We start from the raw sequence: 144,179 nt of genomic DNA, 5'->3' as shown, positions 1-144,179 counted from the left end.
CAGAATCTCTCACTACTGAAACTTACCCTTTGGAGGTCACAGCACTGTGTGTTACTGAGCCAGACAAACCCCCAAGAGCTTCTGGAGCTTCGCCCTTTCAGGAACAGTGTCCCCCTACCCGTCCCAAGTCTGTTGTACTGCTCCAGGACACAGGGGCCACTCAGAACTTACTGTTGGAGGGAAACTTAAACCTACCCCCCCGCCCCACCCGAGTGCTCCCTGAAGACCAAAGCCCTGATGAGTGGAGTGGGAGGAGGATCTGTATTTGCCCCCTTCCCCCTCTCCATAAGGTCCGCCTAGAGTGTGACCTTGTTTCAGGCCCTGTTACAGTCGGGATTTCCCCTGTCCCCTAACTAGCAGAATCGATTTCTTCCTTTGGACGAATTTGGCTGCAGCAAGGTGTTAGTCAGCGAAGGAAAAGAGGCCCAAAAAGGTGAAATAGCCCCCATAAACATTAGGCGTTGGCTGCCTGAATGTCACAAGGCTGAAGCCAGGCCAGTAAAGTTAAAAGAGGCCCAAGAAAGACCACTGGAACCTAAAATAGATTCACAGGGTATCCCAGAATTTAAATAGAGACTGAAGATGCAGAAAATTTGGATTTATTTTCAAGTACTAGCCAGGACCAGCAGCTAAGGCACCAAAGCATACACCAACAGTCGCAGCCTTACATGAAATCTATAAACTTGTAACAAGGGCTCAGCTGTAAATTTGCAATTAGGAAATGGGAGACACACGGGCGGGGACACGGGATAACTCGATCAAGAGTTGGGGAAGGCCATTTCGCACTGTCTGATAGCCATCTTCAAAAAAGACAATGTCCAGTCTCTGCACTGCAATTACTGCACAGGAACACAATTATCAGCCCACCGGGGGTCATTGTGCTGTGGCCTCTGTCTAACGAATACCATTAAGTTGTAAAACAAAAACAGAATTACCTGGAAAAACTCAGCAGGTCTGACAGCATCGGCGGAGAAGAAAAGAGTTGACGTTTCGAGTCCTCATGACCCTTCGACAGAACTAGGTGAATCCAAGGAAAGGGGTGAAATATAAGCTGGTTTAAGGTGTGGGTGTGGGGGGTGGGTGGGTTGGGTGGGGGGAGAGAAGTGGAGGGGGGGTGTGGTTGTAGGGACAAGCAAGCAGTGATAGAAGCAGATCATCAAAAGATGTGACAGACAACAGAACAAAAGAACACATAGGTGTTGAAGTTGGTTATATATATCTAAACGAATGTGCTAATTAAGAATGGATGGTAGGGCACTCAAGGTATAGCTCTAGTGGGGGTGGGAGGAGCATAAAAGATTTTAAAATATTTAAAAATAATGGAAATAGGTGGGAAAAAGAAAAATCTATATAATTTATTGGAAAAAAAACAAAAGGAAGGGGGAAGAAACAGAAAGGGGGTGGGGATGGAGGAGGGAGGTCAAGACCTAAAGTTGTTGAATTCAATATTCAGTCCGGAAGGCTGTAAAGTGCCTAGTCGGAAGATGAGGTGTTGTTCCTCCAGTTTGCATTGGGCTTCACTGGAACAATGCAGCAAGCCAAGGACAGACATGTGGGCAAGAGAGCAGGGTGGAGTGTTGAAATGGCAAGCGACAGGGAGGTTTGGGTCATTCTTGCGGACAGACCGCAGGTGTTCTGCAAAGCGGTTGCCCAGTTTACGTTTAGTCTCTCCAATGTAGAGGAGACCGCATTGGGAGCAACGAATGCAATAGACTAAGTTGGCGGAAATGCAAGTGAAATGTTGCTTCACTTGAAAGGAGTGTTTGGGACCTTGGACGATGAGGAGAGAGGAAGTGAAGGGGCAGGTGTTAAATCTTTTGCGTGGGGATGGGGAGGTGCCATAGGTGGGGGTTGAGGAGTAGGGGGTGATGGAGGAGTGGACCAAGGTGTCCCAGAGGGAGCGATCCCTACGGAATGCTGACAGGGGGGGTGAAGGGAAGATGTGTTTGGTGGTGGCATCATGCTGGAGTTGGCGGAAATGGCGGAGGATGATCCTTTGAATGCGGAGGCTGGTGGGGTGATAAGTGAGGACAAGGGGGACCCTATCATGTTTCTGGGATGGAGGAGAAGGCGTGAGGGCGGATGCACGGGAGATGGGCCGGACACGGTTGAGGGCCCTGTCAATGACCGTGGGTGGAAAACCTCGGTTAAGGAAGAAGGAGGACATGTCAGAGGAACTGTTTTTGAATGCAGCATCATCAGAACAGATGCGACGGAGGCGAAGGAACTGAGAGAATGGGATGGAGTCCTTACAGGAAGCAGGGTGTGAGGAGCTGTAGTCAAGGTAGCTGTGGGAGTTGGTAGGCTTGTAATGAATATTGGTGGACAGTCTATCACCAGAGATTGAGACAGAGAGGTCAAGGAAGGGAAGGGAAGTGTCAGAGGTGGACCACGTGAAAATGATGGAGGGGTGGAGATTGGAAGAAAAATTAATAAATTTTTCCAAGTCCCGAAGAGAGCATGAAGCAGCACCAAAGTAATCATTGATGTACCAGAGAAAGAGTTGTGGGAGGGGGCCGGAGTAGGACTGGAACAAGGAATGTTCCACATACCCCATAAAGAGACAGGCATAGCTGGGGCCCATGCGGGTACCCATAGCCACACCTTTTATTTGGAGGAAGTGAGAGGAGTTGAAGGAGAAATTGTTCAGTATGAGAACAAGTTCAGCCAGACGGAGGAGAGTAGTGGTGGATGGGGATTGTTCGGGCCTCTGTTCAAGGAAGAAGCTAAGGGCCCTCAGACCATCCTGGTGGGGGATGGAGGTGTAGAGGGATTGGACGTCCATGGTGAAGAGGAAGCGGTTGGGGCCAGGGAACTGGAAATTGTTGATGTGACGTAAGGTGTCAGAGGAATCACGGATGTAGATGGGAAGGGACTGGACAAGGGGAGAGAGAAGGGAGTCAAGATAACAAGAAATGAGTTCTGTGGGGCAGGAACAGGCTGACACGATTGGTCTACCGGGGCAGTTCTGTTTGTGGATTTTGGGTAGGAGGTAGAAGCGGGCCGTCTGAGGTTGGGCGACTATCAGGTTGGAAGCTGTGGGAGGAAGATCCCCAGAGGAGATGAGGTCAGTGACAGTCCTGGAAACAATGGCTTGATGTTCAGTGGTGGGGTCATGGTCCAGGGAGAGGTGGGAGGAAGTGTCTGCGAGTTGACGCTCAGCCTCCGCGAGGTAGAGGTCAGTGCACCAGACAACAACAGCACCACCCTTGTCAGCGGGTTTGATGATGATGTCAGTGTTGGACCTGAGAGAACGGAGTGCAGTAAGTTCAGAGAGAGAGAGATTAGAATGGGTGAGAGGAGCAGAGAAATTGAGACGACTAATGTCACGCCGATAGTTCTCAATGAAAAGATCAAGAGAAGGTAAGAATCCAGAGGGAGGGGTTCAGGTGGAGGGAGAATATTGGAGGTGGGTAAAAGGATCCGTTGAATGGAGAGAGGACTCCTGCCCAAAGAAGTGAGCCCGGAGACGAAGACGGCGGAAGAAGAGTTCAGCATCGTGCCAAGCCCGAAGTTCATTGAGGTGAGGGCGTAAGGGTATGAAACGAAATCCTTTGCTGAGCACTGAACGTTCAGCATCGGAGAGGGGAAGGTCAGGGGGTATAGTGAATACACGGCTGGGGCTGGGATTGGAAGATGGGGTGGGGACGGAGGGACAGGCAGGGGTGGAGGGTCCTAGATGGGTGTTGGTGTCAATGAGTTGTTGCAGCTTGCGTTCCTTAGCACTTGAGAGAAAGAGAAAAAGTTTCTTGTTGAGGCGTCGGATGAGCCGAAGGATAAAATGAAACTGGGGGCACGCGCAGCTTTGAAAAAGGGTACGGTGGTGCTGCTGGAGGGAGAGGTCGAGTGTGTTCATATGGCGGCGCATGGCACTGAGTGTGGATCTCAGGATGTGACAGGAACAGCAGTCCGAGAAACGTTTTATGTCCCGGAAATACCTGTAATCCTGGGTGGGTTCGAAACATGAGGGGTGGAATTTCAGTTGAAATCCACGTGGGGTAATTCGGAGACGGAGACAGTCACTGAGAAAGGAGATATGGCTATGAAAGCGAGTTTTAGTAAACACCTTGTCAAACACCAGGAGAGAAATGGAAAGCAATGAAGGTGAACAAGGCAAAAGTGAGATATGGAAATCTTGTCGCAGAGACGAACAGAACTTCTTCAAGGAGGTAGGCATTTCTTGAAGAGCAGTGGCAGTCAATTAATTGACTACCGAGACTACCGACTCCCACAGCTTGACTGCAGCTCCTCACACCCCGCTTCCTGTAAGGACTCCATCCCATTCTCTCAGTTCCTTCGCCTCCGTCGCATCTGTTCCGATGATGCTACCTTCAAAAACAGTTCCTCTGACATGTCCTCCTTCGTCCTTAACCGAGGTTTTCCACCCACGGTCATTGACAGGGCCCTCAACCGTGTCCGGCCCATCTCCCGTGCATCCACCCTCACGCCTTCTCCTCCCTCCCAGAAACATGATACGGTCCCCCTTGTCCTCACTTATCACCCCACCAGCCTCCGCATTCAAAGGATCATCCTCCGCCAGTTCCGCCAACTCCAGCATGATGCCACTACCAAACACATCTTCCCTTCACCCCTACTGTCGGCATTCCATAGGGATGGCTCCCTCCAGGACACCTTGGTCCACTCCTCCATCACCCCCTACTCCTCAACCCCCACCTATGGCACCTCTCCATGCCCATGCAAAAGGTGTAACACCTGCCCCTTCACTTCCTCTCTCCTCACTGTCCAAGGTCCCAACCACTCCTTTCAAGTGAAGCAACATTTCACTTGCATTTCCCCCAACTTAGTCTACTGCATTCGTTGCTCCCAATGCGGTATCCTCTACATTGGAGAGACTAAACGTAAACTGGGCGACCGCTTTGCAGAACACCTGCGGTCTGTCCGCAAGAATGACCCAAACTTCCCTGTCGCTTGCCATTTCAACACTCCACCCTGCTCTCTTGCCCACATGTCTGTCCTTGGCTTGCTGCATTGTTCCAGTGAAGCCCAATGCAAACTGGAGGAACAACACCTCATCTTCTGACTAGGCACTTTACAGCCTTCCGGACTGAATATTGAATTCAACAACTTTAGGTCTTGACCTCCCTCCTCCATCCCCACCCCCTTTCTGTTTCTTCCCCCTTCCTTTTGTTTTTTCCAATAAATTATATAGATTTTTCTTTTTCCCACCTATTTCCATTATTTTTAAATATTTTAAAATCTTTTATGCTCCCCCCACCCCCACTAGAGCTATACCTTGAGTGCCCTACCATCCATTCTTAATTAGCACATTCGTTCAGATAATATCACCAACTTCAACACCTATGTGTTCTTTTGTTCTGTTGTCTGTCACATCTTTTGATGATCTGCTTCTATCACTGCTTGCTTGTCCCTACAACCACACCCCCCCTCCACTTCTCTCCCCCCACCCAACCCACCCACCCCCCACACCCACACCTCAAACCAGCTTATATTTCACCCCTTCCTTGGATTCACCTAGTTCTGTCGAAGGGTCATGAGGACTCGAAACGTCAACTCTTTTCTTCTCCGCCGATGCTGTCAGACCTGCTGAGTTTTTCCAGGTAATTCTGTTTTTGTTTTGGATTTCCAGCATCCGCAGTTTTTTAGTTTTTATTTTTGTTTTTACCATTAAGTTGTAACTGATAATAAAAGATATATAAACTCTGCTCAGTTGAAACCTCAGTAGAGAAGCGCCTGGAGTGCCCAGCGTTTGCTCCCCACATGCGTAATAAAGGAAACTCTTGAATATTGCATCTGGACTCCGAGTGTTGAAATTTTGGACCAGTGTGTTCCTCGGACCTTTCAGTTGGCTCCGCGAGCAGGGTACAAAGGACACAGGACACTGAAGAGGAACCAAGATGAGTCACAGTGTGAGGACACTTTTATTCATACTAAATCCAACTCTGTCCCGATCCAGGAAGTGTCAGGTGTTTCCTAAACCTGGGCTCCAGGCAATAGTTCAAGGGGTGGTAACGGTGGGGTAGAAATGCTTGTATTACAGATTGTTATCATTACATCTGGTATTAGTCGCAAGTAACGAGCTTGGTCAGAAAGGAACCAGGTAAGAACCGTACCTCAGACAACAACTATACCCCGAACGTCTGACCCAGAGATGGCCAGTGGTGACAAACTCGAGTGGAGACCAAAGGAATCCCTGACACGGCATTTAGCTGACAAAAATAAGATAGGCAAAATGATAAAGAACAATTGGAACACATTTGACTCGCCTGCTGATCAGAGAACATGGTGGGATAATCAGAAAAAGGACATAGATGATAAAGCCTGGATCCTAATGTTAAGACAACACTTAGAGTTAAGTAAGAAAGTAAATAGAATGTTGGTCAACAAATCCCAAAATAAAGAGCGAGTACAGGCAAAAAAATCTCATGTCAGTTTCGGCAGCTTGAACACAGCTACCAGCAGCTTCACAATGCGCAGATAATGTAGATTGGAATGGGCTGGTCGAATATGAGGAACAACGGGAAACAGGTTGGGAATCAGCACTCCCATATCCTGTGGCCCCAATTATGATAGAGTATGTGCCTCCGGTGCCCGGACAACAAGGCAGACCAGCTCAAGTGGCCGTAACAGCAGAAAATGGGCAGCTTACCCAGCGCCAATACACAGACAGAGAGCTATAACGGGGGGTTCCCGGTGCAACTAAGAACCATGTATGTGTCCCTGTCACCTAGCGACACCATGAAGCTATTGGAAAAAAATTACCCCAACTAAAACCTAGACACGGAAATTGCGGGAAATACAGCAATGCCACAGTTTCCATAACAGGGACATTCACGGGTTAGTCCGGATAAAACTAGCTGAGGTGTATTGGGGATGGCTGCAGCAAGGGTATCAGCACAGAACCTGGTGTAATGATATCGCCGCAGACCAGGCGCAGCAGCAAGCCGATTTCCGAGCCTTTGGAGCAGAAATGGCACAAGTCTTCGGGCAAGCCCCAGTCAAATGGAATACAGTGAATGGAGTAAAACAGGAAAAGGGTGAGAGTGCCCATAACTATGGCAATCGGAAGTTTGAGGCATATTGTAACTACAGGGGTGTAGGTGCTGCACTGAACAAAGACGATGTACAGTTTGTGCAATTGTACAAGGTTAGCCTTAGCATGGCCCACCAGGCAATCCTAGACAACGGGCTAGTGGACAAGATGAGCTAGAAAGATGGGCCATTGGGGTAGATAACCACATAGGGAAAATTAAGATAAAGGTGTTGGCAGTGAAGGTTACAGACCCCACTGAAACTTTGGGCCACAGCGACAGCCATCCCTAAACCCGAGGTGTGCTTTCATTGTAAAAACCCGAACATAAAATATTTACGGTTTTAAATGTAGCCAATGGATTTTGGTTGATACCACTGGACCAGGAATCCCAAGATAAATTCGCTTTCACAGTGGGAGGGAGACAGTATACATGGGCAAGGCTCCCACAGGGATTCCAGCCCCAACATCTTCCATTGGGTCATGAGTGAGAAGCTGAGTCAGTGCAACGTAGAGCCTTACAACAGTACGATTTCACAATCTATAGATGATATCCTAAGAGCATCAGAATTGGAAAGGGGCCACATCGGAGCTCTCTCGGTAGTCTTAAGGACACTGAAAAATACTGGATTCAAGATAAACCCCAAAAAGGCACAAGTAGGGCAAACACTGGTTAGGTACTTAGGACATGAGATCAGTCAGGGAAACAAGATCCTACCACAGGACAGGAGAATGGCCATCACGGACATGCCTCGCCCCGCCACAGTAAGGGGGATCCGAAAGGTCTTGGGGCTGTTCAACTACTGCCACAACTTCCTACCTCAGGTTGCAGCAATGGCTGCGCCGAGACAGGGGTTAGTAAAGTGAGGAAAGCCCGGGACTGAAAAGATCGAATGGGGACCAGAGCAAGAGACAGCGGATACAGGATTGAAGGCTGGTCTCATGCCAGCACCGGCCCTCAAGCTACCCGACATGTCCCAACTGTTCCACGTTTACAGCAGTATGGATGGGGGTGTTTACAAAGCAGCAGTGACACAACAACAAGGAAAAAGCATGAGACCCGTAGTATATTATTCCACACTGCAGTCCCTTGTAGTGAAGGGACTGGCCAGGCGTGTGGCAGCTCTAGACTGTGTGGGCAGGCCGGGTGTGTGAACCTGTCATCATGTCTGGACAAATAACACTGCACACCCAGCACACTTTAGTGGGGTTGTTAAACACTGGGAAACTGGAAACAGTGTCAGACTCCAGACAGGCAGCATGGGAGCTACCAAAAGATAAGGCAGTACAGATCATAAGGGATTACTAAAGTTAAACCAGCAGATGGAATGATATCCGAAGGGGAACCGCATCAGTGTCAGATGAGATTAGACCAAGAGGTGGAGGGGGGCATCTTAGATGAACCAGTTGAGAACCCATATTTGACTCTTTATGCGGATGGATCTAGAAGATACATAAACGGGCAGTTTCGAACTGGGTGGGCAGTCGTAGACCAGAATGAAGAGGCTATCCTAAAAGGGGGATTAGAAGGGGCCCAGTCAGCTCAGGTAGCTGAGCTGATTGCCCTTATGGAGGCCCTCAAAGCGGCTAAAAGCAAGAGGGTGAACATGTATACTGACAGCTGGTCAGGCATTCAGGGCAGTCCACAATACATGGCAGCCTGGAACAGGAAGGGATTCATCACTTCAGGAGGGGGCCACATAAGGCACGAGAAGGTAGTACGAGAGTTAGTGGAAGCAGCTCGGGCACCCGCAGAGGCAGCAGTTATTAAAATACAGGCGCATAGGAAGGTGGCAAACCAGCAACAAAGGGGTAATATGCTAGCATAGGCAGCGGCCAAAGAGGCAGCTGAGAAAGAGGAACTGCGCATAGTCCGGATGGCTGCATATAGCCCAGGGGAGGTGAATGTGCAGAAATTACAGGCAGATATAAATCCCGAGGAAAAGGAAAGAAGGAGAAGGGCAGAGGCCACCATGGGAAAAGACGGAATTTGGAGTTAAGTGTTGTTAGCAATGGCCCCGAATTGTAAACAATACACCCTGTTGAAACTGTATCACGAATCAGACCACAGTGGAAGGGGCAGTACTCTCAGTAGACTGCTTCAGAACTGGTGGTGGACTGGCATTGGCAGGGATATAGCCAAGTAATGTCTGAGATGCATCATTTGCACCGATCTAAGTAAGTCTATCACACCAGCCGCGCCCCAAGGGCCCCTGGGAAAACCCACAGATAGATTTTCCCGGACCCCTTCTGAAAGCAGGGGAAAGAAATACTGCCTGGTCATAATCGATTCACTAGATGGGCGGGGGCTTTCCCCACCAGGGACTGCAGCACCACCACAGCCACAAAGATCCTCACTTTTGAAGTAGTACCAAGGCGGGGAATCCCTTTACAGATGGATTCGGATCAAGGAGCGCATTTTACGGACAGTGTTATGAAAAGGATGTGTGAGCTGCTTGGGGTAAAACAGAAGTTTCACGTATCTTACCATCCACAAAGCTCAGGAATGGTAGAATGTATGAACCTCACATTAAAAAACTGCTATTGGAAAGACAATCACAGCAACTGGTAGGGGATGGGTGGATGTGCTCCCCTGCATATTGATGTGACTGAGGGCTACCCCCAACAGGACAACCAGGTTAACCTCTTATGAGTTGATGACCGGGAGGGCTATGCGCTTGCATAGCCACTGGACATAGCCACTGGAAGTGAGGATATGGGACCCATCAGAGATAAAATTAAAAATGATATTAAGCAATTGGTTGGACAGCTAAAGGAATTACAACAGGAAGTGAAGGACCAACAGGCTATCAGAGATTTAGAAGAGGGGACTAAAGGGGGACCCTGTCACCACTGGCTGAGGTCGGAGACATGGTGTTTGTTCAAATCACCCCGAGCCAACCAGGTTTTGCCCAAAAATGGACTGGACTGTACGGAATTATTTTGACCAGTGATTCATGTGCCCGTGGTGATATGAAGGGAAAAGCTAGGTGGAAACACTGGTCACAACTGAAAAGATGGATGTAAATGATCTAAGTAAGAAAGACTGAATTACCGAGCAGTGGCGGGGGGGGGGTGGGGAACAGGCAATGAGCAGTCCATACTGTGTCAGCCAAGTGGTTTAGGATTCATTCCCAATCTGGAGGACTGGCCATCCAAAAGACAAAAGGGGGAATCCTCAACTACGGGGAGGGTCACCATGGGCTGTGCACAAGGAGGGGTAAGAGAAAGCTGCCTCTTATATACAACCTAACCCCTGGTGATCACCAGCAGTGTGCTTCATTACAGAAACAACAATAACTGGATAACCTCCACACCAAGATGGAAAAAAGCTGGGCGTCGATGATCATTACCAGGGCCCTGGCTATTGCAGCCACCGGCATACAGAACATAAACCATGAAGCAGTGACCGGTATGGGCTTATACTACGAGAATGTCAGCGACGGATATTGCGTGAAAGGAGGTGTGAAATCACAATGAAAAGGTCAATGCTCTTCAAGTGTGGCACCGGGGCTTCTGCAACTATCCGTTGGAATGAACGCTGGAGACCCACTATTTTTAAAGTACTTTATAAAATTGCTGTTATTTTATGAACTCATGGAGCTCTTAGGCTGGGACTTTCCACTCCTGCCCAAGGTGGGAATCATTGTGGGCCAGATGGAAAAGCAAAAGGTCTGTTGAATTTCCAGTCCAGCAGTGGGTGAGGCTGGAAAATCCCTCAAGCTCTCCATATCCCCCAGTGACAGAAGACTCAGCGAAGTCACTGTCACCCTGCTTGCTGGCCCAAGGTGGTCACACGAGCCACACTTTGCCCCCTATAAAGATGGTGGCCATTAACCCGAGTCTGTCACTGGGAGACAGCTGCTGGCCTGCTCAACAAATACACAGTATAGGCTGTTTTTTATTTAGGCTGTGTGACCTACAACAGGCATTTTGAAGCCTCCCCGTCAGGTCATCACCCTCCTTCGCCCTACCTCAGAGAGATAAAAGCAGGGCAAGACAGGGCCGCATACTGTCTGCACCTCGGTGCCAGTGGGGGGCACAGTACTGGAGGAAAGGGAGCTCGTGACTCCATCTGCCATCCTGCTAAATGCTTCTGCTAAACCAACCTGTCAAAAAATACCCCAACACTGTCCCCATCAAACACTCCCAGGACAGGTACAGCACAGGGTTAGATACAGAGTAAATCTCCCTCTACACTGTCCCCATCAAACACTCCCAGGACAGGTACAGCACGGGGTTAGATACAGAGTAAATCTCCCTCTACACTGTCCCCATCAAACACTCCCAGGACAGGTACAGCACGGGGTTAGATACAGAGTAAATCTCCCTCTACACGGTCCCCATCAAACACTCCCAGGGCAGGTACAGCACGGGGTTAGATACAGAGTAAATCTCCCTCTACACTGTCCCCTTCAAACACTCCCAGGACAGGTACAGCACGGGGTTAGATACAGAGTAAAGCTCCCTCTACACTGTCCCCTTCAAACACTCCCAGGACAGGTACAGCACGGGGTTAGATACAGAGTAAAGCTCCCTCTACACTGTCCCCATCAAACACTCCCAGGACAGGTACAGCACGGGGTTAGATACAGAGTAAAGTTCCCTCTACACCGTCCCCATCAAACACTCCCAGGACAGGTACAGCACGGGGTTAGATACAGAGTAAATCTCCCTCTACACTGTCCCCATCAAACACTCCCAGGACAGGTACAGCACGGGGTTAGATACAGAGTAAATCTCTCTCTACACCGTCCCCATCAAACACTCCCAGGACAGGTACAGCACGGGGTTAGATACAGAGTAAATCTCCCTCTACTCTGTCCCCATCAAACACTCCCAGGACAGGTACAGCACGGGGTTAGATACAGAGTAAAGCTCCCTCTACACCGTCCCCATCAAACACTCCCAGGACAGGTACAGCACGGGGTTAGATACAGAGTAAATCTCCCTCTACACTGTCCCATCAAACATTCCCAGGACAGGTACAGCACGGGGTTAGATACAGAGTAAAGCTCCCTTATACTGTCCCCATCAAACACTCCCAGGACAGGTACAGCACGGGGTTAGATACAGAGTAAAGCTCCCTCTACACTGTCCCCATCAAACACTCCCAGGGCAGGTACAGCACGGGGTTAGATACAGAGTAAATCTCTCTCTACACCGTCCCCATCAAACACTCCCAGGACAGGTACAGCACGGGGTTAGATACAGAGTAAATCTCCCTCTACACTGTCCCCATCAAACACTCCCAGGGCAGGTACAGCACGGGGTTAGATACAGAGTAAATCTCTCTCTACACCGTCCCCATCAAACACTCCCAGGACAGGTACAGCACGGGGTTAGATACAGAGTAAAGCTCCCTCTACACCATCCCCATCAAACACTCCCAGGACAGGTACAGCACGGGGTTAGGTACAGAGTAAATCTCCCTCTACACCGTCCCCATCAAACACTCCCAGGACATGTACAGCACGGGGTTAGATACAGAGTAAAGCTCCCTCTACACTGTCCTCATCAAACACTCCCAGGACAGGTACAGCACGGGTTAGATACAGAGTAAATCTCCCTCTACACTATCCCCATCAAACACTCCCAGGACAGGTACAGCACGGGGTTAGATACAAAGTAAATCTCCCTCTACACTCTCCCCATCAAACACTCCCAGGACAGGTACAGCACGGGGTTAGATACAGAGTAAAGCTGACTTGAGGTGGGCTTCGTCTCCCTCAGGGAGCCAGAGGTGAAGAATCCTGTCAAACGCCCAACATTCGTCAGCTTTGAGCAGCTGCAGTTTGAATGAAACATTTTGAATCCTGATTGTGGTAGGATTTGTACTTTTATAGATTTGAACAGCTGGTGCAAGTTGTGTTGAAAATACCATGAGAATTCTTTACTGCTCATCAAAATCTGTCTCCATAGTTCCCATTTTAGGGCCGATTTGCTAACTCCTGACATACCGATGGACCAGGAGTATAGGCCCGAAAAGAGCAGTGAAATCTGTCTGCCTCAGCTCCCATGGGTGGGAGTTGCCTCCTTCCTGTTGTTCAGGATTGAATCAGGAACTGAAAGCAAATGACTTTAACCTCTTTGGTACCAAATAACATGATGATTGGTCAGTAAAGCACACAATGGATGCCTAACATTCAGGGCAGTGTTGGTGACCCAGGGAGATCATTGTTGCTGTGTGTCAGTGTGTGTGTGTCCATTTATATCTGTATGTGCATCACCTGAGTGTTGTCACTGGGTGTCTTGTTTCTGTGTGTTTTGTGTGTCTATGTAAGTGGGAGTTGTGAGTGTATCTGTATGTATAGTTTACGTGTAACTGTCTATGTGTTTTGTGTATCTGTGTCTGTGTTTGTCTATTTGTACCTGTGTATGTGTGTATCAATCGTGTATTTTCACTGGGGATCTGCCTAGTGTCTGTTTTTTGTCTGTGTGCCTGTCTGAGTCTGCGTGTGTGTGTGTGTGTGTATCTATATATGTCTGTCTGTATGGGTGTCTCTATATCGTGCCTGTATCTGTTGTGTGACCGTGGATGGGGGGATGATGGTGGGAGGTGTGGGGGTGGTGACTGTGTGTCCGTGAGTGATAAAACCATGGAATCATAGAACAATGGGAGTGCATGAGGAGGCCATGAGGCTAAGGATGTCTGTATTGGGTCTGTGCCAGAGTAACTCAGTTCATGCACTCGCATGCCCTTTCAAAAGCCACAACTGAACGTGCTTCCCCCACACTCTCAGACAGTGCGTTCTAGATCCTAACCACGCGATTGACCCTGTCTCCACCACACTCTCAGACAGTGCGTTCTAGATCCTAACCACGCGATTGACCCTGTCTCCCCCACACTCTCAGACAGTGCGTTCCAGATCCTAACCACGCGATTGACCCTGTCTCCCCCACACTCTCAGACAGTGCGTTCCAGATCCTAACCATGCGATTGACCCTGTCTCCCCCACACTCTCAGACAGTGCGTTCCAGATCCTAACCATGCGATTGACCCTGTCTCCCCCACACTCTCAGACAGTGCGTTCTAGATCCTAACCACGCGATTGACCCTGTCTCCCCCACACTCTTAGACAGTGCATTCCAGATCCTAACCACACGATTGACCCTGTCTCCACCACACTCTCAGATAGTGCGTTCCAGATCCTAACCACGCGATTGACCCTGTCTCCACCACATTCTCAGACAGTGCGTTCCAGATCCTAACTACGCGATTGACCCTGTCTGCACCACACTCTCAGACAGTGCGTTCCAGATCCTAACCATGCGATTGACCCTGTCTGCACCACACTCTCAGACAATGCGTTCCAGACCCTCACCACTTGTGAGTGAAAATGTTTTTCCCAGTGTCTTCATTGCTTCTTTTGCCAATCACCTTAAATCTGGGTCCTCCAAATTCTCAACAATGCAGCCATTGGGAATGGACTCTCCACATCTATTCTGTACAGACCCATCATGATTTTGAATACCTCAATTAAATTGCCTCTCAAACTTCTATTCTGCAAGAAAACAGCCCCAACCTTTCCGATCTATCCTGGTAACAGGAGTTCCTCAACACTCTTGTAAATCTTTACTGTACCCTCTTTACTGCCCTCACATCCTTCCTAAAGTGTGGTGTCCAGAATTGGACACAACACCCCAGGAACTGGGCACAATTCTCCAGATGTGGCTGAACCAGTGTTTTATAATAAAAGCAAAATACTGCAGATGCTGGAAAACTGAAATAAAAACAGAAAAAAGCTGGAAAAACTCAAGTCGATCTGGCAGCATTTCTTTTTATATTATTCTTTCATGGGATGTGGGTGTCGCTGGCTGGGCCAGAATTTATTGCTCATCCCTAATTACCTTTGAAAGGATGGTAGTAAACTGCCTTCTTGAACCGCTGCAGTCCATGTGGTGTAGGTACACCCACAGTGCTGTTAGGAAGGGAGTTCCAGGATTGTGACCCAGCGACAGTGAAGGAACAGTGATATATTTCCAAGTCAGGATGGTGAGTGACTTGGAGGAAAACTTCCAGGTGGTGGTTTTCCCACCTATCTGCTGCCCTTGTCCTTCTAGATGGTAGTGGTCGTGGGTTTGGAAGGTGCTGTCAAAGGAGCCTTGGTGAATTCCTGCGGTGCATCTTGTAGATGGTACACACTGCTGTTACTGTGCATCAGTGGTGGAAGGATTCAATGTTTGTGGATGCGGTGCCAATCAAGCGGACTGCTTTGTCCTGGATGGTGTCAATCTTCTTGAGTGTTGTGGGAGCCGCACTCATCCAGGCAAATGGGGAGTATTCCATCACACTCCTGACTTGTGCCTTGTAGATGGTGGACAGGCTTTGGGGAGTCAGGAGGTGAGTTACTCGTCGCAGGTTTCCTAGCCTCTGACCTGCTGTTGTAGCCACAGTATTTATATGGCTAGTCCAGTTCAGTTTCTGGTCAATGGTAACCCCCAGGATGTTGATAGTGGGGAATTCAGTGATTGTGATGCCATTGAACATCAAGAGGCGATGGTTAGATTCTCTCTTGTTGGAGGTGGTCATTGCCTGGTACTTGTGTGGCATGAATGTTACTTGTCCCTTGTCAGCCCAAGCCTGGATATTGTCCAGGACTTGCTGCATTTGGACATGGACTGCTTCAGTATCTGAGGAGTTGCGCAATCATCCCCACTTCTGACCTTATGATGCAAGGAAGGTCAGGAGGGAGGGTTTTAGATTCCTGGATCACTGAGATTGTTTCTGGGGAAGGTGGGACCTATACAAGCGGGACGGTCTACATCTGAACCAGAGCAGGACTAATATCCTTGTGAGTGGGTTTGCTAGTGCTGTTGGGAGGAGTTTAAACTAATTCAGCAGGGGGATGAGACACAGAATGTTAGCAGAATAGGGACACATCATAATACAGTAAAACAATCAAGTCAGAGGGAGTACAGCTGCATTAAGCTTCAAGGGACTAAGGCAAGGCTGAATGGCCTCTACTTTAATGCCAGGAGTATTACAGGTAAAACGGATGAGTTAAGGGCGAGGATTGACACATGGAATTGTGATATAGTAGCCATCACTGAGACGTGGTTGAGGGAGGGGCAGGATTGGCAGCTTAACATTCCAGGATATAGAATCTTCAGGCCAGAAAGGGGAGGGGTAAAAGAGGAGGAGGCGTTGCATTATTAGTTAAGGAGCTTGTTACTGCAGTAAGGAGAGGTGACGTCTTGGAGGGGGCATCGCATGAAGCTTTGTGGGTAGAGCATAGGAATAAAAAATGGGCAGCCACATTGTTAGGTGTTTATTATAGATCCCCAGATAGTCAGCGGGAAATTGAGGAGCAAATATATGCACAATTTGTGGAGGTGTGTAAAAACAATAACAATAGGGTAATTATATTAGGTGAATTCAACTTTCCCAACATTAATTGGGATGGACATAATGTTAAGGATTTGATTGGAGTGGATTTCTTGAAATGTGTACAGGAGAACTTTTCAGGTCAATATGTAGATGGTCCAACAAGGGACAGTGCATTGCTGGACCTAATTCTGGGGAATGAAGCCGGACAGGTGGCTGAGGTGGTGGTGGGGGAGCATTTTAGTGATAGTGACCACAACATGGTACAGTTTAAGTTTGTTATAGACAAAGAAATTGACAAGTTGCAAAAAATGTTTTGGATTGGGGGAAAGCGGATTTTAGTAAAATAAGGCAGGATCTGGCCAAGGTAGACTGGAAACAGTTACTTGTGGGGAAATCTACAGAGGAGCAGTGGGAGGTGTTCAAAAAGGAAATGGGGAGGGTACAGGCTCAACATGTTCCCTCGAGGGTGATAGGAAGGAGTAACAAGCCCAGAGAACCATGGATGACCAGAGATATTCAGGTTACGATGAGAAGGAAAAGAGAGGCTTTTGGCAGATACAAGGGAAGCAAATCAGCAGAGGCATTAGTGGAGTACAGACAGTGCAGGGTGGAGCTTAAGAAAGCAATTAGGAGAGCAAAGAGGTGATGTGAGAAAGCTCTGGTTGGTAAAAGTAGGGAAAACCCCAAGATATTCTATAAGTATATCAAAGGGAGGAGGATAACCAGGGAAAGAATGGGGCCCATTAGGGACCAAGGGGGCAATCTATGGGTGGAGTCAGGGGACATCAATATAGTGTTGAACGAATACTTCACATTTGTCTTTCTGAGGATGAAGGTATGGAACTCGGGGAGAGAGACTGTGGGGGAGGTGCCAGAGGACTGGAGAACAGCTAATGTGGTTCTGCTATTTAAGAAGGGTTGTAGAGATAAAGCAGGGAACTACAGCCAGTGAGTCTCACGTCATTGGTAGGGAAACTATTGGAGAAAATTCTGAAGGAGAGAATCTATCTCCACTTGGAGAGGCAAGGTTTGATCAGGGATAGTCAGCATGGTTTTGTCAGAGGGAGGTCATGCCTAACAAATTTGATTGAATTTTTTGAGGAGGTGAGCAGGTGTGTAGATGAGGGTAGTGCAGTTGATGTAGTTTGTATGGATTTCAGCAAAGCCTTTGACAAGGTCCCACATGGGAGACTTATAAAGAAGGCAAATGCACATGGGATACAGGGTAATTTGATAAGGTGGATTCAAAATTGGCTTAGTTGTAGGAGACAGAGGGTGATGACAGAAGGATGCTTTAGTGACTGGAAGCCAGTGTCCAGTGGCGTACCACAGGGATCTGTGCTGGGTCCCCTATTATTTGTTATTTATATTAACGACATAGATGATTATGTTGGGGGTAGGATTAGTAAGTTTGTGGATGACACAAAGATTGGCCGGGTGGTTAACAGTGAGGCTGAGTGTCTTGGGCTACAGGAAGATATAGACGGGATGGTCAAATGGGCAGATAAGTGGCAGATGGAATTTAGCCCTGAAAGGTGTGAGGTGATACAGTTTGGAAGGAGTAATTTGACAAGGAAGTATTCAATGAACAGCCTGACACTAGGAAGTTCTGAGGAACAAAGGGACCTTGGCGTGTGTGTCCATAGATCTCTGAAGGTGGAGGGGCATGTTAGTGGGGTGGTGAAAAAGTCATAAGGGACACTTGCCTTTATCAATCGAGGCATAGATTACAAAAGTAGGGAGGTCATGTTGGAGTTGTATAGAACCTTGGTGAGGCCACAGCTGGAGTACTGTGTGCAGTTATGGTCGCCACATTATAGGAAGGATGTGATTGCACTGGAGGGGTTGCAGAGGAGATTTACCAGGATGTTGCCTGGGATGAAACATTTAAGTTATGAAGAGAGGTTGGATAGACTTTGGTTGTTTTTGTTGGAGCAGAGAAGACTGAGGGGTGACCTGATCGAGGTGTACAAGATTATGAGGGGCATGGACAGGGTGAATAGGGGGCAGCTGTTCCCCTTAGTTGAAAGGTCAGTCATGAGGGGACACAAGTTGAAGGTGAGGGGCAGGAGGTTTAGGGGAGGATATGAGGAGAAACCTTTTTACCCAGAGGGTGGTGATGGTCTGGAATGCGCTGCCTGGGAGGGGGGAGGAGGCGGGTTGCCTCACATCCTTTAAAAAGTACCTGGATGAGCACTTGGCACGTCATAACATTCAAGGCTATGGGCCAAGTGCTGGTAAATGGGGTTAGGTAGGTAGGTAGGTCAGGTGTTTCTCACGTGTCGGTGCAGACTCGATGGGCCGAAGGGCCTTCTGATTCGGTGATTAATGAAGCAGCTGAAGATGGTTGGGCCTAGGACACTACCCTGAGGAACTCCTGCAGTGATGTCCTGGAGTTGAGATGACTGACCTCCAACAACCACAACCATCTTCCTTTGTGCTAGGTATGACTCCAACCAGTGGAGAGCTTTCCCCCTGATTCCCATTGATTCCAGTTTTACTAGGGCTCCTTGATGCCACACTCGGTCAAATGCTGCCTTGATGTCAAGGGGTGGGGGAAATAGAGGAAGTGCGAGAGGAGGACCATGGGACTGGCAGTCAGCAGCACCTAGAGGAGAGTGTGAGAGGAGGACCCTGGGACAGTCAGCAACACCTAGAGGAGAGTGTGAGAGGAGGGCCCTGGGACAGTCAGCAACACCTAGAGGAGAGTGTGAGAGGAGGGCCCTGGGACAGTCAGCAGCACCTAGAGGAGAGTGTGAGAGGAGGGCCCTAGGATAGGCAGTCAGCAGCACCTAGAGGAGAGTGTGAGAGGAGGACCCTGGGACAGTCAGCAACACCTAGAGGAGAGAGTGAGAGGAGGGCCCTGGGATAGGCAGTCAGCAGCACCTAGAGGAGAGTGTGAGAGGAGGACCCTGGGACAGTCAGCAACACCTAGAGGAGAGTGTGAGAGGAGGGCCCTGGGACAGTCAGCAACACCTAGAGGAGAGAGTGAGAGGAGGGCCCTGGGATAGGCAGTCAGCAGCACCTAGAGGAGAGAGTGAGAGGAGGGCCCTGGGATAGGCAGTCAGCAGCACCTAGAGGAGAGAGTGAGAGGAGGGCCCTGGGATAGGCAGTCAGCAGCACCTAGAGGAGAGTGTGAGAGGAGGACCCTGGGATAGGCAGTCAGCAGCACCTAGAGGAGAGTGTGAGAGGAGGACCCTGGGATAGGCAGTCAGCAGCACCTAGAGGAGAGTGTGAGAGGAGGACCCTGGGATAGGCAGTCAGCAGCACCTAGAGGAGAGTGTGAGAGGAGGACCCTGGGATAGGCAGTCAGCAGCACCTAGAGGAGAGTGTGAGAGGAGGGCCCTGGGATAGGCAGTCAGCAGCACCTAGAGGACAGTGCAAGAGGAAGAGTGAGAGCAGCCCTGGGTGCAAAACAGTATGGAGAGAGAGTGAATAAAGGGCAGGGGAGAGAGACAGAGCTCCCCACTACCCCCCAAAACAGCAATTCAAACCAACCCTGTAAAAACAAAGAGTGATGTCATAGGAGAGCAGGCAGGTGATTGGCTGGTGAATGTTTCAGATTTTAGATTGGTTTTAGATTTAATTTACCAGCTGAGTAACTATCACTTGTTGATTATTAGTAAATTAGTAACTTAAGGATAGGGGGAATTAAATAAATAATATAGGTAAAACAACAAAAAAGACTGGAGTGGAGCTACTGTATAAAGAGTGGAGCAGAGTTTACCTGTGAGGGAGTGGAGCGACTGTATAAAGAGTGGAGCAGAGTTTACCTGTGAGGGAGTGGGGCGACTGTATAAAGAGCGGAGCGGAGTTTACCTGTGAGGGAGTGGGGCGACTGTATAAAGAGCGGAGCGGAGTTTACCTGTGAGGGAGTGGGGCGACTGTATAAAGAGTGGAGCGGAGTTTACCTGTGAGGGAGTGGGGCGACTGTATAAAGAGCGGAGCGGAGTTTACCTGTGAGGGAGTGGGGCGACTGTATAAAGAGCGGAGCGGAGTTTACCTGTGAGGGAGTGGGGCGACTGTATAAAGAGTGGAGCGGAGTTTACCTGTGAGGGAGTGGGGCGACTGTATAAAGAGCGGAGCGGAGTTTACCTGTGAGGGAGTGGGGCGACTGTATAAAGAGCAGAATGGAGTTTACCTGTGAGGGAGCGGAGCGACTGTATAAAGAGCAGAATGGAGTTTACCTGTGAGGGAGCGGAGCGACTGTATAAAGAGCAGGAGTGGAGTTTACCTGTGAGGGAGTGGGGCGGCTGTATAAAGAGCAGAATAGAGTTTACCTGTGACAGAATGGAGCGACTGTATAAAGAGTGGAGCGGAGTTTACCTGTGAGGCAGTGGAGCGACTGTATAAAGAGTGGAGTGGAGTTTACCTGTGAGGGAGTGGGGCGACTGTATAAAGAGTGCAGCGGAGTTTACCTGTGAGGGAGTGGAGCGACTGTATAAAGAGTGGAGCGGAGTTTACCTGTGAGGCAGTGGAGCGACTGTATAAAGAGTGGAGCGGAGTTTACCTGTGAGGGAGTGGAGCGACTGTATAAAGAGTGGAATGGAGTTTACCTGTGAGGGAGTGGAGCGACTGTATAAAGAGCAGAATGGAGTTTACCTGTGAGGGAGTGGAGCGACTGTATAAAGAGTGAAATGGAGTTTAACTGTGAGGGAGCGGGGTGACTGTATAAAGAGTGGAGCGGAGTTTACCTGTGAAGGAGTAGGGCGACTGTATAAAGAGTGGAGCGGAGTTTACCTGTGAGGCAGTGGAGCGACTGTATAAAGAGCAGGAGTGGAGTTTACCTGTGAGGGAGTGGAGCGACTGTATAAAGAGCAGGAGTGGAGTTTACCTGTGAGGGAGCGGAGCGACTGTATAAAGAGCAGAATGGAGTTTACCTGTGAGGGAGTGGAGCGACTGTATAAAGAGCAGAATGGAGTTTAGCTGTGAGGGAGTGGAGCGACTGTATAAAGAGTGGAGCGGAGTTTACCTGTGACGGAGTGGAGCGACTGTATAAAGAGTGGAGCGGAGTTTACCTGTGAGGGAGTGGGGCGACTGTATAAAGAGCAGAATGGAGTTTACCTGTGAGGGAGTGGAGCGACTGTATAAAGAGCAGAATGGAGTTTACCTGTGAAGGAGTAGGGCGGCTGTATAAAGAGCAGAATGGAGTTTACCTGTGACGGAGTGGAGCGACTGTATAAAGAGTGGAGCGGAGTTTACCTGTGACGGAGTGGAGCGACTGTATAAAGAGTGGAGCGGAGTTTACCTGTGAGGGAGTGGGGCGGCTGTATAAAGAGCAGGAGTGGAGTTTACCTGTGAAGGAGTAGGGCGACTGTATAAAGAGCAGAATGGAGTTTACCTGTGAGGGAGTGGAGCGACTGTATAAAGAGCAGAATGGAGTTTACCTGTGAGGGAGTGGAGCGACTGTATAAAGAGTGGAGCGGAGTTTACCTGTGAGGGAGTGGAGCGACTGTATAAAGAGCAGAATGGAGTTTACCTGTGAGGGAGTGGAGCGACTGTATAAAGAGCAGAATGGAGTTTACCTGTGAGGGAGTGGAGCGACTGTATAAAGAGTGGAGCGGAGTTTACCTGTGAGGGAGTGGGGCGACTGTATAAAGAGCGGAGCGGAGTTTATCTGTGAGGGAGTGGAGCGACTGTATAAAGAGCAGAATGGAGTTTACCTGTGAGGGAGTAGGGCGACTGTATAAAGAGCAGAATGGAGTTTACCTGTGAGGGAGTGGAGCGACTGTATAAAGAGTGGAGCGGAGTTTACCTGTGAGGGAGTGGAGCGACTGTATAAAGAGCAGAATGGAGTTTACCTGTGAGGGAGTAGGGCGACTGTATAAAGAGCAGGAGTGGAGTTTACCTGTGAGGGAGCGGGGCGACTGTATAAAGAGCAGGAGTGGAGTTTACCTGTGAGGGAGTGGGGCGACTGTATAAAGAGTGGAGTGGAGTTTACCTGTGAGGGAGTGGAGCGACTGTATAAAGAGTGGAGTGGAGTTTACCTGTGAGGGAGTGGAGCGACTGTATAAAGAGTGGAGCAGAGTTTACCTGTGAGGGAGTGGAGCGACTGTATAAAGAGCAGAGCGTAGTTTACCTGTGACTGAGTGGGTAGAGCAGTGGCAAATGGAATTTAATCCTGAGAACTGCGAGGTGATGCATTTTGGGAGGACTAACACGACAAGGGAATACACATTGAATGGTAGGACCCCAGGAAGTACAGAGGATCAGAGGGACCTTGGTGTACATGTCCATAGATCCCTGAAGGCAGCAGCACAGCTAGATAAAGTGGTTAAGAAGGGATATGGGATGCTTGCCTTTATTAGCCAAGGCATAGAACATAAGAGCTGGGAGGTTATGCTGGAAGTGTATAAAACGCTGGTTAGGCCACAGCTGGAGTACTGTGTGCAGTTCTGGTCGCCACACCATAGGAAGGATGTGATTGCACTGGAGATGGTGCAGAGGAGATTCACCAGGACGTTGCCTGGGTTGGGGTGTTTCAGCTATGAAGAGAGACTGGATAGGCTGGCGTTGTTCTCCTTAGAGCAGAGAAGGCTGAGGGGAGACCTAATAGAGGTGTACAAAATTATGAGGGGCATAGATCGGGTAGATAGAAAGCAACTTTTCCCCTTAGTGAAAGTGTCAATAACCAGGGGGCATCAATTTAAGGTTAGGATCAGGAGGGTTAGAGGGGATTTGAGGATGGGTTTTTCCACCCAGAGGGTGGTTGCAGTCTGGAACACACGGCCTGAGGGTGTGGTAGAGGCAGAAACACTCACAACATTGAAGAAGTATTTAAATGAGCACTTGAAACACCAGAGCATTTCCATAGCCAAGTGCTGGGAAATGGGATTCGGATAGATCGATGCTTGATGGCCGGTGCGGACACGATGGACCCTTTGCCTGTTTCTGTGCTGTATGAATCGATGAGAGTTAACGTTTCAAGCCCAGTGTGACTTTTCAGAATTGGAGAGGTAGAAATGTGATGGGTTAAAATTTTATAGATTGTTAAAAAAATCTTTCCATCTGTAATTTGGTTCTGATGAAGGATCCACGCCCAGATTGTCTGATTATCTCAGCCTGTGTCTGACCTGCTGACTGCTCTCTCTGTGTTGTGCCTGACTTGTTCAGATTTTTCTCTATGATGAGGCTTGGTGCCCACCTTGTGTCGCCTCTTTCAGTTCTCACTTCTTTCCCTTCACTCCACAATAAAGGAATTGGGAATTTTTGATGTTCAAGTTGTTTTGTAAATAAACGTTGTTATTCAGACTCCTGTGTATTGCATTTTCTGTTTTTGTCTTTATAGTTATAATTTGATTGAAAAGGAAGTAATTTTATGAAATTTATAATCTGGACTGTGCTGTTGAGCCCTGACTGGCAGGTCACTGGCTGCGAGCCGACCTCAAGGACATTGGACAAAGTCAGAAGTTGCGGAAAAAGTTAACAAACTGGGAACAGCGTCGCCATTCGGCCTCACAGTGACATTGCGATGGAGAGCGCCCCCCAGAGTCTGCATTATTATACTACAGTGGGTTGTGGGGACGGAGGAGCGCCGCCAGGTGTCCAGGAGGAGATACTGCACCTGCGGATAGCACCTCCAGGTGTCCTGGATGAGGTACTGCATCCGCGGACAGCACCACCAGGTGTCCTGGATGAGGTACTGCATCCGCGGACAGCACCACCTCGTGGCTTTGTCAGAGAAAGGGGGATCCGGAAGTAGATGTTTGACCTCTGGAGGATCTGAATTTCCGGTTAAGCGGTACTGAAGCCGCAATGGCGTCGGTGTTTTCAAAGCTGAAGGCAGGCTGCTGCCAGCAATCCGCCTCCATCGGCCTGAGTATCGGCCAGAGAAGGCTCCAGGGTTTCTGACCCTATTGCAGAATGTTATATATACACGCTGATAGAGCCATTTGCTGAGATTCAAAGCGATATTATTGATAAAAACTTAAATACCAGATACAAGTTTTTTGCGTTCGCTAATCCAATTTTCCGGACTCCAACTCAACTCAAAACGAAATAAAATAAGTTTTTAATGTTTGGAAACGGCGCCCATCCTGTAAAAATCTTCAGGAGCCAAAACATTGCCAAGAAAATCCAAGCCCCAGGCGCCAGTTCTTGTGCCTTAAAGTAAAGCCAGAAGTTGCTGCCAGTGGCAGCCCAGCAGAGTAAAGATTATGGAAGAAAAGGAACACTTGGGGTGAATGTTCAGACAGAGGATCAGGGCCGCCGCCAGCACACTTTCACTTTAATTTGCTTTTTGCTTTTTTTGTGGGATGCCAGGCTCAGAGAGAGCCGGGACTAAGGCGGATGGAGGCGGTGGCCTGGGCACCCTGCAGCCTGGCCCCAGCAGCGGCAGAGAGCGGCGCAAAGCGGCGTCCAGGCACAAGCGACACCGAGCCAAGCACAGCAGGGACTCGCCGGGGGCGGCCGCACAGACACCGCTCACCAAGGTGAAGTCTCTGGTGGAGTACGATGACATCAGCTCGGACTCGGACACTTTCTCCGAGGTCACTGTCCGGTCTGAACGGAGGGAGAAGGAAGAGCGGATGAGCTCAGACAAAGCGATTAAAGTTCACAAGCATCACCATCACCATCCGCACAAACGAGTTAAGGAGCATCACAAGTCGAAGGAGACAGAACGGGTGAAAGACCGGGGTAGGAGGCCAGAGTCTGGCAAGTCCAGCACCAGCAGAGAAAGGACTTCTTCCAAAAGGCAGACGATGGAGGATGAGGACTGTGGAAAAAAGGAACGCACATCGCCATTCTTGAAGCACAGCAGCAAGGAGTCAAAGTCTGCCAAATCATACAAAGAGAGGGGCAAGAGAGAGAAAGAGGAGCGATTGACACATAAGGAGCGACTGAAGAGTCAAAAGAAAAATAAGGAAACACCGCGAGGTTATCGGACATCCCCCAGTCCAAAAAAGAAAAGTGGAAGCCCAAGACGCAAACGTTCTTCAAGCCCGAATAGGGAAGACAGCCCCATTGGGACATACAGTAAAGGATACGATGCCAGTCCTGTTTACAGGTCGCGGACTTCTAGTAATTATGATGGTTACCGGCGAAGTCCTGGTGATTCCAGCCGGAAACAGTCAGCAAGTCCACCATATTATGGTTCCCGGGAGCCTGCTGCATACCAAAGCAGTTATAACATGCGATCACCAAGTCCTTACACCAGGAGGCAACGGTCTTCAAGCCCCTACAGCAGGCATCGATCGCCCAGCTACGACAGGCACAGCAGCTCGTATGACTACAGCGGGAGATCACCCAGTCCATATAGCAGGAGGAGGTCGCTCAGTCCGTACAGCACCAGACGGTCATTCAGCCAAAGCCCAGTGGCCAGGTACAGTCTAAACTTTAATAATTTCTTACAGTGGAATGAGCTGAAGTAAGCTCCTGTGTGAGCTGATTGTCTGGTTTATAGTGTAAGATGTTTGGTGGGGCAGGAGAGTTGTTAGATAGTCTTAACCTGCTACAGTCAACCAATGGGTGACCATCAGGGAATGAGGCATCACCACAATCCCTTGCTAGTAGGCTTTGGGCCAAGTGCTAACTCGTGCTCCAGACTCCTTGCTCTGGCCCTATTGTTGGAGGCTGCAGATTTGTTGTTGAGGAGCGACCTCTCCCCACTCTGGCTGGACTGGACTGCAGCAGCTGGAAGTGTTGGGAGGTTCACACTGAGTTGAGGAATATGTTGTGCTTCAGGGAATGTGTAAAAATTTAGTTTCTTTTTGAGAATGACTGAAAGGAAAGTGAGAGGCTCAGGTGCCATCTTCCGAGCCCTGGCACCAAGTTTGTAATAACCACCCTTGTCTCTGTGTGCACAGCACCTTGCTGGCGATGAGGTAGGAAGCGTCTGAATATCTCAGCAGTGAGTTTGGGTTCTGGAGCTGATAGGGTGGAGCTGTTCCAGAAATGGTGTAAATTGTAGATCAAAGTTGGCATGTAAATGGCACCACTGAAAGGTGCCATGTTAAAGGATCATGTAAGATCCCTCTACAGCCCAGTGCCAATGCTCGAGGTGTGGATGCCAGGGCTTGAGCCAGGGTATGGGCACCTTCAGCTGCTGTGCTCAGTAATACAATGCCAGCTGCTAGGCATGGATACCCATCAGGGGCAGTCCCGAGTGCAAAGTGAAGTCCTGTACACAAGGTGGGGGAGGTGGGGGTCCTGCACACAAGAAGGTGGGGGTCCTGTACATGACGGGGGTGGTCCTGTACATGAGGGGGTTCCCACCTGACTGGACAATGGTGTTAAGCTGTGACCCAGCCCAGTTAGTTTACTGCCTTTTAATTGAACGGGTTCTCCAAAGGAACCTGATGCTGCAGGAGCTGCCTGCTTTTGAATTAGATGCCTGACACCGATATTTCCAAGCGGATTCTGTAATGTCACACGATCTTGTACAAACTGCAAGCACTGTGTGAGGCAGTCTGACTGGGACTGCCTAAGGACTGAGTAATGGGCAGAATGAGGTTGAGAGTTGCTGGTAAATCTTGGTTTTAAACATTGAAAATCACAAAAATATGAAAATATCAGTGATTCAGCTCCGTCAGTTGATCCTTTCTGATGGCACATTCTGTCCAATACAGACGTTACACGCTCAGGGTGGATCCCTGTCCTCTCCTGACCTTTTCTCTTTATCCTGGTGGGACTCTGACCTTCCCTGTCCTCTCTCTATCCTAGTTAAGAGTCTCTTCCTCAAAAGGCAGTGGAAACAGAGTCTTTGAATATTTTTAAGGCAGAACTGGATAGATTCTTGTTTAACAAGGGGGTGACAGGTTATCAGGGGTTGGCATGAATGTGGGGTTGAAGTTACAATCAGATCAGCCATGATCCTATTGAATGGCAGAGCAGGCTCGAGGGGCCGAGTGGCCTATGCCTGCTCCTAATCTGTATTGTGGGACCCTGTCCTCCTTTCTCTCTATTCTGGTGGGACCCTGTCCTTTCCTGACCCCTGTCTATCCTGAGCGTCACTTTATGTCTCCTGAAGATGAAATAGGTTGATTTTTGTGTTGTAATGAATTTGTTCTTTCTTAACTTCTGCCCAGATTCAAGTGTGTGGGCGCCTGGGGTCAGCAAAATGTCTTCCCGTCCCCCCCTTCCCAATCCCCCACTTCCTGCCATCCCTGTCCCCCTGCCCCACCTTTACCCCATTCCCTCCAATCCTCCTTGTCCTCACATCCCCCCATACCCTGTCCCCAGGTTTCCCTCCATGCCGTTTCCCCCATTTCTCCCTGTTTCCCTCATTCCCGCCCAGTTTCCCCCCCGTTTGCTCCCTGTTTGCCCCCCGCTCCCCCTGTTTGTCCCCATTCCCCCATTTCCCCCCGTTTCCCCATTTGACCCCCATTTGCCATTTGCCCCAGTTCCCCGTTTGCCCCCGTTACCCCTGTTTCTCCCTGTTTCCCCATTCCCCCTGTTTTCCCATTCCCTGTTCCATCATCACCCCCGTTCCTCCAGTGCTCCCTGTACCCCATGTGGTTCCCTGTGGTTCTTTTGCCAATCACTTTCAATCTGTTTCCCATGGTTACTGACCCTCTTTTGGGAGCGACTTCGCATCAAATTGTAGGTCAGGCCGAACTGAGGTTGGAAATGAAGTCAAACTTGCCCTTTGACCCAATAATTCAATGATCACTCATTGCATTGAATTTCCACTCCCCCCTCCACCATCCCCTAGCTTGACCCTGATTCCTGACTGATGGTTCTGTGCCAGCAATGAGCGGGTCTGTGAGCCCTGCTTGTTTGGTTTGTCGGGTCCAGGGGATTGATCAATCCCATGTTACTGTGCTGGTGAGCTGCTACTCAGTGATGATTGATGCACTGGGAGTGGCCTGGGTGAGCTTGGCATGTGGCCACTCAGTTTAACAGGACTGAAGAGCTTTCTGTCTCGGGAAAGCTGATTATTTGTTCACTTCCACACGGATCATTCCGAAGGGATCCTTTTAGTTTAATTCCAAAAAAAATCCTCGAGCAGATATTCTGGATATGAGTTTGGGGAAGGTGCGGGAAATCAGGATAACTTTCTTTGGAAAAGCTTGATTGACAGCTCTGACAGACAGATCCAGAGAAGTGTTTCCTGTGGCGAGTGGTTGACATTCCAGGAATACGTTCAACTGGAGAAGTTAGGAATCAGAAGGAACTTGGGAAATTGTTTTCAGCCAAAGGGGCCTCATGGAAAAAACAGGGAAGGGCATTAAAACAAGCAGTATAAATGGGGCTATGTTTCTGGAAAGAGGAGATTGACAAATATGAAGTGATGGTGGTTGGGGTGGAGGGATTGTTCCCTATTTGGGTTCAGTAGTGTCAGTTTCTGTGCATATTACCTTTAAATAATGGAGTTGACCCACAATCCAGGGAGATTGGAATCTGAAGCTCAGATCTTTCAAATGTGATCCTTCAATCTCTAAAGAGGGATGAACTGGATTCTTGACAAGACTTCCTCACTGTCTAAGGTTTGTCACTCTGTTTGCCTGACATCTTATACTCGACGAGCAGGAATTTCACTCAGTTAACAGCTTATACTTACATTGTGTCTTTAATGAAATGAAATGTTTTATGATGCTTTACAGGAGCATTATGAAGCAAAATTGACACTGAACCATAAGCTTTTAGAGCAGATGGTCAGAATCTTGGTCAAAAAAGGGGATTTTAAGAAGCTTTTTAAAGACAAAAGTGAGGTAGAGAGTCAGGGAGTTTTGGGAGGGAATTCCAGCATTGAGGGGCCAGGCAATGAAGACAAGGCCACCAGTGATGGAGCATTTCAAATTGTGGATGCTTGGGAGGCCAGAATTAGAGGAACGCAGAGACCTCAGAGGACAGAGCGGCTGGAGGAGATTGCACAGATGGGGAGGGGCCAGGCCATGGAGGGATTTGAAAACAAGGATGAGAATTTTAATATTGAGATGCTGCTTAACCAGGAGTCATTGTAGGTCACTGAGAACAGGGGTGATGGGTGAACAGGACTTGATTCATGTTAGGACAGCAGAGGTTTGGAAGAACAGAATTACCTGGAAAAACTCAGCAGGTCTGGCAGCATCGGCGGAGACGAAAAGAGTTGACGTTTCGAGTCCTCATGACCCTTCGACAGTTCTGTCGAAGGGTCATGAGGACTCGAAACGTCAACTCTTTTCGTCTCCGCCGATGCTGCCAGACCTGCTGAGTTTTTCCAGGTAATTCTGTTTTTGTTTTGGATTTCCAGCATCCGCAGTTTTTTTGTTTTTATCTCGAGGTTTGGAAGATCTCAAGTTTATGGAGGGTAGATTGTGGAAGGTTGGACAGAAGGTTCATTTGAATAAATCTAACGTGCTGGAAAACGCAGCAGGTCTGGCAGCATCTGGGGAGAAATAAACAGAGTTAATGTTTTGAGTCTAATAGACTCTTCTTTGGAACTGTTTTTTATTTGTATTTATCTGTTTTTATTTCAGATCTCCAGCATCTGCAGTATTTTCCTTTTAAATTAGTGTTAATTCACTGCCACTTCTCTTGAAGAAGTTCTGCTCTTCTCACTGAAGGGATTTCCGTTCTCTCTTTCACAGTGTTCACCTTCATTGCTTTCCGTTTCCCTCCTGCTGTTTGATAAGGTGCTTACCAAAACTTACTTTCGCTGTCATATTTCCTTTTTCAGTGACTGTCTCTGTTTCCCATGTGGATTGCTGTTGAAGTTCCATCCCTCATGTTTGAATCCACCCAGGATTACAGGTATATCCGAGACATAGTGTTCCTTGGACTGCTGTTCTCGCTGCATCCTGAGATCCACACTCAGTACCGTGCACCTCCATATGTAAACGCTCGACCTCTCTCTCCAGCAGCACCGACTCTCCCTATCACAAAGCTGTCTTTATCTCCAGTTTCATTTCATTCTTTGTCTCATCCAATATCTTAACAAGAAACTTTTCCCCCTTCCTTTCAGGTGCGAAGGAACGCAAGCTTCAACAACTGATGCCCATCTGGGACCCTCCACCCCTCCCCTTGCCTCTGCCCCCATCCCTCCTTCTAATCCCAGCTACTCTGAAGGAGAGTCATATTCAACTCGAAATGTTAACTCTTGTTTCTCTCTCCACAGATACTGTCAGACCTGCTGAGTTTTCCTAGCACTTTGTTTTTATTTCAGATTTTCAGCATCTGCAGTATTTTGCTTTTATAAAGGTAACAAGGGTTTGAATGATGGTTTCTGCAGCAAATGAGCTGAGGCAGGAGTGGAGTAGGGCAATGTTATGGAGGCAGTGTTAGTGATAGCACAACTGTATGGTTGGAAACTCATCCCGGGGTCAAATATACTGAGGTTTTGAACTGATTGGTTCAGCCTCAGATAGTTGAAAGAGAGAGGGAGATGGAGTTGTAACTAGGGAATGAAGTTTGTCGTGGGGACTGAGGTCAATGGCTTTGGTCTTCCCAATATTTAATTGGAGGAAATTTTTGCTCTTCCAGCACTGGATGGCGAACGAACAGTTTAATTTAGAGGTAGCAAAGAAGTTGAGTGACAAGATGGTGACGTAGAGCTGGGTGCCATCAGCATATGTGTAGAAACTGACACTATTTGAAGATGATGTCACCGAGGGGCAGCATGTAGAGGAGAAACAGGGTGGGGCCAAGGATAGATCCATGGGGGACACCAGAGATAACAGTGTTGGGGCAGGAATGAGAAGCCATTGCAAATGATTCTCTGGTTATAATTAGATAGGTAAAAATGGAACCGGGTGAGAGCAGTCCCACCCAGCTGGATGATGATGAAGAGGCACTGGAGGGCGATGATGTAGTCACTGTGCCAAAGGCTGCAGACAGACCAACAAAGACGAGGAGGGACAATTTACCTTTCTCACAGTTACATGGGATATCATTTTTGACTTTGATAAGTGGGAGGGGTTGAGAACATTAGAAATGCAGGTCCGGCCAAGCTTCGGAGTGAATTGAGAGCAGGTGATGCTCATTAAAGCCTGTACTTAAAAGCTGGGTTTTCCCCAGCAGTGGAGTTTGGGCAGGGAGAGAATCCAAAAGAGAAGAGTGGAAACTGATATTTATGCAGAGCTATGGTAACAATAAAACAGTTGTGATTCACAGAATGTCTTCTGCTGCCTGACATGGTAAATGTACATCCACCTGCTAAACAGGGGTGACAACCTGATTGGAGGGATGCAAACATGGAGCTCTGGGGAAGATGGGCATGGATTTGGGAGGTGACAACATGTTCAGGCAGTTTGGAAATTAAGTGTTAAAGCGTAATCTTAAATTGAAATATTGGAAAGATTAAACTATTGCCTTCAGTCTCTGCTACAAACTGTTCCCTAGCCACTAACTCCATACATCTCCCTGATCACTGAGGCTGAACCAGACTGTTTGCTCCCTCAGCATTTCTTTGACCCTAAGCTGAGCTTCCAACCCCATTTCCTGTCCATCACCAAGACTACCTACTCTTCTTCTGCAAGATCACCCAATTCCACCACGACCTCAGCTTATTTGCTGCTCAAAGCTCATCTGCACCTTGGTTGCCTCCAGTCTTGCCAATTCCAATGCTGTCCTGGCCACCTCCGCTTAACATTCTTCTAGAATGCCACAGCACAGTAAGAGTTACCCAATTAGTCGCAAGCCCCTACCCTTTCGAATCTTTCTCTTCAAGTATTTATCCATTCCTTTTTGAAAGTTATTACCTAAAATATTGAAATTAAAAACAAAATCTTTATCTCATCTCTGGTACTTTTGCCCAATCACCTTAGATCTGAATTCTCTGGTTACCAACCCTCTAACCACTGGAAATGGTTTCTCCTTATTTACTCTATCCAAATCCATTCACGATTTTGAACACCTCTATTAAATCTCCACTTAATCTTTTTTACTCTAAGGAGAACAATTCAGCTTCTCCAGTCTCTCCACATAACTGAAGTTCCTCAGCGCTGCTAAATCTCCTCTGCACCCTCTCCAAGGCTTTGGCATCCTTCCTAAATTCTGGTGCCTAATGTTGGATGCAACACTCCAGCTGGGGACCTAACCAATGATTTATAAAGATTTTGTATAACTTCCAGGAAGTTATTCAGTGCCTGTTTATAAAGCAAAGGATCCCATGTGCTCTTTAACAACCTTCTCAATGTCCTGCCACCTTCAGAGATTTACATACACTCCCAGGTCTCTCTGTTCCTACACCTTTTTAAGATAACATTTAGTTTATATTGCCTCTCCTTATTCTTGCTACCAAAATGCATTACTTCTCCACATTAAATTTCACCTGCCATGTGTCTTCCGATTTCACTAGTCTGGATGTGTGCTCCTGAAGCCTGTGACTGTCCTTGGTGTACGTTTCTGAATTCTGTGCAGACCTCCATAAGTCCAAATCCAGATCATTACTATATATCAGAATCTTCTGTGAACTTCAATATGTCAAAATCTCTAATATAAAAACAAAAAATATTCATCTCAAAATGAAACATTAACCCTGTTTCTCTTTCTACTGACACACTTGAGTATTTCCAGCATTTTGCATTTATATTTTGGATTTCCAGCATTCTTAGTATTTTGCTTTGTGCATCAAAACTTCTGCTGCCTGCATCCCAACTTGCAGCAAACCCTGTTCACCCATCAATCCTGGTGCTTGCTGAGCTACATTAGCTGCCAGTCTGGCAGTACATGAAATTTAAACAGCATGTTCCTTCAGTTATTCATAATAAGCAGGGTACAGCCAACACTCAACCAGCCTACACTTGCAAAACGAAATATCTATTGTTAGGTGTGATTGTGCGATTGGACAGCACATGCTTAACAATCCTGAGTGCGCTAATAGCTACACTAACAACCAATTTAGGATAATCAGTTGAGCTCGTAACATGGCTCATTTACATTTGCTAGAAGCAGCATACATTCAAAACAGGAACTCATTCTTTGCAAACAAAATGAATATGTTCGAACTTTGTGCCTTTTTTGAATTACCCGGGTGCTTGGTGAGCCTATAATTTTCCATTGCTTTCTCTATGGCAATACCTCAACAAATCAGAGTCAACCTGTCAACCAATCAGCACCCTTTTCTCCTGTAGTATAAATTCACAGAATCTCACAGTGCAGAAGAGGCCCATGCACTGACACGTGAGAAACACCTGACCTACCCACCTAATCCTATTTACCAGCACTTGGCCCATAGCCTTGAATGTTATGACGTGCCAAGTGCTCATCCAGGTACTTTTTAAAGGATGTGAGGCAACCCGCCTCCACCACCCTCCCAGGCAGCGCATTCCAGACCGTCACCACCCTCTGGGTAAAAAAGCTTTTCCTCACATCCCCCCTAAACCTCCTGCCCCTCACCTTGAGCTTGTGCCCCCTCGTAACTGACCCTTCAGCTAAGGGGAACAGCTGCTCCCTATCCACCCTGTCCATGCCCCTCATAATCTTGTACACCTCAATCATGTCGCCCCCTCAGTCTTCTCTGCTCCAACAAAAACAACCCAAGTCTATCCAACCTCTCTTCATTACTTAAATGTTTCATCCCAGGCAACATCCTGGTGAATCTCCTCTGCACCCCCTCCAGTGCAATCACATCCTTCGTATAAAGTGGCGACCAGAACTGCACATTGTACTCCAGCTGTGGCCTCAATAAGGAACTATACAACTCCAACATGCCCTCCCTACTTTTGTAATCTATGCCTTGATTGATAAAGGCAGGTGTCCTATATGCCTTTTTCACCACCCCACTAACATGCCCCTCCGCCTTCAGAGAAATTGTTGTGATTGTTTGAATTTGGTATTTTTGTGTTTGACCTGATGAATGCAAGATGAAAATTTCAGCAGCAATCCCTTTTCAGCAATATTCAAATTTAAAATTCTTAATCATGGCCTTGCCCCTCCCTTTCCCTGTAACCTCCAACACACAACTGCCCAGATCTCTATGCACCTCCAATTCTGCCCTCTTTCACATCTCCAATTTTAATTGTTTCACCATTAGCAGCCATGTCTTTTGACATAAATTATATTAATCAGGAACAGACAATTTGGCACTTCGAGCCTGCTCCGCCAATCAATAAAATCATTGCAGATCTGATTGTGGCCTCAACTCCACATTCCAACTACCCCTAATACCCTTTGACTCCCTTGTTAGTCAAGAATCCATCTAAATCTGCCTTAAAAATATTCATTGACCCTGCCACACCACCTTCTGGGAAAGAGAATTCCACAGACTCTCAACCCTCTGAGAGAGAAAAAAAAACTTCTCCTCACCTCTATCTTAGATTGGAGACCCCTTATTTTTAAACTGTGCCCCCATAGTTCTAGTCCCTCTCACAACGGGAAACATCCTTTTAGCATTCACTCTGTCAAGCCCCCCTAGGATCTTACATGTTTCAATAAGATCACCTCTCAGTCCTCTAAACTCCAAAGGATACAGGCCCAACCTGTCTAACCTTTCGTCATAAGGTAACCCCTCATCCCAGAATCAGTTGAGCGAGCTTTCTCTGAACTGCTTCTGATGTAATTATGTCCTTTCTTAAATAAGGAGACACAGTATTCCAGATGTGGTCTCACCACAACTGTAGCAAAACATCCCTACTTTTATATTCCAATCCCCTTGGAATAAACAATGACATTCCATTTCCCTTCCTAATCACTTGCTGTACACCTATCACGTGCACCCTATGTTCTGGAATTCCCTCCCTAAACCTCTCCACATCTCTACCTCTCCCCCTTTAAGATGCTCCTTAAAATTTTTTCCAAAGAATCTACAACACAGAAACAGGCCATTTGGCCCATCTTTCCATGCTGGGGTTTATGCTTCACACAAATTTCCTCCCATCCTACTTTATCTCACTCTATCAATATATCCCATTCCTTTATCCCTTATGTACTCATCTAGCATCCTCTAAGGGGTGATGGTGATATTCGCCTGAACCTCTTCATGTGGTCACCTGTCCTAATATTCCCTTGACAAATTTTCATTGATAATGTTCCTGTGAAGTTTGTTGGAACATCTTACAATGTTAAAGGTGCTTTATGAATACGAGTTTTTAATTTCTTCTCAGCTGTCAAGAGACCGAAAGTATGATTGCTAAATTTGCTGATGGCACAAAGATAGGAAAGTCAGTTGTGAAGAGGACAAAATGATATACACAGGTTAAATGAGTGGGCAAAGATCTGGCAAATGGAGTAAAATGTGAGGTCCATTTTGGCAGGACGAATAAAAAAGTAGCATATTATCTAAATGGTGAGAGGATGCAAGAGGGATCTGGGTGCCCTAGTGCATGAATCGCAAAAGGTTAGTATGCAGTTACAGCAAGTAATTAGCAAAGCTAATAGAATGTTATCGTTTATTGCAAGGAGAATTGAATACAAAAGTAGGGAGGTTATGCTTCAGTTATACAGGGCATTGGTGAAACCACAGCTGGAGTACTGTGTACAGGATTGGTCTCCTTATTTAAGGAAAAATGTAAATGTGTTGAAAGCAGTTCAGAGAAGGTTTGCTAGATTAATACCAGGAATGGGAAAAGGTTGGACAAGCTAAGCTTGTATCTAGAACTAGGGTGTCACTGTTTAAAAACATAGGTTTGAGATGAGGGAAATTTTTTTCTGGGAGCGAGAAGCTTTCTTCCTCAAAAGGTGGTGGAAACAGAGTCTTTGAACATTTTTAAGGCAGAGGTAGATAGATTCTTGATAAGCAAGGGGATGAAAGATTATTGGCGGTAGGCGGGAATGTGGAGTTGAGGTTAAAATCAAATCAGCCATGATCTTATTGAATGGCGGAGCAGGCTTGAGGAGCCTACTACTGCTCCTAGTTCATATGTTTGCATGTTTCTGATTTTGAAGTCTGGCTGTCCTGTTGAGTGGGGCCTGCAACCTTTGGTATTCTCTGTTCACAGTATAAACAGGCCACACAAACAGCTTGCTGAATAAATGCTCAGAGTACAGTTAGCAACCCATTATGATAACAACCTGTTCCTTACCACTCACATTGAAACACAGATCTCACAGCTACAATTCCATTGTAGTTAAATGAGAGGGGCACTAAGACCATGTGGAAGCTTCTCAGCTGAGCATGAATTGTTGGTTGGCTCACATTTGGGTCTGGACCCTGCCGTCACATGTCACTTGCTGCTCCATTGCATCTGCCATTGCTCCGATGGGTCTTCTGCTGCTCTGGCGCGTCGACTGTTGCTCCAGCGCATCAGATGCTGCTGCAGCACCGGCTGCCACTCTGGCATGTCTGCTGCTGCTGCAGTGCATCCCCTGTTGCCCCAATACGTCTGCTGCTCCAGCATGTGTGCTGTTGCTCCACTGCACCTGTTGCTGTTCCAATGTGTCAGCTGCTGCTGTAGTCCTGTCTGTTGCCATTGATGCAGTGTTTAGGGTTGTTGCTCTTAGGACCCTGCTCAAGAAGAAAATGAGACAAGGATGAAAAAGCAGCAGAGGAAGGAAAGCAAGAGATCTCTGAAGAGCTGGGGAGGATTTGTAAAAGCAGTGACATTGCAGATATTGTGGTTAGAGCACAGACTGAGAAGGTGCAGTGTTTTTACAGAGGAAGAGCTTGCTCAGAAAGCTGTTAGCACATAACTCAGCACAGTTGGATATGTTAAAACCAGGCGGTGGTAATCCAGAATTCTTGATCAGTCGTCATCTTTTGAGAAGGAACTGGATGGATATCTGGTGAAATCACAAACTTCAAGTTATAAAGATGAATACAGGCACATGGTCAAACCCTAGCTGACAGGGTCCAAAACACTCAGATGATTACAAAGGACTAGGCTTAGCCTGCTGCATAGGGCTGGGGTGACACAGAGTGGTTGGGGTGGGGTGGGCAGATTTAATCAGTGTGTGTGGGGGGCGGTTTATCACTTTGTGTAGCCGGGGTTGCTGATATTATGGTTTGGTACAGCTTCTATCCTGTTTCTGCTACACACTCGCTTACTCTGAGCCTCAGCAGCAGTAACATGTCTCCTGAGCTGTATAAGTGAAGCACAAATGGTGTTGCAAATAGCCAAACGGCTGTATTGACCAAGGTTCCAAATTGTTCCAATGTCCTTGTTCTGTGTTAGTGTTGAAGCTGTACATTCCTGTGACGTAACGCACACGTTTAAGCTGACTGTCTAGGGGACCATTTGCAGATTTGGACCATCTGGATAGGCCTGGCTGGCAGACTCTGGACACTCTACGTTAACCAGTTGAAGATTGTGTCCTCGTGCAAGTGGGTTTTACAGTCCCTGCTTGTTATTTGACATGTTGTTACAGCGATGACCTCAGTTATTTGTGTTCTAATTCAGCGCGTTTCTCCACACAGGAGGTCAGCAAAGTCAAGGAGCCGGAGCCCGGGGTACTCGAGGCACTCGCGGTCACGCAGTAAGCACAGGCAATCCCGATCACGAAGTCGACATTCAAGTATTTCACCAAGCCGGTTTACCCTCAAATCAAGTCTTGGTGCTGAGCTGAGCAAAACTAAGAGGGCAAGAGCTGCCGTGGCAGCCAAGTCCAGCGTGAAAGACTCAAAAGAGCTGAAAGGATCGGCTGGGGGCATTTGTAAAGTAAGCACTCAGAGTGCTGGTTCCAGCAGCACAACCTCTGCTGCGTCACTTAAAGACGTGAAGAAATTGACTAAAATAATAAAGAGTGAGAAGCCAGCTTCACCCATTGAAACCTCAGATACAGTGACTGTGAAGATAGAGGAAGACATTGCTGAGGAGATGATTCCAGAACTAAAAATAAAGACTGAAATACTGGAGGATAGCCCAGTACTCTCACCATTAGCGCTGGTGCTAAAAGAATCTAAATCGCCAGTGGTGAAATGTGAGTTGGGAACACCAAAGGAGAAGACTGTGCCGCCATTACCAAACGAAAGCGATCTGGAGAAACCTCCGCTTCCTCCTTCAGGTTCTGCTCCACCACCATTACCTCCAACATCTCCCCCTGTAACACTGCCTCCAGCCCCACTACAACCACCACCTCCCCTACCACCAGTGACTCTGAACCAGTCTCAGCCTCTGCCAGAGATTCTGACTGAAGCACCATCACCAATACCCACAGTGCAGCTACCACAGCTCCCAGGGCACTTGCCATTACCATTGCCACCGGTATCAGTACCTGTATTGGCTCCTGTACCAGTCTTGACCCACCCACCAATTGTCTCTCAGCCACCACCGTTGCGGACCACAGTGTTGGGCAGTGCGCTCCCCATGCCACCCATGTTGAACTCAGTCATGCCCTTACTGACTTCAACACTGCCACCATTGCCATTGCCTCCACTCCTCCCTGGGGAAGATGATATAGAAAGGTAAGAAATTTGTATCGGATTGAGCGTTACTGCAGCAGTAGTCAGATCAGGAGAGGGGGTTTATTCTCTTAAGAGATTGCAAATTGTCATCCTGGAAGGAACCTTAGTTCCAAGATTGTTCCTTTTTTTCAGTGTCTGTCACCACAACGGCAAAAAGTGTTCTTGTCTAGAAAAACTTCAGGATGATCTGCACACTCTGAGAATGATCTGTACACACTCTGGGATAGACCTGTACACACTCTGGGAAAGATCTGTATACACTCTGGGAAAGATCTGTATACACTCTGGGAAAGATCTGTATACACTGTGGGATAAATCTGTACACACTCTGGGATAGATCTGTACACACTCTGGGAAAGATCTGTACACACTCTGGGATAGATCTGTACACACTCTGGGAAAGATCTGTACACACTCTGGGAAAGATCTGTACACACTCTGGGAAAGATCTGTACACACCCTGGGATAGATCTGTATACACTCTGGGATAGATCTGCACACATTCTGGGAAAGATCTGTACACACCCTGGAATAGATTAGTATACACTCTAGGAATGGTCTGTACACATTCTGGGAATGATCTGTACACACTCTGGAAATGATCTGTACACACTCTGGGAATGATCTGTACACATTGCAGAATGATCTGTATACGCACTGAGAATGATCTCTACATGTTATGGGAATGAGCTGGACACGTTCCAGGAATGATCTGTAAAAAAAAAATCTAGAATTAGAAGTCTAATGATGACCATGAAACCATTGCCAATTATCGTAATAATCCATCTGGTTCACTAATGTCCTTTAGGGAAGGGAATCTGCCGTCCTTACCTGGTCTGGCCCACGTGTGACTCCAGACCCACAGCAATGTGGTTGACTCTTAGATGCCTTCTGGAACAAGGGTAATTAGGGATGGGCAATAAATGCAGGCCCAGCCAGCGATGCCCACATCCCATGAACGAATAATAAAAAAAAATCACCTGCCTCTCATCGTTCCTGTTTAAAATAGCAAAGAAAACTGTGGTTTTGCAGGGCTGTGGTTGCCTTGCCTTCTCCTCAGGTCAACGTTTCTACCTAAACCAGTTGCACACAGGATAGAAGCCAGCACTGCTAATGTGCCACTGACTCGGTTCCATTATGGCTTAGCCTCATCTGTGGAGCTCGTCAACCGTCTGGACATCTCCAATATATTTTGAGTTATCTCATTCTAGTCTTTGGACTGACCTAAGGTGGAGTGTACACCTCTGACCCAGACCTAAGATTCTGTGTTTGATTGTGTTTGGTTCTCCCTCTGCCTATTTCTAAAAGGAGCTGGGAATCAAATGGTCTGGTCGGTCAGTTTATAATGAGCAGCCTGAAAACAATAAATAAACCCAGAGCAGATAGCTAACAGTAACAACTGATCGTATGCTGAGATGTGAGGGGGCAGAAATTCGATGTGATAAAATCATCTCTTCTGCCAGCCCGTAAAAGGGTGCAGCCAACTGCCTCAAAAAATATTACATTAGTTTTATTTTTATAAAATCTAACCAGATCAAACAAACCTTGGGGTCAGAGGAAAAAGCCTGGTATAGAAACAGAATACACCAGATTCCTCATGGGGCATATTTACCCTTTATTCATGTAAAGTTGTACATAAATGTGAACTATTATTGTCTATTTAGCTGCTCCCAATACTTCATATCTGTGCTTTGCTCTTTGAGAGCAATGTGCAACTGTCAGGACTTCCTAACAGGACGAGTATCACAGGTAGAGACTATAACCTGCAGAAGAAGAGACTGTATTACCCAGGTGGAGGGATGGACTGCACGTAACACAGGCAGAGGGAGGGACTGTGTGTAACACAGGCAGAGGGAGGGACTGTGTGTAACACAGGCAGAGGGAGGGACCGCGCGTTGCACAGGCAGAGGGAGGGACCGCGCGTAACACAGGCAGAGGGAGGGACCGCGCGTAACACAGACAGAGGGAGGAACCGCGCGTAACACAGACAGAGGGAGGAACTGCGCGTAACACAGGTAGAGGGAGGGACTGCGCGTAACACAGGCGGAGGGAGGGACTGCGCGTAACACAGGCGGAGGGAGGGACTGCGCGTAACACAGGCGGAGGGAGGGACTGCGTGTAACACAGGCGGAGGGAGGGACTGCGTGTAACAGGTGGAGGGAGGGACCGTGCGTAACAGGCGAAGGAAGGACCGCGCGTAACACAAGCAGAGGGGAGACTGCACATAACAGGCGGAGGGAGGGACTGCACGTAACACAGGCGGAGGGAGGGACTGCGCGTAACACAGGCGGAGGGAGGGACTGCGCGTAACACAGGCGGAGGGACTGCACGTAACACAGACGGAGGGAGGGGCTGCGCATAACACAGGCAGAGGGAGAGACTGCGCGTAACTCTGGCGGAGGGAGGGACTGTGCGTAACACAGGCGGAGAGAGAGGTTGTGCATGGCTCAGGTGGAGGGAGAGGCGGTACCATTCCTTGATCTGCAACAGATCAAGAATGTTTTTATTACTGTTATCTATGAAGGATTGTGCGCATCTAATGGAGCAGTAGCTGCCCAGAGGGTTAAAGGCCCCTCCACCCCTGAAACACTTTTGCTTGACATGATGGGATTCTGCAAAGCGCTCTGCTTCTCTCTCCCTCCCCTCTCCCTGGTGCCACTTTACCATGACTACCCCGAGGCACCCTGGTTTTTCGGCACTGTAATGCTGTTTCTATTTCAGTCCTAAGGAGATCCAGCATGTGAAACCTTCCAAGAAAGACAGAGACCAAAGAACAAGGCATTTACTAGCAGACCTCCCACTTCCACCAGAACTGCCTGGAACAGATCCCTCACCGCCAGATTCACCGGAGCAGAAGGCACCGCCTCCATCTCAGCCAGTCCTTAAAAAGAGGCCCAAGTAAGAATATCGAAGGAACTGGGAGTTTAGTTAAATATGTTAGTGATCCTGGTCTCGTACCTGCCTTTGCTTGCTGAAAGGGCTCTCTATAATTTGTTGTTCAGGCAGCCAGGAGTTGGGTTCATTCGTAAATGTTAAATAACATGTCTGGCAGAATCAGACTGTGAAACGGCACTGGCCTGATCTGCCATTTAATCCCCGCAACAGCAGCACACCAGAACAATACTGGAGGTGGATTGCCAGGACAGATTTGCAGAAACCCTGTGTATGAATGGGGAAAGGTACCATCAAACTGACTGCAGCAATCCTTCATTTTCTATCAAATGCAGTCAGCCAACTGCAGCAAACAGTTCACTTCTATCGCACCAGGTCCAGTATACCCCAGGCACAACCCAACATGGGCCTGGCCTTAGACAGTCAATGTCCGTGGAACTGTACCCCAGTGAGAGTCAGTGTGTGTGGAACTGTATCCCAGTGAGAGTCAGTGTGTGTGGAACTGTACCCCAGTGAGAGTCAGTGTGTGTGGAACTGTACCCCAGTGAGAGTCAGCGTGTGTGGATCTGTACCCCAGTGAGAGTCAGTGTGTGTGGAACTGTACCCCAGTGAGAGTCAGTGTGTGTAGAACTGTACCCCAGTGAGAGTCAGTGTGTGTGGAACTGTATCCCAGTGAGAGTCAGTGTGTGTGAAACTGTACCCCAGTGAGAGTCAGTGTGTGTGGAACTGTACCCAGTAGTAGTCACAGTTTGTGGAACTGTACCTCAGTGAAAGTCAGTGTGTGTGGAACTGTACCCAAATGAGAGTCAGTGTCTGTGGAACTGTAGCCCAGTGAGAGCCAATGTATGTGGAACTCATACCCCAATGTGAGTCTGTGGAATTGTACTGCAACGAGAATCAGTGTGTGTGGATCTGTACCCCAGTGAGAGTCAATGTGTATGTGGAACTGCACCCACATGAGAGTCATTGTCTGTGGAACTGTACCCCAGTGAGAGTCTGTTGTATGTGGAACTGTAGTCCAGTGTGAGTCATTGATTGTGGAACTGTAGCCCAGTGTGAGTCATTGTTTGTGGAACAGTCCCCCAGTGAGAGCCAGTGTGTGGAACTGTATCCAAATGAGAGTCTGTATGTGTGGAACTGTACCCCAGTGAGAGTCAGTGTGTGTGGAACTGTACCCCAGTGAGAGTCAGTGTGTGTAGAACTGTACCCCAGTGAGAGTCAGTGTGTGTGGAACTGTACCCCAGTGAGAGTCAGTGTGTGTGGAACTGTATCCCAGTGAGAGTCAGTGTGTGTGAAACTGTACCCCAGTGAGAGTCAGTGTGTGTGGAACTGTACCCAGTAGTAGTCACAGTTTGTGGAACTGTACCTCAGTGAAAGTCAGTGTGTGTGGAACTGTACCCAAATGAGAGTCAGTGTCTGTGGAACTGTAGCCCAGTGAGAGCCAATGTATGTGGAACTCATACCCCAATGTGAGTCTGTGGAATTGTACTGCAACGAGAATCAGTGTGTGTGGATCTGTACCCCAGTGAGAGTCAATGTGTATGTGGAACTGCACCCACATGAGAGTCATTGTCTGTGGAACTGTACCCCAGTGAGAGTCTGTTATATGTGGAACTGTAGTCCAGTGTGAGTCATTGATTGTGGAACTGTAGCCCAGTGTGAGTCATTGTTTGTGGAACAGTCCCCCAGTGAGAGCCAGTGTGTGGAACTGTATCCAAATGAGAGTCTGTATGTGTGGAACTGTACCCCAGTGAGAGTCAGTGTGTGTGGAACTGTACCCCAGTGAGATCAGTGTGTGTGGAACTGTACCCCAGTGAGAGTCAGTGTGTGTGGAACTGTACCCCAGTGAGATCAGTGTGTGTGGAACTGTACCCCAGTGAGCGTCAGTGTGTGTGGAACTGTACCCCAGTGAGAGTCAGTGTGTGTGGAACTGTAACCCAGTGAGAGTCAGTGTGTGTGGAGTTGTACCCCAGTGAGAGTCAGTGTGTGTGGAACTGTACCCCAGTGAGAGTCAGTGTGTGTGGAACTGTACCCCAGTGAGAGTCAGTGTGTGTGGAACTGTAACCCAGTGAGAGTCAGTGTGTGTGGAGTTGTACCCCAGTGAGAGTCAGTGTGTGTGGAACTGTAACCCAGTGAGAGTCAGCGTGTGTGGAATTGTACCCCAGTGAGAGTCAGTGTGTGTGGAACTGTACCTCAGTGAAAATCAGTAACCTCGGAAAAAATGTAAATAATATTGGACATGCAGTTGTTGAAGCAAGGGTTTATTGGTTGGTTATTTTTGCCACTGACATCTTTCCTAACTTTTTCAGAATCTGTTGTCCTCGCTATGGTGAAAAAAAGGAGACTGAAAGCGACTGGGGCAAGCGGTGTGTAGATAAATTTGACATCATTGGAATCACTGGTGAAGGGACGTACGGGCAAGTTTACAAGGCGAAGGATAAGGACACAGGTATTTGGCGTTTCAGAGACTAGTGCTTTCTGACGTTCAGGACATAACAACATTGTGTTTCATGTAGAAAATTTATGTTCTAATGTTCAAGATTTGTGATGACTCTTTGTGTTTTGCTTGGTGGGAAATGCCCTCTCAGTGTTAGTGTGGTGATGCATTGTTGTTTCTTTCTACTGTCAGCTGCCTGCTTTTTGTTGCTGCGGGTCAAATGTAGTGTATCGAGTCACCCAGCCTGCTCTACTGCAATCACCTTTTGTCGAAAAGATGAGTTACTAAAGGCTTTCATTCTGTGCTCGTGACCCTGTTAAGTATCTGGGCAGCCTGAGGCAGTGGTTTGCTAACTGCCATTTGATCCCACAGCACTTGGGTTTGGATCCCCCTCTATCTGCATTAGTTCACGATGCAGTATAATCCGAGCTTCTTATAAGGCCCATGTTTAAAATGCTTATATTGGGCAAAAGATCATAATCAATGGCTATATGTATTAATTTCAATTTCAAAGTTGCTGGTTGAAGCATATTACTCATCAGTTCACACTTCATTAAAGTGCACTGAATACAAAAACAACTATAAGGAAATAAATGGTTAATGTTCAATTACCTTTTGTGCTCTTAACTTTCAACTTTCTATCCCCTCAACGTTATGAAGTTACTGATTGTATTAAGCACTGACTGCAGCTTAAATAAAGGTAGTCTATTTAATAGCATCCTAAAGTATTCTTGTGTTATACCAGCATACAGTAAGAGTGCTACACTGGCCATTGCATATAGCAGGCAAATCAAGTTCATGCAGTTGGACCCACCAGAAGCAGTACGGATAGTTCTTTACCCTGTGACTGGCTAGTCAGGTAATGGATACTCTTTTTCTTCTGGTAGGTGAGATGGTTGCTCTTAAAAAGGTTCGGCTGGATAACGAAAAGGAGGGATTCCCCATCACGGCCATTCGAGAAATCAAGATCCTTCGTCAGCTCAACCATACCAGTGTGGTCAACATGAAGGAAATTGTGACGGACAAACAAGATGCACTGGACTTCAAAAAAGATAAAGGTATGCTCATAGATGTTAACATGGAGAATGAGGTTTCAAAAGATTTTGCCCTTGTAACCAAAAACAATACGTGTCCATTTTCACTTCCAAAGCACTTGCAATGCAGTTAGTACCAATTGTCCACGCTTTAATTAAAGATAAGAAATAGGAGGAGTGGACCACCTGGCCCTTTGAGCCTGCTCCATCATTTAATAAGATCATGGCTGATCCATGACCAAAACCCACTATCCATGTATTCTTTGATTACTTTACAATCCAAAAATCTATCAATTTCAGCCTTGAATATACTGAACAATTGAGCGTCCACAGCCCTCTGAAGTACAGAATTCCGAAGATTCACAATGATCTGAGTGAAAATATTTCTTATCTCAGTTAAAAACGGTAGTCCCCTTATCCTGAGACTGTGCCCTATCTACACCATGTTCCCTTATCCCCCAGCACTGAGACCAGTGACCCCTGAATCGAAACCCCTGTTTTCCACACCACTCTTTGAGCCATGCTTTTAACTGTCTAATTTGTTTGACCCTGTTCCAAATATGCAATCCAGAGATTATTACCTTTGAGTTTATGCATTTTAATTTGGACCCTAACTGCTCAAATGCCCTCAGTAGAATCTCATTCCTCATTCTACCTATGTTGTTGGTTACTATATGGGTGATGACAACTGGATTCCTCCCTCTTACCTCAAATTCTTCTCCAGCTGAGCGATGTCTTTAACCCAGGCACTGCACAGGCAACACAATCTTCGGGGCCTGCGGTTTGCAGTGTCTGTTTCCTGACTATACTATCCTCTGCCACTAACACTTTCCTTTTCACTCTCCCTCTTGAATGGTCTCCTGCACCATGGTGCCATGTTCAGTTTGCTCATCCACCCTGCAGATTTTGCCTTCATTCACACGAGCAGTAAGAGCCTTTTACCTATTGGATAACAGCAAAGGCTGAGGCTCCTCCAGCACTGCACTTGAGCTCTCCTTATTGCTTGACTTGCAGTTGTACTCTCCTGCCCTTGATCACTAACCAGACCTTTACCACATCCTAACCTAAAGGGTATCACTACACCTTGGATTAAATTGTCCAGGCAACTCTTCCCCTCCCTGACGCTCTGCAATGTTTGCACTCATGCTCCAGCTTCAACAATTTTGAGCCAGAATTCCAAAGTTCCTCGAGATGCAGCCACTCACTGTAGATGGGGTTGTCTGGGATTGCAGTGTTCACCATAAACTTCCACATGCTGCATTCCTACATAGCCTTGTTTTATTTATCTTATTAATTAGTCTAGGTATTTAATCGACTTAGCTTATCATTTTATTCATAAATAATTACTTGGTTTAGCAGTTGCTTGGTAGTACAGAACTTGAATATTGCTAAAAGAAATGTCAAAGCTTTTCGTCCAACACTGGCTTTTCCAGCCTTTCTGCGTGGGGGACCACATTTCAGTTTTTCTCAGCTCAGGGCTGATGAGCAAATGTTGGAAAGATAAGTTTTGGCACAACATTAAACATTAATTTCAGAAAAATAGGCTGACGTAGGAAATGAAACAACTTGCTGAGCAAAAAAATGTTAAAACAATAGATTGATCATTTCTAAAAATTAGTAATAAATAAAGATGGCCATTAGAGTGTGAAAGGGTGTATGTGTGTATCTAGCTCACTCCCAGTCTTGGGGTGCTCCCTCACTCACCCTCACCCCTGTGAGAGTGGGTGAGAGTGCCTGTTGGTGTGTGGGGATGAGGGTGAATGAGAACCCTGAGACTGGGAGGGAGCCAGACACACACACTCCCCTCCCTCTTACCCTCTCACCCCTCTCCCCCTCTCTCGCATGCACACACACACACTCACCCCTCTTGCACATGCACACACACTCACCCCTCACACATATATACACCTACCACTCTTGTGCACACACACAGGCACATAACTTGCCCCTTTCGCACATGGGTGAGCGCACACACTCCTCTCACACAAACTCTTACCACTTTCGCACACACTCACCCCCTCGCACATGCTTAACCCCTTCGCGCACACATCACCCCCCTTGCGCCCGCACTCACCCCCCCTTGCGCCCGCACTCACCCCCCCTTGCATCTGCACTCACCCCATCTTGCGCCCGCACTCACCCCCCCTTGCGTCTGCACTCACCCCCCCCTTGCGCCCGCACTCACCCCCCTGTCACGACTCACTGGGGACAGTGCGCTGTTACATCAAGCCGCACTGTTCCCCAAGCCGCAACAAATGTGAAAAGTTTGACCAAACCACCAGATTGCCCCAATTCTACCTAACTGTTTAATTTAGGTTAACAGAATACGAGCACCAGGTTTGTAAACTTAATAAGTAAATAGCCATTTATTGAACAAACTGTCGTTAACCAGTGGCAAAAGAGTGAAATATGAACTACTAACTTCAAACACTATAATCTAAACCCTACCCCCTTCTTAAATCTCTATGCACGCGCGCGCACACACACACGCACATATATACACACACACGGCACATAAGACACACAAAACATGGATTTTAAGGGTGAGATAAAACAGTTCAATAGCACCAATTCTGGAGTACAGGATTTGATGGGTTGATTTTCATCGATGTCTTCCAAATTCCTTTCAGTTCTTATTGATGATGCAAGGCAGTCTTCCAGCACTTTCAATATTTAGTTCACTGGTTGAGTGCTTGCCTTTCAATGTCCCAAACAGTGATTTTCCCCTTTGCCTCTTGACAGAGGTTTTCAGAGAGAGAGCAGGTGATAGAGATCTGAGAAGAAAAGCCAGCTAGCTATTAATGCGGAATTACTGGAATCTTTCATGCACAGGAGAAAGAGGTTTTAGGTCTTGTTCTTTTCAGCCTAAGAGCTATTCAGCTTCACTGCCTTCACACAAAAACCTGGTCATCTGGTCAGGAACCAATTAAAACACTGTTGCCAGGCAGCTCCATTGGTCCAGGACTCCTTTCCGGCACCATCCTGTCTTTTATGGCACTCATTTGCACCCGTCCGCCTGCCCAGGTTCGCACCCACCCACCCGCCCAGGTTTGCACCCACCCACCCCCTCTTGTTGGTGCCTGCCCGCCCTCGTTTGCGCTTGCCCGCCCTCATTTGCGCCTGCCTGCCCTCGTTTGCGCCTGCCCTCGTTTGTGCCTGCCCGCCCTCGTTTGCGCCCGCCCTCGTTTGCGCCCGCCCGCCCTTGTTTGCGCCCGCCCGCCCTCGTTGGTGCCCACCCGCCCTCCCTCACTCCCTCCCACCCTCCTGCCCTCCCTCGCGCCCACCCTCAATCTCACCCACCCACTAGTGAGCCTATCAGCAGCAAGGACAGGAGAGGAACAGCCTGTGATTGATGGAGCAGAAATCTTCAACCTCACTGTCCTGTCTTACCAGCATTTTGAACAGTTGCTCGGGAAGACCACCTAGAGGGGCTTTGTGAGCCACAGTCTGGCCTGCCGGCCGTGGCTTGGACAAGCCTGGCCTAGCCAATCAGCACCCTTTTCTCATGTTGTATAACTTCTTGTGACCATTTGAAATTTGGCGTTTTTGCATTTGTCCTACATACGAACATGTTAATTAGGAGCAGGATTAGGCCACTCAGCCCCTCGAGCCTGCTCTGTCATTCAATAAGACCATGGTTGATCTGAATGTAACCTCAAATCCTAATTCCTGCCTACCTCCGATAACCTGTCACCCCCTTGTTAATCAAGAATCTATCTAGCTCTGTCTTAAAAATATTCAAAAACTCTGTCTGCTTCCACTGCCCTTTGAGGAAGAGAATTCCAAAGACTCGCAACCCTCAGAGAAAAAAATTCTCATCTCTGTCTTAAATGTGTGACCCCTTTTTTTAAACAGTGACCCCTAGCTCTAGATTCTCCCACAAGAGGAATCACCCTCTCCACATCCACCTTGTCAAGATCTCTCAGGATTTTAAAGGTTTCAATTAAGTCGCCTCCTACTCTTCTGAATTCCAGTGGATACAAGCCTAACCTGTTCAGCCTTTACTCATAAAACAATCCGCCCATTCCTGATATTATTCTGGTAAACCTCTGAACAGCTTCTAACACATTTACATCTTTCTTTAAATAAGGAGACCAGTATTGTACACACTGTTCCAAATGTGGTCTCACCAATGCCCTGTACAACTGAAGCATACCCTCCCTACTTTTGGAATCAATTCCCCTCACAATAAACAATAACATTCTATTAGTTTTCCTAGTTAGCTGCTGTACCTGCACACTAACCTTTTGTGATTCATGCACTAGGACACCCAGATCCCTCTGAATCTCAGAGCTCTGCAATCTCTCACCATTTAGATAATAAGCTTCTTTTTTATTCTTCTTGCCAAAATGAACGATTTCACATTTGCCCACATTATACTCCATTTGCCAGACCTTTGCTCACTCACTTAACCTATCTATGTCGCTTTGTAGCCTCCTCTTCACAATTTACTTTCCTACCTATATTTGTGTCGTCAGCAAATTTAGCAACCATTCCTATGGTCCCTTCATCAAAACCGTTTATATAAATTGTAGAAAGTTGAGGTCCCAGCACTGGTCCCTGTAGCACACCACTCGTCACATCCAGCCAACCAGAAAATGACCCATTTATGCCAACTCTCTGCTTCCTGTTAGCCAGCCAATCTTCTATCCTTGCCAACATGTTACCCCCTACACCATGAGCTTTTATTTTCTGCAAATGATGACTGAAGATGAAAAGCTTCAGCAACATATCTTTTTAGCAATATTTGATCTATTTTAAATTATAGGTGGATTAAATATTTACCTGTATCATAAGTCACTGCATGTGTTGGAGGCAAAAAGCAGCAACTCCTTCCCCCTCTGCACTACATTCCCACGCTCACCAAATGCCCAAGTTTTACGGTTTGTAATGCATTGCATTTAAGACCACTGTACTGGCCACTTACTCAACTTCTTTGCAAAGTAATGCTGTGGAACTTGTTGCAGCAATGACCAGGTTGCAGTTGTGGTTGTAATGGCCAAAGTTGGTCTTTGAGCTCAGTGATCAGGCCCAATGTATGCGGGCAGGAAGAAGCAGCTTGTAAACAGTGTAACTGCTTATTAATGAAGGCAAAGGATACAGAGCTTGGGTCATTTTATATATAAATATTTGAGTACCTTCACAATACTCGTTTGCAGTAATGTGACAAAGATCAAAATTCAAATTTATTAAAACAAGCAGAGCTTTATTTAATTCTTCAATCTCATAATAACAGGAAACAACAAAAAGATATTTTTTAAATGGTAAGTTTACAAAATCACCATTGTAACACACGCCCTGCATTATGTAACATTCATCATAGAAACATTCGTGACATTCAGGACACCAAGCAAAAATATGCAATGAATTACACTTTAATCATATCCCATTGTAATCGTCTCAATGGAAATGCTATCAAAAGGATGACCCTATACTCTACTTCAAACGTGAAATAAACAGGAATGGTCGGAAATTCATTTTCACTTCAACTGAGAAAGGTCGTTACACGCTATGACACCAGCTTTAACAACCTGTTACCATGGTTTCCTAGTATGTATCTTGTCAGTATGTTGGACACATCCAAATCTTTACAGAGTTGGCTACATCCTGATCACATTGTTTTCCTATCAGACTGTTTGTTTCAACTGCCTCTAATGAATTATCTTAATTGCATTGAAGTTCATTTTAAATGCCACATATTGGTGTCCATCTTTGATGAAGGCTACAGTGTAATTGAATCATCACAAAGAGAATATTGCTTTGAAGGGCACAAAGTTATCTCAGTTATATCTATCATGTATTCTGTCAAATGGTAAAACAATTCCAATGCCCTTTACTTCAATGTTCATATCAGGTCAATTTCAAACTTAATCAGTTTAACCTCTCCAGTGTTAAAACAATAGTCCCATGAAAATATATGAACTTCACACCATCCATACAATGATGCAAGCTCCACATAGTCCACCTACCTCTCCCAAGAGAGGGAGAAAAAATTAGTTCAAAATTAATGCTCCTTTAAGAGCCTCATCTAGTTGCTGCCAGGATTTAACTGATGGCGGGAATGACCCATACCAAGTGGCTCACCCGAAGCTTTCCCTCTGTGGGCTGGTGGTGGGTGAGGGGGCGTCCCATTAATGGGCCCCCCCTGCAAGGTATAACAACAACTCCCAGTCCCCCTACACACACCACCCTCCTCATCTCGGCCTTGCTGATGCTCCCTGTGGCCCTGCCGATGCTGGAGAGTCAGGACTTCCTGTTTCTGAGAGGCGAAAATCCTGTCTCAACTCAATTAATGGACCAAGCAACCATCTAGAAGGTGGCTCCTCCCTTCCCCCCAACCCGACATTTTAGCTGGGGGTGGGGACAGTTAATCCATTTCTGACTGCAGTGAGCAACACTGGGAGCACTCCTGGAACTGCTGCCGTGGGATCTTTAGCTGAGCAGCCGTCAGGTTTAATTTGTTTTTAATTCAGTTTTTCATGGTATGTGGGCATTGCTGGTAAGGCCAGCATTTGTTGCCCATCCCTTATTGCCCTTGAACTATGTGGTTTGCGAAGCCATTTCACAGGGTACTTAAGAGTTAACCACATTGCTGGGGTCTGGAGTCACATGTAGGTCAGACCAGGTAAGGACGGCAGATTTCCTTCCCTAAAGGACATTAGCGAACCAGATGGGTTTTTATAACAATTGATGGTTGTTTCATTACTGGGATGAGATTTCAATTCCAGATTTTATTAATTGAATTTAAATTCCGCCAGCTGCCATGGTCGAATTTGAACCTTTGTCGCCAGGACATTAGCTTAGTCCTCTGGATTATTATTTCAGTGATGTGACCACTGCACCGCTATCTCCCCGCAAATGTTGTGATCTGAACGATGGCCCCATGTCAATATGGTGCACTGCACTAAGACGATGATTCATTAGTGGGCTCAAGACATGAAATGGGGTTTGAACCAACAGCATCAGTAAATATTTGAGAATCCCGTGCTAAGTTATGTGAGTAACTTTCTCCCATGCTTCCCTGTGCTGATTAAACGATGACAGTAACCATTTGCTTGCTCATGTTGTCTCCATCACTAATCTAACAGGAGCTTTCTACCTGGTCTTTGAGTACATGGACCATGATTTGATGGGTTTGCTGGAGTCAGGGCTGGTGCATTTTACTGAGGACCACATCAAGTCCTTCATGCGGCAACTGATGGATGGTCTGGATTACTGTCATAAGAAGAATTTTCTGCACCGTGATATTAAATGCTCCAACATCCTCCTCAACAACAGGTACGGATATGCAGAGCTAGTGGAGGATGGGGGATATACTTTGTGGAAAGCTGTTGATGGGGGGACATCAGGGAGGTTTTGTTTTTGTCGGGGGGGGTATGAGAGGGTACGTTGGGGGCTTATCTTACTGGTTATTCCTTTTATCCAGGATGATTATCGTGGGGTAGGAGAGATATTTTAGGGGGATGGTTTAGTTTGGGGGGTGGGGTGGTTCAGTTTTGGGGGGCGGTGGTTCAGTTTTTGGGGGTGTTTCAGTTTGGGGGTCGGTTTAGTATGTGGGAGTAGTTCAGTTTGATGGAGTGATTTAGTTTAGGGGGGTGATTCAGTTTTGGGGCGTGGTTCAGTTTTGGTGTGGCGGTTCAGTTTGAGGGGATGGTTTAAGTTTAGGGGCGATGGTTCAATTTGGGGGCAGGGGGTGGTTCACTTTGGGGGATGGTTCAGTTTGGAGCAATAAGTTGTAAATCCAACCGTGGATGAGGCTATTTTGGATCTGGTAATGTGTAATGGAGCAGATTTAATAAATGACCTTAGAATAAAAGATCACCTAGGAAACAGTGACTGTAACATGGTGGAATTTAACATTCAGTTTGAGAGTGAGAAACTTAGTTCAGAAACAACTTTCCTAAACTTAAATAAGAGTAATTACAAAGGAATGAGGGCAGAGTTGGCTGCAGTGTACTGCGAAAGGAGTTTAGCAGAAAAGACGGTTCATGAACAATGGCAGACATTTAAGAAAATAGTTCATGACTCACAACAAAGATATATCCCAGTGAAGAAGAAGGATTGTAGGAAGTGGATAAACCAACCATGGTTAACCAAGGAAGTTAAGGATAATATCAAAGTGAAAGAAAAAACATACAATGTGGCAAGATTAGTGGTAAGCCAGAGGATTGAGAAAGTTTTAAAAACTAACAGAAGATGACCAAAAAATAATAAAGAGGGAGAAAATAAACTTTGAAGGTAAACTAACAAGTAATATAAAAATGAACAGTAAGAGCTTCTTTAAATATATAAAAAGGGAGAGGCCAAAGGCAATATAAGCCCCTTAGAGAATGAGACTAGGGCAATAATAATGGGGAACCAGGAAATGGCAGAGGAGTTAAATAAATATTTGGCATTAGTCTCATGCAGGAGATCAAAAATACTAAATAATCAAAAGTGGGGGAGGAAATAAATACAATAACAATCACTAGAGAAAAAGTACTAGGGAAACTAATGGGGCTAAAGACCGATAAGTTCCCTGGACCTGATGGGTTGCATCCTAGGATATTAAAGGAAATAGCTGCAGAGATAGTGGATGCACTAGCAGTAATCTTCCAAGAATCATTAGATTCTGGAAAAGTCCCAGAGGATTGGAAAACTGCCAGTGTAACACCCTTATTCAAAAGGGAAGGGAGACAAAAGAGGTAACTACACATCAGTTAGCTTAACATCTGTCATTGGGAAAATGTTAGAGTCTATTATAAAGGATGTAATAGCAGAGCATTTAGAAATGTATAATATAAACAAGCAGAGTCAGCATGGCTTCATTAAGGGGAAATCATGCCTGACAAATTTATTAGAATTCTTTGAGGAGGTAACAAGCGAGATCGATAAAAGGGAACCAATATATTTGGATTTCCAAAAGGAGTTCGATAAAGTACCACACGTAAAGCTGCTCAATAAGATAAGAGCCCATGGTGTTAGGGGTAGTATATTAGCATGAATAGAGGACTGGCTAACTAATAGAAGAAAGAGAGTTGGGAGAGGGGGGGCATTTCAGGATGGCAACCTGTAACTAGTGGAGTGCCACAGGGATCAGTGCTGGGGCCACAATTATTTACAATATATATTAATGACTTGGATGAGGGAAGTGAATGTACTATCGCCAAGTTTGCAGATGACACAAAAATAGGTGGGAAGGCAAGTGGTGAGGATGACACAAAGAGTCTACAGAGGGATATAGACAGGTCAAGTGAGTGGGCAAAAACATGGCAGATGGAATATGTGGGAAAATGTGAGGTCATGCACTTTGGCAGGAAGAATAGAGGAGCTGAATATAACTTAAATGGAGAAAGACTGCAGAAAGCTGCAGCACAGAGGGATTTGGGGGTCCTTGTGCATGAATCCCAAAAAGCTAGCATACAAGTTCAGCAAGTAATAGAGAAGGCAAATGGAATGTTGGCCTTTATTTCAAAGGGAATGGAGTAAAAAATAGGCAAGACTTGCTAAAACTATATAAGGCACTAGTTAGACCACACTGAGAATACTGTGAACTGTTTTTGTCCCCTTATCTAAGGAAAGATATACTGACATTGGAGGCAGTTCAGAGAAGGTTCACTAGGTTGATCCCGGGTATGGAGGGATTTTCTTATGAGGAGGGGTTGAGTAGGTTGGGCCTATACTCATTGGAATTTAGAAGAATGAGAGGCGACCTTATTGAAACATATAAGATTCTTAGGGGGCTTGACAGGGTGGATGCTGAGATTGTTTCCCCTTCTGGGAGAGCGTAAGACCAGAGGACATAAGTAAGAGGGGTCATCCATTTAAGACAGATGAGGGGGAATTTCTTCTCTCAGAGGGTAGTGAATCGGTGGAATTCTTTACTGCAGAGGTTGGGCCATTAAGTATATTCAAGGCTGAGATAGACAGATTTTTAATCAGTAAGGGGAATCAAGGGTTAAGGGGAAAAGGCAGGAAATTGGAGTTGAGGATTTTCAGATCGGATGGTTCAGTTTGGCGGGTGGTTCAGTTTTGAGGGGGTGGTTTAGTTTCAGGAATGGTTCAGTTTAGGGGGAGCAGTTCAGTTTGAGGGTTGGTTTAGTATGGAACTGCTATCTTACTGATTGTTCCCTTCATTCAGGGGGTTTAGTGGGATGGGGCAGGGGTGGAAACTGCTGTCACAATGGTTGTTCCCTTTATCTGGGTAGCAGGGAGGGGTTAGTGAGAGGGGGTGTGATGGGGTTTTAGTTTTGGGCGTGTGATTAGAATAAAAACTTCTGTCTCACTGATTGTTTCCTTTATCCAGTGGACAGATCAAGCTGGCGGATTTTGGTTTGGCCCGATTGTACAACTCAGAGGAGAGGTGAGTTGCTAAATGGTGTAATATTCACTCACTATCTGTCAGTTCTCTGTCAAGGCACCATGGTGTGTATGAGAGCAGGAGCCAAGTATATAGCACTCTGAAATAGAAACAGGAAATGCTGGAAAAACTCAGCAGGTCTGGCAGCATCTGTGGAAAGAGAAACAGAGTTAACATTTCGAGTCCATATGACTTTTCTTCAGAGTTCTCTGGGTTATATTACCACGTGGGCATGGGATACTTTACATGGGGCCAGAGAGATTTTTAATAATGATGTTAATTGGTGCCTGCGCAGGTAGCCGGACAACACTTTGCACCGCAACTTGGGGGAGAGAATCTTACAGTAATGCTTATAAGCATTCCACAAAGGATCTGGGCTCTGACCAGCTACTGCCTGATGCTGTTCAGTGAAACCAAATGTTATGTTGAGCAAATTTATCCTTAATGTCTGTACCTCATTGTCTCTTCTCTATATCTTTGATGTAGAGGCTTACAGGTTGTTAAGAGTTTAAAAAAAAAAGCCTTGCATTAAATAGCCTGTGGGCGCCTCTGCTACTGGATACAATATCCAGTCCGCTTTTCAGCTGTGGCTGCAGTGTTTCATCTACAGGACAAAATGCAGCAACTCGCCAAGTTTATTCCCCTGCACTTCCAAACCCCACCACCTCAACATCAAGACAGACACTAACAACAAAGTCCAAACTGGTTGCTTATTGAACGCATTGTCGGATTTTTCTGCTATGTTTATAGTTATGTCCCCTTGTCCTTGAATCACTTATAACCTTGTGGTAATGGTGTTGAGTTGGGAATTACAGCAATTTGACCAAGCTGCAATGAAGGAATAGTTGTGTATGTTCAAAGAGAGGATGATGTCCCAGTTTGTTTTTGTGGATTGATGGAGCGCAACAAGAGAGCTACATGCAAACAGTATTGACATACTTTTAACAGCTAGTTGGGAGTAGAGAAAGTCACAGATCTTTTTTGAGGCTACAATGAGGAAAATCTCTTGAAGGAATATTGCCTAAAGTCTTCTCACCGACCATTCCAGATAGGACTAGGGAACGTGACAGGAAGTGATCTACACTTGAGTGTTGACTTTTAACAATATTTGTAGATGACTTAGATGAAGGAATAGAGAGCCATTTATTTAAGTTTGCTGCTGACACTAAGCTAGGTGGCACAGTAAATACTATAGATGGGAGCAGAAAGCTGTAAAGGGACGTTGATAGATTAAGTCAGATGGAAGAAATGGCAGTTGGAGTTCAATGTTAGCAAGTGGGAGGTCATCCACTGTGGATCAAAGATAGATCAGACTGTTTTCAAATGGCGCAAAGAAGAAGCACAGCCTGTGATCTGGATCTTGGTGTGCAGGGGACAGTTTCAAAGTTTGCAGATGGTACGAAGCTTGGCAGTGTTGTAAACTGCGAGGAGGACGGTGTGGAACTTCAAATGAACATAGACAAGTTGGTGGAGTGGGCAGATAGGTAGCAGATGAAGTTCAGTGTGGAGAAGTGTGAGGTGATGCATTTTTGGTATTAAGAACATGGAGAGACAATATAAAATAAGGGATGAAATTTTGAAGGGGGTGCAGGAGCAGAAAGACCTGGGTGTATTTGTGCATAGATCGTCAAAGGTGGCAGGACAGATGGAGAGAGCATTAAATGAAGTATACAATATCCTGGGCTTTATTAATAGGGGCATAGAGTACAAGAGCAAGGAGGTCATGCTGAATTATATAAGACACTCATTAGACTTCAGCTGGGCGCCACATAATAGGGAAGGATGTGAACACATTGGAGAGAGTGCTGAAGTGATTTACAAGAATGGCTCTAGGGATGAGAAACTTCAGTTACGAAGATAACAGTGGGGAAAATGCTAGGGTCTATTATAAAATATGTGGTAATGGAACACTTGGAAAGCATTAACGGGATTAGACAAAGTCAGCATGGGTTTATGAAAGGACAATCATGCTTAATCTACTGGAGTTTTTTGAGAACGTAAGTAGATAAGGGAGAACCAGTTGATGTGGTGCATTTGGATTTCAAGTAGGCTTTTGATAAGGTCCTACGTCAGAAGCTAGTGGGCAAAATTAAAGCACATGGGATTGGGGGTAATATACTGGCAAGGATTGAGAATTGGTTGACAGACCGGAAACAGAGAATGGGAATAAATGGACCTTTTTCCAGATAGCAGGCAGTGACTAGTGGTGTGCCACAGGGATCAGTGCTTGGGCCCCAGCTATTCACGATATATATAAATGACTTGGATGAGGGAACCAAATGCAATATTTCCAAGTTTGCTTACTACACAAAACTGGGCGAGGTTGAGAGTTGTGATGAGGATGCAAAGGGGCTTCAGGGCGATTTAGATAAGTTGTGTGTGTGGGCAAACACATGGCAGTTTGCAATATAACACGGATAAATGTGAAGTTATACGCTTCGGTGTGAAAAACAGAAAGGTAGAGTATTATTTAAATGGTGATATATTGGGAATTGTGGATGTACAAAGGGATTTTGGTGTCCTTGTATACCAGTCAACGAAAGTAAATGGCAGGTGTAGTAAGAAGTTAGGAAGGCAAATGGTATGTTGGCCTTCATTGCAAGAGGATTTGAGCTCAGAAGTAGGGATGTCTTACAGCACTTATACAGTGAGACCACACCTGGAGTATTTCATGCAGTTTTGGTCTCCCTACCTAAGAAAGGATATACTTGCCATAGAAGGACTACAGCGAAGGTTCATTAGGCTGATACCAGGGATGTCGGGACTGTCATATGAGAGATTAGTTCGACTGTACTCACTAGAGTTTAGAAGAATGAGAGGGGATCTGATTGAAACGTATAAAATTCTAACAGGGTTAGACAGACTGGATGCAGAGAGAACATTTCCCCTGGTTGGAGAGTCTAGAACCAGGGGCCACAGTCTCAGGATACAGGGCAGGCCTTTTAGGACTGAGATGAGGGAAAATTTCTTCACTCAGGGTGGTCAACCTGTGGAATTCTCTACCACAGAAGGCTGTGGAGGCCGGGTCACTGAGTATATTCAAGAAAGAAATTGTTTAATTTTTGGATATTAGGGGCATCAAGGGGTATGGAGAGAAAGCAGGAATATGGCGTTGAGGATCAGCTATGATCATATTGAAAGGCGGGGCAGGCTCGAAGAGACAAATGGCCTTCTCTTGCTCCTAGTTTCTATGTTTCTATAGATTGGAGAGGGAATGTTCTCCTTGGAGAGAAGAAAGCTAAGAGGAGATTTGTTCGAGATGTTCAAAATCATGAGGGGGCTGGACAGAGTAGATAGGGAGAAGCTCCCACTCGTTAAAGGATCAAGAATGAGAGGGCACAGATTTAAAGTGATCTGCAAAAAAAGCAAATGTGATGTGAGAAAAACTTTTTCACACGAGCGGTTCAGGTCTGGATTGCACTGCCTGGAAGTGTGGTGGAGGCAAGTTCAATCGAGGTATTCAAGAGGCCATTAGATGATTATTTGAATAGAAACAATGTGCAGGGATATGGGGAAAAGGCAGGGCAATGGCATTTGGTCATAATGCTCATTTGGAGAGCTGATGCAGACACAATGGGCCTCCTGTGCCATAAACCTTCTGTGATTCTGTGTGCTGGTCATGTTCATTGTTTATCCTGGCTCAGTTATGCTTAAATTATTGAATTGTTTCTGAGAGAGGTGGAGTTATACTGGAGTTAGTAACCTGCCCCTGAATTGAGTAAACAGTTGCTGAGATTAATAAATGTTCCCAGAGGTTGGTAACTGGTCCCGGAGGTTAGGAACCGGCCGCGGAGGTTAGGAACTGGCCTTGGAGATTAGTAATCGGCCTCAGAGGTTAATAAGTGGTCCCTGAAATTAGTAAGTGCTCTTCAGGATAGTAACCAGTCCCGGTGATTTGTAACCCATCTCTGAGGTTCATGAATGGCCCCAGAAGTGAGTAACCGGCCCCTGAGGTTTGTAAATTTATATTGACGTTACTAAACTGTTACTAAAGTTAGTAAAACGTTAATGGAGCTGACAGAGTGCTGATAGTATTGACAGTTAACAGTTCTCGCTTCTCTTTCCGTTACTTACGAGCCAAATTTAGTTTTCCGCTCCAGGGCCAAAGGTTTGGTTTCTTGTTCCTGACACACTGTGTGGTTGGGGACTAAAGTAAAGCTGTTCTGCTGTCAGTTGGTGACTTGGGGCTGGATGGTGTAAACTCTGTACCCTGGATACTGTAACCTTCAGGGATCAGAATAAGAAATAGGAGTAGGCCATTCAGCCCTTTGAGCCCTCTCTGCCATTCACTGAGATCATGGCTGCTCTTCTACTTCAAAACCATTTTCTTGCACTATCCCCATATCCTTGGATGCTCTTAATATGTAGAAATCTATCAGCCTTGAACATACTCAACGACTGAGCCTCCAGAGCCCTCAGGGGCTGAGAATTCCAAAGATTCGCCACCCTCTGAGTGAAGAAATTCCCCCTCAGCTTTAAGTCAGTATTACATTGTCTCCATGGTGGGGACAGGGAGCCACTTGCAGACCCCTTGAACCTTCTCATGGATCCTATAGGCCGTGGCCCCGACTGAGACTGCCCTTGACATCAAGGCCGCATTTGACAGAGTGTGGCATCAAGGAGCCCGAGCAAAACTGGGCTCAATGGGAGTCAGGGAAAACTGTCCACTGGTTGGAGTCATACCTAGCACAAAAGATGATGGTTATGGTTGCTGAAAGGCAATTGTCTCAGTCCCTGGATGTTGCTGCAGGAATTCCTCAGAGTAGTGTTCTTGACTCAACCATCTTCAACACCTTCATCAATGACCTCCATCTTAAAGTTAAAAATGGGGGTCTTCGCTGATGATTGCAAAATGTTCACCATTCACAACTCCTCAGATATTGAAGCAGTCCATTTCCTTATTCAGCAAGACCTGGAAAACACAAGAAATAGGAGCAGGAGTAGACCACATGGCCCGTCGAGCCATCCAATATGATCATGGCTGATCTTAGGCTTCAACTCCACTTTCCTGCTTGTTCCATATCCCTTAATTCTCTGAAAAATCAAAAATCTGTCTATTTCAGCCTTAAGTGTATTCAACAATGGAGCATTCAGAACCCTCTGAGTAGAGAATTCCAAATATTTGCAACCCTTTGAGGGAAGTAATTTCTCCTCATCTCAGTCCTAAAGCCCCTTATCCTGCGACTGTGCTCCTATTTTTAGATTCCCCAGCCAATGGAAACAATCGCTGTATCTACCTTATCAAGTCCTGTCAGAATTTTGTAGGTTTCAATGAGGTTGCCTCTCATTCTTCTAAACCCCAGAGAGTATAAGCCCAATTTACTTAGCCTCTGATCATCGGACAACCCACTCATCCCGGGGACCAATCCAGTGAACCTCCACTGTACCATCTCCAATGTAAGTATATCCTTTCTTAAATGTGAAGATCAAAACTGCACACAGTATTCCAGATGTGATCTCACTAAAACCCTATACACTCCAACCCCCTTGCAATAAAGGCCATCATGCCATTTGCCTTCCTAATTGTTAGCTGCACCTGCATGCTAACTTCGTGTTCCTTGTGCAAGCACACCCAAGCCTCTTTGAACATCAATACTTACAAGTTTCACACCTTTTAAAAAAATCCTGCTTTTTTGTTCTTACAACCAAAGTGAGTAACTTCACACTTCCCCACATTATCTCCTCCTGCCATCTTGTCCACTCACATAACCGGTCTGTATCTCTTTGCAGCCTCTCTGTGTCCTCCCCGCAGCTTACCTTTTAACCTAGCTTAGCAAACTTGGATACATTGCTCTCTGTCTCTTCATCTAAGTTATTAATATAGATTGTAAATAGCTGAGGCCCCAGTACTGATCCTTGCAGCACTCCACTATTCACTGCCTGCCAGCTTGAAAAAGCCCTGCTAATGTCCACTCTCCGTTTTCTATCTGTTAACCAATCCTCTATCCATGCTAATACATCACCCCCAACTCCATGAGTCCTTATCTTGCCTGTTAACCTTTTGTTTGCACCTTATTGAAAGCCTTTTGGAAATCCAGGTATACTACATTAACTGGTTCCCCTTTATCTGCTTAAAAATAAGGGGTGGCTTATTTAACACAGAGATGAAGAGAAATTTTTTTCTCTGAGGGTCATGAGTCTTTAGAACTTTCTTCCTCAAAAGGCGGTGGAAGCAGAGTCTTTGAATAATTTTAAACCAGAGGTAGGTACATTCTTGATAATTAAGAGGATAGGTGGGAATGTGGAGTTGAGGTTATAATCAGAACAGCCATGACCTAATTGGATCGTAGAGCAGGCTTGAGAGATCAAGTGGCTTACCCCTGCTCTTAATTCGTATGTTCCTATGTACGTATCTACCCTTCTAGTTATATCCTCAAAAAACTCATTAATTTGTCAAACGGGATTTCCCAATAGTAAAACCATGTTGATTTGTTCTAATCATACTCTGCTTTTTGAAGTGCATTGTAAAGACTTCTTTAACAATAGATTCCAGCATTTTCCCAACAACTGATGTGAAGCTAACTGGCCGGTGGTTCAGTATTTTCTCCCTCCCTCCTTTCTTGAAAATTTGTGTAACATTTGCCAACTTCCAATCTGATGGGGTGTTCCTGAATCTAAGGAATTTTTGAAAATCATAGCAAGCACATCCACTGTCTCTGCAGCTATCTCTTTTAGAAACTGAGGGTGTAGGCCATCAGGTCCTGGGGATTTGTCGGATTTTAGTCTCTCAAGTTTTGCCAATGCTTTTTCTCTTCTGATATTAGTTAGCTTAATTTCCTCACCCTGTTTAACCACTAGGTTACTGTCTATTTCTGGTATAAAGCTTTTATCTTCTACTGTGAAGACAGATGCCCAATATTTGTTTAATGTCTCTGCCATTTCCTCATTCCCCATGATAACTTCTGTCTCTGAGTCTCTGCTTCTAAAGGGTTTATGTTTATTTTAGCTACTGTCTTCCTTTTTATATACTTATAAAAGCTCTTACAATCTGTTTGTACATTCCTGTCTAGTTTACTCTCATATTCTATTTTATCTCTTTTTATCAACTTTTTTGGTGGTCCTTTGCTGGCTTCTAAAACATTCCCAATCGTCAGCCTTGCTCCTGTTTTTTGCAACATTTTAAGCCTCTTCTTTTAACCTTATGCTATCCTTAACTTGGTGAGTGAGCCACGAACGGGTCTTTCTTGCTGAGTCTTTGTTTTTCAGTGGAAAGTAATTTTTGTTGAAGATTTTGAATTGTTTCTTCAAATATTTCACTGCTCATTTACCTTCATACCTTTTATCCGATTAACCGTAGCCAATTCTCCTCATACCTACGTAATTGGCTTTGTTTAAGTTTAAGATTCTTGTTTGTGATTGGAGTATGTCACTTTCAAACGTAACATGAGATTCAATGGCATTATGATCACTATTTCCCAGTGGATCTATTACCACAACATTACTAATTAACCCTGCATCATTACACAATGTTAGATCTAGGATAACTTTGTCCCTAGTTGGTTCCACAACGTATTGCTCCAAGAAACTGCCGCAAAAACATTCAACAAACTCATCTTCTAGACGACTCTTGCCAATTTTATTGTCCCAGTCTATATGAAGATTAAAGTCCCCCATAATTATTACATTGTCTTTATTATAAGCTCCAATAACCCTGCCCAAAGGTTTAACTGTAGTTAGGGGGCCCATAAATGACTCCCACCAGTGTTTTCTGACTCTTGCTATTCCTAATTTCCACCCATATCGATTCTACTTCATGACATTCATGGCATGACATTGGGCTGATCAGTGGCAAGTAACATGTTGTGGAGTGAAGGTTACAATCAGATCAGCCATGATCTTATTGAATTGTGAAGCAGGCTCAAGGGGCTGAGTGGCCTACTCCTGCTCCTAGATCATACGTACGTATGCCACAAAAGTTCCACAAGAGATAATCTAACTATCTCCCCTTGATATTCAACAACATTACCATATCTGAATCCTGCACCATCAATATCCTGGGGGTTACCACTGCCCAGGACCAGCTGTAAAAATACTGTGGCTACAAGAGCAGGTCAAAGGTTAGGAATCCTGCGGCGAGTGGCTCACCTCCCGACTTCGCAAAGACTGTCCACCATCTACAAGACACAAGTCAGGAGTGTGATGGAATACTCTCCACTTGCCTGGATGTGTGCAACTCCAACAACAGACAAGAAGCTTGCCACCATCCAGGACAAAGCAGCCCACTTGATTGGCACCCCACCATCCTTAAACATTCACTCCCTCCACCACCAAAGCACAGTGGCAGCAGTGTGTACCATCTACAAGATGCATTGGAACAACTCACCAAGGCTCCTTCAACAGCACCTTCCAAACCCATGATCTCTACCACCTAGATGGACAGGGGCAGCAGATACATGGGAACACCACCACCTGGAAGTTCCCCTCCAAGCAACTCACCATCCTGACTTGGAAATATATCGCCGTTCCTTCACTGTCACTGGGTCAAAATCTTAGAACTTCCTCCCTAACAGCACTGTGGGTGTACCTACACCACATGGACTACAGCGGTTCAAGAAGGCAGCTCACCACCACCTTCTCAAGGGCAACTAGGGATGGGCAGTAAATGCTGGTCTAGTCAGCGTTGCCCATATTCCATGCACAAATAAATTAATTAAACCTTGTATAGACTAATCTTGTTTTCTCTTGAATATAGAAGATTAAAGGGTGATATAATTGATGTGTTTAAGATGATTAATATATTTGATAGGATAGATGGAGGGAAAATATTTCCTCTGGCAGGGGATTCCAGAACTGGACACAGAACCTTAAAATGAGAGCCAGGCCATTCAAGGGTGATGTCAGGAAGAACTTCTTCAGAAAGAGGAGTGGAAGCCTGGAACTCTGTCCCCCATTAAGCTATTGAGATTGGAGGTCAATTGAAACTTTCAAAACTGAAATGAATAGTGTCCATGCACATTCCTTGAATGGCCACTTCCATTGGGGCCCTCAGATTACACAATGTTGCTGCCATTGCTCAGTTCAGATCAACTGGAGCCGAAACTAAAACCTTGACACTGATGCAGATCGAAGCAGAGATTTCCCAACCTGTATTATGACAGTTGGATGACAGTTATGTTGCTGGCCAGTTACAGCATTGCTGCCCACATTAATCTGACAAACTCCACCAGGATTAGTCAATTTTTCATTTCCCACATTGCAACGGTGAGTCAGATCACTGAATTGAAACCCAATTATCTTTGATTTTGAGGCAGTTTTTTCTTTTCCATGACTTCTTGGATGTATATCATCTGGAAGCTGTGGGGAGAGTAACCTTTGTTCTTTGATGGACAAAAATCTGAAGTTGGGAGCTGGGCCTAGGTTGTTGACATAGAACATTGCCTGATGTTAGCTGCATTCTGACCCATTTATAGATGTCACAACTTCTGTGATCTGAAGTAGCCTCGTGTTACATAAACATTCAGATTGATCCAGGCAGATTCACAGTTGCACCTGCCTCATGTCACAGCACGAATATTCCACACGGGAACAGCATGGGAAAGGAGCAATACGTGTCCAAGGAGTGGCCATGTAAATGGGGCATTCAGGGAAACCTCAGTTAAAAACTTAACAAATGTTCCAAGTCTATTAGAAATTAAAATCCTCACTGTGCTGAAAGCTGTGAGACATTTGCACCTGGGTTTTCACACTAAAAAGCCTGCAAGGCTTCAATTGTTTTGACCCTGACTAGAACATTTAATGGAGTTGACTAATGCAACACTAAGAAATCCAGACTGCACAGTACTCTGGTCGCGCTTGGATTGCACTCTGGTCGCACTCGGATTGCACTCTGGTCGCACTCGGATTGCACTCTGGTCGCACTCGGATTGCACTCTGGTCGCACTCGGATTGCACTCTGGTCGCACTCGGATTGCACTCTGGTTGCACTCGGATTGCACTCTGGTCGCACTCGGATTGCACTCTGGTCGCACTCGGATTGCACTCTGGTCGCACTCGGATTGCACTCTGGTCGCACTCGGATTGCACTCTGGTCGCACTCGGATTGCACTCTGGTCGCACTCGGATTGCACTCTGGTCGCACTCGGATTGCACTCTGGTCGCACTCGGATTGCACTCTGGTCGCACTCGGATTGCACTCTGGTCGCACTCGGATTGCACTCTGGTCACGCTCTGACTACAGTCAGTTTCTGGTGGCGGGTAAAACACAATGGTCTCTTTGTGTTTTGAACTTTGTGATGTTAGCATTGTTGTAGAATATTGCTGCTTTGTTCAGATTGACACACTTCAGTGTTCCAACTTTTGTTTCCTAGCCGTCCGTACACTAACAAAGTCATCACACTGTGGTACCGCCCACCTGAATTGCTGCTGGGGGAGGAACGATACTCTCCAGCCATCGATGTTTGGAGCTGTGGGTAAGTGCAATGTGTGTTGTTCTGAAGACTATACTTGGCACTGGCACAATTGCTTATCCTTGTTCAAATTATTTTGCAGTTTATTATTTCATAGAGCCCAAAGCAAAATCAGAAAAGCTATGATGCTGTTTGCAATAAAAAGGCAAAAGGGGCTGAGATTCGATACTGCAGAGGATGGAGGAGAGCAGGAAACACTAGAACGGTACTGCAGAGGGAGGGGAGAGTGAGAGGCTTGGTGTTGTGAGCTCCTGTCATAGATCACATGAATGGAAATAATATGCCATGCAGTAAGTGACTGATACCAAGAGGAAGAAGCTGTAAAAAGAAGAGATAATGTAGGTCAGAGGATTGGGGGAGAAGCAAGTATTTGGAATAGAAGTTTGAGGATGGAAAATGGGAGAGAATCTTCAAACAGGGATAATTTAAACAAGTCAAATGAGAGAACAGGTGAGGGTTCATCCCTTGATGCAAGCAGCAGAAAATTATATTGTTTTTATGTGAAAAGTGAATTAATTCTTTTTTCCTGCTTTTGTTATATCTGAGGTTTGGCATACAGTGAAATTCCCATAGTTATAACAAAGCTTCCCTGGTTTAAAAAGAAATTCTGCAATAAATTGTAGGTGTTAGCAACTTCCTAATGCTATCTGTGCCGCTGGAATTGTGTCTGATTACTGTGAGCTGGGGACTTGGTGCGACCTAGATGCGTGCGCATGTGTGCAAGCTGTTGCCTGAGTGTAATCTGGGGACCTGCATGTGAGCTTTGGGCATGCGTGCATGCAAGCTGGGAACATGTGCATGTGAGCTGGGGGCCTGCATGCTTCTGAGCTGGAGGCCTATGTGTGATCATATTGTTAACTCAGTCTGTTCTGTTTGCAGGTGTATCCTTGGGGAACTCTTCACTAAAAAGCCAATCTTTCAAGCCAATCAGGAGCTGGCGCAGCTTGAACTCATCAGGTAGTGGATGAATTTAAGATGTTCTGTTGGTGATTGAGAGATAACCATTGCTAATTCATTTAATTGCACAGGGTTGCCCCTGTTCGATCAGTATTTATTATTGACAATGTCCCAACTGTTGCTTGAGGGGGCAAGTAAAAATTTGAGTGACAGTACACCCATCAAGTCATCTTTTCCTCTGTGATGTTATCTTGATGGTTCCATGACTTCATGTTGATTGACCCCTTATCCTGAGATAGTGGCCCTGTGTTCTAGATTCCCCAGCCAGAGGAAACAACCTCTCAGTGTCTACCCTGTAAAGCCCTTTCAAAATCTTATGTGTTTCAATGAGATCACCTCTCATTCTTTTAAACTCCAGAGAATATATACCCAATTTACTCACTGACTCATCCCAGGAACCAACCTAGTGAACCTTTGCTATACCTCTTCCATTGCAACTATATCAAATGTAGGTCCCTTACAGTCCGAAACAGGAGAATTTATAATAGGGACCAAGGATATGGCAGAGCAATTAAACAACTACTTTAGCTCTTTCTTCACAGAGGAAGACACAAATAACTTCCCAGGAATACTAGGGAACCAAAGGTCTAGTGAAAAGGAGGAATTGAAGGAAATCACGATTACTTAAAAAGCAGTGCTGGAGAAATTAATGGGACTGAAAACCCCAGGGCCTGATAATCTACATCTCGAGGTACTAAAGAAGGTGACCTTTGAAATAGTGGATACGTTGGTTGTGATCTTCCAAAATTCTGTAGGCTCTGGAACAGTCCCTGCAGATTGGAGGGTGGCAAATGCAACCCCACTATTTAAATAAGGAGGGAGAGAGAAAACAGCGAATTACAGAGCAGTTAGCGTAACGTCAGTGGTAAGGAAAATGCTAGAATCTGTTATAAAGGATGTGATAACAGGACACTTAGAAAATATCAACGGGATTGGACAAAGTAAACATGGGTTTATGAAAGGAAAATCATGTTTGACAAACCTACTCGAGATTTTTTGAGGACGTAACTAGCAGAATAAATAAGGGAGAACCAGTGGATGTGGTGTATTTGGATTTTCAGAAAGCTTTTGATAAAGTCATAAGAGATTAGTGTGCAAAATTAAAGTACATGGCACTGGGGGTTAATATATTAGCATGGATTGAGAATTGGTTAACAAACAGGAAACAGAGTAGGAATAAATGGGTCTTTTTCGGAGTGGCAGGCAGTAACTAGGGTACCACATGGATCAGTGCTTGCAACCCATCTAATCACATTATATATCAATGATTGGATGAGGGAACCAAATGTAATATCTCCAAACTTGCTGACAGCATGAAACTAGGTGGGAAGAGTGGTGAGGAGGGTATTAAGAGACTTCAAGGTGATTTAAACAGTTTGAGTGAGTGTGCAAATACATGGCAGATGCAGTATAATGTGGATAAGTGTGAAGTTATCCACTTTGGTAGGAAAAACAGAATGGCAGAGTATTATTTAAATGGTGCAGGATTGGGAAATGTTGATGTACAAAGGGACCTGGGTGTCCTTGTACACCAATCACTGAAAGCAAGCATGTAGGTACAGCAAGCAGTTAAGAAGGCAAATGGTATGTTGGCCTTCATTGTGAGAGGACTTGAGTACAGGAGCAAGGATGTCTTACTGCAGCTATACAGAGCCTTGGTAAGACCACACCTGGAGTGTGTGCAGTTTTGGTCTTCTTACCTAAGAAAGAATATACTTGCCATAGTGGGAGTGCAACAAAGGTTCACCAGCCTGATTCCTGGGATGGCAGGATTGTCGTATGAGGAGAAATTAGGCCGATTAGGCCTGTATTCACTGGAGCTCAGAAGAATGAGAGGGGATCTCATTGAAACTTACAAAATTCTGATAGGGCTGGACAGACTAGATGCAGGGATGATGTTTCCTCTGACTGGGGAGTCTAGAACAAAGGGTCACAGTCTCAGGATACGGGGTAAGCTATTTAGGACTGAGATGAGGAGAAACTTCTTCACAGAGGGTGGTGAATCTGTGGAATTCTCTGCCACAGAGGACTGTGAAGGCCAAGTCACTGAATGTGTTTATGAAGGAGTTGGATTTCTAGACTCTAAGGGCATCAAGAGGTATGGGGAAAGAGCGGGAGTATGGCATTGAAATAGAGGATCAGTCATGAGATTGAATGGTGGAACAGGCTTGAAGGGCCGAAACACCCACTCCTACTTTTCTATGTTTCTATCTTTCATTAGAGAAACTGTGCACAGTACTCCAGGTATGGTCTCACCAAATCCCTGTACAATTATAGTAAGACTTGCTTATTATTTTACCCCTATCCCCTTGCAGTAAAGGCCCAATATGCCATTTGCCTTCCTAATTGTTTACTGTACCTGCATGCTGACATTTCTGTTTGTTCCTTGTATGAGTATACCTAAGTCTCTTTGAACATCAACATTTACAGTTTAAAGTTTTGCACCTTTTAAAAATATTCTGTTTTTCTATTCTTACTACCAGAGTGAATAACCTCACACTCCCCACGTTATACTCCATCTGCCACCCGCTTACTGTTGATCTTTTCACCTAAGTCATTAATATAGATTTCAAATAGCTGGCACCACATCCACAAGCATTCACTCCCTCTACCACCGACGCAATATAGCTGAAGTGTGTACCATCTACAAGAAGCACCATGGCTCCTTAGGTAGCACCTTCCAAACCTACGACCACTACCATTTAGAAGGACAAGGGCAACAAATAGACGGGAACACCACCACCTGGAAGTTCCCCTCCAAATCACTCACCATCTTGACTTGGAAATGTATTGGCGTTCCTTCACTGTCAAAATTCTGGAACCCCCTCCCTAACAGCACTGTGTACCTACAACACATGGACTGCAGTGGTTTAAGAAGGCAGCTCATCACCACCTTCTCAAAGGCAACTAGGGATGGGCGATAAATTCCGGCCAAGCCAGTGACGCCCACATACCATGAATGAATAAAAAAAAAGCACCTAGCACTGGTCCTTGCAGCATTCCACGAGTCACAGCCTACCAACTTGAATATGCCCGGTTTATCCCTACTCTTTGCTTCCTGACCATTAACCAATCCTCTACCTGTGCCAATATATTAGATTTAACTCCATGAGTCGTTATCTTGTGTATTAACCTTTTATGTATTCGTGACAGTCCTCATGCATGAAATGAAAAAAAGTTAGCATGGTGGTGCAGCAAGTATTGTGTGCAGTTCTGGAATCTGCATTATAAGAAGGATGAGATTGGACTAGAGAGAGTGCAGAGGCGATTTACCAGGATGTTGCCTGGGCTGGAGAGTTTTATTTATGAGGAGAGATTGGATAGACTGGGGTTATTTTCCCTGGAGCAGAGAAGATTGAGGGGGGACATGATTGAGGTGTATAAAATTATGAGGGGCATAGATAGGGTAGACAGGAAGGAACTTTTCCCCTTGGGAATCTGGAACTCACTGCCTAAAAGGGTGCTAGAGGCAAAAACCCTCATAACATTTAAGAAGTATTTGGATGTGCACTTGCGATGCATGGCATACAGGGCTATGGGCCTAGTACTGGAAAGTGGGATTAGAATAGTTCGGTATTTGTTTGACCGGCGCAGCCTCGATGGGCCGAAGGGCCTTTTTCTGTGCTGTCGACCTCTATGACTCTATGTGGCACCGTGTAATGGTATATATTGAATACTTTTGGAAATCCAAGTATTCGTTTGGTCGTATAAAATTTGAGTATTGCTGAAAAAAGAGAATTTTTGTCAAAGCTTTTTGTTTTGCACTCATCAAGACAATTTGCAAGAAAATACCAATGTCAGGAGAAACAACATATTTATCCTGTATGAGAAGAGAGTGTTGATTGGTTGGCAAGTGGACTCTGATTGGTAGAGACATTGCCATGGAGATTGCACCAGTTGATGGTGACTGACAGTTACGAATTTCAGTGCCAGTGTGATGCTAGGTATGTAGGCTGTACGTCCCAAATTTGGCGGATTGTATCAAACAGCATATCTGTCGAAGGGTCATGAGGACTCGAAACGTCAACTCTTTTCTTCTCCGCCGATGCTGCCAGACCTGCTGAGTTTTTCCAGGTTTTTGTTTAGCATATCCCTTCCGCTGTTCACAACGGGCATGGTACAGACTGTACCCATCCAGCCCGTCCTTGCAAAATTCAAAACACAGTGTCCAACATTAGATGTGGTTCTGCAATTGGACAACATTTGCTAAATAATCCTCAGTGTGCTAAGAATTATACTGACAACCAATTTAAGATTGTTAGCGTGGTGCATTTGCATATACTGGAAGCTACATAAATTAATGCACAGGGCCCTGTTCTTCACAGAAAGAATATGTACACACATTGTGCCTATTTCAGCTACACAAGATAAGTGACAGACATTCGCTGATTCACTCCTCAGGTAAATATCTTCACCAATCAGTGTCAAGCTGCCTCGTTTAAATCTCAAACATGCTGGGCAGTTAATTGTCGGTCACCATCAACTGGTATGTTCTCCCTGGCAACGTCTCTACCGATCAGAATCCACGTGTTAATCAATCAGCACTCTCCTCTCATACAGTATAAAAACGTTGTTTCTCCTGATGTTGGTATTTTCTTGTGAATTGCCCTGATGAGTGCAATATAAAAAGCTTCGACCAAAAAAGTCTCTTTTTTTCAGGAAAAATCCAAGTATATTACATTAACTTGTTCACCTCTATCCACTATAGTAGTCAAAAATCTCTTAATAAATTTGTCAAATATGATATCCCTTTCATAAAACCATGTTGACTTTGCCTGATCATACTGTGATATTTTTTTAAGTTTCTTTTATTCATTCATGAAATGCGGACATTGCTGGCCAGGATTTATTGCCCATCCCTAATTGCCCTTGAGAAGGTGGTGGTGAGCTGCCTTCTTAAACCGCTGCAGTCCATGTGGTGTCAGGGAGGGAGTTCCAGGATTTTGACCCAGCGACAGTGAAGGAACGGCAATACATTTCCAAGCCAGAATGGTGTGTGGCATGGAGGGGAACTTCTAGGTGGTGGTGTTCCCATATATCTCCTGCCCTTGTCCTTCTAGACGGTAGCAGCCGTGGCTTTGAAAGATGCTGTCTAAGGAGCCCTAGTGAGTTCCCTCAGTGCACCTTGTAGATGGTACACACTGTTGCTACTGTGTGTCGGTGGTTGAGGGAGTGAATGTTTGTGGATGTGGTGCCAATCAACTAGGCTGCTTTGTCCTGGAGAGTGTCAAGCTTCTTCAGTGTTGTGGGAGCTGCATTCATCCAGGCAAGTGGGGAGTATTCCATCACACTCCTGACTTGTGCTTTGTAGACGATGGACAGGCTTTGGGGAGTCAGGAGGTGAGTTACTCGCCACAGGATTCCTAGCCTCTGACCTGCTCTTGTGGCCACATTATTTATATGGCTAGTCCAGTTCAGTTTCTGGTCAGTGCTAACCCCCAGGATGTTGATAGTGGGGGATTCAGTGATGGTAATGTCATTGAATGTCATGGGGAGATGGTTAGATTCTCTCTTGTTGGAGATGGTCATTGCCTGGCAGTTGTGTGGCATGAATGTTACTTGCCACTTGTCAGCCCAAGCCTGGATATTGTCCAGGTCTTGCTGCATTTGGACATGGACTGCTTCAGTATCTGAAGAGTTGCGAATGGTGCTGAGCATTGTGCAATCATAGCGAATATCCGCACTTTTAATTTTATAATGAAGGAAGGTCACTGATGAAGCAGCTGAAGATGGTTGGTCCTCGGACACTACCCTGAGGAACTCCAGTGATGTCCTGGAATTGAAGTGATTGACCTCCAACAACCACAACCATCTTCCTTTGTGCTAGGTATGACTCCAACCAGCGGAGAGTTTTCCACCAGATCCCCATTGACTCCAGTTTTGCTGGGGCTGCTTGATGCCGCACTGTCAAATTCTGATGTCAAGGGAAGTGACCCTCATCTCACCTCTGGAGTTCAGCTCTTTTGTCCATATTTGAACCAAGGCTGTAATGAGATCAGGAAGTGAATGACCCTGGTGGAACCCAAACTGAGCAACAGTGAGCAGGTTATTGCTAAGCAAGTGCTGCTTGATAGCACTGTTGATGACCCCTTCCATCGCTTTACTGATGTTCAAGAGTAGACTGATGAGTGTGGTAATTGGCCGGACTGGATTTGTCCTGCTTTTTGTGTACTTGACATATCTGGGCAATTTCCCACATGGTCAGGTCATTGCCAGTGTTGTAGTTGTACTGAAACAGCTTGGCTAGGAGTAAGGCAAGTTCTGGAGTACAAGTCTTCAGTGCTATTACCGGAATATTGTAAGGGCCTACAGCCTTTGCAGTATCCCGTGCCTTCAACCTTTTCTTGATATCACGTGGACTGAATCAAATTTGCTGAAGACTGGAATCCGTGATGCTGGGGAGATGGATCATCCACTCGGCACTTCTGGCTGAAGATTGTTGCAAATGCTTCAGCCTTATCTTTTGCACTGAAGTGCTGGGCTCCTCCATCATTGAGGATGGGGATATTTGTGCATTGTTAAGACTTTCTTAATTAGGTAGAGATGATGGCACAGTGGTAATGTCACTGGACTAGTAATCCCGAGATCCAAGCTAATGCTGTGGGGACACGGGCTCAAATCCCACCGCGGCAGCCAGTGGAACTTAAATTCAATTGATAAATCTCGAATTGAAATCTAGTCTCAAGCTAGTAATGGTGAGCATGACAGCTATCATTGATTGTTGTAAAAACCCACCTGGTTCACTAATGTCCTTTAGGAAAGGAAACCTGCCTTCCTTACCTGATCTGGAGTACATGTGACTCCAGACCCACAGCAATGTGGTTGATTCTTAACTACCCTCTGAATTAGCCTAGCAAGCCACTCAGTTCTAGAGTAATAGCAATAAATGCTGGTCTTGCCAGTGATGCCCACATCCTATAAAAGAATAAAAAAGATTCCAGCAATTTCCTGATGACTGATGTCAGGCTTTGTTTTTAAAATTTATTCTTTCATGAGGTGTGGGCGTCTTTGGCTAGGACAGCATTTGTTACCCATCCCTAATTGCCCTTGAGAGGTAGCGGTGAGTTGTCGTTCCCTGTTTTCTCTCTTCCTCCTTGAATAGTGGTGCTATAATTGCTATCTCATTGAAACTTTCAGAATTCTTACAGGGTGTGACAGGATAGATGTAGATAAGATGTTTTTCCTGGCTGGTGGAGTATATGATCAGCCATGATCTGAATGAATGGCAGAGCAGGCTTGAGAAGCCGACTGCTTATCCTGCTCTTATGTTAACTTCCAATTTGCTGGGACCGTTATTGCATCCTGGGAATTTTTGAAAATCATAACCAACACATCCACTATCTTTGCAGCTATCTCTTTTAGAACCCCAGGATGAAGGCCATCAGGTCCTGGGGCTTGTTGGCTTTAGTCCCAATATATTTTTCTCTGTTGATATTAATTATCTTAATTAAATAGTCATTTGGAAGTACAGAACTTGAGTATTGCTGAAAAAAGAGACATGCTGTCGAAGCATTTTGTCTTGCACTCATCAGGCCAGATGCAAGAATACCAAATTTCAAAGGAAACAACAGTTTATACTGCCTGAGAAAAGGGCGCTAACTTGTTGGCAAGTTGACTCTGATTGGTCGAGGTATTGCCATGGAGAATGCACCAGGGAACAATACCCAAGCTTTTGTTTAATTAAAAAAAATGGTGTAATGCCTGGACATGTTCCTTTTGTCTACAGAGGACAAGTCTCCATGTATGATTATATGTAGTTTCTAGCAAGCATAAGTGAGCCTCATTGGTTGTAAGTGTAATCCTTAGCACGCTTGGGATTGTTCAGCAAGTGTTGGCCAATCGCGGAATCACATCTAACATTATTATCTGGGTTTTTCTTGCATGGGCTGGTTGATTACGGTCAATATGCTACCTATTGCGAGCAGCCAAAGAGATGTGCTGTTTGATACAGCAGCCAGTCATAGGGATGTACCGCCTACATACCTGGCATCACAGTGAAACTCATACCACATTACTCATTTGTGTATTAGGCAGAACATCTTTTTGGCTTGACGGCAGCATCTGTTAGTGGAGAATACCACTTCTGTTGCTGCTGCATAGTAGCAGCGTGAAACGGCAAACTTCACCTGTTGCTCAAATATTTAGATACAAGGTAATTTGAGGTAGACTGGGCACTTTTCATGTCCAAAAGTGGTGATCTTAGGCCCATTCGTGAGTATGTGCTATACTTAGTGAGCAATGATCTGATTGGGGTCGCCATTATCGTGCAGGATTGTTTTGATGTGCCCTATTTCACCATCAAGCTTGCAAGATGTGCACATAGCTATTTATGAGGTTGCCGATTAGGACAATCTTACAGCACGTGGAACTGTAGGAATCCAAACACACACATTCATCTGTGAAGGTAGGCTTGAGGTAGATGGTGGTAGAGAGCCTATTAGCGGATTTCTCAACTAGCGCATCGAAGAAAGGATGCTCGCTAAATGCGCCATTTTAAAGGTGAGTCTGAGTGCAGGGTGGAGCGCATTAAGGTGTATAAGGAAATTCTTATATGCAGCTGCAGATTCAAATATTGCAAACATATCATCTACATTTCAGAAATATGCAAGGGATGTGAGATTAGGGGTCATTCCACCGAAAATGTGTTTCTCGTGGATACCAATGAGAATGACAGCTTTTTCAGTGATACCTCACATTCCTCACTCTATTTCTGATATGTAATTTGTGTCTTCTGTTGTGAAGGTAGACACAGAATATTTGTTCAATGTCTGCCATTTCCTCATTTCCATGATAGTTGCTCCTGTCTCTGCTTCTATGGGGCCAACATTTTCCTGCTTTTTATACACTTGTAAAAGTTCTAACAACACAGCCTATGACTAGTGTAGATTTGCTACAAGTATTCTTTGCAAGGCCATACACATGACACTTGCATGCTGACAGTTGGACCATTGTGATTGATTTCCTAACCACACCAATTGGGGGTTTGTTTTGCCAAGGAAATATTAGTCACTTCTCTGGCATCATTGAAAGAATGAATGAAGGTTTCACTGAGGTGTTTCTGGTTGGAGATGATCATTCTGTTCTGTGCTTTTGTTTTCTCAGTCGATTATGCGGCAGCCCTTGTCCTGCTGCTTGGCCTGATGTCATTAAACTGCCGTATTTTCACACGATGAAACCGAAGAAGCAATATCGGAGACGCCTTCGTGAAGAGTTTGCATTGTAAGCTTCAATAACAGTCAATGTGACAGCAGGAGTTCAGTGTAATGGATGTTAAACCTGACCTTGGAAGTGTCTCAAGGGAGCAGTGTAGAGGCAGCTTTACTCTGTATCTAACCCCGTGCTGTATCTGTCCTGGGAGTATTTTATGGGGACAGTGTCAAGGGAGCTTTACTCTGTATGTAACCCCGTGCTGTACCTGACCTGGGAGTGTTTAATGGGGACAGTATGAATAAAGATTTATTTTATATCTTAGAATTACGAATTACAGAATGGTTACAGCACTGAAGGAGACTGTTTGGCCCTGTCCATGGCAGCTCTCTACAAGAGCAACTTAGGTGGTCCCAATACCCAGCCCTTTCCCCAAAACTCTGCCAGTTTTTTCTCACCAGGTACTTATCCATTTCCCTTTTCAAACTTATGATTAAATCTGCTTCCACCACACTCTCAGGCAGTGCATTCTAGATCCTAACCACTTCCTGGATAAAAAGCTTTCTTCCATTCTGCCATTGGTCTTTTGACATTCACCTTATATCAGTGTCATCTGGTTCTATACACTTCTGTCAATGGAAACAGTTTTTCTGTATCTACTCTGTCTAGACCTCTCATGATTTTGAAAAACCCTATCAAACCTCCTTTCAACCTTCTCTAGGGAGAACAACCCCAGTTTTTTCCTGTCTATCCACATAACTGAAGTCCCTCATCTCTGGTACAATTCTTGTAAATCTTTTCTGCACTCTCTGCAATACTTTCACACTCTTCCTAAAGTGTGGTGCCCAGAAGTGGCCACACTACTCCAGTTCAGGCAAAATAAGTATAAAGGTTCATTATAACTTCCATGTTTTTTACTCTATGCCTTTATTTATAAAACCCAGGATTGCTAATTCCTTTTAATCATTTTCTCAAACTGCCCTGCCGTTTTCAACGATTTGTGCACATATACCCCCCCAGTTTCTCTGCTCTTGAACGTCCTTTAGAATTGTGTACTTTATTTTATATTGCCTCTCCTCATTCTTCCTACCAAAATATATCATTTCATACTTCTCTACAATAAATTTCCTCTGTAAAGTGTCTGCCTATTCCGGCAGGCTGTATATTCCTTCTTGGAGCTTATCACTATCTTCCTCACAGTTCACAATTCTTCCATGTTTTGTAACATCTGCAAATTTTTAAATTATGCTCTGTATACCCAAATCTCGCTCATGAATCTATATGTCAAGAAAAGCAGTTGTCCTAGTACCAATCCCTGGCAAACTCCACTGTATTCATTCCAGTAGACCAAAAAAAATTCACCATTACCCAGTCTTTCCTATCACTCAGCCAATTTTGTATCCATGCTGCCACTATATCTCTTATTCTATGAACTTCAGCTTTGCTGGCAAGCCTGTTATTGGCACTTTCTCAAACGCTTTTTGGAAGTCCATGTACATCTATTACCCTCAGCCACATTACCCTCTTCAGCCCTCTCTGTTCATGAAACTCAATCAAGCTAGTTAAACATGGTTTGTCTTTAACAAATCCCTGCCGGGTTTACTTAATTAATTCACATTTGTCCATTTAACTGTTAATTTTGTCCCAGGTTAGTATTTCTAAAAACTTTTCTACAACAAGGTTAAACTGACTGGCCTGTAAAGTTCAGTGGAGACTCTGAGCCAGTGGGCACTCCAGTGACGGTCAGTGGGCTCTCGGCTCAAGGAAATTGAGGCAATAATCTGAATTTAAAAATTAATATTTGTCACACTGTACAGTAAAGATGCTTAAATCTGAGTTATTTTGTGTGCATTCCAGTGACAGTTCTTCCAATTATTGCTCAAGTCATCGTTTGGTCAGGCAGAGGAGCGAGCCACGAGCAGCATTGTAACACTTTCATGCAGCCCAGCTGCTGTCCTTCTCACACCTGGGAGAAATAAAGCTCCCTCTACACTGTCCCCATCAAACACTCCCAGGACAGGTACAGCACGGGGTTAGATACAGAGTAAAGCTCCCTCTACACTGTCCCCATCAAACACTCCCAGGACAGGTACAGCACGGGGTTAGATACAGAGTAAAGCTCCCTCTACACTATCCCCATCAAACACTCCCAGGACAGGTACAGCACGGGGTTAGATACAGTGTAAAGCTCCCTCTACACTGTCAACAACTTTGCAGAGAAATTACAGAGTGTTGTAAAAGACTAGGGTTGTTAAGTGGGATTTAATTATCTTAATATTGGTTGGAATAGTATTGGTGTAAAGTGCAGAGAAAAGAAGCAATTCTGAAGTGTCTTCAGGTGAGTTATCATGATCAGTTTTTGTGGCCTAAAGAGAAAAAAGGTGTTGCTGGATCTTGCTCTTGGGATTAAGATGAGCCCATGGATTAATTGTTAGTGGAGAACATTTAGGGTACAGTGATTATTGTATCATAAAGTTTAGGTTAGCTATGGAAAAGACAAGGAATAACCTAGAATAAAAATAATTAATCTAGGTGTGATGAAAACAGATCAGGCCCAGGTAAACTGAGTTGAAGATTGGCAGGCAAAACTGTAACAAACTGTGGACTGCCTTTAAAGAGAACATGATTCAAGTACATTTGAGATCCATTCCTACAAGAGGGAAAAGTAAGACGAACAAAGCCATAGCTTCCTGGATGATGAAAGAGATAGAGAGTAAGATAAAACAGAAAAAGGGTGTGTATGACAGATGTCAGATTGATAATACAAGTGAGATCCAGGCAGAATATAGCAAGTTTAGAGGGGAAGTGAAAAAGAAAAGAGGCAAAGGAGGAGTATGATAAGAGACTGGCAGTTAACATAAAATGGAATTCCAAAGTCTTTTATGGGAATATAAATAGTAAAAAGGTAGCAGGAGGAGGGGTGGAGCCGATTAGGGATCAAAATGGGGATTTATGCGTGGAGCCAGAGGGCAAGAATAAGGTACTGAATGAATATTTTGCATCAGTGTTCATCAAGAGGGTAGATACTATCAAAGTCAGTGAAAGAGGAATTAGTTGAGACTCCGGATGGACTAAAAATTGCTAAAGAGAAGTATTAGAAAGGCTAGCTGTATTTTAAAGTCGATAAATCCCTTGGGCTGGATGAGTTGCATCCAAGGATACTGACGGGAGTAAGTGAGGAAATTGTGGAGGCACTTGCCAAGATCTTCCAATCCTCCTTAGATACGGGGGTGATGGCAGAAGATGGGAGAATTTCAAAAGTTACACTCCTGTACAAAAAATAGTGTAAGGATAAACCCAACAAAGAGAGGTACAGCACAGGGTTCGATACAGAGTAAAGCTCCCTCTGCACTGTCTCCGTCAAACACTCCCAGGACAGGTACAGCACGGGGTTAGATACAGAGTAAAGATCCCTCTACACTGTCCCCATCAAACACTCCCAGGACAGGTACAGCACGGGGTTAGATACAGAGTAAATCTCCCTCTACACTGTCCCCATCAAACACTCCCAGGACAGGTACAGCACGGGGTTAGATACAGAGTAAAGCTCCCTCTACACGGTCCCCATCAAACACTCCCAGGACAGGTACAGCACGGGGTTAGATACAGAGTAAAGCTCCCTCTACACTGTCCCCATCAAACACTCCCAGGACAGGTACAGCACGGGGTTAGATACAGAGTAAAGCTCCCTCTACACTGTCCCCATCAAACACTCCCAGGACAGGTACAGCACAGCGTTACGTAGGTTGACCTTCACCAGAGTGGACACTGATGCTTGGAGTTTGTGGTTGAACATTGGCTAGTTTTATTTATGTGGCAGTAGCTGTTTAATATGGTGTATTATCTGTAGCTGCTGGCAATGCACAGTGAATTTTTTTTAATGCTTTTCTCTGCCTTTATTGTAGCTTTGGGTTTTTAAGCTGAGACTTCGATATAGACTGAGTTTCCCTGGGTTTTTGGAGTTGAACACATCTGTTGTTTCTGAATGTAAGAATGTTGATATTTGCTGTCTCTGCAGCATTCCTCTCCCTGCACTGGATCTACTTGATCACATGCTGACCCTTGACCCCAGCAAACGCTGCACTGCTGAGCAGACCCTCCAGAGTGATTTCCTGAAAAATGTCGATCCCACAAAAATGCCACCTCCTGAGTAAGTATCAGTGCCAACAGCTATTCTGGATTTTTGAGACTTAGGAAGAAGTGATATTTTACATTGCTCTCTCCTTTTTAAAGTTTTACCATTGTGTGTTTATGCTCTCATCTTGTTCTCCCTTTTAAAATGTTTCATCTCACATTTCTCTATATTAAATGAGACCTCTACAGTGCCAGTATTCTAGACCAGTGCTTCCCAGACTTTTTTCTAATACAACCCCATTTTAACATTTGAAAATTAACACATCTCAGATGCCAGCAAAGACAAAGCAGCACAGTAACATTCAGCATATAATTATTAAAGTTTGCATATTACACATCAACTTATAATACATCAAATAAACATGAAAATTTGTGATGAAAGTTCCAGGCCCTTTGTGACCGGGCTGCTGCTGGTTGCTAAATCCACACCTGCTTCCATCGTCTCCACTCTGGAAGAAGCTCAGGAAAATCTCTGAAGCATTTCCATAGACGTATATTTTCATCACAGCATGCCTGATCAGAGCCTCCACAGTGGATCAGTGTCCCAGCACTGGGAGTTTGTCTTGTGATTGCTTACCTCTCACTGCCAGGACAAAGCGAGGGGACAGAAGATGAATGTGATTTTATTTCTTGAGACCCAATGGGGTTGTGACCCACAGTTTGGAAACTGCTGTCCTAAACTGTCTTACAGTCACTTACAGTCCTCATAACAGTAAACCAATTCCTCTGTTTATTTGTTGTCTGTCAATGTTAGAAAACACAGCAGCCAGTTTGAGCAGAAAAAGATCCTGCAGACACAGTTAAGATAAAATACCAGTTAATATGTTTTGATGGTGTTGGTTGAGGGAGGAATTTTAGCCAGGATGTTGGAAGAACTGAAAATGAAATAGTGCCAATCTTTACATCCATTGCAACAGGCACAAAGGGCCTCAGCTCAATTGTAAAATGATGACTTCAACAGTGCAGCACTCCCTCAGTACTGACCCTCTGACAGTGCAGCACTCCCTCGGTACTGACACTCCAACAGTGCGGCGCTCCTTCAGTAATGACCCTCCGACAGCGCAGCACTCCCTCAGTACTGACCCTCTGACAGTGCAGCACTCCCTCAGTACTGACCCTCTGACAATGCATCACTCCCTCGGTACTGACCCTCCAACAGTGCGGCGCTCCTTCAGTAATGACCCTCCGACAGCGCAGCATTGCCTCAGTACTGAACCTCCGACAGTGCAGTGCTCCTTCAGTACTCACCCTGTGACTGTGCGGCACTCCCTCAGTACTGAACCTCCGACAGTGCAGTGCTCCCTCAGTACTCACCCTGTGACTGTGCGGCACTCCCTCAGTACTGAACCTCCGACAGTGCAGTGCTCCTTCAGTACTCACCCTGTGACAGTGCGGCACTCCCTCAGTACTGAACCTCCGACAGTGCAGTGCTCCTTCAGTACTCACCCTGTGACAGTGCGGCACTCCCTCAATACTGACCCTCTGACAGTGCAGCACTCCCTCAGTATGGGGAGGCGATGACGTAGTGGTATTATCACTGGACTAGTGATCCAGAGACTCAGGGTAATGCTCTGGGGACCCGGGTTTGAATCCTGCCACAGCAGATGGTGGAATTTGAATTCAAGAAAAATCTGGAATTAAAAGTCTAGTGATGACCATGAAACCTTTGTTGATTGTTGTAAAAACCCATCTGGTTCACTAATGTCCTTTAGGGAAGGAAATCTGCCATCCTTACCTGCTCTGGCCTCCACGTGATGCCAGACCCACAGCAACGTGGCTGACTTTTAAATGCCCTCTAAACAAGGGCAGTTAAGGATGGCCACATCCCTAGAATGAATATTTTTAAAAAGTACCGACCCTCCGACAGTGCAGCACTTCCTTAGTACTGACCCTTTAACAGTGCAGCACAGTGACCCTCTGACAGTGCAGCATTCCCTCAGTACTGACCCTTTAACAGTGCAGCACTCCTTTGGTACTGCCCCACCTAAACTGTAATAGGGTTGTTAGGGATTGGGATTGTCATGAATTGTTAGGGATGAGGCTATTAGGGGTGGGAAATGACTGAACTGTAAGCATGTCATAGTTTGTTTGATAAAGTGAGAGAATGAGATATTGGGAAGGTTCTGTAGGTGGGAATCAGAATTTGAGTGATGGTTCAGTATTTGGACTGATGTAATACTCCCTGTCACTTTAGTTCCATGTGTAATCGTTTTAATTTGTCTGCCTTGTAGAGTCTTTAGTGTTATATAAGCAGAACATGCTAATTCAGATTTCCAACATCTGCAATATTTTGCTCTTGTCAAAGTTTTTAGCGTGTGCTTTTTAAAAACTATTTTTCAGCCTTCCTCACTGGCAGGATTGCCACGAGCTCTGGAGTAAAAAGCGTCGACGACAGAAGCAAGCAGGAATCATTGAAGATCCGCCTGTGCAAAAGACAGCTCGTAAAGAAACCGTGATCAGCACTGATGACAGTAGGAACAGCACACCACAGATTGCCCCACCAGGACAGAGTAAAGCACAGAGCAGCACCACAGACGTGGGCGGTGAGTCAGTCTGAATGAAAATCATCATTGCTGTTGGTCAGACTACTCAGAGAAATTACGCAGGGAACTTTGACGGAGATTTGAATATCTGTATTTCAGGGAGTGCGTGATTGATGTTTGAGAAGTTTTGTGATCAGTCAGATAGATGGCTAAGTACATTGCTTCCTCCTAGTACGAAGCAGACTTCTCGTGTATGGATCCCTCACTTATCAGCAGCACAGCTGTTGCTGGGTAACAATTTGCACGATTTTTCTGGGGCACTCCATGTGTAACCATTGCTGATACCTGCTGGTTGCTTCATAGTATAAGGACAGGCTGAGATGGATGGAGTTTAGTGACAAAAAAAGACAGGCACTTTTGACACCCACTGGTCCTCCAGTAGCACTACACAAGCAAGGAATTCATTCTAAACTCTCACCACTGTTCTAGGTAAAACCCAGTGACAAAGTAAAATATATCCCCTATATCGTGAATGTTTTATGAAATGTTTTCTCATCATCTTATATGATGGTTATTGCCCCTCCAAGGTCTTTTCACTTTTAGTAAAGTTACTAGTCAATATTCAATGATGGTCACCATCCAGGGCAAAACAGCCCATTTGATTTGCACCCTAACCACAAACATTCGCTCCCTCCACCACTGATGCACAGTAGCAGCAGTATGTACCATCCACAAGATGCACTGCAGGAATCCACTAAGGCTGCTTAGCACCTTTCAAACCCACAACCTCTACCATCCAGAAGGACAAGGGCAGCAGATAGATGGGAACATCACTGCTTGGAAGTTCCCCTCCAAGGCACTCACCATCCTGACTTGGAAATATATCACTGTTCCTTCTAGTCGCTGGGTCAAAATTCCTCCCTAACAGCACTGTGGATGTACCTACAGCGCACAGACTGCAGCGGTTCAAGAAGGCAGCTCACCACCACCTTCTCAAGGGCAATTAAGGATGGGCAATAAATGCTGGCCCAGCCAGTGACACCCACATCGCATGAAAGAATAAAAGAAAAACTAAGTGTAGTGTTTATGTGAAGCAGGGTTAGAGGGTGAGGGGAGAATTGAAACAGGACACTAGATGCAAATCACTCTTAATTTTGAAGTCATACGTTCTTCATTTTCAATTGCTTTATTGCTCAATTATTTATTTTCTAGCATTCTAAATTACTAAATTCCTGATGGAACTGTAACTACATTCCCCGAGCTTGGCCTAAGTAGCCAAGTGGTTATGGTACTGGGTTTGTAACCCCAAGATCAAGAGTTCACATCTCACAATGGCAAACTATGAAACAATGTAAATTCATCTGAAACAGATGGAAACAGGTTTGTAGCCGAAAGAGTTACATTCCCCGATGCCTTGGTGATGCAGCACTTCTACTGATGGTTACATAGACAGTTTCCAAAATAAATGCAGGTTTAGCAAATTATATTGAAAAACCTTGACAGGAAATGCATGCAAACTAGGGTAGATAAAGGAGAGCCAATAGAGGTAGTAAATTTGGATTTCCAAAAGGCATTCGATAAAGTACCACACAAAAGGCAAAGACTAATGGAAATGAGGGCAATATTTTATCATGTATAGAAATTTGGTTAAGGAGAGGAAGCAGAGAGTAAGGATAAACAAGGCATTTTCAAGTTGGCAGACTGGGACCTCAGCTATTTGCAATCTATGTTAATGACTTGGAGATTATTAAGAAGAAAACAAGAGTAATATATCCAAGATTGCTGATGACACAAAGCTAAGTAGGAATGTAAACTGCATGGAGAGGGCATCAAGAGACTGCAAAGAGCTATGGACAATTTAAGTGAGTGGTCAGCAAGGTGGTTTATGTTCTTATTTTGTTTAAACATAAGATTTTTTACATATGGATAGAAATATAAATGGCTGAATCATTATAATCCAGTAGCAATCGCTGACTAGCCACAGATATGCCTGTGATGACACAGTTTTAGCCCATATTCTCACGTTAGTAGAAAATACTTTACACACAACTTCGTCCATCACGTCTGTATTTACTTAACAAACGTTGATCACCATTCAGTAACCAAGGAAGTACAGCACTCACTGATCAAAAAAAACTCTCACACTTTGCCTTTCCATTTTACCAAATAATACACACAGGTTAAAGTTCACAAGCTATGTAAAAATGAGTTTTGACATCACATGACCCATTAAGGGTGACTATTACTGATTTATTAATTACTCATTAAAAATGGGATTAGCCATTTGGGATTAACCATAAATGCCTGTTGCACGTTGCTGCGTGGAATGTGCCTTATCTTAAATATGTATAAAGCGATGGTAGTCTGACAAATGTAACCTGTGGTCAGAGTGATCAGTAAGAGTTTTGAACCTTACTTTGTTTTGTGTAGGCATCAGAGACGCTGCACAACAACTAAACCAGAATGAGTTAGCAGTGCTGCTCAACCTGCTCCAGACACAGACCAACCTCAGCCTCACCCAGCTGGCGCAAGCATTGAATGTCAGTACTAACCCAGAGACACAACAGCAGTGGAACGTCCTTAGCCAATCACTCGTGGCTCTGGCTGAGGCCACCAGTCAGCAGCAGGATGCTCAGCCTTCCACAGTGACTCAAAGTACATCCTCCCCTGTACCATCCATCCAACCTGCTCCGACAGCAGCACCGGTCCCATCTGCTGCAACGCCCCTACCACCAGTACCAGCTCCGCTTCCGCAGACCCTTGCTGCCCTACCACAGGCGCCACCAACCCAGCCATCTCAGTCCATATCTCAGGCGGCTGACCCCCAGACCGACACACAGAACTTGTTGACTGTTTTACTGAGTCAGCTGATTAAAACTCAGGAACCCGCTACAGTGCCTGAAGAAAGTAATGGCATCAAAGCGAGTGATGGACCACAGCAGCTGCAGACTGCCACTACCACTACTGATGCCACAGGTAACTATTACTCTTTACAAGTGTAAATCATCCCTCAGCTACTTCACAATAAATTGCCTTTCCCTGCTGTTGAATCTCACTGGTGGAATGCATGGACAAGTGGCAGATGAAATTGAATGCAGAGAAATGTGAAGTGATTCATTTTCGTAGGAAGAGCACAGAGAGACAACAAAATAAAGGGCACAATTATAAAGTGGGTGCAGGAGCAGAGGGACCTGTGTGTAACTATGCACAAATCATTGAGGGTGGCAGGGCATGTTGAGAGTGCGGTTAATAAATCATGCAGCATCCTAGGGCGTAGAGTACAAAAGCAAGGAAGTTATGTTAAGCTTATGTAGAACACTGGTTTGGCTCAACTGGAGTATTGCATCGAGTTCAGGGTGCCACACTTTAGGAAGAATGTGAAAGCACTAGAAAGGGTGCAAAAAAAAGTGAAAGGTTCCAGGGATGAGGAACTTCAGTTACATGGAAAGGATGGAGAAGTTAGGACTGTTTTCCTTGGAGCAAAGATGGCTGAAAGGAGATTTGATAGAGGTATACAAAATCATGGTGGGTCCAAACAGAGTAGATAGGGAGAAGCTGTTTCCATGGGTGGAAGGAACAAAAACAAGAGGGCACAGATTTAAGGTAATTGGTAAAAGAACCAATGGCAACATGAGGAAGAACTTTTTCACACAGCAAGTGGTTAGAACTTGGATTGCACAGCCTGAGAGTGTGAAGGAGGCTGGTTCACTCGAGACCAAGTGGTGTAGTTGGATTGTTATCTGAAAAGGAAGAATGTGCCGGGTTACAGGGAGAAGGTGGGGGAATGGCAACAGGTGCATTACTCATTTGGAGAGCCAGTGTGGGTATAATGGGCCAAATGGCCGCCTCCTGTGCTGTTACGATTCTGTTATTGCTGGCAGACCCCACTATTGCTGGTAAACAGTCTGATTTATCAACTCATTATGACAGTTGATAGTTTCCCTCAGTAAACATTGAGATGTTCTGCACCCTTTACTAACACATGACTTGTTCAATCCTTCTTGTATCTCCTTATCAAGGGTTTAATGTCCTAAAATTTGAAAGTTTCTGCTGGGGTTTGCAGTAGCTCCATGAGATGTGAGTTCAACTGTGCTCCACGATTCAGTGCGAAAAGAGTTGTGGGGGTTCCAGTGTATTTGAGATAGAAAAGAGTTGGAGTGTTCCTGTTTTAGTCTTTGGGCTGTGTTCAGTTACCTGATGTCAGGCAACAGGTTTCAAGGATTCAAGTTTAATGAAGGGGAAACGTGCTTAGAGGTTTGCACATGGAAGCAGGAAGTTCATCCCACCGGTCCCCTCCACGAACCGTACCCTAATCCCATATACCCAACCTGTTCCCATATACCCAACCTGTTCCCATATACCCAACCTGTTCCCATATACCCAACCTGTCCCCATATACCCAACCTGTCCCCATATACCCAACCTGTTCCCATACAATTTCATTCTCCATTCCTTCAGCCACCTAACTTATTCTTCAGTGTTGACACAGTCTCTTCAGTCACTCCTGTAATGTGTTTCAGCCTCACAATCCTCTGTGTAAAAAGGTTTCTTCTTTGTGCTAAACCTCTACACTAACCTTATATCTCTAACCCCTCGGTCTCTAACCCCTGAATTAATGAAACATTCTCTTTCTACCTGCTCTGTCCCATCCTGTCATAATTTTAAACACATCTATCAAATCACACCCTAATTTGCTCTGTCCTAATGAAACCAGTCCCAATTTTTCAAGCCTTTCTTCATATTTGTATTTCCTTGTATCTGGCTGCATCCTTGAATCCACACTGATCCCTCTCTCAGGCCTCCATGTCCTTCCTATAGTGTTGACCTAAAATTGCACAAAGTCTCAACTTGTGGTCTTACTGAGGTTATATAAATTCTCCATTACATCTCAGCTTTTATATACTGTTGCTTTTTACATAAAAAAGCTTCCATTTTTTTTAACGACCTTATCCACTTGAGATGCTGCTTTTAATGTAATCTGAGCTGAATACCCGAATCTTTCTTCTCACTAGTCAGTATAATCTCAACCTATATCTTTTTTTTACCAGAAATGGCCTATCTCACATTTACTGACACTGAATTCAATCTCCATTGCCCATCACATATATTAATGCCCCTTTGTTCTGAAATTGGGCAAGTCAGGAAAGGCTTTAGCTCAGCTGTGATAGCTGCTGCAGTAGAGCAGCCTGTTATTGCTTGTGGTCCAAATATGAATGGTGTGCATTGGTTTAAGGGTGGAGTGACCATGGAAGTAAATCACAGTGGAACAGGCCAGTGGGGACCAGTAATGTGGCAATAACCAGTACCTTGTATTTTCTGTCTAGATGGTGCTGCCCTCACTAAACTGGATGTAAAGGTTCCTGGGCTGCCTCCTGCACTCAGTCAAACTCGAATTCTTCCTCCAGACCAGCGACCGCCAGAGCCCCCTGGCCCCCCACCCACCTTGGGCGATACTGATTGTCGAATTAACCTGGGAGTGAGCCCCTCTACCAAGGACCCAAACGCAGGAGTGAAAGCTGCTTTGCTGCAGTTGCTCAACAAAGAGGAATCACAGGAGAATGACAGACTTAGCAGAGTGCCAGAGTATGGCAGCTCACATTTAGCAAACAGCTATGGTACAGACGGGTTCAGGGATAATGTCAGTACAAGTGAAAGGAGAGACTCTGAGATGACTGGGCACACGTTACTGGACAGCAAATCTGCGGTGTGTGCCAGCACCTCCCAACAACTGACCCAATCCAGGACATTGCCCAGCTCAATGAGTGAGTTTGGAGAGTCCAGTACATACCAGGACATGGGTGCGATGCAGTTTACAGCAGATCAAGACCACCGGTTTAACTTTACCAGAGTTACTTTACCAGCTTTGGTAACTGGTGCAGAAGGTAGCAATAGCACAAGCATGCCTGCAGATGCCAAACCACCGAACTACAGCTACAGTAGCCCAATGCCAGGAAGTGCTGTGCCCGGCAGCACCATGACTGGGCTGAGCTGGAATGCACCATCGCGGGGCTCAGGGTATAACAGGGCACATGGCAGAATACCAACCAGAGGTGGCAGAGGGAGGGGTGTACCATACTAACCCTGGGACTCACCTTTAGTGTTGTTTTACTATCATGTCCTTGAACAGAAGCAACTGTGATCACCTTTGACAGGGTTGAAGAAATCCACTCCCCCATATCCATTCCTGACAAGGCGGGGTCTGGCCACAGGGGGATCATTTGGCTTACAAGCAGCCATCTGCAGTGTGTGAACTGGAGGCCCTTTATCATAGGGTGAGGAATCTTTCACTGTAAAGTTACACTGTTGGGGAGATTTCCCCATGATCTATATAATCAATTTGCAAACATTGAAGTCCTTGAAGACTGTCGGACAATACTGAAAGGAAATTATATGAGGGAGCAATTCTCTAGCCGTGTTGGCATGTCAAGATGCAACAATACAGGTTGTGGGAAGTCTGTGGAATTGCAGGTGGGCTTGAAGTAAAGCCCAAAGTATAATATGTAGAGTAATCCCTAAAGTGGAAAGATTATTAACGAGCCTGCTGTCAGAGAAATACACTGGAATCTGCTTGGCAGACTGGCTTGTATCATCTGTTTATTATAAAGGTTTCAAACCCCGGACCATTTCCTCCTCATTTCTCTGTAACTGAGCCTCAGTGGAAGCCACTTTATGTTGTGTTATTTTCTAAAGTTACAAGCATCTCAGCAAAGCTGCAATTAAAGCTGAACAATGTTCTCACCTGGCTTAAGGTGTGAATTCCTTTACCTGTGAGCGGGTTCAGTCAGTGACCCAAATATTGCTGCACTTCTCTACAGTGTCACTCAGTGCTGCTTCCATTCTTTCTGGTTGAACCCATCCCCCTCATGGAATCCAGATTATGATCCCGTCTACCCCATCATTGATCCATGTTTTTCTCAATTCTTTATTCACTTTTTTTAATATTCTACCATTTTACATTCTGCTAAATTGCCACATAATCCTAAATGTTGGAATAAGAAATTGCCTTGCATTTCCAATCTCTTTATGCTTTCAAGCTGTGGGTTTTGTGTTGGACCATCTCTTGTGTGACTTGAATTGCATGAGCTCCCATAGCCCCCAACCACCGCCTCCCTGTGGGGAGCTTCTGCACAGAATGTCACTGGGCTTTCCAGTGGCAGCAGGAGGGAGCCTGCGGGGGTCTGCATGGACCTCCCGGAGACCCACACATGTAGACTGATGTGGCATTTCAGTGCAGTGGCCTCTACTTCGACATCATCTTTCTGGGTGGGCTCCACATCAAGACACGGTTTAGTTGCTATAGTAACAAATTATTGTTCTGAGGATAAGGTTACTGAATTTTTTTTCAGCTTTTAGTAAATTTTACTTTAATAAAAAAATAATAAATTCAGCTGCTGACTGTTTCTGTTGGAGTGCCTGTTGTGTGCTTCTCCTGTCACAAAGAGCAAGATCTGAAGACTGTGCTGAGTCCTGTTCCAATTCTTAAATCTCCATTAGCTCAGATTGGCGAAAGTATCGAGCAACAAGCGTCTGGCATTGCTGAAAATCAGACAGGGCCAGACCCGTAATCAGATCCCTCCCCTTCTCTACCGGACACGGGATCACCATCATACAGCACACAATCTGTGGTATGGGAGGGTTGGTCTGGTAGGGTCAGTCTGCGGTCTGGAAGAGTTAGTCTGGCCTGGGAGGATCTGTCTGTGGTCTCGGAGAGTCAGTCTGCAGTGTGAGAAAATCAGTGGCCAGCCTGGGAGGGCCAGTCTGCGGTCTGGAAAGATCAGTCTGCAGTTTGAGAGGGTCAGTGGGCACCCTGGTGGGGTTAGTGTCTGCTCTGGGTGGGTCAGTGCCTGTCTGGGAGGGTCAATGTCCGCTCTGGAGCATCAGTGTGTCGTCTGGGTGGGTCAGAGTCCAGTCTGGAAGGGTCAATTTGCAGTCTGGGGGTGTAGGAGCCTGGACTGGGAGGGTCAGTTTGCAGTCTGGTGGGGGTCTATATCTGGTCTGAGGGGGTGGTCAATGTCCAGGCTGAGAGGGTCAGCGTCTGCTCTGGGAGGGTCAGTCTGCAACCTGAAAGGGTCAGTGCTAGTCTGGGAGGGTGTGTGTCTGGACTTGGAGGGTCAGTGTGTGGCCTGCGTAGGTCAGTGTCCAGTTTTGGGGTGGGTCAGTTTGCAGTCTGGGAGGGTCACTGTCTGGTCTGGGAATGTGTCAGTGTCTGGTCTGTGCTTCCAGGATCTGTGGAAATTATTGTTCATTATTTATCCTTCACATGAGGAAGATCCCGGAGCTGGGCGGGTTTGAACTGGCTGAAGGTGGTGACTGGGTGAGTATTGTTGGTTCCAGATCTAGACTCGGTTTACTTCCAGCTACTCACAATAAGTAAAGGAAAAAACTTTTGTTTCATTTTTTAAATCTTCTAATTCTTTGCTGACATCCTGTATAAGGGAGTGACTTGACACCACAATCCATGCCAATTATTACCATCTGCACCAGGGTGAGAGAATGGGGGTGGGGGTGGGGGGCGGTTACCAGGCTCCCATTCCCATCACAAGACCTTTACTGGTTGTTAGAGTGAACTCATCTCGAAATGTCCCAAATGAGCAAAGGTGGTGGATGGGGAGATGTCAGGGTGAGGAGGCTGAATGGTGGTTATGGAGAGAATTGCAGTGGAGCCTTTGCTGAAATGTAGCAGTCCCAGTTTGCTACAGATTTAATGAGCACGCACCAAAACCATGGACTTTACATCACACTGTCCTCCTACTACTGCTGTGTCAAATAGTGATACAGACAGCAAAGGGTTGCAGCGGGGTCAGTCTTGTATTAAAACGGGGCAATGGGATTAAAAGGGAGTTCTATGATCTTGTTTAAGCATCCCTCTCTTTTCTGTGACAGGTGCTGTTGAACCTGGTGTGAAGTTGCAAGATAGTTTTGCTTTTCATCTGAGACTAGATTGGCCAGCCTGCCCCTCAGCTAGATGTGGGAATGAACAGTGAGTGAGCAACTTGCATGATGACACTAACCTGAAGCGTGCACCCAGCTCTAGTCCAGACCCAGGGATCAGTGATAAAAACAAAAAAACTGCGGATGCTGGAAATCCAAAACAAAAACAGAATTACCTGGAAAAACTCAGCAGGTCTGGCAGCATCGGCGGAGAAGAAAAGAGTTGACGTTTCGAGTCCTCATGACCCTTCGACAGAACTGAGTTCTGTCGAAGGGTCATGAGGACTCGAAACGTCAACTCTTTTCTTCTCCGCCGATGCTGCCAGACCTGCTGAGTTTTTCCAGGGATCAGTGAAACTGGTGTAAACTCAGAAACAACCAATTAAATGGTGAGAAGCTGGGGTGGTGTGCTTGGGAGCGACAGGAGCCGAGGAGCAGGCAGTGTGTGAACGGCAGAGGGCAATGTTGGCTTCTGTCAGCTGAGCAGGATCAGACTTTCCCTGGAAACTTATTCGTTTGTCTGATAAGGAAAACTTTCCCGAAAAGACTCGGCATCTAATGGGTGTGTCAAATCCAGTTGTGTTCTGGAAAAATAACAAACGTTTATTTGTTACTTGGTAACGAGAGACACTGAGGGTTATCACTGGGAGAATGAGGGTGGAGTTATATATTTTACACAAGGTTTATTAAGACAGGAAATGGATCAGACCCGGAGCGAGTGAGGAACGGATTGTAGTCTTGGGTTTAATTCCCTCGGCTCACGGAAACAGGGCGACGAGGTCCCATAACTTCAAGGATAAACTTCCAACCAAGTTCTGCCTGTCTCTGGGTTGTGGGTCGCGCAGAGGAAATAAAAACCTTGGTAATATCGGGGCCCCTTGATGGGCTTGTGGCCCCGCTCCTGTTGTACAAAGAGTGTGTGAGCAAGTGAAGTCTGGACAGATTCTGAGTGAAGGACGTGTTGATGTACCCCCTGAAAAATCACACGTTGTGACCCCCTCCCCCCTCTCCCCAGCTACAGCCAGTGTCTTTTTTAATTCAAACTTGGCATGTGAGCGTCGCTGGCATTTATCGCCCATGTCTGGTGATGTCTCACTTCCTCCTTATTCATGAGTTGCTGGTAACTGATCGGATATGGAGCATCTCCCAGGGCAGCTCCGGATCGGTGCAAGACTGGAGTCACATGCAGGCCAGACCGGCTCGGGAGGTCAGGTTGCTATGAGTGAAACAGTTGAGCGTTCCTAGGACAATTTTGAAGCTTCGTGTTCACTTTTACTGAGAGCAGGTTTTTTCCCCCCAGAATTTACTGGTCCTCAAAAGGGAAAATTGTTTTGAGTCATGTCCAGGCTGCTATTTGGTAAACATTTATTTGTCGGAAGTCAGACACTGAGGGGTTGAAGCTCCGAAGAGTCTGTTTATTTGGTACAAAGTGGCTGCAAAGCAACAACTGCTAACCTGGTTGGGCCATTTTTGAGATGGGTTTGGTTACTGCCCATATGGTCATAGGCCTCGTTTCAATGTTAACAATGGGCACCAATTTTAGATCCAAATACCTCAATTTATCAAAGGGATTGGAGACTGCACAAATAAACAACTTTTTGTGAAATATATGAAGGATTTGGAAGGAGCTAGACTTAGCCAGCCCTTCCTCCTGCATCTCCCCTCCCTCTACTGACTCACTTTCCCCCTACCCCTCCTGCCTCACCTCACCCTCCCCCCTTCTCCTGCCTTGCCTCCGCGCCCCCCCCCCACCCCCCCGGGCCTCCCTTCCTCTCTTGACTCGCCCCAGCTCCCCTGTCCCTCCTGCCTTGCCTTCCCCACTCCCTTCCTTCCTCTTTCCTCCCTCCCTCCCTCCCCCTCCTCTCCCCACCCTCCTCTCAATTTGACCATTCTCATCATCCTGTCTCCATGAAACCCCCTTAACCCAACTCTCCTCATTAGTTAGTTTGACCCTGGGTCTCGGGCATGGATACAGGAAGTTGCAGAATTTGTTCCTGCTTAGGACAGCCTCATACTCTCTCTCTCTCGACCCTGAATGACCCTATTCTCTCAGATTCTAATGCACTCGTGCCCTCACAAGGTTGAAAGTATCTCTTTAAATCTCTAACCTTGCCCTGGGTTTGTGCATTCTGTCGTTGTGTTTTCTGCCCTGGGTTCCGCACTCACCTCGGCCTGTTTTGAAGAGCTGGATTCCTGGTTTTCTCTGTTTTGGAGGGAAGTGAGTTGCTGACTGATTCTCATCCTGTGTCTGAGACGCTCAGATTGCAAGTGAGAGGGACCCAGCTGATGAAATTTAATAACGAAACCGAGATTGTTTGGAGCAGCAGATTGGAGAAGGGAGTTTGGCTCAGAGACAGGCCTAAACTCTCACAGCTGAGACAGGGAAAGAAGCGGAAATAGCACATTCTCACCTGCCGTTTAATTGGATCTGGTTTTAATTAATGGCCTTTGGGGATGAGTAACAGACAATGAGTTTGCAGAATAGGAACAGGGGATGAATTTGGAGTTCCGATTGGGCCGTGGGGTCCAGTTGCTTCATGAGTTTTCCATCAATCAAAGTATCGTTTCAGTAAACAGATGAAGGAAATGAGAGGGGAGAGAAATCTGTCTGACCTTCCCCCAAATGCCTCTCCCCGAACCATCTCTCCCCATCCCCAATGCTCCCTAACCCCATTCCCCAAATCCTCCCTCCCCAATCAGCCCTCTCACCAAATAAAGGGATGCAGGGTCCAGGGAACATTCCCACGGCAGAGGTTGAGTTTTCTGGAAGGCAGTTTCAGAAAGTTCAGGTGGTAACAGACAGACACAGCTTCATCAGAGCAAACCCTGCTGCTGGTGACCATGTGTTTCCAGTGGCTATCAACTCATCAACACCCCCCATCCCCCCATTTCAATTTTTTTCAGCCTCTGAATTCTTCCAGGGCTCTTCCAGAGTTCAAGACTCCCCGAGTCCACAATTGCATTCGGTGATTATTGGTTTGTTTACCAACTTCAACTTCGTGACGATATCAGTCAGATTGGGTGGGTGTTTGGCTTTGCAGCAAGGACTGGATTTCCAGCAAGTACTAACATTCCCCAACCCGTCCCTCTTTCTCTGAATCCTGGCAATCCAGGCACCTCCCCGATCAGCCAGCCGTGTTTGAGGATCGCAAGGGTTTTCACTGCATCACTGCGCAGCTGCTGTGTCACCACAGAAAGACCTTTTCTGCAAATGAGCACAAGGTTCCCAGGCAGCTGCCAGGATTTTGTTCTGCAGCAATGTCCGTGGTTTTTTTTTTGGACTTAAAAGCAAGCTCAAGGTCAAACTTGGCTGATGATAAAGATCAGAAGAAGTACCACAACAGCATTCAAACAAGGCAGATCACCAGCAGATATGTGATCCATTGACATTTGACATATCTGGAGATGTCCTCTGTTCTGCACTAGCCAAGGTGCCCATGATAGTGGTAGTTTGCTGTGCTCTGCACAACATTGCTCAGCAGTGCGGTTTGGATCAGCGGGGGGGAGAAGCGTAGAATGTAGATCTTTGCTGGATGATTCTGAGAAGTAGGAGGAATGTGATGGGGGCGATGCACCACCCGCTGTGGGCATTGCTTTCTAGGATACTCTAGGATGCCAGAGATGTCCTTTTAATAGAAAGGCCCATTTCAAAAACGATGCCCACTTTAATGATGCCCACCACCATCCTTCCCACCAATGCCACCGACACAAGCAGCCGTGCAATCAACAACCACACATTACACAAACCCATTGGATCCCACCAATTCGTGTCTTCCATTCATCTTAAAACAAGTTAAAAGTGACTTGCCACCCAGTGACCAATACTGGGCGAGACAGAAAAATGATGCAAAAGAATAATATCTAATATGTTTCAGATAAACGGCAGAAATTTAACAACATAACATTTTATCATATACCCCTGTGAATATACCCCTGTGAATTACCTTTGTGCAATCAGAAAGCTTTACTTTTGCTACAACCCTTACATGCACAACCCCTGTAAGTTTGAGCAGATCTAGATTGAAGCTGCAAGCTCTGACTGCTCAGAGCTTCTTGGCCATCACCCCCAGGGATTTGCAGCTTGTGAGGGCATCACCAAAGACTGCTCCACCTGCACCTCTTCAGGGCCAGACTCAGCAACCAGGACAAGAAGCTGCATGTGGGGTGCTGACTGCGGTGGGGCAATGAGTGAGAAGAGTAAACACTTTTAGTGATTCCCCACTTCTGTCCCTCTGTCACTATCATCTCTTCCATGGACCAATTGCATTTTGCTGCTACCACTTTGCTGATGGAGTGCTTTGGTGTGGATCAGTACAACTCCATAAGGCAAGGCTAAGGTACTGGTCAACCTAGCTCAAGTGGCTAAAACCAACTGAGCTCCAGAACCTCCCCTATACTTGTGAACTGGCAAACATGTAACTCTTTTGGAGTTAAAACAATTAAACTAAATTAACAAAATAAGGGATAAATCAAGCACAGCCCCTAAGTCAGGTCAGCTGTAAAACCAAGGACAAAGTTTAAGGGAAACTTACAAACATTAAACCAAAATGTGATTAAAGGGGTCAATAAAACACACGGCGAATGTGAGCAGCACAATCCATTCCCTCTCTCTCTCCCTCGTTTTCAGTGCTCTCTCCTCCTACAATGAGTGAATGTAATACCATGCATTCACCCGATGGATGGTGAGCATCTGGTGAGGGTGAATATCAGAGAGAGGCATCAAGCTCATAATGATGAGCATGAGTGCCAAGATGGTGCCATGAATGGACCAATAACAACACTATATTGCAGGCATCAATGAGCAACCTGTAAACTCAGTCTGTCTATTCAAGGCACTCCAGAGTCAATAGTAGTTCATGTTTCTATCCACCTTTGATCTGGCACATTCTCACAGAAAGTATTTTCTTTTTGCATTAGGTTAGTATTCTTGCTGAAACTGGCAACCTGTAACTGTCAGTGTCACTACTTCCATCAGAGTCCATGGACTCCTAGTTTCAAACCTATCACAGGAAGAAGACTAAATGGATTGGGCCCTTTGTACCTTGGCGCAGTTGGATTCAGACTTTTGGCATCATTATCAGTATCAATTAAAACTGTTTGTTGAGTATCTAGTTATAATTATGTAAATTGCTATTAGCCAAATTAGAGGTGATCAGAAGATTCCTGTGTATCCTGGACACCTCGGTTCCTGGTACTGTGTGAGATGTAGCAGGGATGCTCCCTGCCTGTGAATGGGTTAACACCTCCTCATTGTATTTCTGGATCCCTCACACTTTCTGGCTTGTAAGCTGAGAACTGTCAGCTCATACACATGAGTTGTAGCTTGTCCTCCATGCCAATTGGCACAATGCTGAGATGGGATGGGGTTTCACAATGATGAAAAGCTATGGATTCATCCCTATTGCAGGAGCTGTGTGTTTACTGGTGCAGATCAATAGGGTGTGAAAAATCATTTCAGTTTTGTAGATTCAGACTGGCTTGGTTTGGACTCACTGCTGGTGTGATGAACATCATTTACAGAGATAAAAACAGAATATCCTGGAAATACTCAGCAAGTCTGCCAGAGAGAAACAGTTAGTGTTTCAGGGCAATGACCCTTCAATTAGAACTGACCGGCACCCACAGTTTATTGCTCTTTTATCATTTACAGGGAACTGGATTAGGATTGGAAAAGGAAGAATATGGAAAGATATTGGGAAAGAAAGGGAAAATGGGATTAGAACATAAGATCATAAGAAATAGGTGCAGGAGGAGACAATTTGGCCCCTCAAGTCTGCTCCACCATTCAATATGATTATGGCTGATCTGATTGAGGCTTTAACTCCACTTTCCTGCCTTCCCACCCCCCACTGCGCCCCCCTCCCCTCCAATAACCTTGACTCTCTTGTAAATCAAACATCTAACTCAATCCTGAATATACATTTAATGACCCAGGTTCCACTGTTCTCTGGGGAAGAGATTTCCAAAGATTCATGATGCTCTGAGAGAAGAAATTCCCCTGCATTTCCATCTTAAATGGGAGACTCCTCATTTTGAACCTGTTCCCCCTAGTTCTAGATTTCCCTCACAAGGGGAAACATTCTTTCAGCACCCACGCTACCAAGCCTCCTCAGGATCTTATATGTTTCTCATTCTTCTAAACTCCAAATAGGCCCAACCTGCTCAACTTTTACTCATAAGACAATCTCTTCATCCCAGGAATCAGCCGAATGAACCTTCTCCGAACTGCTTCCAATGCAACTGTATCCCTCCTTCTGTAAGGAGACCAAAACTGTACACAGTACTCTAGATGCAGTCTCATCAATGCGTGTACAATTCTAGCAACACTTCCCTACTTTTATACTCCATCCCCTTACAGTATTGCCTTCCTAATTACTTGCTGTACCTGTGTGCTAACTTTTTGTGATTAATGTAGAAAACACCCAGATCCCTATGTATGGCAGAATTCTGCAGTCTCTCTCCATTTAAATAATAATTTTTTCTTTTTTACTCTTCCTGCAAAGGTGGACAACCTCACATTTTACCAAATTATACTCCATCTGCCAAATTTTTGCCCACTCACTTAACCTGTCTTTGTCCTTTTGCAGACTCTTTGTGTCCTCCTCACAATTTGCCTTCCTACCTATCTTTGTGTCACCAGAAAATTTGGCTGCAGTACAGTCAGTCCTTTCATCCAAGTCATTAATATAAATTGTAAATAGCTGAGGCCCCAGCACTGATCCCTGTGGCACTCCACCAGTTAGTTTGCCAATCTGAGAATGACCCATTTATCCCTGCTTTCTGTTTCCTGTTAGCTAACCAATCCTCTATCCATTCTAATATATCACCCCAACACCATGGGCTCTTATTTGTGCAGCAACCTTTTATGTTGCACCTTGTTGAATGCCTTTTGGAAATCCAAGTGCACTACATCTACTGGTTCCCCTTTATCCATTTATCCTCCAAGAACTGTAATAAATTAGTCAAAAGCAATTTCCCTTTCACAAAACCATGTTGCTTCTGCCTGATTGTATTATGATTTTCTACATGTCCTACAACTGCCTCCTTAATAATGGATTCTCACATTTTCACTTGATATCGTGGGGTTATGCTGTGAATAACTCACTACCTCCTAATCTCAGCAGTACTGGAAATCCCATCACCCCCCACTCCCTCGCTCCACAACCCCCCCCCCCCCCCCCCCCCCCGACCCCCTCCCGCAATGAGAACATTTAATATCAGTTTGAAATGAATAGGATCCAATTTCTGCTGCAGCCCCCAAACCCTCAATGTAAGCTGCTGTTTACATTGCCAGCTATCAAGTGAGACTGTGATGGTCAGCATTCTGAGGCCTCGCAGTCGATGTGGTTTCTAACATCAAGCTGAATTTGGACACAGTGACCCACACAAGGATTGCATTGAGCGGGAGCACACAGTTATATACAATATCACACAGTGAGGAGACAGGAGAGAAATGGAAAACACCACCAGAAAGAAACTCACAATTCAACACAGAACACTTAGGCAGTTGAGGCCAGATAATAATAATGACACAAAAAAAGGTAGGAACGTATGTTATGAAGAGGACATACGGAGTTTGCAAATGAATATAGATAGGTTGAATGAGTGGGCAAAGACCTGGCAAGTGGAGTATAATGTGGGAAAACATGAAGTTATTCACTTTGGTAGGAAGAATTAAAAAAGCAGAGTATTATTTAAACAGAGAATGGCTGCAAAATTCTGAGGTGCAGAGGGATGTAGGTCTTTTTGTGCATGAGTCACAAAAAGGTACAGAAAGTAATTAAGAGGGCTAATGGAATGCTAGCTTTTATTAAGAGAGTAATAGAACATAAAAGTAAGGATGTAAATGCTTCAGTTGTACAGAGCATTGATGAGACTTGAATACTGTGGGCTATTTTGGTCTTATTTAAGGAAGGATGTAAATGTGCTGGAGACGGTTCAGAGGAGGTTTACGAGATTGATACCTGGAATGAGTGGGTTGTCTTATGAGGAAAGGTTGGACAGACTGGGCTTGTTTTCATTGGAGTTTAGAAGAGTGAGGGGTGATTTGACTGAAGGTTATAAGATCCTGAATGGTTAAAAACAAAAAACTGCGGATGCTGGAAATCCAAAACAAAAACAGAATTACCTGGAAAAACTCAGCAGGTCTGGCAGCATCGGCGGAGAAGAAAAGAGTTGACGTTTCGAGTCCTCATGACCCTTCAACAGAACTGAGTAAATCTTAGGAAAGGAGTGAAATATAAGCTGGTTTAAGGTGAGGGGCGGTGTGGGGGGGTGGGGGAAGGGGTGGTGTGGGGAGAGAAGTTGGGGGGGTGGTGTGGTTGTAGGGACAAGCAAGCAGTGATAGAAGCAGATAATCAAAAGATGTCAAAAGAACTAAAGAACATAGAGGTGTTGAAGGTGGTGATATTATCTAAACGAATGTGCTAATTAAGAATGGGTGGCAGGGCACTCAAGGTACAGCTCTAGTGGGGGTGGGCTGGAAAGACTAGCAGGGCATACAAGATTTAAAAATAATGGAAATAGGTGGGAAAAGAAAAATCTATATAAATTATTGGAAAAAACAAAAGGAAGGGGGAAGAAACGGAAAGGGGGGTGGGGATGGAGGAGGAAGTTCAAGTTCTAAAGTTGTTGAATTCAATATTCAGTCCGGAAGGCTGTAAAGTGCCTAGTCAGAAAATGAGGTGTTGTTCCTCCAGTTTGCGTTGAGCTTCATTGGAACAATGCAGCAAGCCAAGGACAGACATGTGGGCAAGAGAGCAGGGTGGAGTGTTGAAATGGCAAGCGACAGGGAGGTTTGGGTCATTCTTGCGGACAGACCACAGGTGTTCTGCAAAGCGGTCGCCCAGTTTACGTTTGGTCTCTCCAATGTAGAGGAAACCGCATTGGGAGCAACGAATGCAGTAGACTAAGTTGGGGGAAATGCAAGTGAAATGCTGCTTCACTTGAAAGGAGTGTTTGGGCCCTTGGACGGTGAGGAGAGAGGAAGTGAAGAGGCAGGTGTTGCATCTTTTGCGTGGGCATGGGGAGGTGCCATAGGTGGGGGTTGAGGAGTAGGGGGTGATGGAGGAGTGGACCAGGGTGTCCTGAAGGGAACGATCCCTACGGAAAGCCGCCGGGGGGGTGAAGGGAAGATGTGTTTGGTAGTGGCATCATGCTGGAGTTGGCGGAAATGGCGGAAGATGATTCTTTGAATGCGGAGGCTGGTGGGGTGATAAGTGAGGACAAGGGGGACCCTATCATGTTTCTGGAAGGGAGGAGAAGGCGTGAGGGCAGATGCGCGGGAGATGGGCTGGACACGGTTCAGGGCCCTGTCAACGACTGTGGGTGGAAAACCTCGGTTAAGGAAGAAGGAGGACATGTCAGAGGAACTGTTTTTGAAGGTAGCATCATCAGAACAGATGCGACGTAGGTGAAGGAACTGAGAGAATGGGATGGAGTCCTTACAGGAAGCGGGGTGTAAGGAGCTGTAGTCGAGGTAGCTGTGGGAGTCGGTAGGCTTGTAATGGATATTGGTGGACAGTCTATCACCAGAGGTTGAGACAGAGAGGTCAAGGAAGGGAAGGGAAGTGTCAGAGATGGACCATGAAAATGATGGAGGGGTTGAGATTGGAAGCAAAATTAATAAATTTTTCTAAGTCCCAACGAGAGCATGAAGCAGCACCAAAGTAATCATCAATGTACCGGAGAAAGAGTTGTGGAAGGGGGCCGGAGTAGGACTGGAACAAGGAATGTTCCACATACCCCATAAAGAGACAGGCGTAGCTGGGGCCCATGTGGGTACCCATAGCCACACCTTTTATTTGGAGGAAGTGAGAGGAGTTGAAGGAGAAATTGTTCAGCGTGAGAACAAGTTCAGCCAGACGGAGGAGAGTAGTGGTGGATGGGGATTGTTCAGGCCTCTGTTCGAGGAAGAAGCTAAGGGCCCTCAGACCATCCTGGTGGGGGATGGAGGTGTAGAGGGATTGGACGTCCATGGTGAAGAGGAAGCGGTTGGGGCCAGAGAACTGGAAATTTTTGATGTGACGTAAGGTGTCAGAGGAATCATGGATGTAGGTGGGAAAGGACTGGACAAGGGGAGAGAGAAGGGAGTCAAGATAACGAGAAATGAATTCTGTGGGGCAGGAACAGGCTGACACGATCGGTCTACCAGGACAGTTCTGTTTGTGGATTTTGGGTAGGAGGTAGAAGCGGGCCGTCCGAGGTTGGGTGACTATCAGGTTGGAAGCTGTGGGAGGAAGATTTCCAAAGGAGATGAGGTCAGTGACAGTCCTGGAAACATGGTATTGACAAGGTGGACATAGATAGGGTGTTTCCTCTTGTAGGTGAGTCCAGAACTAGGGGACACTGTTTTAAAATTAGGGGTCACCCTTTTAGGACAGAGATGAGGAAAACTTTTTTTCTCTCAGAGGGTTCTGCGACTTTGGAACTCTCTGCCTCCGATGGTGGTGGAGGTGGGGTCATTGAATATTTTTAAGGCGAAGGTAGATTCTTGTCAGGCAAGGGAATCAAAGTTATTGGAGATAGATGGGAATGTGGAGTTTGAAACACAAACAGATCAGCCGTGATCTTAGTGAATGGTCTGCTCCTATTTTGTATGTTCTTATTAATCAGAATAACAACAAAAGCTTGATATATGAATGTAGCATAACCTGTTTACAAGATAGTGTGTGTGGAAGTGAGTGAACGTGTGTGTGTATGTCTGTGTGTGAGAGAGTTTGAGTGTGTGTGTGTGAGAGAGTTAGTGTGAGTGTGAGTGTTTTTTAAAAATTTGTTCACGGATGTGGGCTTCGCTGGCTGGGCCGGCATTTATTGCTCATCCCTAATTGCCCTTGAGAAGATGGGGATGAGCTGCCTTCTTGAGCTGCTGCAGTCCCTGTGGTGTAGGTACACCCACAGTGCTGTTAGGGAGGCAGTTCTAGAATTTTAACCCAGTGACAGTGAAGGAACAGCAAAATAATTCCAAGTGAGGATGGTGAGTGGCTTGGAGTAGAACTTCTGGGCCGTGGTGTTCCCATGCATCTGTTGCCTTTGTCCTTCTAGATGGTTGTGGTCGTGAGTTTGAAGGTGCTGCCTAAGGAGCCTTGGTGAATTCCTGCAGTGCATCTTGTAGATGGTACAACACTGCTGCTACTGTGTGTCGGTGGTGGAGGGAGTTAATATTTGTGGATGAGGTGCCAATCAAGTGGGCTGCTTTGTTCTGGATGGTGTCAAGCTTCTTGAGTGTTCTGGGAGCTGCACTCATCCAGGCAAGTGGAGAGTATTCCATCACACGCCTGACTTGTGCCTTGTAGATGGGGAATCAGAGGTGAGTTACTCACTGCAGGATTCCTAGCCTCTGACCTGCTCTTGTAGTATTTATATGGCTAGTTCAGTTCATTTTCTGGTCAATGGTGACCCCAGAAATTGCTGATGGTTGGGTATTCAGTGATGGTAATGCTATTGAATAACAAGGATAGGTGGTTGGACTTTCTCTTGTTTGAGGTGGTCATTGTCTGGCAGTTGTGTGACCTGAATGTAGTTTGCCACCTATCAGCCCAAGCCTGAATATTATCCAGGTGTTGCTGCATGCGAGAATGAACTGCATCATTATCAGAGAAGTTGTGAATAATCATCAGTGAACATCCCCATTTCTGACCTTATGATGGAAGGAAGGTCATTGATGAAGCAGCTGAAGATGGTTGGGCTGAGGGCACTACCCTGAGGAACTCCTGCAGTGATGTCCTGGACCTGAGATGACTGACCTCCAACAACCACAACCATCTTCCTTTGTGCTAGGTATGACTCCAACCAGCGGAGAGTTTTCCCCCTGATTCCCTTTGACTCGAGTTTTGCTAGGGCTCCTTGATGCCACACTCGGTCAAATGCTGCTTTGATGTCAAGGGCAGTCACTTTCACCTCACCTCGGGAGTTCAACTTTTTGAATCCATGTTTGGATCAAGGCTGTAATGAGGTCAGGAGCTGAGTGTGTGTGTGTGTGTGAATAAGTGTGTGTGAAAGTGTGCATGTGTGTTCGTAAGTGGATGTTTGTATGAATGTGTGTGTGAGTATGTGAATGTGTGTGTTGCCTGACTGAGATGATGGTGCAGGGAGGGGTTTGACAGCTGCTTTCTCTCTCTCTCTCTCTGGGTTTATTGTTACCTAGAGACGAGTGCTGGCTCTCACCCAGTTTTTCCTGCAGTTCTGTGCTGCCCAAGTTCTGATGGGAAATTTATAGTATGTAAGTGTTGCAGTCTTAAAGAGACACCATCTTTTTTAGTCAAAGTGATGTCTTGAAGATGGTTTAAATTCCAAAACCATTTACCTGAATCATTTGATGAAGAAATTTTCAAAGCTGAGATAATTTTTTATTCCAATATTGTACCCGTGTTATATGGTCAGTCTAAGACTGTTTGTATCAGCGCCAGGACTGATCATTGATGAGCAGAAGCAAACCCTCACATTTTGCAGCTCCCATTCAGGTCCATGCACAGCACCTGGTATTACTGCTGGGGGTGATCAGACTGCAAAATAAAACAGCTGGAGCCTGGATCAGAGCCCTACACCGATTGGCCAGTTGTGTCTGTTTAATTTAATTGCACACATTAAGCAGACACAATAGAATGATTGGGAAATGAAAGTATTCTGTGGGGTCTGTCCTTGTACAGGAATGTTTGGCTCGATATGTAAATACACTGCCAAGTGTGCACTGCACCCCACAGTCCAGGAGAGCCTGTAAGTCCTATTGTGGCTACTGCCTGTAATATTGTATGTATAACTGCTTCACTTCTTACATCACTCTGTGTACTAATGAATGTTCCACTGCACACACACCCCAATTCAGACGCCAAATGATAAAAGAAAGTAATTTACTCCCATCTGAAACCATATGATGCATGTGTGTCTCAGTGTCAGCTCCTGAATGTGTACACAGTACACAGCACGTCCAGGGGGAAACCATCACATTCAGGTTGCACAACTCATGTACAGTAGGATATGTTTCAGATTGTGTGGCTATATGTTTTGCCATGCGTTTTTTATTCATTCATGGGATGTAGGTGTCGCTGGCTGGGCCAGCATTTAGTGCCCATCCCTAATTGCCCTTGAGAAGATGATGGTGAGCTGCCTTCTTGAACCACTGCAGTCCATGTGCTGTAGGTACATCCTCAGTGCTGTTAGGGAGGGATTTTGACCCAGCGACAGTGAAGGAACGGTGAATATTTTCAAGTCAGGATGGTGAGTGACTTGCAGGGGAACTTGCAGGTGGTGGTGTTCTCATCTATCTGCTGCCCTTGTTCTTCTGGGTGGTAATGGTCATGGGTTTGGAAGGTGCTGACTAAGGAGCCTTGATGAATTCCTGCAATGCACCTTGTAGATGGTGCATACTGCTGCTATTGTGCGTCGGTGGAGGAGGGAGTGAATGTTTGTGGCTGGGCTGCTTTGCCCTGGATGGTGACCATCTGTGAGGAACATCATTGAATATTGACTAGTAACTTTACTAAAAGTGAAAAGACTTGGAGGACCACTGAGGTCCATGTGGTGTAGGTACACCCACAGCGCTGTTAGTAAGGGAGTTCCAGGATTTTGACCCAGGGACAGTGAAGGAATGTCGATATATTTCCAAGTCAGGATGGTGAATGATTTGGAGGGGAACTCCCAGGTGGTGATGTTCCCATGTATCTACTGCCTTTTTAGGTAGTAGGTGGTGAGAGTGTTTGCCCTTGGTTTCAAGGCCTTATTTGACCGAGCGTGGCATCAAAGAGCCCCAGCAAAACGAGTTAATGGGAATCAGGGGGAAACCGCTTCGCTGGTTGGAGTCATACCTAGCACAAAGGAAGGTGGTTGTGGTTGTTGGAGGTCAGTCATCTCAGCTCCAGGACATCACTGCAGGAGTTCCTCAGGGTAGTGTCCTCGGCCCAACCATCTTCAGCTGCTTCATCAGTTACCTTCCTTCCATCATAAGGTCAGAAGTGGAGATGTTCGCTGATGATTGCACAATGTTCAGCACCATTGGTGACTCCTCAAATACTGAAGCAGTCCATGTCCAAATGCAGCAAGACCTGGACAATATCCAGGCTTGGGCTGACAGGTGGAAAATAACATGTCACACAAGTGCCAATAAGAGAGAATCTAACCATCGCCCCTTCTCTTTTAATGGCGTTTCCATTGCTGTATCCCCCACAATCAACATCCTGGGAGTTACCATTGGCCAAAAAACTGAACTGGACTAGCCATATAAATACTGTGGCTACAAGAGCAGGTCAGAGGCCAGGAATCGTGCGACGACTAACTCACCTGATTCCCCAAAGTGTGTCCACCATCTACAAGGCACAAGTCAGGAGTGTGATGGGATACTCCCCACTTGCCTGGATAAAAGCAGCTCCAACAACACTCAAGAAAATTGACACCATCCAGGACAAAGCAGTCCACCTGATTGGCACCACATTCACTCCCTCAACCACCGACGCACAGTAGCAGCAGTGTGTACCATCAACAAGATGCACTGCAAAAACTTACCAAGGCTCCTTAGACAGCACCTTCAAACTCACAACCGCTCACGAACACACCCAACCCCAGCAGGCGTGGAAACTCCCAGCCCACCAGCACCACCATCTAGAAGGACAAGAGCAGCAGATAGATGGGAACACCACCACCTGGAAGTTCCCCTACAAGCCACTCATCATCCTGACTTGGAAATATATTGCCGTTCCTTCACTGTTGCTGGGTCAAAATTGTGGAACTCCCTTCCTAATAGCACTGTGGGCGCACCTACACCACATGGACTGCAGCAGTTCAAGAAGACAGCTCACCACCACCTTCTCAAGGGCAATTAGGGATGGGCAATAATTGCTGGTCTAGCCAGTGATGCCCACATTCCATAAATGAATAAAAAAAGAGTCCCGGGTTTAGAAGGTACTGTTGAAGGATGTTTGGTGAGTTGCTGCAGTGCATCTTGTAGATGGTACAGACTGCTGGCACTGTGCGTCGATGGAGGGAGTGAAAGTTTAAGGTGGTAGAGTATCGATCAAATGGGCTACATTGTCTGGGCTGATGTTGAGCTCCTCAAGTGTTGTTGGAACTGCACTCATCCAGGCAAGTGGAGAGTATTCCATCACACTCCTGATGTGCCTTGTGGATGGTGGACAGGCTTTGGGGAGCCAGGATTCCTAGTCTCTGACCTGCTCTTGTAGCCACAGTGTTTATATAGCTAGTCCAGTTCAGTTTCTGGTCAATGGTAACCCCCAGGATGTTAATAGTGGGGATTCAGTGATGGTAATGCCATTAAATGTGAATGGGAGATGGTTAGATTGTCTCTTGTTGAAGATGGTCATTGCCTGGCACTTGTGTGACATGAATGTTACTTGCCACTTATCAGCCTAAGCTTGAATGTTGTCCAAGTCTTGCGGCATTTGATATGGGATGCTGAACATTGTGCAATCATCAGCAAACATCTCCACTTCTGACCTTATGATGGAAGGAAGGTCATTGATGAAGCAGCTGAAGATGGTTGGGCCTGGAACACCACCCTGAGGAGCTCCTGCAGCGATGTCCTGGAAGCTGAGATGACTGACCTCCAACAACCACAACCATCTTCCTTTGTGCTAGATATGACTCCAACCAATAGAGAGTTTTCCCCCTGATTCCCATTGCCTCTAGTTTTGCTAGGGCTCCTTGATGCCACTCTCGGTCAAATGCTGCCTTGATGTCAAGGACAGTCACTCTCACCTCACCTCAGGAGTTCAGCTCTTTTGTCCATGTTTGTACCAAGGCTGTGATGAGGTCTGGAGTTGCCTTGTCCTTTCAGAACCCAAACTGGGCATCAGTGAGCAGGTTATTGCTAAGCAAGTGATGCTTGATAGATCTGTTGATGATCCCTTCCATTCCTTTAATGACAATCGAGAGTAGACTGATGGGGCGGTAATTGGCTGGGTTGGATTTGTCCTGCTTTTAGTGTACAGGACATACCTGGTCAATTTTCCACATAGCCGGGTAGATGCCAGTGTTGTAGCTGTACTGGAACAGCTTGGCTAGGGGCGTGGCAAGTTCTGGAGCACAATCTTCAGTACTATTGCTGGAATATTGTCAGGATCCATAGCCTTTGCAGTATCCAGTACCTTCAGCTGCTTCTTGATATCACATGGAGTGAATCAAATTGACTGAAAACTGGCACCTGTGATGCTGGCGACCTCCAGAGGAGGCCGAGATGGATCATCCACTTGGCACTTCTGGCTGAAGTTTGTTGCAAATGCTTCAGCCGTTTCTTTTGCACAGATGTGCTGGGCTCCCCCATCACTGAGGATGGGGATATTTGTGGAGCCTCCTCCTCCAGTGAGTTGTTTAATTGTCCAACACCATTCACGACTGGATGTGGCAGGACTGCAGAGCTTAGATCTGATCTGTTGATTGTGGAATCGCTTAGCCCTGTCTATCACTTGCTACTTCTGCTATTTGGTACGCATGTTGTCCTGTGTTGCCATCAGATTAGCATCTTATTTTTAGGTAGGCCTGGTGCTGCTGCTAGCTTGCTTTCCTGCACTCCTTATTGAACCAGAGTTGATCCCCAACTCTGTGGTAGAGTGGGGGATATGCCTGGCCATGAGGTTATAGATTGTGGCTGAGTACAATTTTACTGCCCCTGCTGATGGTCCACAGCAGTGCATGGATGCCCAGTTTTGAATTGCTAGATCTGTTCTCAACCTATCCCATTTAGCACGGTGTAGTGCCACACAACACAGTGGGTGGTATCCTCAATGTGATGCTAATGCCGGTGATAGTGACAGTGGCAGTGCCAGTAGTCGTGCCAATGCCCATTAGATACAGCTTCCCCCTTATCCCAATATTGCCTCAGAGATGACCTATGGGACTGGCAATAAGGTTCTGCCTCTTGGCAATACCATCCTGCAGCAGTCATTAGACAGGGACTTGGGTGATGGGCTGCTCCGTTAATGGGCTCAGAATTGTGCTTCACAGTAAACCTGCAGCCTTGGCCCAGGCTGTTCATGGCCTGAGTTGTCTTTATCCTGAGAGCTGACACTAAGTTATCCTCTTTCCTTTAAATTTCACACTATTCTGCTTTCAACGTGCTCTATGCATCTGTCCAAATGTGGCCCTGAAGATATGCAAATAACCTGGTCGCAAAGAGCTGGGCCTCGCACCAGTCACACTGACTCCTGCCACAACCCAACCAGGTCAAAACCTCACCCAAAAGCCAGGAGGAATTTGTATTCTTGAATTTAGACAAGACCATCAGCAGAGACAATCAAGTCTTCAACGCACAGATCTGAATTTTGGTAAACTTATTTCTGGAAATAATTACATTAGCAACAGATCAGTGAGAAGGACAAGGGTGTAATTTTAATAAACAAAGGCTTGTAACTGCATTGTGCATTGATTTTTCGAGCAGCTCTGGTGTGTGATCTGGGTTTTGAGTCGATGCAGAGTGATGTTAGCAATGGTGGGGAATGCTCCTATCATCTTTAAAAGTGTAATTAATTTTTCACAGCCTTTAGGGGAATAAGCAGTGAGTTGATTCTCTGTTCCTTCAGGCAAAGTAATCTTCATAAAGGATGCTGCAAGGCCTAAAATACTGCAACATCGAGTAGTATCACTTAAAGGTGTACTCGTACCATAGGCATTTGTAAAATACTCTGCAGTTTTCTCTGCTTAACCTTATCATTCTGACAATATTTCAGGCAGCTAGAAAAAGGAATGTCATCCCACCTGATTTTCAGATTTGCTGCCTATCCCCACATCGCCCTCCCAATCTCTGCTTATTTCCCCAAATCTACTCTTTCGAGCCCCATGCCCCCAGACCCAGCCTCCATTTCTATATCCCACCCAACAGTGTGCTCTGTGACAAGGGATCCTAAGACCCTCCACCAGCATCTCAAAGTTCAGCTCTTGAGAGGTGGGGTTAATATGTTGCTTCTATGATGATCTATGAAAGGGAGTCAGCAGGTGCCTTAGTTAAATAGATGTTCCAAGGGGGGCAGGCCCAACTTTTGCTGAGTGTAGTGTCTCTCTGACCTTGGCTTGGGTCACGAGGCAACTCTCCATCCACCTCTCAGCTCCCTACCAGAAGCTGACCATTCCTAATTAATAAAGATTCGTCTCCAATAACAAAATGATTTGCCCTCAACCCTTTTAAGCCAAATGTCAAAGAGGTATTGACCCCAATTCATGGATTTAATCGGCTGACGCTATCAAAATGCCTTCCTCAAATATCAATAGGTCTAAATGCAATTGAGCGGGAAAGGTAACCAATGTGGTTTTAATGCAAGAATTGGAGCTAATGACATCAGGAATTCAGCATTTGCACTTGTCAGACTATTTCCCAGCCAATGGTTCAAGTTTCTGAAGTTTGAAGAGATTAAGTTATAAAGCAACTCTCTCATTGCCCTGCGCATCATCAAGAGTCACGTTACATTTTAATTTCATTATTTCAGCTTTGTCTTTCAGTTACAAACAGCACGTTATAGGTTGAGGGAAAGGGGTTTTTTTTTGAAGATTCTATGGAGCATTTTGGGGAGATAGTATCTCAGGTTTCAAAAATTGAGATATTTAGGTAACTTGGCTGTAAATGAATTATCTATTTTGGGGCTTCTCTGGTTGGAATATTCTCCTGCCTCTCACCCTCAGTCCTCCTGCATGAACAACAGGCATCCAGCTGGGGACAGACCCCCAATAACACAGCATCAGGGAAGCACGATAACAAATTAGCAACTAAAATAATTATTTTCTCTGTGAATGTGAGTCAGAGGGAGGGCTCAATGTAAATGGTAAACAAGAACAGAAAATACTGGGAATACTTGGCAGGTCTGGCAATATCTGTGGAGAGAGAAACAACGTTTCAGGTTGATGCCCTTTCATCAGATGCAGGATAAGTTAGAAACGTTACAGGTTTTAAGCAAGTGTAGAATCGGGGAAAGGCGAGTGGGAGGAATGAAGAAAAGGGGAGACCTGTGATAGGATGGAAGACAGAAGAGATTAAATGACAAAAGGGATGATAATGAGACCAAATAAAGAAACAAAAGATGGGTTTAGAGTAGGTGTAAATGGGGAAAAAGCAGAATCATTACAAACAGCGGCTGTATGAAAAACAAGGGCAGAGTTAAGCTGAAATTGTTGAACCCAATGCTGAGTCTCAAACTCAATTGAACCAATGCTTTTTGAGAATTTCTGGGCTAAATCAAGGAATTTGTCAATAATTGAAATGTCGGATCCACTCACAAAAATCTTGCAGGCTGCTATAATGATTAAATTATTAAAAGTGTATATTCATTTTTAAACTATGTAATTAAATTGTCTTCACTTTATTTTTGCTTTAAATAGTTTACGTTGCAGTGTGCTGTAATTTAAATTTTGGTTTAATTATATTTAATAGACACTGTCAGTTGACATAGATAACGCAGCAAAGCCACACAATATCTAGCACAGCAAATCACTCACTGAGGCTCTATCTCCCACTTAGTTTAGAAACGGGATTCCGACAGATAAAAGAGAAGTTAAAATATAAAAAACAGAAACTGCTGGAAATATGTAGCAGTTTATAACCCCTTCAGGTCACACCTTTCATCAGATGCCATGAAGTATTTGCACCAAAGCACTAAGCTGTCTTTTCTCTCAGGAAGAGACAGACCTGCTGGAATTTTCCAGAATTCACCACTTTTCTAGTTATTTCTAGTGAATCTGACATGAGTGAATGTTTACAATGATTCTGTGCACAATGTGAGCATAACTTACATGGCTGAAGATATTCTTTGCTAAATTGTTGGTAAACAGGTTTCTTGCAGAGTGCCCATGCTCCATGGTCAGGATCATATTAGCTAGCTGTAGGTCATTAGGGTCCTCCATCAACAGGTGAGCTAATGCCAGGGTGCATTAAGCTGCTGCAGTTGTTAGACTCCCTCACCCTTCAATTCTGGGGCCCAAACAGAGGGGGTGAAAGTTGCCTCTGCTTTCTGTAAGAGTTCTACATGAAAACACTTAGGCAGCATTAATCTGATTGCCAGTGTCCCTATTCTTTAATCCCACACTCAGAGAGGTCAGGGATGACTAGTGTGAGATGTGGCTCTTTACCTAGCGATGGCGTAAGAGGCTGGAGCTGAGGGAGATTGTCACCTTGATCAGTGTATGTCCAACAACTGAGACGATAATCAGAAATAAACATCCGTCACACTGCATGCAAGAAATAGGAAATAGTTCTCAATAATGCAATTCAGTATTATTCAATATATAAAGTACAAAAATAATGAAATGTTCAGTGGCTACGTGTGCATGTAAGTTTCTCTATCTATCCTTGCATCTATCCTTTGTGTTTTTTACTCCCTTTCCCTTTGTCTTCCCCTCCCTCTCTCTTCCTTTGTCATTATCTCTCCCTCTTATTGTTTACTTCTTTCCCTCTCTATCTCCATCTTTCTCTCTCTCTCTCTCTTCCTATCCCTATCTCTCTCATTCTCGCCCTTCCTTGTCTCCCTACTCATCTTTCCCCTCCCCCTTCCCCCCTCTAAGTACAAAAGTTTCCTGCCTTCTCACTCCAGCAGGTTTCATGTGCTGTGTGGTTACAAGCATCGCATGGCAATTAGAGCTCCACTCGTTTGCTCAGGTACAATTAATTGGCTGCAGCAATTAATTAATGTGTTAGAAAGTCAGAGCAAGAGAAAAAAACTTCCGCCCACTTTTCCTATCAGAGAATTTGATCCTGACCATTCAAGCAGCACTGGAAAAAATCCAAACACCAAAACTTTCAAACTTTTCTTATCAAAAATCAAAACTTTTGTTCCCCTCACAACTAATGCCGAACTCATTTCAGATAATAGATAGCATGACTAATGGCTGAAGCATGTAGAAATCATTGGGAAAATGTCCTTGGAAGACAAATGCATTTCAGCAGAATAATTAACTTAATTAACAAATTCACATGCATATTCATCAGGCTATTAATGTCTTCTCAGCTCAGCTTGATGAACATTGGTGTAATAACCATCTCATTTACATAGTGCATTCTACTGCATTCAAAAAGAAACATGCCTCTAGTTTGCATGCTTGTCTCAGAGCTCAACCCAGCTCCAAGTACACAACAGCCAGTCATTAACCTATCTATTAATTGCCCTGTTCCCCAGACTTGAATTGCAGATTCTGTTTCACTGTGACCATGCAGATCTTTAGTCCCCTCTCCCTCTCATTCTCCTTCTCCATCTCTGTCTGTCTGTCTCTTTCTTTCTCTCTCTCTCTCTCTTTCTTGCTCTCTGGGGAATATCTTGGCACCAGTTCTAACTTTCTGTTCCCAAATGCTGCCAGCCTGCATCATGCGAAATTGCCATTTCCCTGGCTCTCTGTGGAGCAATCTTTAAAGGCAGTAAGGTGTGACGCCAAGGACTGGCAGCTTGGCAGCACAGCCTGCGGTTAGCAGAATGCAGGAGATTAGAGAGTGGGGGCTGCCTACCATGGACAAGTAGAATGGTATAAAAAACAGCAGCTGTCGGTATAATTCCTCTAACACTCTGCTTGTGTTCATATTAGAAAAACAGATTAAGCCCCACGCGATACTCATTTATTCCTGACATACGTTAATATTGTATATCTTAATCTGAAATAGCATCAGTATGGCATTGTGCTCCTGTTCTAGAATTGAGGAGGTGTGAAAATATAACAGCGTTTTATGAACAGAATCTGCACAATCAAAGAGAAAGAAACTATGGAATCAAGGAATATTCCAGACACAGGCAGGGAACAGCAAGTATTAAAATATCAAAATAAAGAGCTTCATCATCAGACAATATGCAAAATGAAGGCAAAGTGTATCTATTAATCCACTGATACTGAACAGGGTGAGAGAGGGAAGTAAACTCAATCCTCACTGTGGCTTGAAACAAGATTAAAGAGAGGAAAAAGAGTCTGTAAATCAGCATTTTGAAAATCAAGCAGTCACTGCAGTCTGGGAGATTTAATGTCTCATTTGGTTCCAGATGTGGACACACAATCTGTAGATCACAGCGGCATTTGTGGAGAAATTAGTTACAAAAGTGATTATCCTTTTGTCCCAGGTCCATTCCGAAACGATAAACTGAATATACACATCATACCTCACCCCTGCCCATATCTCACCCACTTCTGCCCATATCATAACCCATCTCCTGCCCATCTCATACCCCATCTCCTGCCCTCATTTTTTTCCTTTTTGTGGGTGTCGCTGGCAAGGCTAGCATTTGTTGCCCATCCCTAATTGCCCTTGAACTGAGTGGCTTGCTAGGCCATTTCAGAGGGCAGTTAAGAGTCAACCACGTTGTGGATTTGGAGTCACATGTAGGCTAGACCAGGTAAGGATAGCAGATTTCCTTCTCTAAATGGGATTAATGAACCAGATGGGTCTTTACAACAATCACAAACAATAATAGTTTCATGGTCACCATTACTGAGACCAGCTTCATAGCTTCCAGCTTTTTTTTATTAACTGAATATACATTCCACCAGCTGTCACGGTGGGATTTGAACCCATGTCCCTGGGCCTCAGGATTACTAGTCCAGTGACATTACCACTATGCCACTATGAGCTTCTTCCTATTTCTCTCCCCTTCCCCTTCCCATTTCACAAAGTTTCCCCTACACATTTCACACTCCTTCCACTGTGCACTTACCACCACCTATCCCTACCCATATCTCTCATCTCCTTCCTGTTTATACCTCTTCCCTCCTGGCATATATCACTGCCCGTTTTTAATATCCTATTTCCAGAATGATTTCCCTCCTGTCTCTGGCTCTTTCTCTGCTTTACAGCTTTACCTGGTGGAGTGAGCAAGCTGTGTCAGTGCCTGCTCCTGGGGCGGGACACTAGGAGCTGAAGTAACTCTCACACCAAGATTCAGTCAAAGTCAGGGCATCCTGGACAAGAGTTACTGAATCAAAATGTCAAATAGGCAACAAAGTCAACCAACTGCTAAAAGTACATATTCTCAGCACTTGCCTCTGAATCTCGAGTTACCCTGAACCACCATTAATTCAGCCAGATAAGGATTGTTCACTTGAAATATACAGGATGTTTTTTATTCAGCAGCTATTCCAAGTGATATACAGACATACATTTACAAGGCACAAAGCCTCAGGCATTTCAGCAGAGGCTCTGCCGATGGATCCAAAACTCTTTATTCAGGGTAATGGTCACTCACTGTAACTGTACAGAGTCACTGTTTATTCAGGGTAATGGTCACTCACTGTAACTGTACAGAGTCACTGTTTATTCAGGGTAAGGGTCACTCACTGTGTAATTGTACAGAGTCACTGTTTATTCAGGGTGATGGTCACTCACTATCTAACTGTACAGAGTCACTGTTTATTCAGGGTAAGGGTCACTCACTGTGTAATTTTACAGAGTCACTGTTTATTCAGGGTAATGGTCACTCACTATCTAACTGTACAGAGTCACTGTTTATTCAGGGTAAGGGTCACTCACTGTGTAACTGTACAGAGTCACTGTTTATTCAGGGTAAGGGTCACTCACTGTAACTGTACAGAGTCACTGTTTATTCAGGGTAAGGATCATTCACTGTGTAACTGTACAGAGTCACTGTTTATTCAGCAGGGTAAGGATCACTCACTGTGTAACTGTACAGAGTCACTGTTTATTCAGGGTAAGGGTCACTCACTGTGTAACTGTACAGAGTCACTGTTTATTCAGGGTAAGGATCACTCACTGTGTAACTGTACAGAGTCACTGTTTATTCAGGGTAAGGATCACTCACTGTGTAACTGTACAGAGTCACTGTTTATTCAGGGTAAGGATCACTCACTGTGTAACTGTACAGAGTCACTGTTTATTCAGGGTAAGGATCACTCACTGTGTAACTGTACAGAGTCACTGTTTATTCAGGGTAAGGATCACTCACTGTGTAACTGCACAAAACGTAAGAACATAAGAAATAGGAGCAGGAGTAGGCCATTCAGCCCCTCAAGCCTGCCCTGTCATTCAATAAGATCATTGCTGATCTGCCCCAGGCTTCATCTCCTCTTTCGTGCCAGCTCCTCACAGCCCTCAACTCCCCGATATTTCAAAAATCTATCTACCTCCTCTTTAAATACTTTCAGTGACCTAGCCTCCACAACTCTCTGAGATAGAGAATTCCAGACATTTACTGCCCTCTGAGAGAATAAATTCCTTCACATCTCAGTTTTAAATGAGTGTCCCCTTATTCTGTAACTATCTCCCCTAGTTTGAGATTCCCCCACTAATGGAAACATCTTCTCAATATCTGCCCTGTCAAGCCCCCTCAGAATCTTGTATGTTTCAATAAGATCACCCCTCATTCTTCTAAACTCTAATGAGAAAAGGCCTAAACTGTTTAGCCATTCTTGATAAGTCAACTCCTTCATCCCAGGAATCAGCCTAGTGAATCTCTTTTGAACTGCCTCCAATGCCAGTATATCCTTTCTTAAATACGGGGACCAAAATTGTACTCAGTATTCCAGGTGTGGCCTCATCAATGCCCTGTACAGCTAGAACAAGACTTCCCTATTTTTAAACTCCAACCCCCTCGCAATACAGGCCAGAATTCCAGTTGTCTTCTTAATTACTTGCTGCACATACATTTCTTGTGTTTCATGCACAAGAACACCCAGATCCCTCTGTGCTGCACTTCTTGGAGTCTCTCTCCATTTAAATAATAGTCTGCCTTTTGATTCTTGCTACCAAAGTGCATGACCTCACACTTTCCTACATTAAACTCCATCTGCCAAGTTTTTGCCCTCTCACTCAACCTGTCTATATCTCCTGAGCTAAAAGCAAAGAACTGCGGATGCTGGATATCCAAAACAAAAACATAAAAACCAGTTCTGTTGAAGGGTCATGAGGACTCGAAACGTCAACTGTGCTCTTCTCCACCGATGCTGCCAGACCTGCTGAGTTTTTCCAGGTATTTCTGTTTCTGTTTTTGTCTATATCCCCTTGCAGATTCCTTATGTCCTCATCACAACATGCCCTCCCACCTATTTTTGTATCATCAGCAAATTTGGATACATTACACTCTGCCCCCTCCTCCAAGTCATTAATATAGATAGTAAATAATTGAGGCCCTAGGACTGATCCTTGTGGCACTCCACTAGTTTCGTCTTTCCAACCTGAAAAAGACCCATTAATCCCGACTCTCTGTCTTCTATGTGTTAAGCAATCTCAATCCATGCTAATACATTACCCCCAATTCTGTGAGCTCCTATCTTGTGCAATACCATTTAATGTGGCACCTTATTGAATGCCTTGTGGAAATCCAAATACATCACATCTACCGGTTCCCCTTTATCAACTCTGCTTGTTATATTCTCAAAGAACTGTAACAAATTTGTCAAACTTGATTTCCCTTTCACAAAACCATGTTGACTCTGTTTGATTGTGTTAAGCTTTTCTAAATGTCCTGCTATTTCTTCCTTAATAATGGACTCTAGCATTTTCCCATCAATAGATGTTAGGCTGACTGGCCTAAGGTTTCCCATTTTTTGTCTCCCTCCCTTCTTGAACAGGGGCGTCATATTAGCAGTTTTCCAATCCGCTTGGACCCTCCTGGAATCCAGTGAGTTCTGGAACGTTTCGACTAATGCCTCCACTATCTCTGTAGCCACTTCCTTTAAAACCCTTGGATGCAGTCCATCAGGTCCTGGTGACTTGTCTGCTTTTAGTCCCATTAATTTCTCAAATACTTTGTCCCTTGTGGTAGAGACAGTTACAAGATCTTTCCTCCCATTAGTTCCTTGCTTATCTGATATCTTTGGGATATTTATAGTGTCCTTCACTATGAAGACCGATGCAAAATATTTCCCTGTTCGCCATTATCAATTCTCCAGTCGCATCCTTCAAGGGTCCCACACTCACTTTAGCTACTCTCTTACTTTTTATATACCTGTAGAAGCTCTTGCTGTTTGTTTTTATATTTCTTGCCAATTTACTTTCATAATACATTTTCTCCCTCTTTATTAGCTTTTTAGTCTCCGCTGCTGGTTCCTAAAAAATTTCCAATCCTCTGGCCTATCACTAGTTTTCATCGCTTTGTATGTCTGAGTTTTTGATTGGATACTCCCCTTGACCGCCTTTGTTAACCATGGGTGGTTCATCCTTCTCATCGAGTCCTTCTTTTTGACTGGGATAAATTTTTGCTGAGTGTTATGAAATATCTGCTTAAATGTCTGTCACTGCTCATCCACTGACCTTCCCCTTAGTCTATTTTCCCAGCCCTCTTTAGACAACTCTTTCTTCACACCTCTGTAATTGTTCTTACTTAAGTTGAGGACACTGGATTGACACTTTGTGACTCTGTATAGAGTTACTGTTTATTCAGGGCAAGCGCTGTGTAACTACCAAATCACTGTTTATTCAGGGTAAGGGTCACTCACTGTGTGACTGTACAGAGTCACTGTTTATTCAGGGTAAGGGTCACTCACTGTGTAACTGTACAGAGTCACTGTTTTGTCTGCACTGGAGTGTTGTGTTTGGCTCTTGTAGAATGCTTCAGCTGGAATTTGGTGACAGAGGGAGGAGGTGCTCCTTTCTTTTTCTGCTTTGGCTCAGAAAGAAGAGCGGCAGCCTTGGTAAGTAGGAACTGGTGAGTGCATTAAAAAACTTGGATTTAACTACAACGCGCCAGGGATAATAGAAATTTAGGGCCAATATAATAAAGTAATATAAATAATCCAAAGTAGAATACAGTTAACATAAAGGAAGTAGAGTTAAGACATGGCAGGGCAGCTCAGTTGAGTGGAATGCATATCCTGTAATCTGTGGGATGTCATGGACGCTACTGGTGTCCAAGACAACCACATGTGCTCCGGGTTTCAGAGCTCGAGCGGCGGCTGGAGTCACTGTGGTGCATCCGCGAGGCCGAGAGCTACGTGGATAGCACATTCAGAGAGGTGGTCACACGCAGCTTAAGGGGCTGGAGCAGAGAGGGGATGGGTAACCACCAGGCAATCCAAGAGAAGTAGGCAGGTAGTGCAGGAATTTCCTGGGGTCCTGCTCACAAATCAGTTTTCTGTTTTGGAAGCTGGTGAGGGTGCTGGTTCCTCAGAGGAGTGCAGTCAGAGTCAGGTTTGTGGTACCACGATCTGTAGAGGAGGGGAGGAAGAAGAAAGGAAGAGCTATAGTGATAGGGGAACAGACAGGCATTTCTCTGGCCAGGGTCCAGGCTGTCATAGATTGGCTGCGACATTATTCTGGTGGAGGGCGAACTGCTGGAGATCATGGTGCACATTGGTACCAATGACTTAAGTAAGAAGGGGGATGTAGTCTTGTGATCAGAATTTAGGGATCTAGGGAGAAAATTAACAAGCAGGACCTCTGGATTACTCCCAGTGCCATGTGCCAGTGAGTACAGAAATAGGAGGATAAGGCAGATGAATGCATGGCTGGAAAGATGGTGCAGGAGGGAGGGCTTTAGATTCCTGGGATACTGGGACTGGCTCTGGGGAAGATGGCACCTGAACAGAGCTGGGACTGAGATCCTTGCAGGGCATTTTGCTGGTGCTGTTGGGAGAACTTTAAACTAACTCAGCAGGGGTGCGGGAACCAAGAGAAAATATTAGAGAGGAATACCAGGGTGCACAAAATACTGGGAGGGTCAGATATTTCTGTAAAGGGAATAGTAAGTTAATAGGTAAAGTTGGAGTGAGGGAGAAAATAACAAAATCCAAATTAGGGTTATAATGCATGTATGTGAATGCACGGAGTATAGTCAATAAGATTGAGGAGTTACAGGTGCAGATTGCCACGTGGAAATATGATGTTGTAGCAATAAGAGAGACCTGGCTTAAGGTAGGGCAGAACTGGGTGTTAAATATTCCCAGGTACAAGGTACAAGGTGTTCAGAAGAGATAGGAAAGGAAGGAAAGGAGGAGGGGTGGCAGTATTGGTTAAGGAGAGCTTTGAAGTTCTGGAGAAAGAGGACGTCCCAGAGGGTTCAACGACAGGGTCAATTTGGCTACGGCTAAGGAACAAAAAGGGTGCAGTTACGTTGCTCGGTGTAGTCTATAGACCACCAACAAGTGAGAAGAATGTAGAACAAATCTGTAGGGAAATTACAGAGAGGTACAAGTATTATAGAGTAGTTATAATGGGTGACTTTAATTACCTGAATGTAAACTGGGACAATGGTAGTGTAAAGGGTGGAGAGGGGCAAAAGTTCCTAAATTGTGTTCAGGAAAATTTTCTGCATCAGGATGTGTCCAATCCAACAAGAAAAGACTGGACCTGGTTCTTGGAAATGAGGTGGACCAAGTAGATCAAGTGTCAGTGGGAGAACATTTAGGAGACACTGGTCATTGTATTGTACATTTTAGGATGATGATAGAAAAGGACAATAGGCAAACCAGAGTAAAAATAATTAACTGGCAGAGAACCGACTTCGATGGGACAAGAGTGGAGCTGGGCAGATAGAATGGAAAGAAAAATGGCGGGAAAAACTAGCTGAACAATGGGCTACCTTCAAAAAAGAATTGGTTCAGGCACAGTCAAGGTATATTCCATTGAAAGGGAAAGGTAGGACAAACAAATCCAGAGCTCCCAGGATGAGGAATGAGATAGAAATTAAGATAAAGAAGAAAAAGTGTGCTTACGACAGGTGTCAAGAAGAAAATACAACTGAGAACCAAGAGGAATACAGATTCAGAGGGGAGGTGGAAAAGCATATTAGAGAAGCAAAGAGGGATTATGAGAAAAGACTGGCAGCCAACATAAAGGGGAATTCCAAAGTCTTCTATAGGCATATAAATAGCAAAAAGGTGGTAAAAGGAGGAGTAGAGCTGATTAGGGACCTAAAAGGGAATTTACACGTGGACAAAGGGGCCATGGTTGAGGTATTAAATTAATACTTTGCTTCTCCAAGGAGGTAGATGTTACCCAGGCCATGATGATAGACAAGGCAACTCTGTACTAAAAGGGTTAAAAATTGATAAGGAGGAAGTGTTGAATAGACAGTTGATACTTAAAAGTTGACAAAGCACCAAGACCAGATGAGGTGCATCCAAGGATACTGAAGGAAGTGAGAGTAGAAATTGCAGGGGCACTGGCCATAATATTTCAGTCATCCCTAGACTCAGGGGAACTGCCAGAGGATATAGATGGGATGGTCAAACGGGCAGATAAGTGGCAGATGGAATTTAACCCTGAAAAGTGTGAGGTGAAACTCTTTGGAAGGAATAATTTGACAAGGAAGTATTCAATGAACAGCACGACACTAGGAAGTTCTGAGGAACAAAGGGACCTTGGCGTGTGTGTCCATAGATCTCTGAAGGCAGAGGGGTGGTGAAGAAAGCATATGGGACACTTGCCTTTATCAATCGAGGCATAGATTACAAAAATAGGGAGGTCATGTTGGAGTTGTATAGAATCTTGGTGAGGTCACAGCTGGAGTACTGTGTGCAGTTCTGGTCACCACATTATAGGAAGGATGTGATTGCACTGGAGGGGGTGCAGAGGAGATTCACCAGGATGTTGCCTGGGATGAAACATTTAAGTTATGAAGAGAGGTTGGATAGACTTGGGTTGTTTTTGTTGGAGCAGAGAAGACTGAGGGACGACCTGATCGAGGTGTACAAGATTATGAGGGGCATGGACAGGGTGGTTAGGGAGCAGCTGTTCCCCTTAGTTAAAGGGTCAGACTCGGGGGGACACAAGTTTAAGGTGAGGGGCAGGAGGTTTAGGGGGGATGTGAGGAAAATCTTTTTTACCCGGAGGGAGGTGACGGTCTGGAATGCGCTGCCTGGGAGGGTGGTGGAGGCGGGTTGCCTCACATCCTTTAAAAAGTACCTGGATGAGCACTTGGCACATCATAACATTCAAGGCTATGGGCCAAGTGCTGGTAAATGGGATTAGGTAGGTAGGTCAGGTGTTTCTCACGTGTCGGTGCAGACACGATGGGCCGAAGGGCCTCTTTCGCACTGTGATTCTGTGATTGGAGAATTGCAAACATTACACCCTTGTTCAAAAAAGATTGTAAGGATAAGCCCAGCAATTACAGACCAGTCAGTTTAACTTCACTGGTGGGCAAGATTCTAGAAACAATTATTTGGGATAGAATTAGTAATCACATGGACAAATATGGGTTGATAAGGAAGAGCCAGCATAGATTTCTAAAGGGAGAATCGTGTTTAACAAACTTGCTGGAGTTTTTTGGAAAGGTCAATGAGGGCAATGCTGTTGATGTGGTGTACATGGACTTTCAAAAGGCATTTGATTCAGTGCCACACAACAGTCATGTGAGAAAAGTTATTGCTCATGGAATAAAAGGGACAGGAGCAACGTGGATACAAAATTGGCTGAAAAATAGGAAGCAGAGAGTAATGGTCAATGGATATTTTTCGGGCTGGAGGAAGGTTTGTAGTGGAGTTCCCCAGGGGTCGGTATTGGGACCCTTGCTTTTCCTGATATATATTAATGATCTAGATCTTGGTGTGCAGGGGAAAATTTCAAAGTTTGCGGATGATACGAAACTTGGGGGTGTTGTAAACTGTGAGGAGGACGGTGTGGAACTTCAAAAGGACATAGACAAGTTGGTGGAGTGGGCAGATAGGTGGCGGATGAAGTTCAATGTGGAGAAGTGTGAGGTGATGCATTTTGGTAGGAAGAACATTGACAGACAATATAACATAAGGGGTGAAATTTTGAAGGGGGTTCAGGAGCAGAAAGACTTGGGTGTATATGTGCATAGATCAGTGAAGTTGAAAGGACAGGTGGAGAGAGCAGTTAATAATGCATATAGTATCCTGGGCTTTATTAATAGGGGCATGGAGGACAAGAGCAAGGAGGTTATGCTGAATTTATATAAGACACTCATTAGACTTCAGCTGGAGTATTGTGCACAGTTCTGGGCGTCACATTATAGGAAGGATGTGAACACATTGGAGAGAGTGCAGAAGAGCTTTACAAGAACGGTTCCAGGGATGAGAAACTTCAGTTATGAAGATAGATGGAAAGATTGGGACTGTTCTCAGTCAGAAGAAGCCTAAGAGGAGATTTGATAGAGATGTTCAAAATCATGAGGGGGCTGGACAGAGTAGATAGGGAGAAGCTGTTCCTGCTCGTAAAAGGATCAAGGATGAGAGGGCACAGATTTAAAGTGATTTGCAAAAGAAGCAAACGTGGAAATGTGATGTGAGAAAAATTTTTTCACACAACAAGTGGTCCAGGTCTGGAATGCACTGCCTGGAAATGTGGTGGAGACAGGTTCAATCGAGGCATTCAAGAGGGCATTAGATGATTATTTGAACAGAAGCAATGTGCAGGGATACGGGGAAAAGGCAGGGAAATAGCACCAGGTCATAATGCTCATTTGGAGAGCCAGTGCAGACATGATGGGCCGAATGGCCTCCTTCTGTGCTGTTACAATTTTCTGATTCTGTTAATTCAGGGTAAGGGTCACTCACTGTGTAACTGCACAGAGTCACAGTTTATGCAGCTGGGTATGGGTCACTCCCTGTATAACTGTACAGAGTCACTGTTTATTCAACAAATGGTAAAATTCTTATGTTAAGTAATAATAATCTAAATATATTAAATTGTCATGAATAATCTGCCCGGAGGTTGATGCTGCTCATCAAATAGGCTGTGGTCTGCACGCTCGGCACAGAGTATGTTTTGCCCTCATCTGCATATCTTTCAGTAAACAAACTGCTGGAAAGGTTTGAAATAAATATTTGATAGATTTTCTGTTCTGTGAGAGAGATGGTCTCCAGGTGACTTTGTCTCGGATTTTTCCTTTCTCCATCCCAGGTCAGGCAGGGAGGGAGTAAGTGATCCCCTGCATCGCCCTCACATCTCTGCTGCCTGCTTTATGCTCCATGGAATTCTAATTCATAACAGTTTCATTTCAATTTACATAAAGTTGCTTTTGCTGGCGTGAGATGAAGCAGATTGTGTCTGTGATCCAACTCTCCAACTAACAGAAAGCAGCTTCCTACTGGGACCAAGCGCATGCCATCTGATCTCAGCAACTTCTGGGAGGTCCCAACAAATGACAGGTACAGCACGGGGTTAGATACAGAGTAAATCTCCCTCTACACTGTCCCCATCAAACACTCCCAGGACAGGTACAGCACGGGGTTAGATACAGAGTAAAGCTCCCTCTACACTGTCCCCATCAAACACTCCCAGGGCAGGTACAGCACGGGGTTAGATACAGAGTAAAGCTCCTTCTACCCTGTCCCCATCAAACACTCCCAGGACAGGTACAGCACGGGGTTAGATACAGAGTAAATCTCCCTCTACACTGTCCCCATCAAACACTCCCAGGTCAGGAACAGCATGGGGTTAGATACAGAGTAAAGCTCCCTCTACACTGTCCCCATCAAACACTCCCAGGACAGGTACAGCATGGGGTTAGATACAGAGTAAAGCTCCCTCTACACTGTCCCCATCAAACACTCCCAGGACAGGTACAGCACGGGGTTAGATACAGAGTAAAGATCCCTCTACACTGTCCCCATCAAACACTCCCAGGACAGGTACAGCACGGGGTTAGATACAGAGTAAAGCTCCCTCTACACTGTCCCCATCAAACACTCCCAGGACAGGTACAGCACGGGGTTAGATACAGAGTAAAGCCCCCTCTACACTGTCCCCATCAAACACTCCCAGGACAGGTACAGCACAGGGTTAGATACAGAGTAAAGCCCCCTCTACACTGTCCCCATCAAACACTCCCAGGACAGGAACAGCACGGGGTTAGATACAGAGTAAAGATCCCTCTACACTGTCCCCATCAAACACTCCCAGGACAGGTACAGCACGGGGTTAGATACAGAGTAAATCTCCCTCTACACTGTCCCCATCAAACACTCCCAGGTCAGGAACAGCACGTGGTTAGATACGGAGTAAAGCTCCCTCTACACTGTCTCCATCAAACACTCCCAGGACAGGTACAGCACAGGGTTAGATACAGAGTAAAGTTCCTTCTACACTGTCCCCATCAAACACTCATAGGGCAGGTGCTGTTTGAGTTAGATATAAATCTTTATCTGCCTGATGCCTAGTGCTCCCTGCTTAGCGAACCTTAGTTGAGTGCTGAAATTACACACTCGGATGTGATGAAAATCCTTGGAATCCTCAGGTGAAGGAATTAGTTATCTTAAGGGTCAGATATTGAGAGCCGGATGATCAGGTAGAATATTCCATCAATAAAGACTTTCCCATCAGTCCATAAGTGGAAACTAAGACAGAATCCTTCCTGGAGATTTAGTCACCCTCAGGTTGATATTATCCCAGAATTGTCAACAAATGCAGCATTGACAACATTCTAAGATGCAATACTGGCACCTGTTGCTATTCCCCAGTGTCACACCCAACACTGTGACTAAGACTATCCAGAGAAATCACGCTCTTCACATTCAGCTCATATCTTGCCAGGAACTGTAAGATTCAACCGTGGCTGAGAGTTGGCACACCAGCCCATCTGCGTACTGCCAAAGCTCCCCCCGTACCTCTCTACTGTGCACCGATAGCATACTAATTCAGATATTTCAACAATCAGAATTGCTTGAATCATTGAATGCTAAGGAAGGAACCTCAGGTCTAAAAGGTGATCTTTGATTCTGGATGGCTGTTCAGTTTCACAAACAACAAATTACAATCAGACCCTTGTTCAGGAATGTGAATATGAAAAATTCCTTTACTTTTGAAATTCTGCAGCTGTTGATGTGTATTAGTTAATTATTTTACATCAGCTGTTTGTTGCTATGCAATATTATCAATAATGGAAGGTGTTATCAGGCGCAAATAATTGGTGGTCAGAATATTATTGCACTTTAACATGGATATGAAGTGTAATATATACCAGATACAGACACCTATATATCCAATAAACTCCCCATATACCAAAATAAACACTCTAATTATCAAGTACACACCCCATATACGCAATAATAAACATCCCATATATCCAAAAAATACCACAAATACCTGAATCCACCACTATCAACATTCTGGGGATTGCCATTGACAAGAAACTGAACTGGACTAGCTATATAAATACTGTGGCTATAAGAGCAGTTCAGAGGCTGAGAATCCTGCGACGAGTAACTCACCTCCTGACTCCCCAAAGCCTGTCCACCATCTACAAGGCACAAGTCAGGAGTGTAATGGAATACTCTCCACTTGCCTGGATGAGTGCAGCTCCAACAACACTCAAGAAGCTTGACACTGTCCAGGACAAAGCAGCCTGCTTGATTGGCACCTTATCCACAAACATTCACTCCCCCCACAGTAGCACTGTAGCAGCAGTGCATACCATCATTAAGATGCACTGCAGTAATTCGTGAAGCCTCCTTCAATAGCACCTTCCAAACCCACGACCACTACCATCTAGGACAAAGGCAGCAGATAGATGGGAACACCAGCACTTGGAAGTTCCCCTCCAAGTCACTCACCATCCTGACTTGGAAATATATCACTGTTCTTTCACTGTCGCTGGGTCAAAATCCTGGAACTCCCTCCCTAACAGCACAGTGGGTGTAACTACACCACATGAACTGCAGTGGTTCAAGAAGGCAGCTCACCACCACCTTCTCAAGGGCAAACTAGGGATGGGCAATAAATGCTGGCCCAGCCAGCAAAGCCCACATCCTGTAAATTCATTTTAAAAACCCAAGAAAATCCTGATGTAGGCAATAAACACCTCATATATCAGGGAGACACCCACATGTCCCATTAACACCACATATACCTGACAACAGTGGATTGAATTCAGGGGCCACAGTTGTGAATTCAAGAGTTTTAGTTATACAAGATCAGATTGATTTTATACAGCTACATTAATGTTGCAAAAGTAGGGATCTGATTCAGATGAAGTAAAAAAAAGATGAGATGAACTGAGTCCAGTGGGACTGAATGCTCAGCTTGCACTGGCTGTAAGTAAACTAAGTGCCAGTCCTTGATAATGGATGGAATAATCCACCATTTATTTTGGTAAAAGATTTCATTCTAGAGTAGCAGTGATGTAGGGAGCATTGTAGGTGTGTGGCATCATGTAATTTAGTGACACATATAGTACGTCACCAAAGGTCCCCTTGATTTCGGAACTTTGTTTGTGATGGGAGCCCAAGAGGGATGCATAGTGAAATGACTCATGACACACACAGATCTGATGTCCGTGTGAATGGTGATAGATTGTGTGAACTGCTGCCCCTAGCTGACTTTGCACCAAGTTCTCTTCTCCCATTACCCATGTGCTGGCCACATTGGATCCTGGGCATGCAATGTCTAATGTTTAAAATTTGGATCCTTGTGTTCAAATCTCTTCATGACCTTGCCCCTCCATATCTTCTAATCTCTTCAAAACCACCAAGATCTTGTGTTCCTTCAGTTTTGACCTCTTGATCATCCCTGGTTTAATCTCCCCATCATTGGTGGTCATGTCTTCAGCTGCTGGGCTCCAAGCTCTGGAATTCTCTGACTAAACCTCTCCCCTCTCAAACTCACTTTCCTCCTTTAAGACACCTTAAAACGTACCTCTTCCAACAGGCCTTTGGGCAATTTGGAGCACAAGAACAGGTCATTTGCCCAACTGCTGTGTGCTGGTGTTTATCTCAAATAAGTCTCCTCCCGCTTTTCTTCATAGAACCATAGAAAAGGTATGGCACAGAAAGAGGCCATTCAGCCCATCATGTCTGTGCTAGCTAAAAAGAACAAAAAACTAGCTGCCCATTCTAACCCCACCTTCCAGCACCTGGTCCATAGCCTTGCAGGTTACAGCCGTTTAGCTGCAGATCCAGGGACCTTTTAAATGAGTTGAGGGTTTCTGCCTCCATCATCAAACCAGGCAGCGAATTCCAAACACCCAGCACCATCTGGGTGAAGAAGTTTTTCCTCTTGTCCCCTTTAATCCTTCTACCAATCATCTTAAATCTATGCCCCCGATAATTGACCCCTCAGCCAGGGGAAACAGGTCTTTCCCGTCTACTCTATCTTGGCCTCTCATAATCTTGTACACCTCAATCAGGTCACCCCTGATCTCCTCTGTTCTATCTGATCTTTCCTCATAGCTGTAATTTTCAAGTCCTGGCAACATTCTTGTAAATCTCCTCTGTACTCTCTCTACAGCAATTATGTCCTTCTTGTAATGTGATGACCAGAACTGTACACGAAATCCAAGTTTTGACCTGACCAGTGTTTTATACAGTGCCATCATTAATCCCTGCTTTTGTATTCAATGCCTCACCCAATAAAGGAAAGCATTCCATTTGCTTTCTTTACTGCTTTATCCACCTGTCCTGCCACCTTCAGGGACCCGTGGACATGCACTTCAAGGTCTCTCACTTCCTCAACCCCTCTCAATATCCTCCTGTTTATTGAGTATTCCCTTGCTTTGTTTGCCCTCCCCAAATGCATCACCTCACACTTTTCCACATTGAACTTAATTTGCCACTTTTCCACCCACTCAACCAAACCGTTGATATCATCCTGGAGTTGACAGCTAAGTCTTCACTATCAACTACATGCCCAATTTTTGTGTCACCTGCGAATTTCCCAATCATGCCTCCCACATTTAAGTCCAAATCATTGATATATACAACAAGCAGCAAGGGACCCAACATTGAGCCCTATTTCACGCTATCAACATATCCTTCTATTCCTTTCTCTCCTTTGTGTTTATCCAATTTCCTCCTTAAAGGCAACTATATTATTCACTTCAACCACTCTCTGTGATAGCGAGTTCCACATTCTCACTACTCTCTGGATAAAGAAGTTTCTCCTGAATTCTATATTTATGGTCCTTAATTTTGAACTTCCAACAGGTGGAAACATCTCTATGTTTACCCTATTGAACAGTTTCATAATTTTAAAGACCTCTATCAGTTCTTCTCTCTGCCTTCTCTTTCTAAAGAAATAAACACTACCTGTTCAATCTTTCCTGATAGTCATAATCTTTCAATTCTTGCATATCTTCTTCACCTTTTCCAGTACCCCGATATCCTTTTTACAATAATAAGGCCACAACTGTTCAAAGTATTTCAAGTGTTTACAACTTTACCTAACTTCTCAGCTTTTCAAATCTATCCCTCTAGAAATGAATCCGAGTGTGTGCTTTGCAATTTTTATGGTCTTGTTAACCTGTGTCACTACTTCTAAGGACTTGCAGATCTGTTAAGAACGCTGTGAATCTTAATTCATCAACAGACACATGGGAACAGCACCACCTGCAAGTTCCCCTACAAGACACACACCATCCTGACTTGGAAATATATCACCACTCCTTCACTACCACTAAGCTGGATCTCCCTCCCTAGCAGTGAAACATTAATTGGTGCTCTTTGCTTTGGAAAAGTGAATGATTGAGGCAGTTGTGTAGTGCAGTGTGTGGGAGGGCAGCTACTGCCTGTATTACTGATCATTACTTATAGACAGAATCAGCCCAAAAACATGAGGACCTGTTCCCAGAAGGCACTGCATTTGGCAGCTTTTCACACCTCCCTAACCCCTGTGGTGACTGTACATGGATGGCAGGCTGCATGTTCATTATGGTGATTGATTCCACTGGCTTACAGCACTCAGTGGGTGCCTGGGTACCAGGGAGGAGGGATACTGCTACATCTGTGTAACTGTTGGGGCCTATCCAACACTTACTACATCTCCCGCAGGCCTCTGCATTTTCTTCTGGGTTGATTTTTGATGGGGGATGGTTGGTGCTCACACTTCTCAAATTCAGTGAGGCAGATGCAGTGTGAACAACAGATTGAAGCTGAGACCCTCACACACAGGCTGCTTAAAAAGGCAAATCACAATTTTGTACTGTGTGATTTTAAGTAAAGCTGGTTCATCGCGCAAAGCAAGGCCTCAGTCTCAGGCTCTGCTGAAGATCTCCCAACCTGTGCCTGCTGACAATTTTTAGCTCAGACAGCTCTGTTATTGCTTCATGAGGGGAAGCCAGTCTTTGGAATCAAGGCCGATTGCTCTGTTTGGATCTACAGACAGTCTGAGAACAGCGGGGAAGCAGCAAAGCCCATTGCTTCCTCAGGCCAATCATTCCCAGTGCAGCAACTGGACTTCAGCAATTTGCTCCATCTTTGCAAGTGAAGTGGAATGTATTTACGAAGAAAGAATTCAGAGCAGGAGTTGACCATTTGGCCACTCAAGGCCGCTGCGCAATTTGATAAGTTCATGGTTAATCTGATTGTGACATCTTGCTCCCCTGTCTACCTCTCATATCCTTGTCAGTCAAGAATCTGTATAACCCAGTCCTAAGAATATTCAGTGACCCAGCCCTCACTGCTCTCTGGGGAAGGGACTTCCATTGACTAATGACCCTCTGAGAGAAAAAAAATTCTCCTCATCTCCATTTTAAATGGATGTCCTCTTATTTTAAACCATGTCCCCTAGTTCTAATCTCTCCCACAAGGGGAAACATCCTTTCAGCATCCACCCTGTCAAGTCCCCTCAGGATCTTATATGTTTCAATAAGATCACCTCTCAGTCTTCTAAACTGCAATGGATACAGGCCCAACCTTCCCTCATACGACAACCCCTTTATCACAGGAATGTGTTGAGTGAACCTTCTCTGAACTGCTTCTGATGTATTTATATCCTTTTCTTAAATGAGGAGTCCAAAACTGTACACAATATTCCAGATGTGGTCTCACCAACACCCTGTACAGCTGTAGCAAAACATCCTGGCTTTTATAGAAGCAAATTGCTGCGGATGCTGGAAATCTGAAATAAAAACAGAAAATGCTGAAAAAACTTAGTAGATCCAGCAGTTTCTGTGGAGAGAAAAACAGAGTTAATGTTCAGAGCTAAAAAATCCCTACTTTTATGATCCATTCCCTATAGTTAAATAATCTCTAAACAGAGTAACTGTGAAGTGGTGTATCTTTTGTCTGGGTAGCAGGTTAATGTATTAGATGTTTCTACAAGTCACTTTGATTTTTCCCAGAAATGTCTGTGGTAAATTCCTGTGGTCTGTAGACGCTGCTGCAGCTACCTCAATATGTCTGAGGTGCAATGCTGAAGGAGGCTCCACCTGTCAAGGGAGATGGTGACCTCCATCTGTCAGATGATTGGCCCTGAGATCAGTTCTGACTGTGTGGGTGGACACTCCATGCCATTGGCTCTGAAGGTCAAAGTGGCCCTCAGCTTCTTCAGGGGTCAGTGGGGGATCTTTGTGGAGTCTCCCAATCAGCTGTCCACAGTTATGTCAAGCTGGTGACGGAAGTTCTGTTCAGGCGGGTATTGACCATTATTCTTTACCGTACAGATGAGGCCAGCCAGGCTGAGCGAGCCAGAGGCTTTGCAGCGATTGCTGGCTTCCCCCGTGTCCAGGGTGCTATAGACTGTACACATGTGGCCATCAAGGCGCCAGCAGGTGAGCCCGGTGCCTTCGTCAACAGGAAGGGCTTCAACTCCATGAACGTGCAGATTGTGTGTCCACAAGATGCAAATTCTGTAAGTCTGTGCCAGGTACCCTGGCAGCTCCCATCAAGTTTATACCCTGAGACACTCCCAGGTGCCGACGCTCTTCAGTGCTCCAGCTCGATTGGATGGATGGCTGCTGGGTGACAAGGGCTTTCTGTTGAAGGTGTGCCTCATGATGCCTCTCCACCACCCAAGAACAGAGGCAGAGCTGCGTTACTATATGAGCTATGCCTCCGTAAGGGCGGTGATAGAGAGAACCATAGGTCTTCTGAAGATGCACTTCCAATGCCTGGACCCTTCAGGTCGAGCACTACAATACCCCCCAGAGCGGGTGTCACTGATAGTGGTTGCATGCTGCACTCTCCACTATCTGGCAAGGGGGGACCCACTGGCGGGACGGGATTTTGAAGCAGTTGCATAGGCCACAGATATTGGGTCCAGTAGTGAGTGAGAAGAGGGGCATGGTGACGGCTGAGGGCATGGAGGCAGAGGCTCATCATCTGCCTTCGACTGAGCATTGTCCTAGTCCCCAGCAGTCCCCCGAATGCCGGTGCCCTGAGCACTCTCTGCCTCCACCTGCACCTCAAGCAAGTGAGAATTGCCCTCACTAATGTTCACCAAGATACTAGCTGCTGCTCTTCTGCCCACCGAGGTGCTGGTATCTGCGCTGGTGCCTGGTTCAGAGAACAGGTGTGACACAAGCGCAAGTGAAGCCTGGTTGTCCTCCGGTGTGAGGGGTGGTCCTTCGGGGTCCAGAGAGCGAGTGCATGCTGGCGAATCTAAAAGGGAGAACAATGACATGTCATTTGTTAAAGTCATCACACTGTCACTGTGCATGCCAGGGACCCTGGTGAGACAGTGGAGATCTGCATCATGGTGCCATCGACTTTCAATGATCAATGGGGACTCCAGGTTTGACGCTCCCATGAATGAAGAGACTGCACTAGGATGGTTGCAGAATCTGAAACTCTCACCTCTGTGCACTGCATTCTTACCTCCTCCTGGCACACCCGCCTCTCTACGCCCAGTTGCACGGGGACCGTGCCAGCTCTCCAGCTCCAGGGCATCCTGCTCAAACCTGCTGAGCAGCAGCAGGTTGGGTGGGGCCTCTGACTGTAGGTGCCCTCTCGGCTTGGTTCTGGTCCGTCTTCTCCTGAAAGGACAGAGGAGCATTGATTAGCCCACTCTCAGGAACACCTCACAGGGCACATCTGAGCCGTGGCCCTCCAGCCACAAGACACTCAATCCAAGCAGCCAGGGCTTGCCCCCTTGACCAGCTCCAGCATCCTTGCCATTTGGCACTCAGACTCTAACACCCCTGAGGTCTACAGTGGACGGCCACACTTTAACACTTCCGCACACTGACCTGTGCCAACACAGTACTCACCCTTCCTGAGCACAGCAGATCATTGGACCTCCAGCACTGCACCCAGGAGCGCCGCACCACACCATGGCTGCTCACCAGCGCTGCCACCTCCTCTCATGCCCTCTTACTGAGGTGCGGCGGTCTTCACCTCCCATCTGTAGGGACAAGGGTGTCCCTCCTGGAAGCCGCCTCCTCCAGGAGGACCATGAGGCACTCATCTGATAAGCAGGAGCCAAGCGCCCACCTGCCCTGCCCTCCCACCTGGTGACTCCAGCTGCACTCGACTCCATCACTTGAGTGTTGCTAACGCAGAGCAGACGTTCTTCTGTGACAGCCTTCCAGAGGCTGCCTGGGCCATTTTTAAACCGGCTGCCGGACCACCATTGGACCCAACAGCCGACAGGCCCTCACACCCACTCGGCCCTTCGCAACCAGTGGGGAGCCGTGTTTCATGCTGGGCAGGCCTCAATTGGCCCACCCAGCGTGAAATCGTGGTCGGGGGCAGATCGCAGGCAGCAGCCCATTTCCCATTTCACACCCGCCTGCCAAACTCAAAATCCTGCCCATAGAGTCTCTCTGCAGAGATTGGCTTTGGAGGGTGGGCATTATAAAATAAAGGATAACGTCCACAGGGACTTGACGCTGTCGACCTGGGGTTCTCTTGGGTGTCTGGTCCTGGTGGATGCCTGGACGTTCTCACCAAATCTCAGCTTTGCAGGTCCCAATGCAGGCTAGTTACACCCAGCTGGGGGTTCTCTGGCTACAGATTGACAACCACAGCCTATTTTAAGCAAGGTAGAGAGAGGGAGCCAGTCAAGGTAGTCTTCTTTCCTTAGTTTATTCTCCAATAAGACTATCTTCAAAACAAGCAGGTTCACAACTGAAGTTTTTTCCTCTCTCCCATGGGACTCTCTTTTTTGTCTCCCAGCTTTTCATTAATTAAAGTGCTTTGCAGTTCAACACAAACAAACTTCTTCTCAAGCACCATAAATGTCAGGTGATTTCTGGGAAGGGGCTTGTTTACAGTTCCAAGGTGAACTTATGACCTTTTCGAAAAAAGAATCCCAGGTTAGCATCCAGATGCCCAGATCAGGCCAAACATTTCCATCCTGAAAAAGAAAACTTCATTCTTAGAGAAATATGATTCTAACAACAGCACCTCATCTTTCGATTGGGCACTCTACAGCCTTCTGGATTCAGCACTGAGTTCAACAATTTTAGATTGTAACTTCTGCTCCCCTTGTGTTTTGTGTCTCTTTGTTGGGCTGTTTTTTTCTCTCTTGTTTCCCTCTTATTTCCTTTTTGTTGCTTTCAGACAGCATTAAGCCAATCAGGATCCTGCCATTTGCACCTCCTCTAGGACAGCATTAAGCCAATCAGGATCCTGCCATTGACACCTCCTCCAGGCACATCTTTTGTTTTTTTTTTTACTTGGCCCATTATGACTCTCGGTCACACACCTTCCCTTTTGTGCCTTTTCCAACCCTCCATCCTTTCACTTACTGAAAACCTGTTACAAACTTCAGTATCTAGAAGGACAAGGGCAGCAGATAGATATGAATACCACCACCTGGAAGTTCCCCTCCAAGTCACTCACCATCCTGACTTGGAAATATATCATCGTTCCTTCACTGTTGCTGGGTCAATATCCAGGAACTCCCTCCCTAAAAGCACTGTGGGTGTACCTACACCACATGAACCACAGTGGTTCAAGAAGGCAGCTCAACACCACCTTCTCAAGAGAAACTAGGAATGGACAATAATTTCTGGCCCAGCCAGTGACTCTCACATATTGTGCAGGCCTTAAACCTGAAACTGTGACAAGCCTATTTAACTTTTCCCACTTCTGATGTAAGGTCCCAGATCTGAAAATTTAACTCTGCTTCTCTCTTCACAGGTGCTGCCTGACCTGCTGAGTATTTCCAGCATTTTCTGCTTTTATTGTGGATTTCCTGCTTCTGCAGTATTTTGCTTTTGTTTTGCAGTAATTCCCTGGTGTCTTTCTGTCACTTACTGTTAGATCCTGACAACAACAATTCTTTCTGCACACTACCAGGTCACAATGAAGTAACTTTACCATTCCTAAGCATCAGCTTAGCACAGGGCAGAGAAATGTCTTTAAAAAATGTAATGCTTCCAAGAGCCTGAACATAACGCCTACCCTTAAATGCTCACCCCCAGTCCTTGGCCTGCTCCTCTTCCTTATCCACATGAGGTCCCTCAGACTTCCATCCGAATATTGATGACAGCCAGCTCCACCTTCACATCACATCCCTCAACTCCACCACCAAGTCACAAGAACAAATAGGAGCAGGAGTAGATCACACGGCCCATCGAGCCTGCTCCGCCAGTCAATACGATCATGGCTGATCTTGGGCTTCAACTCCACTTTCCCGCTCCCTCCATATCCCTTAAATTCCTGAAAGGCCAAAAATCTGTCTATCCCAGTTCTAAATATAATCAATAATGGTGCAGCCGCAAACCTCTGGGGTAGAGAATTCCAAAGATTCACAACCCTTTGAGTGAAGTAATTTCTCCTCCTCTCAGTCCTAAATGATCAGCCCCTTATCCTGAGACTGTGCCCCCGAATTTTAGATTCACCGACCAGCAGAAACAATCTCTGAGTGTCTACCCTGTCAAACCTGCTCAGAATTTTGTAGGTTTCAATGAGATCACCTCTCATTCTTCTGAACTCCAGAGAATATAAATCCAATTTACTTAGCCTCTCATCCCTGGGGCCAATTTAGTGAACCTTCACTGTACACCTCCAATGCAAATATATTCTTTCTTAAATGTGGAGACCAAAACTGCACACAGTATTCCAATATTTGATCTCATCAAAACCCTATCTCATTGTAGCAAGATTTCTTTATTCCTGTACGCCAATTCCCTTGCGATAAAGGTCAACAAGACATTTGCCTTCCTAATCACTTGCTGCACATTCATGCTAACTTTGTGTTCCTTGTACAAATACACCAAATCTCTCTGAACATCAACACTTACAAATTTCAGCCCTTTTAAAAAATGTTCTGTTTTCCATTCTTACGACCAAAGTGAATAACTTCACACATCCCCATCTGTTATCTTGATGCCCACTCACTATATCAAGTCATGGATGATTCAATATCTCCTCCAGCTGAACATTCAAACACCAAAACCAATTGGTTACAGCCTTGTCACTGATTCCATCTCCCTCCACAAAACTTACTGAGCCCTGAACTATCCAGTATCAACACCACTTATTTCCATCTCTGCCGCATTGTCTGTCTCTGTTCCATTGCTCTCTCCTTCTTTAATGACTTACAAAAATGCATTTATCACAAGCTTTCTGTCATGGCTCTTCCTTCTTCCACTTTTCCTTTGTCCATTTTAAAAAATTCATTTACAGGATATGGGCTTTGCTGGCTGGCCCAGCATTTATTGCCCATCCCTAGTTCCCTTGAGAAGGTGGTGGTGAGATGCCTTCTTGAACCACTGCAGTCCATGTGGTGTAGGTACACCCACAGTGCTGTTAGGGAGGAGTTCCAGGAATTTAATCCAGCGACAGTGAAGGAACGGCGATATATTTCCAAGTTAGGATGATGAGTGACTTGGAAGGGAACTTCCAGGTGGTGGTGTTCCCATCTATCTGTTGCCCTTGTCCTTGGAAGGTGCTGTATAAGGAGCCTTGGTGAATTCCTGCAGTGCATCTTGTAGATGGTACACACTGAACATGAACAGAAGTGTCAGGTGTGAGACAGAACTAAGGATGTCTGCTGCCATTGACTCACTCACAGTCAATGTTGAGTTAATTGGCTTGTTGCAGAGTTTCTGGTTTAAGGCCTACTTCATCCTAAAAGGTTTATTTTAATGTTTGCATTTTATTCTAGAGATTGGTGAGAAACTGGGAATATCAGTCAGTACAAGTTCTCTGTCTTTTGATTCAGTGTTGCTATCCCCATTGTTGTTTACCGCAAGTTACCAGTTAGTGCTGAAGGCCACAGGTTTGAATGATTAGGTGAGGTGCAGTCTGAAAGCACATCAAAGGACAACAGCACCAACAGCGCCAACAACACCAACAGTACCAACAGTGCCAACAACACCAACAGTGCCAACAGCACCAACAGTACCAACAGTGCCAACAACACCAACAGTACCAACAGTGCCAACAGCACCAACAGTACCAACAGTGCCAACAACACCAATGGTACCAACAGTGCCAAGAGCACCAACAGTGCCAACAGCACCAACAGTACCAATGGTGCCAACAGCACCAACAGCACCAATAGTGCCAATGGTACCAACAGCACCAACAGTGCCAATGGTGCCAACAGCACCAACAGTGCCAATGGCACCAACACTGCCAATGGTGCCAACAGCACCAACAGTGCCAATGGTGCCAACAGTACCAACAGTGCTGCCTGCGCCTGAGGGCACGGAGGGTGATAGGGTGGGAACCTTGCCTGTAGAGACAGAGGGCCAGAGAGATGGAGGATATTTCTGAGTTTTGATGAATCACCCTTTGGTTTGACTGTACAATAGGTCTCCTCAGAAGATGAATGAATGGGAGAGAGTGCCACCGTTGGCACTGTTGGTGCTGTTGGCACTGTTGGTGCTATTGGTGCTGTTGGCACCATTGGCACTGTTGGTGCTGTTGGTGTTGTTGGTGCTGTTGGCACTGTTGGTGGTGTTGGTGCTGTTGGCACTGTTGGTGCTGTTGGCACTGTTGGCATTGTTGGTGCTCTTGGCACTGTTGGCACTGTTGGTGTTGTTGGTGCTGTTGGCACTGTTGGTGTTGTTGGTGCTCTTGGCACTGTTGGTACTGTTGGCACTGTTGGCACTGTTGGCGCTGTTGGTGCTGTTGGCACTGTTGGTGCAGTTGGCACTGTTGGTGTTGTTGGCACTGTTGGTACTGTTGGTGCTGTTGGCGCTGTTGGTGCTGTTGACACTGTTGGTGCTGTTGGCGCTGTTGGAGCTGTTGGTGCTGTTGGAATGGGAGAGAGTCCATGGAAAGCAGAGCATGTGTTGGGAAACAACTGAACAAAATGCCCCAGGAGCTAGAACAACAAATGTGGAGAGCAAAGCATGACCTTTGGTTGTTCTTCACTTGGGAGCAAACAGAAAGAGGCATCTCCAGACACTGATATATACAAAGCCTAGCAGATTCCTTCCTGCTGTTACACTGCAAAGTGACAGACGGAATAAGTCTAAGTGTCCATGCTGTCTTGTCCAACAGAAATGTTACAACAGGTTCCTTCACTTGGGATCAGGAGTGATTGTGTTCCAGTGGAGTCAGGAAAAAAGACATAAAGAATTATTCTGCCAAGATTAGGTGATGTGCTAACTGGACCACAAACAAGTCATTCGTCCGACCCTCGAGCAATACTTGTGGTGTTTGGGAGGCAGGGGCTGTTCTGGGTTTTGGGGGATTGGTGCAGAACGCTGTAAGTGTGGCAGCTGTGTGGCCCGTGTGTTTCTGTCACCGGGACCATCAATGTCATTTGTTGTATGGAAGCAGATGGGATGTAGTTGTGATGCCAGCATTGAAATCCGGCTGCTTTAAAATCACTGGGGAGGCTGTAAAGCTGCTGTTTGCAACACAAAGCACCTCCCCCATCAATGCACATAAACACACTGACAATAAACAGGAACTCGTACACAAACAGGCTTCATTTTATGAAGAGTGTGTCACATCACATCCTGGCCACCACTGAAAGAAGCTCATCTGCATATTTACCAATTTTGAAATTTTAAGACACTTGAAAGGAAACATTTCCAGGGACCATTTATTAAAATAAAAGTATGGTTCTGTTAAGGTAGTTTAAGATAAGCCGCGTCTTCATTAGTGCCAAGATTCAGGCTTGGTCTCAATGGCCTGACATAGGAGGTCACCTGCCTTGACAAGGGGAGGGATGACTGTTACCTGCAGAGCTCACAGCTCTGCCACCCAGACCACACGCACAACTAGGCATCACCCTCAATGACATGAATGATTTCACCGCCGTTCAATCCTAAACTTGAGCCTAAAACTGATCTGCCCTCATTGTTAAAGCAAGGCTCAAATCATCTAGACAATTAGAATAAAATGGTTGCCAGGCACTCACCTGAACTAAAACAGAAATACCTGGAAAAACTCAGCAGGTCTGGCAGCATCAGCGGAGAAGAAAAGAGTTGACGTTTCGAGTCTGCCGAAGGGTCATGAGGACTCAAAACATCAACTCTTTTCTTCTCCGCCGATGCTGCCAGAGCTGCTGAGTTTTTCCAGGTAATTCTGTTTTTGTTTTGGATTTCCAGCATCTGCAGTTTTTTGTTTCTCACTCACCTGATCTCTTGCACTCTGACTTCCAGCTCACAAGCATCATTTAACATCGATAATCGTATCCATATATTTCCAGGAATCAAACTGAGATGGCTTGATTGTTATTGGGTGTGTCTGCATTAGTTTTAAGACAGTGCAATGTTTTATGATGACTGGGTCAGAGTCATTACTCCATGCTAACCCCCTGTTTCTCTGTTCCTGTTGTTAGAAAGAGAATGGTTCCAGGGATGAGGAACGTTAGTTATGAAGATAGATTGGAAAAGTTGGGACTGTTTCCCTGGGAGAACAGAGGATTGAGAGGAGATTTGATAGAGGTGTTCAAAATTGTGAGGACAAAGTAGATAGAGAAACACTGTTCCCACTCATGAAAGGATCAAGAACAAAAGAGCACCGATTAAAGGTGACTGGCAAAAGAATCAATGGAAACACGAAGAGAAGCTTTTTCACGCAGTTAGTGGTTAGGATCAGAAATACACTGCCTGAGAGTGTGGGGACAAGTTCAATTGAAGCATTGAAGAGGGAATTGGATTATTATCTGAAATTGTGCAGAGTTACAGGGAGAAAGTGGAGGAATGGAACTAACTGAATTGCTCATTTAGAGAGCCAAAGTAGACATGATGGGCTGAATGGCCTCCTTCTGTGCTGTAACCATTCTGTGATTCTGAAAAGTTAAAGTAAAGATGATGGGATTGGAGATGATGTAACTGGCCCCAGCACAAAGCAGGTGATAATGAAGACATCATCAAGTTATACACGTCACCTGACATTCATTCCTGTCCATCTGCTTCTTGCAGGATTTGCAACAGGCAGACGATTTGCTAATGCCTGGTTTTGGCTGATGGCTCATGATCGGCTGGGAGGTCTGTCCTGGCAAAATTCATTGACGCCATATTCAATGTGAACCCCTTGGATTCCTCATTCCAACAAATGTTGTCTGACTCCTCCTGTAGGATTTCATTCTGAGCTCTGGGCACCATTCTACATGTGGGGCCCAGAGCACTGTGTGTTACTCAGGCAGTGTGTGTTACTCAGGCAGTGTGTGTTACTCAGGCAGTGAGTGTTAGTCAGGCAGTGTGTGTTACTCAGGCAGTGTGTGTTAGTCAGGCAGTGTGTGTTACTCAGACAGTGAGTGTTACTCAGGCAATGTGTGTTACTCAGGCAGTGAGTGTTACTCAGGCAGTGTGTGTTACTCAGGCAATGTGTGTTACTCAGGCAGTGTGTGTTACACAGGCACTGTGTGTTAGTCAGGCAGTGTGTGTTACTCAGGCAGTGAGTGTTACTCAGGCAATGTGTGTTACTCAGGCAGTGAGTGTTAATCATGCAGTGTGTGTTAGTCAGACAGTGTGTGTTAGTCAGACAGTGTGTGTTAGTCAGGCAGTGAGTGTTAGTCAGATAGTGTGTGTTAATGTGGCAGTGTGTGTTAGTCAAGCAGTGTGTGTTAGTCAGGCAGTGAGTGTTAGTCAGGCAGTGTGTGTTAATCAGGCAGTGTGTTTTAGTCAGACAGTGTGTGTTAGTCAGGCAGGGAGTATTAGTCAGATAGTGTGTGTTAATGTGGCAGTGTGTGTTAGTCAGGCAGTGTGTGTTAGTCAGGAAGTGAGTGTTAGTCAGATAGTGTGTGTTAATGTGGCAGTGTGTGTTAGTCAGGCAGTGTGTGTTAGTCAGGCAGTGTGTGTTACTCAGGCAGTGAGTGTTATTCAGGCAGTGTGTGTTACTCAGGAAATGTGTGTTACTCAGGCAGTGAGTGTTACTCAGGCAGTGAGTGTTAGTCAGGCAGTGTGTGTGACTCAGGCAGTGAGTGTTACTCAGGCAGTGAGTGTTAGTCAGGCAGTGTGAGTTACTCAGGCAATGTGTGTTACTCAGGCAGTGAGTGTTGCTCAGGCAGTTTGTGTTACTCAGGCAATGTGTGTTACTCAGGCAGTGAGTGTTACTCAGGCAGTGAGTGTTACTCAGGCAGTGAGTGTTACTCAGGAAGTGAGTGTTACTCAGGCAGTGAGTGTTACTCAGGCAGTGTGTGTTGTTCTGGAAGTGAGTGTTACTCAGGAAGTGAGTGTTACTCAGGCAGTGAGTGTTACACAGGCAGTGTGTGTTACTCAGGCAGTGAGTGTTACTCAGGAAGTGAGTGTTACTCAGGCAGTGAGTGTTACTCAGGCAGTGTGTGTTACTCAGGCAGTGAGTGTTACTCAGGAAGTGAGTGTTACTCAGGCAAAGAGTGTTACTCAGGCAGTGTGTGTTACTCAGGCAGTGAGTGTTACTCAGGCAGTCAGTGTTAGTCAGGCAGTGAGTGTTACTCAGGAAGTGAGTGTTACTCAGGCAGTGAGTGTAACTCAGGCAGTGGGTGTTGCTCAGGCAGTGAGTGTTACTCAGGCAGTGAGTGTTACTCAGGCCGTGAGTGTTAGTCAGGCAGTGTGTGTTACTCAGGCAGTGTGTGTTACTCAGGCAATGAGTGTTACTCAGGCAGTGAGTGTTAGTCAGGCTGTGTGTGTTACTCAGGCAATGTGTGTTACTCAGGCAGTGAGTGTTACTCAGGCACTGAGTGTTACTCAGGCAGTGAGTGTTACTCAGGAAGTGAGTGTTACTCAGGCAGTGAGTGTTACTCAGGCAGTGTGTGTTACTCAGGAAGTGAGTGTAACTCAGGAAGTGAGTGTTACTCAGGCAGTGAGTGTTACTCAGGCAGTGTGTGTTACTCAGCCAGTGAGTATTACTCAGGAAGGGAGTGTTACTCTGGCAGTGAGTGTTACTCAGGCAGTGTGTGTTACTCAGGCAGTGAGTGTAAGTCAGGCAGTGAGTGTTACTCAGGAAGTGAGTGTTACTCAGGCAGTGAGTGTTACTCAGGCAGTGTTTGTTACTCAGGCAGTGTGTGTTACTCAGGCAGTGTGCGTTACTCAGGCAGTGAGTGTTACTCAGGCATTGAGTGTTACTCAGGCAGTATGTGTTACTCAGGCAATGTGTGTTAGTCAGGCATTGAGTGTTACTCAGGCAGTGTGTGTTACTCAGGCAGTGAGTGTTACTCAGGCAGTGAGTGTTACTCAGGCAGTGGGTGTTACTCAGGCAGTGAGTGTTACTCAGGCAGTGAGTGTTACTCAGGCCGTGAGTGTTAGTCAGGCACTGTGTGTTAGTCAGGCAGTGTGTGTTACTCAGGCAGTGAGTGTTACTCAGGCAGTGAGTGTTAGTCAGGCAGTGTGTGTTACTCAGGCAATGTGTGTTACTCAGGCAGTGAGTGTTACTCAGGCACTGAGTGTTACTCAGGCAGTGAGTGTTACTCAGGAAGTGAATGTTACTCAGGCAGTGAGTGTTACTCAGGCAGTGTGTGTTACTCAGGAAGTGAGTGTAACTCAGGAAGTGAGTGTTACTCAGGCAGTGAGTGTTACTCAGGCAGTGTGTGCTACTCAGGCAGTGAGTATTACTCAGGAAGTGAGTGTTCCTCTGGCAGTGAGTGTTACTCAGGCAGTGTGTGTTACTCAGGCAGTGGGTGTAAGTCAGGCAGTGTGTTTTACTCAGGAAGTGAGTTTTACTCAGGCAGTGAGTGTTACTCAGGCAGTGTGTGTTAATCAGGCAGTGAGTGTTACTCAGGCAGTGTGTGTTACTCAGGCAGTGTGTGTGACTCAGGCAGTGTGCGTTACTCAGGCAGTGAGTGTTACTCAGGCAGTGAGTGTTACTCAGGCAGTGTGTGTTACTCAGGCAGTGTGTGTTACTCAGGCAGTGAGTGTTACTCAGGTAGTGTGTGTTAGTCAGGCAGTGTGTGTTATTCAAGCAGTGTTTGCTTGTCAGGCAGTGAGTGTTAGTCAGGCAGTGTGTGTTAATCATGCAGTGTGTGTTAGTCAGACAGTGTGTGTTAGTCAGGCAGTGAGTGTTAGTCAGACAGTGTGTGTTAATGTGGCAGTGTGTGTTAGTCAGGCAGTGAGTGTTAGTCAGGCAGTGTGTGTTATTCAAGCAGTGTGTGTTAGTCAGGCAGTGAGTGTTAGTCAGGCAGTGTGTGTTAATCATGCAGTGTGTGTTAGTCAGACAGTGTGTGTTAGTCAGACAGTGTGTGTTAGTCAGGCAGTGAGTGTTAGTCAGATAGTGTGTGTTAATGTGGCAGTGTGTGTTAGTCAAGCAGTGTGTGTTAGTCAGGCAGTGAGTGTTAGTCAGGCAGTGTGTGTTAGTCAGGCAGTTTGTGTTAGTCAGACAGTGTGTGTTAGTCAGGCAGTGAGTGTTAATCAGATAGTGTGTGTTAATGTGGCAGTGTGTGTTAGTCAGGCAGTGTGTGTTAGTCAGACAATGTGTGTTAATGTGGCAGTGTGTGTTAGTCAGGCAGTGTGTGTTACTCAGGCAGTGTGTGTTAGTCAGGCAGTGAGTGTTACTCAGGCAGTGTGTGTTACTCAGGAAGTGAGTGTTACTCAGGCAGTGAGTGTTACTCAGGCAGTGAGTGTTACTCAGGCAGTGAGCGTTACTCAGGCCGTGAGTGTTAGTCAGGCAGTGTGTGATAGTCAGGCAATGTGTGTTAATCAGGCAGTGAGTGTTACTCAGGCAGTGAGTGTTAGTCAGGCTGTGAGTGTTACTCAGGCAATGTGTGTTACTGAGGCAGTGAGTGTTACCCAGGCAGTGAGTGTTACTAAGGCAGTGAGTGTTACTCAGGAAGTGAGTGTTACTCAGGCAGTGAGTGTTACTCAGGCAGTGTGTGTTACTCAGGAAGTGAGTGTAACTCAGGAAGTGAGTGTTACTCAGCCAGTGAGTGTTACTCAGGCAGTGTGTGTTACTCAGCCAGTGAGTATTACTCAGGAAGTGAGTGTTACTCTGGCAGTGAGTGTTACTCAGGCAGTGTGTGTTACTCAGGCAGTGAGTGTAAGTCAGGCAGTGAGTGTTACTCAGGAAGTGAGTGTTACTCAGGCAGTGAGTGTTACTCAGGCAGTGTGTGTTAATCAGGCAGTGAGTGTTACTCAGGCAGTGTGTGTTACTCAGGCAGTGTGTGTTACTCAGGAAGTGTGCGTTACTCAGGCAGTGAGTGTTACTCAGGCAGTGAGTGTTACTCAGGCAGTGTGTGTTACTCAGGCAGTGAGTGTTACTCAGGCAGTGAGTGTTAGTCAGGTAGCGTGTGTTAGTCAGGCAGTGTGTGTTAATCATGCAGTGTGTGTTACTCAGACAGTGTGTGTTAGTCAGGCAATGAGTGTTAGTCAGATAGTGTGTGTTAATGTGGCAGTGTGTGTTAGTCAGGCAGTGAGTGTTAGTCAGGCAGTGTGTGTTAATCATGCAGTGTGTGTTAGTCAGACAGTGTGTGTTAGTCAGACAGTGTGTGTTAATCAGGCAGTGTGTGTTTGTCAGACAGTGTGTGTTAGTCAGACAGTGTGTGTTAGTCAGGCAGTGAGTGTTAGTCAGGCAGTGAGTATTAGTCAGATAGTGTGTGTTAATGTGGCAGTGTGTGTTAGTCAAGCAGTGTGTGTTAGTCAGGCAGTGAGTGTTAGTCAGGCAGTGAGTATTAGTCAGATAGTGTGTGTTAATGTGGCAGTGTGTGTTAGTCAGGCAGTGTGTGTTAGTCAGGCAGTGAGTGTTAGTCAGATAGTGTGTGTTAATGTGGCAATGTGTGTTAGTCAGTCAGTGTGTGTTAGTCAGACAATGTGTGTTAATGTGGCAGTGTGTGTTAGTCAGGCAGTGTGTGTTAGTCAGGCAGTGTGTGTTACTCAGGCAGTGAGTGTTATTCAGGCAGTGTGAGTTACTCAGGAAATGTGTGTTACTCAGGCAGTGAGTGTTACTCAGGCAGTGAGTGTTACTCAGGCAGTGAGTGTTAGTCAGGCAGTGTGTGTGACTCAGGCAGTGAGTGTTACTCAGGCAGTGAGTGTTAGTCAGGCAGTGTGTGTTACACAGGCAATGTGTGTTACTCAGGCAGTG

The 144,179-nt window shown here is 45.6% G+C and overlaps 1 protein-coding gene across 1 annotated transcript; it reads left to right on the top strand.

Annotated features, from left to right (window-relative positions):
- Positions 1–24,067: 24,067 nt before the first annotated feature.
- On the top strand, positions 24,068–89,755 carry cdk12 (cyclin-dependent kinase 12). The gene is made up of 14 exons (XM_041173571.1): positions 24,068–25,662; positions 37,555–38,541; positions 41,263–41,439; positions 43,743–43,882; positions 44,758–44,928; positions 51,993–52,182; positions 55,190–55,246; positions 65,551–65,652; positions 66,529–66,606; positions 75,709–75,825; positions 79,772–79,903; positions 82,228–82,430; positions 84,801–85,346; positions 87,695–89,755. Exons 1-14 carry the CDS (start codon positions 24,596–24,598, stop codon positions 88,447–88,449), a joined length of 4,722 nt encoding a protein of 1,573 aa, XP_041029505.1. The 5' UTR covers positions 24,068–24,595; the 3' UTR covers positions 88,450–89,755.
- Positions 89,756–144,179: the final 54,424 nt, after the last annotated feature.

The sequence above is a fragment of the Carcharodon carcharias genome, chromosome 23 (genome assembly GCF_017639515.1).
Source record: "Carcharodon carcharias isolate sCarCar2 chromosome 23, sCarCar2.pri, whole genome shotgun sequence".
Lineage (NCBI taxonomy): Eukaryota > Metazoa > Chordata > Chondrichthyes > Lamniformes > Lamnidae > Carcharodon > Carcharodon carcharias.
The sequence above is the reverse complement of the archived record's forward strand: the minus strand, read 5'-3'. Positions and strand labels throughout refer to the sequence as shown.

Coding starts and splice junctions, on each gene's coding strand:
- cdk12 (XM_041173571.1), top strand. CDS start 24,596: ATGCCAGGCTCAGAGAGAGCCGGGACTAAGGCGGATGGAGGCGGTGGC. Junction 43,883..44,757: donor GGCGAAGGATAAGGACACAG/GTATTTGGCGTT, acceptor TTCTTCTGGTAG/GTGAGATGGTTGCTCTTAAA. Junction 75,826..79,771: donor CTTCGTGAAGAGTTTGCATT/GTAAGCTTCAAT, acceptor CTGTCTCTGCAG/CATTCCTCTCCCTGCACTGG.